Below are 101408 nucleotides of genomic sequence, written 5' to 3'. Positions count from 1 at the left end.
CTCAGGAGAAGAGCAGGACAGAATTCTAAAAGAATACTTGGGGAAACACAGGAGCATGATCTTTCAAAACATTACCTACTTGAGGGTGGGTGCTATTTTATCTGAATAATGATAGAGGGTTGATACTACATTTCAGAGCTACAGAGTTATGTATAAATTTCAGAGGCAGCAGAGTCATTCACTTTGGCACAAGGATTGCAAATCTTCCTCTGCCAGGTCTAGAATTCCTTTCATTTTTGTGTCAGAAACATTGCAGTGTTTCTTTGCTCTCCAGGAAAGGAAAGTATACCTAATTCCCTTTGCAACTCTGCTCAAGCAATGTTCCTTGCTGTGCAACGTACAAAACTGCACTTACCACTTTTGAAGATATTGACTGGTTAGCCAGCGTAGTATTTATCAAAATTTTGCAAAAGTTAATTGCTCTAAGATTGATTTACTGAATGTAATTGTGTTTGGTTTCAAGAGCTGGGCTCCCTTTTATTATTCACCTAACCAACAGACCGTAATTCTAAATACCAGTTACAAATTGTGATTTACATGGCAAAAGGGTTCATCTGTTAGGAGCATACACCGAAAGAATTATGTTTTGTTTTTAATTAGAAAATATTTTTATTCAATTATGTAAAGAGGAGGTACCAAAAAATTGAAAGGTAACAAACAAAGTCCTCCTCCCTCCCCTTGAATAGTAATCAGAAAATGATATACAACAACATAACAGTCTGGGATCTTCTTATGACCCCCAAACCATCACAGCCTAATATCACTAATCCGAGATATCTAAATTCCACCCCCCACCCGAGAGCTCAAGAAGTTCCAACAGAGACAACATCCACATCCTGTAACCTATTCAGTACCTGACTTGGGGGGATATCAACTGAAAATATGGTTCTTAAACAATAAAAATATTTTTTGTCTGTTGGAAAGAAATGGGCCCCGTAAGATTACTGTAGTATTAAAGCGTGAAGTTTGTTCCTCCAATACCAAATGGACAGAGGAAAAGGTTGTAACCAGTGGTTTAGTATGCATTTTTCCCCAATTATATAAGTTTTACCCGGAAACAGCTTTTTGCCTAGACCCCAAGTTCCCAATAGAACAGGTTTATTAAAAATGATGCCCTCAAAGGAAAATGTGACTATGAGGGGCATAATCGAAAGAGAAGGGCGCCCATCTTTCGACACAAATCGAGAGATGAGCGTCCTTCTCTCAGGGTCGCCTAAATCGGCATAATCGAAAGCCGATTTTGGGCGTCCCCAACTGCTTTCCGTCGCGGGGACGACCAAAGTTCACGGGAGCATTTCAGCACCGTAGCAAAGGCGGGACTGGGGCGTGAATAAGAGATGGCCGTCCTCGGCCGATAATGGAAAAAAGAAGGGCGTCCCTGATGAGCACTTGGCCAACTTTACTTGGTCCATTTTTTTTTCACGACCAAGCCTCAAAAAAGTGCCCAAACTGACCAGATGACCACGTTAGGGAATCGGGGATGACCTCCCCTGACTCCCCCAGTGGTCACTAACCCCCTCCCACCCTCAAAAAAACAACTTTAAAAACATTTTTTGCCAGCCTCTATGTCAGCCTCAAATGTCATACTCTGGTCCATCGCAGCAGTATGCAGGTCCCTGGAGCAGTTTTAGTGGGTGCAGTGCATTTCAGCCAGGCGGAACCAGGCCCATCTCCCCCCCCCCCCCGACCCCCCCCCCACCTGGTACACTTGTGGTGGTAAATGATGAGCCCTCCAAAACCCACCACAAACCCACTGTACCCACATCTAGGTGGCCCCCTTCACCCATAAGGGCTATGGTAGTGGTGTACAGTTGTGGGGAGTGGGTTTTGGGGGGCTCAGCACACAAGGTAAGGGAGCTATGCACTTGGGACCAATTTGTTAAGTCCACTGCAGTGCCCCCTAGGGTGCCCGGTTGGTGTCCTGGCATGTGAGGGGGACCAGTGCATTACGAATGCTGGCTCCTCCCACGACCAAATTACTTGGATTTGGTCGTTTTTGAGATGGGCCTCCTCGGTTTCCATTATGGGTGAAAACCGGGGACGACCATCTCTAAGTTCGCCCATCTCGACATTTAGGTCAACCATCTCTAAAGTCGACCTAAATGTTGAAATTTGGGTGTCCCCGACCGTATTATCGAAACGAAAGATGGATGCCGAGCTTGTTTCGATAATACGGGTTTCTCCACCCCTTCGCAGCGCTGTCCTTACAGATGGGTGCCCTTAGAGATGGTCATCTCTGATTATGCCCCTCCACGTGGCCCAATACTTGTTGCCGATAATTGAATAGCACTGCCATCTACACTGCCAAAGACCGTGAGTAAAAAAAATTCTCACCAGATTTACATTTCAGACATTGAGGGGTGTTGGCACAACTTGCATATAAAAGGCCTGCTTTTGAGTATAGTGTGGAAATTATATTTCTGTAGTTCAGCGCTGTAATGCTTTTAAAATGTCTTGAAAAGATATAATTCCAAATCATGTAACTCTATGGAAATATTTAAGAACCACTTCAATCTTAGCAGTTGCTGTAAATTCCTCCAAACTTGGGGACAAATAAATATATATTTTTAAAAAATGTGAATAGAAGTTATTAACTCCCAAACTTACGGAGCAAGTGACGTGGCAGGAGATACAGCTGAAATTTATTTTGAGATTATACATTTCACCACACAGAGCTTGGAGGGCAACTTTAAAAGAAAATGACACTTGTCTCAAGTGCGAAACGCCAGGGGCAAATCTGGGACATATGTTCTGGCTGTGCCCGGGGATATTCAAGTTCTGGAAAGGCGTGGCGACCCAGGTCTCTGTAATATGGCAAACTTGTTGGAAACCCACGCCAGGGCAGCTCTTTGATAACTTTGTATGCAGAGAACGCATGCCACCGAAAATGAAGGCATTTTTGCAACTTGTGGTGATGATGGGAAAGAGATCGATTTTGCTGTTGTGGAGAAACAAGGACTACCCCACGGTTGAGCAATGGCGCTCAGCCATGATTCAGATGTGCTCCTTGGAGAAAAGAAGTGTGAAAGATTTGTCTACGAGGCAAGGAGATGCCTTCTGCGCAACGTGGGCCCCTTTTTGGAACACGCTCACCCCGACTGCCCGAAGTAGAATCTTGAACTTATAAGGGGGGGGGGGGGGGGGGAGAAGGGGGAGGAGAAAAGTGTTATTGTGAGATACAAGGGAGCGTTATATGTTTGCTAAAGTTTCTATTATATGATTATGACATTATGAACACAGATACCTCTGTATGCATGTTTATGAAAAGGTTAATAAAGACGAATTTAAAAAAATGTGAATAGAAACTCTCAGCATGTTACCGTATTATTTAAGACACTCACCAAAACCAATCTTTTTAAAGACAGCAAATGAAAAGCCAACAACAGGCCATTATTGCTTATTACAATGATGGTTTCCTGAGGATCTATATTGTGGAATGTATCATTAATCACTAATACCAACAACTGGTTGGCAACCCTAGATAAATCTAACTTGTTCTGGGGTCTCTTTTCAATATTTTGCTTGGGACCCTTAATTTGAATTTCAGCCACTGAGGGTTCTGTGTGTGTGTCATAGTCCCTCTCCTACTCTCTCTTTTTTTCATTCACTCCTCTCACCTCACACTGACCCTTTACTTTCTTTTCCCTTTACTCTCATTCATTCCTCTTCTCTTTCCTATCATGCTTGTTCGCCCTCCTTTCTCTTCCCTGTCGTACTTCCAGTCACCTGTCTCATACATCTTGATTGTGCTGGGCAGGTCTTGACCTTTCCATCAGCAGCTCTTTTTCGCTGACAAGTTTAGGAAACTCTGCCAGCTTTCTGCCTTTGCTGTTGCATGTGAGAGAATTAAAAAAAAAAAAGTCCTCCATTGGCTGAACAGAAGAAAAAGTATGCCAGGCTGGAAAAACAAGCTCAGACTGTAGTTTATGAACCCTTGATGATGACGTCTTTTTGTTAATCTTTATTTCTGTGTAGTGGATCTCTCGACTGTCATGGTTAAGGTACATAATAATTGTAGTAATGTCAATGGCCCAAAACACTTTCCTTCTCTCTTAATTTCAAATCCAGGCACACAGACTGTAAAGGGTTCCCTGCTCATTACTGAGCGTACATTGGTAATAGTAAAGAGGCACAGGAAAAATATCTAAAGCAAAAAGACACTGCAGACCTAAGTGGCTCAAGATATAAAGTCCCTGTAACGTGTGCTCTAGTATTTCACAAGCATGTAGAAAAGAAGTAAAAAGCAAAAGGTAAATGGATATTCTGTGCAGTTTGATTGTATCTCAAATCAAGACTGCTACCCCTCCACCCTGTCTTCCTGGTCTCGGTTGATGTTGGATGTTGAAACCTGTTGGGCATAGTTCAGCCAGTGGTAAACCCCCACTTTCATCTGGCCAGGTCTCACTTATTCCTAGGATTTCAAGGTGCTGTTCCTTTATGGCATCATGGATCACCAAGGATTTATTTGCAGCTGATCTGGCATTCACCAGTCCTATAGTTCCCAAGGGTGGTCTGGGGGTAGCTTTGGTGTGGCAACGAGGTGGTCTTTAAGTACTGTTATGTAAGTATTTGACCTTTCACTTTTGCCTTCTCTTTGATTGGTGGGGATTATGGTTTCCTCTCCCACACACCCTGGTATGCTCTCATGGTCTTTGGGACCAATGCACATTTTTTGTGTCAGAAGCTAGTTAGGCAAAATTTCACTGGGTGACACTGCAGTCCACCCTGTGGAGTTCGCCCTGTAGATCATCAGCCTTACTAGTTGGCAATGCAGGGTTAAGGCTTTAAATAAATAGGTGGGAAAATGTGAGATACAAATGCAATAAATACAAATAAAAGAACAGACCTTTTTAAAGTTGTAAGTTCAGACCAGGCCAGTGAGATCAAAGGCTTCCAGCAATAGAGAAACAAATGGCTGTACTTAGCACTTCTATGTGAATATCTTTGGAGATAATGCAGAGGGTTCAGAATTTTAGAAATACTTATATAGTTAAAATAAATTTTTAACTCATGGATTGCAAGTATGAACTTTATAGTTTCTGATTCTGATATCCTTGGATGGTCCAATTGATGTAGGTTGCTGTAGGGTTTGATGTAAATATAGATCCAGCTCTGATCACAGGGCATGAGGAGAGTTATTTGTAATGTGATGGGAAGATAAAATTATTTTCTCCAGTCAAAATAAATGGAAGAAGTTCAAAGTAAAACTGAGGACTGGTGCAGAAGTCAGAAGAAGTCTGGGTTGTAAATAAGCAGAAAATGTAATTATTTAATCTAAGTTGCAGAGCCTGATGTGAACCCAGCCAACCAGATCTTGCATAGTATTCCATTCTCAGTTCAAAGTGAATACAAAGACACCAATTCTGACTAGTTCTGCAATCTGTCTTTGTCTTGTATAAAGGGGAAAGGTATTTACATTATAAAGTTTCTCTCTCACACATTCTTGTTACCTTCTTATGTCTCAGGAAATAAGTTTTTAGGGTCTGGTTACTCTCACAAGTAATAAATTATGTTTTTCTCCATTGCTTCAGGCTTGTGGTTTCTGGTCTCAGACCCCTCCCATCCTCTTTTACACATAGCTGATGGAGAAACACTTGCACCCCCCTGCCTCCCACATGACCCTTCAGTTCACAGGTGTGTTGTGGACAATAGAGCTCTGAGTCATCATTGCCTTTCACAGAAAGAAAGGAGGAGGGGGTGACGGGTAGCTCTGGTGCCAAGCTGTGAATCCCTTCTGTTTGGCTTTTACAGTCAGGTTCATCCCACAGTAAAAAAAGTGGAAAAAAAACACCGCTCTGCCTATGGATTATTAACCCATTGATCTGTATACTGCCAGCACAAACCATCACTTACTGAACCTGCAGCACTGATTTGGCCCCCACAACTCGAGTCAGGATATAGCCAGGTCAGAACTACCAGACAAGCTGCATATATGAAAGCAGTAGAGATAGCCTTTTAAAATTTTTTTGCAAGTCCAAGCCTCGTCTTGCTCCCACGGCCTGGCAAATGAAGGAGCCCTCATAAGGAAATGACAGGGCTGGCTAAGCAACCCACTGTTGGGATTCCCTTCCATCGAGTTGTTCATCCCTATGCAGAAGTAGCAGTGGATGCTGGTGGTTTGCACCGGTGCAGATTTCTTTCTTCCAGGACTTCTTGAAGAAGGGCACTTATTGATTACATGTTTTTTTTCCTCCTATTTTTTTCCCTTGTTGAAGTTGATCCATGCCTGTAGCACACCAGCTGATTGTACTATGCCTTCCTGGTGGGTAGTGGGGATAGTTTTCTCGCCCGAAGACATGGACCAGGCTTTGGTGGATCTAGAGGTGCTGTCAGATGTTCAGTTCTCTCAGCACAAAGACCAGCAAGCTGCCAACAGCCACTGAAAAGTCCCATCTCCTGTATCCTGTCCATTGGCGGAGCGAGAGCCAGCAGATCCTGGAGCTTCCTTTCACCAGCACTATAGCAACAGACAATCCGCAGCTCTTAACAGCCCCTAGCCAGGCATTTCCGATAGCTCCATACTTCCAGTTAAATTTTCCACAGTAAAGGTAGGGGCTGCTTCTGTGCATCACTCGAAAAATGGCCGTGCATTGCTTTGCATGCACATTTGTATGGTAATTAGCTAATTATAATAATTTTGCATTCCATTTTTGTTAGCTGCTACTGTGACAGGAAAAGAGCTTGGAGAACACTTTTGTGCATGTCTCGCTGTATTCCTTGCTCACTAAACTGCCTAGAACCAGTGTAAAATTACCTGGATTTTTAATTTTTTTGAAAACATCCTCCTTTTCTGAAGTGATATGGTCATTTTATGTGCCTATGACCAACATACCTATCCATATAATAAAATAAACCATCTTTGGCCTACGGGCTCAAACTCAGTCAAACTCAAATGCTGAAGTTTTTGAAAAGCAGATTATTGTCTACTGCAGTACTGTAAGTCAGTCACTGATGTGTGTTCATTAAGTAAAGGCCAGTTACACACAGGGGCGTAGCCAGACAATAGATTTTGGGTGGGCCTAGGCAAGAAGTGGGTGGGCACCAAATGTTCTCCCCCACCACCACCACCACCGAAAGATATCTCAGCTGGCAGGAAAATGCTTCTTTCCACCTTGGCAGTCTGCAGCAAGCATGCGCTGAAAACTGAACTTGCGCAGGTGCCAGTATCATGGAGAGTAGCGTTTTCATTACCATCAGGGGGAAGTCTTCAACTGGCGGAGCTTGGGATCTCCACCAGCTACCGCTAAACATGTGCTACTGTTGGGTGGGCCTGAGTCCTAAGTGGATGGGCCCTGGCCCACCTAGGCCCACCTGTGGCTACGCCACTGGTTACACATTTGCTACAATTGAATATTTCTTTAGCAACCGTAGCAATCGTTTTTAATTTTTGTCTCTGTGACTATGGTAACCCTACATCTGGGCCTCAATCAGTTACTGCCTTTGGCTGACAATAACTCCTTCTTTCACTCAGCTTTAGGTTATCTGGCCTTTCCAGGTTATACCCCCTCTCTCCCTACGGTCCTCCTCGCAGGTGTAAAAGCAATCAAAGGCCATGTGCTCACTCACTGCTCAGACAAATACAAACTTTTATTACCTTCAAACTCCACCTCTATTGACAATCACTAACTAGAAACATTTCCCTCTGCAATGTATTCCATAAACACACAGCCCCTGGGTTCCCTCTGCAATGTATTCCATACACACAGCCCCTGGGTTGGCCTTCACTGGCACCCAAGCAAGGACTACTCTCTCTCTCTCTCTCTCCCTCTCCCCAGTGACTCCAGGGAAATTAACACCCACGGCACTCAGTAATCCCCAATATAATGGGGAATTACAAACTTATTTATGGTATGGGACCAGGGCCGTGCCAAGGGTCTGTGGCGCCCCCCCCCCCCCCGCAGATGAACAGTTGCGCGCCCCCCACCGCCCCGTGAAGGTCATCGCTGCCCTCCCGCTCCCTGTCCCAACTGCCCGCCCTCTTCTCCCCCCCCCAACAAGATCCCTTTTAAATTTACCTCCGGCAGCGAACGAAGGTGCAGCGTCAGTGAAGGAGGCGGCGCTCCCGACGTCTCTAGTCTTCCCTTCGCTCAATGTCCCGCCTTCTTCTGACGTCATTTCCTTGACGTCAGAAGAAGGCGGAACACTGAGCGAAGGGAAGACTAGTAGAGACGTCGGGAGCGCCTCCTCCTTCACTGACGCTGCACCTTCGTTTGCTGCCGGAGGTAAATTTAAAAGGGATCTTGTTGGGGGGGGAGAAGAGGGCGGGCAGTTGGGACATGGGAGAGGGCGAGGTAAGCATGGCGCGGCGGGGCGCCCCCCAGAGGACGGCCCCCTCCTGCCGTGCTTACCTCGCTTACCGTGTTGGCACGGCCCTGTATGGGACCAATATCCTTGTATATAAAGAGCAGGAGCTACTACTACTACTACTTAACATTTCTAGAGCGCTACTAGGGTTACGCAGCGCTGTACAGTTTAACAAAAGGGACAGTCCCTCAACCCTGTTCAATGGACACACCGTCAGTCTGGTTTTCAAGATCTCCTCAATGAAGATGCATTAAATAAATCTACTACTATAAATCATTTCTATAGTGCTACCAGTCGTACGCAGCGCTTCACAATTGAACATGAAGAAAAGACAGTCCCTGCTCAAAAGCGCTTACAATGTAAATCAAATCTGCACACTCTGCCTCTGTTGTAGGCAAATCTGTATCATTTTGTGATAATATCATGAAGAAAACCCATTGTGCAAAATCTTTCATTGTGTCCAGGGAGAAATAATTTGTATAGTGTTTGGTGGCCCCCCCCAATCATTTTGAAACGTATGCGGGTATTATCCTGCGTACAGCTTTTTCTTCCTCTGGTTCGATCTACTGGCCAGTCTCAAGCTCTCTCCGCGCCTCCTCCTCCAGGTTCCGGCAGGTGGCGCTGTCTTTCCCAGGCCTTCCCTCTCCGCTCTGGCTCAACCTCTCTCTCTCAGGTGGCGCTGCCCCGCTGTTGTTGTCCCTCTTGCGGCTTCGGCGGGTTCAAGCGGCGGTGAGCGGTTGCAGGCCGAGGGATTTGCGCGCTGAATCTTTTCCTCGCGCCTAATCATGTTCCGGAAAGCGCGGCGTGTGAACGTACGGAAGAGAAACGACTCCGAGGAGGAGGAGAGGGAACCGGATGAAGAACCGCCAGCACCAGCGGCCCCCGAGCAGGGAGCCGTCTCCGAGCAGCCTGTTATCGGCAGCAACGCCACCACCACCACCACCAACCCGGGGACTGAGAGCAGCGGCCCGACTGAGGCCTTGCCGCAAGGAAACGGTCTGCCAAGCAAGAAGAGGCCGCGAGACGTGGCTGCGGTCCCTAAGGGCAGTCTACTCAGTTTCCGCGAGGAGGAAGGTGAGGCGCGGCCGACTCTAACCCTGGTTGAAGCCGGTCCTTTTGTGGATTCTGTAACAAATAGAGTGAGGTGTAGGGGGACTTGGTGCCTGGGCCTTTCTCTTCCTGGAATCACGGTGGTCAGGACCCCTCGCCGTGTGCCCAGCATCTTGTAGGCCAGGGACTCTTGGTATGTTCTCAGCGTCTTGTAGGTCGAGGCATCATGATATGTGCCCAGCCAGCATCGCTGATCGGTGGTATGCTGGGTATTTTGCTGACCAGTGTCACTTGTTATGTGCCTGGCACCTTGCTGAGTGGGGGGCCCTTCTGTCTGTACCTGGTCACTTGCAGAATGGGGACCCTTTGGTCTGTGCCTGGCACTTTGCTGAGTGGGGACCCTTATTGCCTCTGGTATATATGAATATATGTAAACCAGTTTGAATGTAGTTGCAAAAATCTCAGAAAGGCGGTATATCAAGTCCCATTTCCCCTTTTGTCTGTGCTTGGCACCTTGCCGAGTGGAGACCCTTTTATTATTATTGTTTTTAAATTTCTTTATTATTATATTATTATACAGCACAAGACAATATAATATTGCAATTTGTAATAATCGTCAAAATTGAAATTCTTTTAACAAAAGTTGAAATTTACTTTTTTCACTTTCCTCCTAAACTTTAAAGAAATATAGATCCAAGAAAGTAAGAAAATTATTTTTGAAATCACACATTAAATCAAAACTGGGAATGCTGCTGACCCATTATCTTCCTCCTAGCTGTCTTATACAGTGTTCTTTCTGTTACTTGACTATCACATTTACATTCTCTTCTTCATTTTAGAAATCAGGAAATTTTCTGTTTAGGTTTAAAGAATTGATAGTTTTTTTATTGAAATAATATTCGACATATACATGGAAATTTGAGCACAAAATTGGCTCCAATAGCCAAAGTCCTTTGAGGCAAAGCTAAAAAAGCTTTGCGTCTCTTCTGTGTTTCTGTAGTAGCGAGATCTGGATATATTCTTATCTTAGATCCTAAAAACAGTGAATCTAAATGTCTGAAGAAAAGTCTCAAAACAGTGTTATGATCCATTTCTAGGGCAAAAGATACCAATGCTGCTGTTCTTTGTGTAATAACTTCCAATGAGGATTAAATGAAGGAAGTTAAGGTCATACCTTCTCCCCTATGTGCTTGAGAAATTGTAACACAATCAATATAACTTTGAAAATATTGTACCTGCACTATGGGAGATAGTATGTCACTCGACATCCCCAAAACCTCAATTAGATATTTTTTAACCATCTCCACCGGTGCAATTATTGGAGACCTAGGAAAATTAGTAAACTTCAGGTTGTCTCCTGGATTGATTCTCTAAATATTCTATTCTTCATAGAGTGTAATTTCTTTCTTTAATTGGAGGAGTGTGGTAGCCGTGTTAGTCCACTCTTAAGGTTATCAATAGAAATCAAACAAAATAAAACATGGAAACGAAAATAAGATATCTTTTTTTATTGGGCATAACTTAATACATTTCTTGATTAGCTTTCGAAGGTTGCCCTTTTTCGTCAGATCGGAAAAAATTTCAATTAAAGAAATCAATAGAAATCAAACAAAATAAAACATGGAAAAGAAAATAAGATACCTTTTTTATTTGACATAACTTAATACATTTCTTGATTAGCTTTCGAAAGCTAATCAAGAAATGTATTAAGTTATGTCAAATAAAAAAGGTATCATCTTATTTTCTTTTCCATGTTTTATTTTGTTTGATTTCTATTGATTTCTTTAATTGAAATTTAATTCAAAGTTTCAAGTTTCTGTAAATTTTCTCCAATTTGTTCCACCTCAGAGGCCTGCCATGTACTTAGTTGCTCCTGACATAACACTGCATTGGTTAGGTCCTTAATCTCCTTAGAATGTTGAGCAGTCAAAGTTTGTAAAGAAGAATGCAAGTTAAAAGTCAAGTCCCAGAGTGACTCCATTGTCACTACGGCAGGTCTATTAATTAACCCCGGTAGCAAGACAGGAGTAGGGGTATTAAGGATCTTTCTCAAATCAGATAATATTTTTGAGGAGAATTTCAAAGATTGTGATCCTACCCGATCTTCCTCCACCTTCTCCGGCACGGACGGGCTCCCTCCCTGTAAATTCTGCTTCTCTTCTGGAAGCCAAATAACAGTCTCCAAGTCCATGACTCCTCCTGGCTGTGGGGGAGCCGCACGTTCGACGGGGCTCAGGGAAACCCCATCCACACTGCCGGCCATTACAGATGTATCAGCACCGATAGCGGGGGAAGACTGGGTCCCGACGCTACCCCATAGCGCTCTAACGTCGCTTGCTTCGGGGGGTGAGTTCCAGCAGAGGCTGGGGATTTTCCCTTACTTTCCCTCTTCTTTTACCCATCTTACGAGGGATTCAGAATCCTCCTTAGCAGTAGAACGGAGCACTACTGAGGGCGTCTGATGCTGCTACTCACTGAGACGCCATCTTGGATCGCCTGGGACCCTTTTCTCTGTGCCGGGCGCCCTGCCGAGTGGGGACCCTTTTGTCTGTGCCTGCGCCCTGCCGAGTGGGGGCCCTTTTGTCTGTGCCTGCGCCCTGCCGAGTGGGGGCCCTTTTGTCTGTGCCTGCGCCCTGCCGAGCAGGGGCCCTTTTGTCTGTGCCTGCGCCCTGCCGAGTGGAGGCCCTTTTCTCTGTGCCTGGCGCCCTGCCGAGTGGGGGCCATTTTGTCTGTGCCGGGCGCCCTGCCGAGTGGGGGCCCTTTTGTCTGTGCCGGGCGCCCTGCCGAGTGGGGGCCCTTTTGTCTGTGCCGGGCGCCCTGCCGAGTGGGGGCCCTTTTGTCTGTGCCTGCACCCTGCCGAGTGGGGGTCCTTTCGTCTGTGCCTGGCGCCCTGCTGAGTGGGGGTCCTTTTGTCTGTGCCGGGCACCCTGCTGAGTGGGGGCCCTTTTGTCTGTGCCTGGTGCCTTGCTGAGTGGAGGCCCTTTTGTCCATGCTACGTGGCTGGCGTCCTGCAGAGCGGGGCACCCTGTCAACATGGCCGGCATCCTGCAGAGCGGGGCACCCCGTCGACGTGGCCGGCGTCCTGCGGAGCGGGGCCCTCTGTCGACGTGGCCGGTATCCTGCGGAGCAGGGCGCCCTGTCGACGTGGCCGGTGTCCTGCGGAGCGGGGCGCTCCGTCGACGTGGCCAGCGTCCTGCGGACCCGGCATCCTGCAGGCCTTTGCTCAATACCTACAGCATACTAGTTGTTTTGTTTATATATAAATCCAAAGCAGGATGTGTCTTAAGTATATTTGTTTTGTGGGTGAGGATATGCTATCAGTTCCTTACTGTTGCTGTTTTCTGTTTACAGAAGAAGAAGAAGTTTTTAAAATAAAGAAATCAAGTTATAGCAAGAAAATAGTGAAGCTGCTTAAGAAAGAATATAAAGAAGATCTTGAAAAATTGAAAACCACTCATGTTGTAATTGTAGCACCTGAAGGTAAGCATAACCTGCTAGTCCTGCATTTAGGGAATAAAGGTAAATCCAGGAAATCATTCTTATTTTCTTGGTTAATTCACAAGAATTTGGCATATTTTACCTTTTTTCAGAAAAGAAGAAAATCTTTGTCATAGGATTTAATGGGAGAAATAACACGAATAGATAAGAGTAAATACATTTCATACCAAGTAAAACAAGAATAGAACTTCTGTTTTAATTTAATATTAACTAGCCGCTACTATTGGAATGGGGGTGTTCCAAGGCCTCCCCCCCGAGGTCGCCGCTACCGGTACCCCCCCCCCCCCCCCGGAGTCGCCGCCGCCGCAACACCTCTACCCAGCCCGGGCCCTCTGTTCGCTATTAATTCAACTTACATTGCCGCAGCACGCACATCAGCTGGGCTCCCGTCGGCCTGGCCTTCCTTCTCTGCCTGTGTCCCGCCCTCGTGTGACGTACTGTCGGCGAGGGCGGGACACAGGCAGGGAAGGAAGGCTGACCAGAGCTCAGGTGATCTGCGTGCTGTGGCGATGTAAGTTGAATTAATTGCGATCAGAGGGCCCAGGCCAGGTGGAGGGGTGGCTGCGGCGACTCGGGGGGGGGGGGGGGGGGGTTACCGGTGGCGGCGACCTCAGGGGGAGGGAGCGCAGTTTCCCTCTCTGTCCCGCCCCCGTCATCACGTATTGACAAGGGGCGGGACAGAGAGGGAAGTCTCTACTGCGCATTTGAGAGTGAGTTCGGTCACTCGCCGTTTATACGTTTGATGTGTGTATATATTGGGATTTGTATGGGTTCCAATTATTTGCTTAAACGTATCATTAGGTTCTTATGCTTTATAATTTAAAAATATGTTTGTGACAGCCAGGCTGGAAAAGGCACCACTTAATAATCTGTGTTTCCTATAATAATGTACCAAAAAATGCTCTCCAGAATTTATTAATAGAATGTGTCACTATGTTAACATTAAATTCAGAGTCTGAACTCTGTTTATATTAGGGAGCAGAAAGGAGCAGATCACATGTCAAGATGGAGTAAGCTGTTTATTCAGCACAAGAGATCCCATACAGTAAAAATGCCTGACGTGTACCACGTTTCGCCCCAGCAAAGGGCTGTGTTGGGCAATCACAGAAGTTCCATTAATCGCATAAAAACATCAGGGAAATTCAAAAATAAATAAATCCCAATAAATAAAGCCAGCAGTACTTCAAAGCAACATGCAGATGGCAGCATCCACTTGATAGCAGGTACTGTTGGCTTTTTTTGAATTCCCTTGATGTTTTTTTGTATTTAAAGGAACTTCTGTGATTGTCCCTGCTGTATTCTACCTCTGTTTATGTTAGAAAGCTCTCTTGAGTTTGGTGATTCTGAAGGTGGAGCACAAATTGCAGATGAACAGAAGTATGTATTGGAGACACATCTAGCGGGCAAAGTCACTGTCTCTCTTTCTCCTTCTGCCTTCTCCCCCATTGTCTTGGATCTGTAGTAGAGAGTTGCATGGGAAATGGGGATCGCGGGAATCCAACGGAACCCACAGGTGTGGAAGAAGTTGCCATAGGATTACTGTGGAGATGGAAGAAGTTGCCGTGGGATTCCCATGAGAGTATAATAAAAAAAATCTAGAATGAGGCTTGGAACGTACTGAGAGGCAATTGGAGCATCAGAATGAGGCATGGAATGTATGGAGAGAGACAGTTGAAGCACCAGAATGAGGCTTGGAACACTCATTGGTGAATACCACCCAAAAAAACCATGGGAGGCTATTGGGGATGGGAGGCAACAGAGGGCTGTGAGCAAGTAAATAATATTGTCAACTCCCGCGGGTACAGGTAGGGATGGAGGAGATTAATTGAGGGGATGGTTGGAGATGGAATGGATTGTAGCAGGTACAGGTGAGTATGGGTTAGATTCCATTCAGGAATGGCAAAATTTCTGTCCCCATGCAACTCTAATCTGTAATGGCTGTCATTCTTAAAAAAAAAAACAAAAACCCAATAAAAACAAACAAAAATTCCTTTCAGGCCACGAACCTGTGACTATTGTGCTGCTGGGAGGAGCAGTCTGAGGGCACCCATTCCACTTCTGCTTGGGTTGTATAAAGGAGCCTTAGGAGGCATTTAAAGCTTAGGAGGGGAAGAAGACCTGGAGCAGAATACCAATGAATGATAGGTTTTACTGTTCCCTAGGAAATAGGGAAGCCACCTAAAGAGAGAAGCTTCTAGTTTTCCTAAACCCCTTTATGCCAATCAAGGGAAGGAGGGGCCCCAAAGGGAGGGGTTTGAGAACTCCAATTAAAAAGGAGGAAGCTGATGGGCAGAGAAGAAACCAGAGGAAAGAGCTCAGCTCCATTGAGAGGAGTTTCCTCACAGATGGCCAGCAGAAGTAAATGGGCTACCCAACCCAAGGCAAAGAGGACCCCAAAGAGAAGGCTGGACTAAGAACCTAAAGAAACTGATAGCCAGCAGGAGTAAGCGGGTTTCCCAACCCAGGCAAAGAGGACCCCAAGTGAATGCTTGACCAGAAAACTGAGGAAAGGCCTAAAGCACTGGAAGTAGGGGGGGGGGGGGGGGGGGGGACCTGAGAGCAAACGGGGTTGTAAGGAACTGCCCTGAAGACAGGTGAAGACTGATATAGAAGATGAGCTCTTGCCTTTATGGCTGGAACTTTTAAGACTTGATATGTGCCCAGCATCTTTCCGATCAGGGCCCCTTGGTTTGTGTGCCCAGCATTCTACGGATCGAGTCCTCTTGCCTTGTGCCCTACATCTTGCTGATCGATAGTATGCCTGGCATCTTGCTAACCAGTGCCACTTGCTATGTGCTTGGCATCCTGCTCGGTGGGGGCCCTTTTGTCTCTGCCTGGCACCTTGCTGAGTGGGGAGCCCTTTTGTATGTGCCTGGCTGCCTGCTGAGTGGGGGGCCCTTTTGTCTGCCTGGCGCCCTGCTGAGTGGGGGCCCTACCTAAGGTAGCAGGGGACGGGCCAGTGTAAAAAGATGTAACACAGTGAGGGATGTAGTTGCTCAGGACTGAAAAGCCAGGGCTATGTTTTCTTTGTGCTTGAACAGTGCTAAGTAGAAGAAGAACTAGGACTGAATAGAGTGTTTTATGTTTGCTCATTTTGGTTGAGCTACTTCAGAGGATATCTGTCAAAAACTAAGGCTGTGTTTGAGATTTGGAAAACTGCAGAGAGAATATATCTGCCAAAGATAACACTGTGGTTTTGGTTGGGAAAAGAGGCGTAGTCCAACAACAGCTGCTTTTTGCATGTGTCTGGGTGGAGAGAAAGACAACCAAGAGAGTACTGTAAACAAACTACGGTTCCCACAAAATCGAGGGAGACAATGTCAAAACGAAGGGTTTATTCATCAACATACATTGACTCAACATGGTACTGTGTTTCAGCACCTGCCTCAGAAGTCTATAAAATACATTCAATGTTAAAATGAAACAAGTACTGCTATTTTGCACAATCTGTCTCAGCTGAGCTCAGCCCTGCACAGCCAGTCGGGATTCTCCCTGGAGTTTGTGCTGCTTATGCATCAAGTAGGCAGACCCTCCTCCATCTAAGCAGGCCCATTTGGATCCTCCTGTTTTGGAAGAGACTAAGGGCTACTACTCTCCAGATTTCTCTAATCAGGCCTCAGTGGCTTTGCAAGTGCATTCACTGAGAGAACCTCTGGAGGAAGGAGAACTTCTGCCTGAAAAAGGGAATGATCCTAAGGTCCTCCACTTGTTTCATAGGGAAGAAATAGATTCTCTTAATTCTGATGCCCTGGAAGCCCTTGCTATCTGTGATTCTTCGATTCCCACTGCGACGACTCAGGGTTCATCCAACATAGCGGAGTGGCATTCTCCAGATGCCAGTCTTAAGGTAGGCCAAACGATGGCGTGTTTATATCTACTAGTTCCTGAGAAGGATAAACCTCAGTTCCCTAGAGTGGGTTCTCTTGTGACGATAGTAATCAAGAAGACTACTTATAGTGCGCAAGGATCTTCAAAATTGGAAAATTGAGAGTGCCTTGAAATGATCCTTTGAGGTATTGTCTCTGGGCTTCCAAGCGACAGTTTACAGTTCCTTTGTGGCTAGGACATGCCTTACATGGCATCAAAGGTCCATCTCTCAGGATTAAGATTCAGAGCACCTATATAGGAAGATATAAGCGAGTTGTATATTAGCTTTTGTTAGTGCTTATTTTTGGAGTGTCTGGTCTATAATTGCAGTGGTTCATGACTTTGCTCTTTTTGTTATTGTCTTTCTCAATAAAATAAAATTAAGCCCCCCACCTCCCGATTTCAAATATATACGACTTGCTTCTTTGTGTTAAACTAAAAAAAACACTCGGGGGGGGGGGGGGGGGGGGTTACTAAGGCGCACTCACGTTTTTTGCGCGTGCTAAAAGTGGACACACACTAAACATTAGAGACGCCCATAGGAATGCATTGGCGTCTCTAATGTTTAGCACGCACCAAAAACGTGAGCGCGCCTTAGTAAAAGACCCCCTCAGTTCTCTGTAGCAGGTTTTAGCATAAAAATGCACCATCTGCTGGCCAAATGGGAGAAATACACTTCAGAACATAATGCATATTACAGGCTCAAAACACTGTTTCTTCACACACATTTATATTCTATGCTGAATATTTCTCTTTCTATATTTTATTTCTCTTCAGCATTATAGAATCAACAGAGAAATATATTCAGCTCAAGGTGCTATATGTTTTTGTAGTAATTGATGCATCTGTTATTCTTGATACACTTTCTGAGTGTTCCATGCATTTACATATGGTTCTTTGATGTATTGTGTCTCAATATATTTTGTAAGTTTGTTACTAATTTTTCCGTTTTTTCTTCTTAGCTGAACAACCTGGAGACAAAGCAGGAGAGGTGAAGGAGCCCTGTCTGGAAGATGGAACCACAACCAGTGAGCATGGAGAAGAAGAAATGGAAGTAGACAGTGAACGGGAGGATGAGAAGCCCAAGGCTGCAGCATTTTCTAGCCCCATCTCATCTCTAAATGTTCTCCGTCCAGGTAAGTACAGTATGTAGTGATATCAAGTCCATTGAGCCCAGCATCCTGTTTCTGACAGTGGCCAGTCCAGGTCACAAGTACTCAACAGTACATCTAATTCCCATAGTTAATTTTTAGAGATGAACAAAAGCTCTTCAAGCCAGCTTTTCTGCCAGCAATTTATCCAGTGTTCATTTAAATCCCACTTTGTTGGTGGTCTTAACCATATTCTCAAGTAATAGATTCCATAGCTTAATTGCATGCTGTATGGGAAAATATTTCTACAGTTTTTCAGTCTGCTGATCATTAGTTTTATTGAGGGTCCTCTTGAACTGCTTCCATTCCTGTGGGAATCCCAAACCCCCGAGGGGATTCCTGCAAAATCCCATTCAAGTCTCTACATTGGACGGTTAAGTGACTTGCCCAAAGTCACAAAGAACTGCAGTGGGAATTGAGCCGGTTCCCCTGGTTCTCAGGCCATTGCACTAACCATTAGACTGTTTGGATATGTCATGCATTATCTGACGGGCTCTAAAGATGCACAATAATTTTGCCCAAAGAATGTCGGAAGGGTAGACTTGTGGAAGAGGGAGTGGGGAATGAGTGAGAGGGTCAAACTGGCTAAGGAAGAAGGTATCTGTCTTTCTCATGCCCCCGAAACTGAATGATGGGGCCTGCCCATGGTTATAGCTGAAGCTAAGACGCAGATGCCTCAGTCACAGCTATCAGGGGGGTGATCCTGTGCTGTTGATGGTATGCTTTGGCGGTGGAGGAGAACATAAAAGTTTCTTTACTGGGTCAGACTAAAGTTCCATCTAGCCAGTATCCTGTTTCCAGGAGTCCCAAAAAGTAGCAAGATTCCATTCTATTTAACCCCAGGGATAAGCAGTGGTTTATGGACTTTTCCTCCAGGAATTTAGCCAAAAGATGTATGAGAAGAGAAGACCTGAATATATATATATATATATATATATATATATATATATATATATATATATATTGGATATTCATGAATATTTTGTAGATTCTGTGGGAGAATGCCTAGGTATCTGCAGTTATCCAGAAGATAAATGTTTTGGACGTGGACCGCTTGGCCTTAGGTCAGAAAGATTGAGGTGCTGTTCAGGCACTTACTTCATTGGCCGTGGCCATTCAGAGTGTTTGCTTCTTCTTTTCATCCTGCTAGACCAGTCCAGACAAGTAGCATGTGCTGCTCAATCAACAGGTAGATGCAGAGATCACTGATTTCCAATGGTGGTATCAGCTGTATAAAGAGTGGTGCAGCCCTGGAACTTGCCAGTATTCTGTGCGTCCAGCAAATGGTCACAATATGAACTAGTTTATTGAAGTTTCTGGCCTAGCTTCTTGCCTGTGGCCCTGAGGTTGACACAGAGAGGCCTGTCTGAGGCTCTTGGGGATCAGTCTAGGGGTGTTTCCCCCAATTGAGTGCTGGGAGTTGTATTTTTTATGTTAACTTGCTGAGAGCATGCATGCAGTTCAGTGAGAAATGTAAATAGTTTTATGTTAAACTTTCATTTCTTCCTATTTATACATATTATCTTGGTCAAGGTCTTTTATACCAGAGCCTTCATGCAAAGTGTTTTCAGTTTTGGTTATTTATCATTCAGTGATGTTCATCTTGGTGCATTTGTTCTCCAAAGGTCATCCTGTATTATCTAACAAGGTCCTCACTACTCAAATGTTGTTTCTTGGTTGCAGGAGAAGTAAAGCTTTAATTCCTATCCAAATAGTAGGTGTGATATTATATATAGATCATTTGAATCTCTAAGATTAAGGCTGAATATATAGCCAAAGGAGTTTTAGAGGGTCATTTATTAATGGCTAGTTTGTGCTGTTATGGGTTAGTTTTGTGCATAAGATGAGAACAATGAACCACAGTCCTAAATCTGTGTATGTTTACTATGATCTCAATCTCTCAGGCCCTGATGCTCAGAAGCAAATGCGGGCGCTAAAGGCAATTAGCGCCAAGTTAGTGCCCACATTAACTAGCACAGAATGCTCAAGGCTCTAGCGCGGGAAACAAGCGTGCCAAGGATTAGCGCAAATAGCATGCCAATGTAGTCGAATGAATGTAAATGAGGTCATTTCCTATTCCCTTCTAATGCAAAGAGAACAGCGCACAAAACAAAGCCACCTTACTGCTGTAAAAAATAAGCCAGCTTGGAGCAGGCATAAGGGTGTTAGAATCACAAGAAATCCTCTCTTCATTCTTTAAAATCTGCCTGTTTTGATATGTGCGCAAGTCAGAGCAGACCCAAAAGTGAAAGCACATAATGGCGCCTGTTTCCTGCATTGAAATATAAACGTTCCAAACTTTAAAAAAAAAATTTTGAAACGCTTGTATTTAAAGCTGCAGAAAACAGACTCCAGTATGTATTTCACATTTGGGTTTGGCAGACTCATGCACACAGGAGCTGAGCTTACCATGGAACTCTTCTGCACAACTGCACATTCCCCCTCCTTGTTTTTGCTTTAACAGTACATATATGATTTGCATACCATATGTTTAGTGTGTTGGTAAGCCATTTGTCTGCTCTGTTCTCGTGGTATTTTTTTCTGCACTATTGGCTCATTGTAGGAGTTTTGAGCATTGGGGCCTCAGATTTACTGCTAATGCCTACCTTAATACTTGCATTGTGCCAGACAGGGCTTCTGTCTGGAATTCATAGGTACTTGCTATATTTATTTATTTAGATTTTGCTCACACCTTTTTCAGTAGTAGCTCAAGGTGAGTTACATTCAGGTACTCTGGATATTTCTCTGTCCCAGGAGGGCTCACAATCTAAGTACTGTATAAATCCCAATCAAGACAATATGCAAGTTATACAAAATAAAGTTTATATGCTATTGATACTGCTAAGAGTGTATATTGTCGGTCAGAGACAGATTTCTGAACCTAGTGAAAGCTTTTGTATGTAGTGTGATTAGCCCGCTGTTTCTTTTCCTGTCCTTAATATACAGGCTGCCTGCTATGTGTGGGTACTGAATGTTTAAATTGGTGAAGACTGCTGGCTTATGGCATAGGAGAGAGCTTTCAAAACATCCAGTATGGGCTAATAACACATCTCTTTTTAATTAATGCTGAACCTGAAAACACATTTCAGATCAATAATCCCAAAATATACTATGCTGTTTAACTGGTTTTTGCAAGTGTTTATAATGGGCAACAACGTATTCTGTTTTTCAGGAGAAATTCCAGATGCCGCTTTTATCCATGCAGCGAGAAAGAAAAGGCAGATGGCACGTGAGCTTGGCGATTTCCCTGTCCTAGACACAGACACAGGCAAAGGCCGCCTTGTTCGTGAAGATGAAAACGATGCCAGTGATGATGAAGATGATGATGATGAGAAGAGACGGATAGTGTTTTCAGTGAAAGAAAAGACCCAGAGGCAAAAGATAGCAGAAGAAATAGGTATATGGCCTGTGGCAGTGCTTTTTTTTTGTCTAGAAGACAAGGTGCTGGTACTCATGGGGGTCAACTTTAGGGGTCAGTATTTGTCCGTGGCTCTGCCCCCCATAGTAGCCACACATTTACAGTATCCTCATCCATGCAGCTATAATTGGACATCATCACTTAAAATATTAATATTAAATGTTGGTGTCACCTCAGTAGCAACTTCACTTCAAAGAGCACTTCCATAGCATCCTATCATACCAGTCCAGACAGGTGGGTTGTGTTCCTCTGCTAGCGGATGGAGACGGAGGAAGAAAATAGTTCTCGTGACTCACCCCTTAAGAGTTTTATGCAGCATAGAATGTTCTATATTTCTCTGTCTCCCAAGCGGATGGATGATGGGCTAACAGCTCTGCTCATGACCTGGTTTCTAACTAGTTTCAGTTGAAATTTAACTACCCTTTTGGTGTTTTGTGTTCCCGAACCAGTTTTATGCTAAGTCTCAGTTGGGGGTGCCTATTTGGATTATCTCCTGAGCCAGTTTCTTAGCTGTGTGTTTCAGTCAAGGTGGGTGTGCCTTTGTGGGATTGTTCTCTTGACCCAGTTTAATGCCAGGGTTTAAGTTGTTGGTGGCGCCTTCTTTGGCATGAGCTTCTGTTAAAAAAAAAAGCAGCTGTTCTGTGCAGCTGAGGTGTATGTCAGAGAGGTCTGAGTCCGTCCCCCCCCCCCCCCCCCCCCCCCCCCCCGGGACCACCAACATCTGTATCTGTCTTGGAAGTCATCCTGCATTTGGCGAGCCTGTTCTGATTTATTTCAGTTATTTCAGCACTCTGGTGTATTGTGCCTCTGTTCTTTATTAAGCGCACACAGGTATCTGGCTTGTCTATTTCTCACAGAGGGGACTACTGTTCTTCTGGTTTCTTTAAGCAGTTAATTTTTTCTCTGTGATTATCTTTAAGCAGCTAATTTTTCTCTGACTCTCTTATGTGGAGAATTAGTTACTCCTTTTTCTTTGTGATATTAAATTTCCTTAGTGTACCAGGCTGTTATAATTTTTACAGCCAAAATTCATTTCCATTTCTGTCAGCTGGTGTTTTGTTTTTTTTGGTTTTTTTTTTTTCAAATGTTTCCTGGCTGTTTCATTCACAGTAAGCAAGTCCAGACGTTTATTAGCTCTCCTCAAGTTAAAAAAAACAAAAAACAAGCATTAATTGCCTCTCCCTTCTATTATTTCTCAGGTATGGATCCTGAGGACAGCTAATTGTCCTTAGCTCCTGAGCTAATGGCTCGTAATGGGCCCTTTGTGAGACTCTAAATTAAAGGGTTTTATCCTACTGTTTCTGTGAGCCCAGGTTGTCTAGCTCCAACTTTGTTTTCTTTCTGACAGCAGCTAGATTTGCTCCTTGTATTTTATCCCTTGCTAAGACGTGCTCCTGTTCTTTGGTTCGTTGTATGCTGCAATTTCATTTTGTTTTGTAATTTCTGGTGCAATCACCTTATTGGTTACAGTAGTTGGCTGAATAGTAGATACAGATTCTACTACTGTTTCTCTGTTTAATTATGAAAATCAATTAGGCTAAGTCTGTTCTTACATGCAGCAGTTGGTCATTAACTGCAGTTAACTGTGTTTAGTTTTTCCTGTATGGAGTTCCGAACACAAGTGTGTGTTTTAAATGTTTTTTTCCATAAGAATTAACTATTCTTACCTTCTTTAGCCACTGTCTATATCGTGCCATAAATAGCTAAACTTGCTTTTTTCCATCACCAGTATTCTTTAAAAAAAAAATCTTCTGAATGGAATTGTTCAACTATGCTTAGAGCTGTCCCAGTATTAGGGTAAGGCAGTTGTAAGCAGAGTGACCCCCCCACCCCACACACACACAGACACATTTCCTAACTGGTCAAAGCTGTGCAAGTCACCTGTTGGCTGTGTTCTGTGAATTTAAATGGGCACACTCTGCTTCAGCATGAATTGCTCATCTGGCTTGCCAGATTCAGTATGGTTGCTCTATTTTTCAGTTACGGAACTAACATAGTAGATGACGGCAGAAAAAGACCTGCATGGTCCATCCAGTCTGCCCAACAAGATAAACTCATATGTGCTACTTTTTGTGTATACCCTACCCCCTACCTTGATTTGTACCTGTCCTCTTCAGAGCACAGACCGTATAAGTCTGCCAGCACTATCCCTGCCTCCCAACCACCAGTCCCGCCTCCGACCACCGGCTCTGGCACAGACCTTATAAGTCTGCCCAGCACTATCCCCGCCTCCCAACCACCAGCCCCGCCTCCCACCACCGGCTCTGCCACCCAATCTCGGCTAAGCTCCAGTGCAGCTGAAGAAGTTTGGCAGCTACTGATGATTCTGAGCTGGCCGAATTGCAGTTTTTCCATTCAGCTGTGGTTCACTTCCATATATATTGCACAGTTCTTACTGGCTTCATTGTCCCTGTGTGCGCAGTTGACTACCTGATTTGCAGATTGCACCGACTACCTGGGTTGCACACGTGCACTCATTGTCAGGGTTGCTCAGTGGTACCAGCCATCTGGACTACTCAGTGGCGCCAACCACACAATGGCACCAACTACCAGTGACTATCTACACCCACTTGTATTGCACGGGATGGCAGCAACCACCTGTGTTGCACAGAATGGCAGTCTTCTAGATTGTGCAGTTGCAGCAAACACCAGGGTTGCACATTTGCATCAACCATCTTAGTTGCACGGTGGTAGCAGCCACCTGTATTTCATAATTGCAGTGCTTCTCTGTGTTTCTATGTATAACAGCAGCCACCTGTATTGCTCTCATAAAGTGGCAGCAACCTGTATTACTCTTCTAAAGCAGCTGCCAGTCTAGCTGTCCTGCAGCATCTACCTGTGTCGCTCCTGCTACCACCACCTTTGTTGTGTAGTTGCAGCAGTCACCTGTTTTCCTACTTGCAATATCTGGGTTGTTCCCATGGTTGCAACAACCACCAGCACTACTCGGCTTAAGCAGCCGCCTATTTTCTGTGCCTGCAACAACCTCCTAGGTTGCACAGTACTGATCTTTCATAGATGCGACAACCATCTGTCTTATTTGGTTGCACCATTAGCTGTACTGTGTAACTGAAATAGTTGAATTTCTTCTTTACCTTTGGGAGTCGCATACATGTCGCAGCATTCCAATTCAACTGTATAGATCTATTCTAGTAACCAGCTGTGTAGCATGGCTACTCTGTCACCTGTATGTCCTGCTACTGCAGCAGCAGGTATGGCACCAGCTGCCTGTATAGCATAGTTCAAGCAGCTGTCTGTATTCCCCAGTTATGGAAGCTGTATGTGGGGGGGGCACAGATTCAGACCTGCCTATGTGGCATCAGATGTTCCAGCTGTCTGTGGTACTTTGAACATTTAGGTGGCATCCTAGACAGCAGCTGATTACATGATATCAGCTGTGGTAACCATTAGTAAGGCATCAGAGGCAGCATTCACGCATATGTAATAACATGCACTTGCTATAGCTATCATATTGCATGCGGTATCCACAGATATGGCTTCAGAGGCAGCGGCCACCTGTGTGTCACCACTTACCACAGGTATCTCTATCATTCTGCCACCTATATGGCAGCAGCCACCCCAGCCGCCTCTGATTCCTGCTATAGTGATGGCCTGTATGCCTTCAGTTTTTGCAGCCATGTCTTTTCCTCTGGCTAGTTCAGCTACATGTATAACATCTCTTGATGCATTTGCTTGTGGTGCATGTTGATCCCAGTGCCTCTTCTGCTTTCTTGTCTGTCTTCCCGTAACTCTTTTCCCACAGTTTGCTGTCCATTTGTCATTTCTCCTCTTGTCTTCTTCCCTACCTCCCCTACCTCTGACATTGATTTTGCTCTTTTAGTTTTTCTCTTTCTTTTTTTTCTGCCTCACTATCGACTCAAATTTCACCCCTTCTTTTTAACCTGCAGTCCTTAGTCTTCCACTTTTTAACTTTCACCTAGACCCACCTACCTATTTAGCTTCCCATCTGCTTCTCCACCCTCTTTCCTATCCATCTCCCTAATTTTACCCTCTTTCTAGTCCCTCAGCACATACTCATCCTCCCAGTTCCCCGGCAATCTCTTTTTCCTAGTACCCATACAAGCTCTCTGCACTATCCCTCAGCCTCCCCAGTGCCCCAAAACACTTTTCTTTCTCATTTCCAGTAGTATGCCAGAGCCCCCAAAAGGAAGAGCTAGATTTATGAGATTCCTTTCCATAGGAATATAAGAATTGCCATACTGGGTCACACCAAAGGTTTATGTAGCCCAGTATCCTGCTTCCAACAGTGACCTATCCAGATCACAAGCATCTTTTAAGATCAAAAGCAGTAAATAGATTCTATGCTGTCTAGGTCCTGGGATAAGCAGTAGCTTTCCTCAAATCTACCTAGTTAGTAATAGTTTATGGACTTTTCTCCAGGCACTTGTCCAATCCCTTTGTAAACTCAGCTAGCAATTCCAAAGTGAAAAAAGTATTTTCTTTTATTTGTTTTAAATATATTTCTGACCATTCCAAAAAAGGGGAACAAGCTTAAACGGGGTCTTCTGAAAGCAATTAATATATCTTGAAGCTGTTGCTGTATATTATGTTAACACTAGTAAAACATGCCCGTTTCAGGTGCAAATGAAACAGGCGCTAGCAAGGTTTTCCTCCCGACCCCCCCCCCCCCCCCCCGCTTCCCCCTTCGGCATTGTGAAGGCACTGACCGCCATTGTTACGGACCTCGTCAACGCACGCCAACGCCACCTTCAATGTGCTGAGTCGTTGGTTGTGAAGCCACTGACGCCATTGCTCCACCCTTGACGTCATCACGTTTGACGCGAGGGCGGGACCCCAACACAGTGATTTCGGTGGCTTCACCACCACGAACCCTTCGAACCGGAAGGAAGTGCCCGGAGGAACTGACAGTGACGTCAGTGTCCTCAGAACGTTGAGGGTGAGTTTTATTATATAGGATATTGCCAATTAGTTTTCTAATCAAGAGGCGATATCCTATCTTATGTCATAGGTATGAGTCCTGGTTGTTAGGCAGTACTCTTGTCCTGGTGCTATATGAGGTTTTCCCCATTTAGCATCTATGAGAGAAAAATGCTTGGTACATCCAGCCCTAAGTTGCATTATTGACATGAATCAGCGGCTTTTAGTCTTGCTTAATAAAAATTGCAGTTGGATTGCTAGATTAACTTATCCAGCTAATTTTTCAGCTAAGTGACCCATACTAACAGAATCTCATCTGGTTATGAAAATAAGGCTTTCAGACAGCTTTGCATATATGGAACTCAGTTATTACTACCAGGTATAGACTGTGTAGATTTTATCTGCCTTAGGAGGATGAACGGACAACTGTATTGTTTCCCCAATGAAATGCACTGAAGCAATTATTGCACCAGCATCTTCTGTAGTTTCTATTTCTCTACTTTGCATGTTTTACTCAGGAATTGAAGGCAGTGATGACGAAGCCTTGGCCACAGGGGAGCAGGATGAAGAGCTCAGCCGTTGGGAGCAAGAACAAATAAGAAAGGGAATCAGCATACCCCAGGCAAGTTTTGAAGTAGTAACTTGTAGTTTGCACCTCATCTTTGTTGAACTTGGTTAGTGGTGGTGGGAGGGAGGGTTCATGCACAAGAACTGAAGGAGGTAATTGTCCATTCTCCGAGGACAAGCAGGCTGCTTGATCTCACATGTGGGGTGACGTCCAACGGCAGCCCCAGGACCGGAGAATCTCCCTAGCAACAAAAGTTTGCTAGCCTCGGGCTCCCGTGCACACTGCGCATGCGCGACCGTCTTCCCGCCCGCAGCGCGTGTGTGCTTTTTTCCGCGGCTCAGGACACTGCTTTGCTGCTGTTCTCTGCCCCCGAGACCTCCTTGCTGCGGTTCTACAAGTCTTTGTGAGTTTTCACTGTATTTCGGCTTTGTTTGAGTTTTCTCGGTTTTTCCGTTAAGTTTTCTTTTCTTTTTTGTTAGCGGCCATTTTGGGCCGCCCGCACAGTTCTTTTTCCCTTTTTCTGTTTGGTGCTACTTTGTCAGGCACCATCGCGTTCGACCTCGCTGGCGCGATTTTTCTGCCCATGTCCGCGAAGCCTACCAGCGGCTTCAAAAGGTGCACGCGGTGCAGCCGGACCATTTCGCTTACTGACAGACACGCATCATGTCTTCAGTGTTTGGGAGCTGATCATCGTCCCAACACGTGTACGCTGTGCCTCCAGTTAAAGAAGAGGACTCAGTCGGCGAGATTGGCTCAGTGGAACTCTTTGTTCGGAGCCAGGTCTGGTTTTTCGGTATCGACAGAGCCAGCGGTATAGAGGTCATCGCAGGCATCGATGTCTGTATCGGAGGGTGCATTGACGTCCGGAGCGCAGGTGAGAGCTGTCCAGGAGTCCCGTGCTGGTTGCAGTGAACCATCGAGCAGGTCTCCACCTGTCTCGAGGGCTCCTGTTCTGCAGCCCCCCCAGGATCGACCTTCTTCGGACCCGGCCCCAAGGAGACATGTGGATTCCACGTCCTCCTGTTCGGTACCAGAGGGTACCGTTGGCATGCTTCAAGCGAAGGCTAAGAAGCATCGTCATCGGTCACCTTCCTGTCACGGTACCGAGAGCTCCGGGACGCCAAAGGATTCGGCACCCGAGAAGCGCTGACGCTTGGAGGACCGCTCACCCTCCATTCAGGAGGTGTCGGTGCGCTGTACTCCGGACAGCTCGGTACCGCCTCCGCGCTCCAGGCAAGTTCTGACATTGTCGCGTACCAGCTCCCTTGCCTTTCTCTACAGCCACTCTGAACGAGAGCCTCCGAGCCATTCTACCAGAGATCCTGGGAGAGCTGTTGCGTCCATCTCCGGTACCCTCGGTGCTTACGCGTCCGGTACCGTTGAGAGAGGCGGCGGTGGGCTCCTCGCCCGTGGTGAGGTCTCCGTCACCGGTACCGCTTGCGGTGTCGGCTGCCACCCAGGTTGACTCCCCGCCAACGTCGTTGGAGGAAGCTTCATTGCCTGCGGCACGGGAGTCTTCCTCTCGACACCGTCACGACGAACATCGTTCCTCCACGTCGAGGCGGGCCCGGCTTCGGACTGAAGTTCACAAACTCATGTCCGATACCGAGGGGGAGGACTCGTGGGAAGCAGAGAGGCAGACACCAGATTTTTCTCTGACGAGGAGTCTTGTAGTGTTCCCTCTGATCCTACTCCCTCACCTGAGAGGAAGCTTTCTCCCCCGGAGAGTCTTTCCTTCTCATTTATCCGGGAAATGTCTACGGCTATTCCCTTCCCTATGGAGACTGTGGACGAGCCCAGGGCTGAGATGTTCGAGGTCCTGGACTATCCATCACCTCCTAAGGAATCGTCCACTGTTCCTCTTCATAATGTCCTCAAACAGACATTGATGACGAACTGGGCGAAACCATTAACTACTCCCCACATTCCCAAGAAGATTGAGTCCCAGTACCGAATCCACGGGGATCCAGAGTTGATGAAGACCCAATTGCCTCATGACTCTGGTGTGGTGGATTTGGCCCTTAAGAAGGCCAAGAGTTCTAGGGATTACGCCTCAGCGCCCCCTGGGCGTGAGTCTAGAACTATGGATTCTTTTGGGCGGAAGGCCTACCATTCTGCTATGCTTGTGTCCAAAATTCAGTCTTACCAGCTCTACACGAGCATTCACTTGCGGAACAATGTGCGGCAGTTGGCGGACTTGGTTGATAAGCTCCCATCGGAGCAGGCCAAGCCGTTTCAGGAGGTGGTCAGGCAGCTGAAGGCGTGTCGTAAAATCCTGTCCAGTGGTGCTTACGATACTTTTGATGTTGCATCCAGGGCCGCTGCTCAAGGTATAGTGATGCGCAGACTCTCATGGCTGCGTGCCACTGACCTGGACAGTAGAGTCCAGAAGCGTGTGGCGGATGCCCCTTGCCAGGGGGATAATATTTTTGGCAAGAATGGAGATGGTTGAATGAAATGAAGGAAATGTTGAGAGCTGAGAAGAAGGGAGAAGACAAAAGGAATGGTGAGATGATGAAAGCAGAAGGTGGGCAAAGTGGTTTAAACGATGCTTAAAACACTTTTTTTTTGTGGCCATTGGGAATATGAGAGCGTCTAAGTCAAATTCTTTAAATTGAGAAGCTAATTTTGAAAATAATTTTAATAAATTAACACTGAGGTGATAAATTGAGGGACAGAATCCCTACCGCTGTCCAATCTGTACCACGGAAGAAAATAAACTGAGGGAAACTGTATTGTGATACTGTGTATATTTACTGTACATTTGGTGGGAATTCCCATGCATGGGTTTGTCTCTTCTAGAGACTTTCTCTTGGAATCTATTCTGCACGGCTCCATCACACGGGTGATGAAACCACTTGTGTGCCTGAAATATCCATACTATCCAAGCTGTGTTGTCAGTTAATGCAGAATGAGGCAGAGAATGGGTGAGGACTGTGCCTTACAGTTAATGCAGAGGTGGTTATTGAATGTTAACTTAAAATGGCAGATATTGTAGTTAACACCACCTTAATAGATCTAGTTAACTGCACAGTAGAGCAGTTAATGCGCATTACATAACTTTTATCTTCATTATGGCAAGATGCTAGGAATACCCCCAACAGTTAACCCAGAGGTTTTGCAGTTACCATATCTTAATTTTGTCAGTTACCACACAGTAACTGCAAAAATGTATCAAAGTTTAGTAAATAGAACCCAAATGTGAAAGCCTGTTAGTGTTAAGACCTGCAAGTTTCTGCAGCTATCAGTATTGATAAAATGGTGATAACAGAAATGTTGTCTGTTGATTGGTATAAAAGATGAATATTATAAGCGTAAGCACAAATTTTTTATGTGGCTTTGTTTTTGCAGGTTCAAGCAAGTCAGCCTGCTGAAGTGAATACAGTGTATTACCAGAACACCAACTACCAGACAGTGCCTTATGGTTCTTCCTATGGCATGCCCTATACATACGCCTCCTATGGACCATCTGAAACCAAACCTCAAAAATCAGAAACCATAACTCCTTTCAAAACGCCAAGTAATGAGATGACTCCAGTTTCTATTGATTTGGTAAAGAAACAGCTTAAAGACAGGTAGGACAAGACCGTCTTTTTATTTAGGCGTACCAGACCTGTCCACTAGCTTTCTGTTCCCCCAAGAGGGCAGGGGGTTGAGCACAGAGCTGCTCATATGCTGACTGACTCATCTGGGAAGAAGACACAGAGATTGGCTACATCAGGATCCAGCTCATCCTTTGGTGTGCCCCAGAAGGCTTGTAGCAGTTAGAAATGTGGATATATCGGCTGGTGTTTGAAGACTGGTCTGTCCTAGGTATATCATCCTGGACAGTGAATGTGGGCTGTCCTTCAGCACTGGCAGGCCAGGGTTGTATTTGTATAGTTTGCCTGGAAATTCTTTAGAGTGTACATAGTCTAAAGGTTTGTTGATGTTGAAAAATGCACTTTATTTTAATTTTCAGGAGGGGTGGCCTTTTTGATTAGCAAAATTTTGAACACAAACTGTGAATTGCAGTGGCCCATGTTTTGCTCATTTCCCGTAGGTTGTTTTGCATCCTTGGTAGAGTTAGCATTGTGGCTGAAGTCCATTATGGAAATGGTTCATGGTGTTTTAGAAGGATATGGAAATAATTGCACGTCACTAATTATATAATCATGAGTAATGAAATCAAATAGCCACCATTATTCAGTGCCGTGGTTTGCTTCTCTTTAGGACCTTCTATGCATCATTAGTTGGTAATGTTCATTTGAAGAGGGTGTTGCTTTGGAAGCTGTTGGGTTCCTGTGCTTTGTTTTTGGTTGATACTACTACTACTACTTAACATTTCTAAAGCAAGTTTAAACTGTTTAATGCTATTCCGTACATTTAGAATGCTTTTTCAATATATTCTTTATCCCATGATTTAAAGTATATTAATAAGCTTAGGTAAATAAAATTACACCTAGAGGGATTATCGGTTTATATAACCACACTATGCAAGTTAGCCTTGTTAGACCATGGTGCTCATTTTCAAAGCACATAGATTTACAATGTTGCATAGTAGCATATGTAACTTTGTAAGTCTATGTGCTTTGAAAATGAGCCTTCATATCTGCATATTTTTTATAGATATTCTGAAAACTGGCATCATCAATGGCCATTGCTAAGATTCTAAGCTGACATCGTACATGCTGTCCTATCTTTATGTAGTAGCGTCCTTATTGTCCAGATGAGTAGATTATATTCCCTTGCCAGCAGATGGAGCCAGAGAGAAACGGCTCAGAGCTGCCTTATAGGAGACAAACTGAAGAACTTACCTGGTAGCACTGAAAACGCTGCTGTTCAGCTTAGCAGTCTGCTGTGGCTCCCTGACCGCGCCGATACCAGCACCTGCTTAGTTTTTGCGCATGTGCTGAAAACTGAGCATGAAGTGCGGTTGTCGGCGTCTGCAGTTAAGGGGGAGACAGCAGACTGCTGAACTGAACAGCAGCATTTTCAGCGCTATCAGGTGAGGTCTTTAGCTGGCATGGCAGTGCAACGCTGTTGAGTGGGCCTCAGCCCTAAGTGTGTTGGCCCCAGCCCACCTTGGCCCACATATGGTTACTCATGGTCTCTGATAATGTCCGGTTTGGAGCATTTGGAAGTACCCTGAAGATCCCAGTTGCATTTATTTTCAGCTTGGGAAGTAGTCTTTAGCTTGGGATCCCGATCTCCACCAGCCCAGTTAGGAAGGGTGGCGTGGACAGCATACATAAGTCACTAAACTTTTCGTTCCTCTTTAAGGAATTTTTATTCAGCAAGATTATTAATTACTAGTGGAACCATGCCCGTTTCCTCAACAATGAAACGGGCCCTAGGAAGGCTGTCATGTCTCTCTCCCCTGCCCTCCCCTCCATGTCCAGCGATTCTCCTTTTCCCTGCCCTCCCATCCGTGTCCCGCAATTCTCTACTGTCCTCCCATCCTTGTCCATCAATTCTCCTCTGCCCTGCCCTCCCTTCCTTTCCTTCCTCCCTCCCTCCCCTCGATGTCCCGCGATTCTCTCCTCCCCTCGATTGTACCTGAACGTTCTCTGGCTGGCTGGCGCTGGCTTCCGTTCCGCTCGTAACATACCTCCTGACGTCAGCTCGCCTCCAGTGTTCCCTTCCCTCTCATTGTCTTGATGCTGGAGGCTGACGTTAGGAGATGTTACGAACTCGGGTAGCCAGACATGGAACGTTGGAGGTGCAAACTATTATATAGGATTTTTTTTTCTTAGTTTTCATAATGAAAAAAAACTTTTTTACTTCTAGTCCTCATCAACTAATCAAAAATTTTTGTTGTTCTCGTTAATGAAAATCTCCCTGATTTAGACTTAACCTGTTAATTTCCTTTCCTTGCGTCCTGCCAGACCAATCTAGAACCCAGCCAATGGCAGTTAAAAAAGCTAATGGTGAGTTTGTTGTAGCTGCACTCTTGATGTATGGTATTCTCTCATTCCAGGGTTAGTGACAATGATATGTTTTTGATTGCATCAGATGTGGCTTTGGTGCTGAATTGGAAACCCAAAACAGAACAATTGCTTTCAGTTACCTTAGCTTTGATATAGATATTTAATAGATGAAGGCAGCACCAGCTTCCTGTAGGGGGGGTGAAGTCAGCTCCAAGTTGTTTTTCTCTGGCTTCGTATGCTAGGAGAGGGACATAACCCACTCATCTGGACTGGTCTGGCAGGACTCAAGGAAAGGAAATTAGGTTAAGTCCAAATTTCATCTTCCTGCTGACTGAGGTGGCGTACAAAACTCTACGCATACTGTCGAGGCAAAATATCTTTCTGGAAATTTAACAAAATGGGACCAAATTTACCATGGAGGGAAAAAACAGTAAAAAGATGTACAGTTTGAAAATGGGCCAGGTTGGTCTGAGGATTTTAGAGAAATTGTCCTCTCCCCCCCCCCCCCCCCCCCCCCCCCCCAAGAAAAGGCTGCCATATTCCTATCTTTGCTAGGGGTGTCTCTCACTTCAGATGTGTATTTCATTTTCTTTGTTGTCAGATTCTACTTGAAGCTTAGTGGCAGAACAGTATAGCTTTCTTAATGGTTGCCATATGGGGTGACACCTAGTGACTGAGCCACGTAATTGCTATTTGTTGCTATATGTACTGACATCTAATGGTGGAGAAGCATGGCAATATCTGTTACTATAGGACAGTAGTGCCCTGTGATGTTATTTTCAACATATTTCAAAGGATAATTTAATCTAACGTTTAGATATACTATCACACTCGGTTTCTTTTTATTATTCTTTCCAAACCAACAATGTTTGGTTACTGCTACATTCAAATCCCTATCCTTTCCGCCTCCAGCGCAGAGACGGTAACGGAGCTTTTCCAAAGTTTTCCTGGAGAATTGTTAGGTTGTCTTGTTCCCTGATTTTGTTGTCAAATATTATTTCTCCATGTGCCTTTCCACAGTCTTGAGGAACATACTTAACTTTAATTGAACAATTAATTATAATGTTCAAGCAAGCACATCATTCCTCACCGTACCCTGGATAAATTTCATCTGGTCCTGGTGCCTTATTGATTTCTGCTTTTTCCAGTTTTTAATTACTAAGGCACTTTTTCTTTTTAATACTGCTGAGGTTCCAGTGTGGTCTACAGACTGAGTAGTTGTAATGATATTTGTTCATCTTTTACTTCATTATTCTCTTACTTTACACCTGAAATTTGTAAAGGTATCCAAAGAAGTGGCATGGGTAGGTATAGAGAAGATGAAAGGTAAGTAGTAAATATTCCAGTCTAAAGAACTTAAGCAAAGGAAGTTAGCATGAAGCATAAAGAGGCAGCATTAACAATCATCTGTATAATTTAGTTGACATTTAATCAAAATCACTAACGCCTTGTAAATCTGATTTAAATCTGAGATATTAGTGTCAGAGGCTTTTACATAGTCTTTATACTTATTTACTTCCTTATCAGAGAGACAGGCAGGTTCAGAACATAGCCGTATTAAAAGTAGCTGCTCTGAATGACTTACCAGTTGGAGGGAGGCTGAAGGTTTTGCCAAAAAAGTTGGCCCCTTCTAACCTCAGACTAGTTGGTTCCCAAAATAGTCTGTAGAGGCTACACTGTACAGTTGGAAACTGTCTTACCATGATTCAGGAACAAAATTGGCTGTGCTGTCTGGACTTAAAGGATACCTAAATCCACATACAGATACATCCAAGTCACAAGAAGTATCTGCAATTTTGAGTAGGGAAACACCACTGCCAATATCGCATTTTGCCCTTTGGCATTGCACCAGCTCCCAGGGTCTTCAAAAAGTATCTAGCAACAGTTGCAACATCCATATGCACGTGTTTCCCTATCTTGAGGATTGACAGGTTAAGAGCACATCAAGGGAGGGTGAGGCAGGTATGGTTTCCCCTACTCCTGTAACTAGCGTGCCAGGATTCATGAAGACTGGAGGTATTTTTTCAACCTTATCATCCAGAACGAGGGATCCCTTCTGCATCCCAGCCTTCAATCTCTAGCCCCCCGGCTTGGATGTAGAGGCTAGAGGTAAATACCTTGTGTCTGCCTGAGGTTTTGCTTGCTTCCAGAATGTCTAACGGTTTCAAGTGAAGGTTTGCTGTCTGATGTGAGGGCAGGACTCTAGATTCTTTTTCCTGTGCCTCCTACACCTTTCCAAGTCTGGTGTTAAGACCAGTTCCGTAAAGGTCCACCTGTAGAGGGTAAAGCCATCTCTGTACAGCCTTTAGTTGTTTCCTTCATGAGAGGCTTTATGTTGCTGAAGCTCCTTATCAAGCCCCCTACTGTGTTATGGGATCTCAGCATTGGTCTAACCCAGCTGAAGAAAAATTCTTTGAGCTGCTTGACTCCTGTCATCAGAAGTACCTGATTTGGAAGGTCTTGTTTTTGGTGGCGGTCATTTCAGCACTCAAGTTTGAGTTCCAGTCTCTATTCGCTGATCCACCTTATAGTAAATTCCACCACAACAGAGTAGTGCTGTGTATGTATAGACTTTCATTCACTCAGGTGTGCTGAAGCAGTGCTGTATTATCTTTCTGCCCTAAGCCTATTTCTAGTTAAAATATCTTTTTGCCAATCCTCCTTTTTGTGCTGTATTATTGTGCTACAAACCCTCCTGCCCCTAAAAAGTGAATCTGGGACCAAAAGGAAGGAACCCAGAAAACCAGACCAAGCCAAGGGTTGACATCTGACCTCTCTGAGTGCCTTCCTAAGGTGGTGTTGAAATTCCATCATTCTTCCTGAAGCCCTGTACCTGTTCTGTGAAAGTGCATTGCATGTTTTGGAAATCAAGAGATCCTTGGTCTTCTATCTGGAGCAGACTAAAACCCATAGACAGTCCACTTGCTTTTGGTTTATTTTGATCCTCAACCATTGGCAAACATACATTATCCAGTTGGCTAGCAGACTACATTTTCTTCACTTGTGCTCGGGCAGGGCTGACTCTGGAGAGTCATGTCGCAGCTCATAATCTGGCAACGTCAGCCCACTTGAGATCAGCCTCCATAGAGGAGATCTGCAGAACTGCGACATGGTCATCAGTTCACACATTTAAATCTTGCTACTGACTAGAACAGGATTCCCAATGCGACAGCTGGTTTGGTCAGACATTCCTTCAGGCTCCCTCTAAGCCCATTTTGTCAGGCTGTCAAAAAATAAATAAATTTATACTTGCACCTGCTTATTGCAGGCCTTCTGTTCTCCTCCTCCCCCCCCCCCCCCCCCCCCCCACCCCACCCTAGATAGTCTGGTAGCTAGGAATGCCCATTAGAGTAGATAATTCATCCTGCTTTTCTCTGAGAAAGTGAAATCACTTACCTGTAGCAGTAGTTCTCCAAGGACAGCAGAATGAATATCCACACTGCCCTGCCTACCTCCCCTTGGAGTTGCAATCTGTCAACTTTTACATTAGTCATGTGTGGTGACTGTTCCACACAGCAGGTGGCTTCTAAAAGCTTCTAGAATTAGAACGCTGTGGAGTGTCGCATTGGGGCTCCGTTGATGTCGCCCATCAGTGTGGATATTCATCTTGCTGTCCTTGGAGAACACCTGCTACAAGTGAGTAACTTCTCTTTCTTGGTTTGGTGTTGAGGCTAGTGGAAGGCACTGACACAGGGAGCTCTAGTTAATACCACTATGGAGGATAATTTTAGAATAGCTTTCTTTTTGTAAAATCCAGTTTTATATGTAGAAAGTGCGTTGTGGAGGAGTAGCCTAGTGGTTAGTGCAGTGGACTTTGATCCTGGGGAACTGAGTTTGATTCCCACTGCAGCTCCTTGTGACTCTGGGCAAGTCACTTAACCCCCCATTGCCCCTGGTACAAAATAAAGTACCTAAATATAATATGTAAACCGCTTTGAATGTAGTTGCAAAAACCTCAGAAAGGCGGTATATCAAGTCCCATTTCCATTTTCCTTTCTTTCTGTAAAACTTATTTTAAATGTCACATAGGGCTCTTATAAAATTGCAAGATCATGTGTGCTTTTACATGCAGGCGTTCCCAGTGATGTAGTTTGGGCGTAATGGAAATGAAATTGTGATATATGTGCATATTTTATTAAATCTGTTGGTACACACACACACACACACACATTTACACCTTTTTCTCATTAGGTGTAAATTAATGTGTTGCCACTTCTGCATCATTGGGGCAATATCAGAGAATGTTTATTTATAAAGACATATAATTGTGTTGCCTTTATAAAATACCACATCCAAAAAAAACTCTAACCTGTAAAGAAATTTTTTGTATGTGGACCATCAGGATGTGAATAGTTGAGTTATTTTTGAATGTGATGATACATAGTTCTCTCACAAAAGTATAGTTTCTTGACCATGGTGGATAGATAAGACTATTGGAATTGAGTGCTTTTATAAAATGGGCTTAAAATAGTCACCTCTTTGGACTTCTTACATAGGCGTCCTATTATAAAATTACCTCCATATAGTAGACAAACTAGAAGTTGAGATGGGTGGAATTTGGAGATGGAACAAAAAGTGAGGAGAATGGATGAGGATACCAACAATTGTATATTTATTCACTTAAAAAGGTTAAAAATATATCAGTGTACATAAAAATGACCCGACACTGATATATTTTTAACCTTTTTAAGTGAATAAATATACAATTGTTGGTATCCTCATCCATTCTCCTCACTTTTTGTTCCATTTCCCACGGTTTCGTGAGGGTTTTTACCTCCTTTTTTGTTTTTGCTTGGAATTTGGAGATTACATGTATATTTTGCAGAATGCTTAGTATATGTGTGTAACACAGAAACAGAGAAAAATGAAGGCAGATAAAATCAACTGTCGTATCCAGCCTGCCGATCCATTCCGTCTACAATCCTTTCCCCTCCTTGGCAGGTGTGTATATGTTTGTACATTCCAGAGCAGATGTAGGTATAAATGTGTGCCTGCTGCCACTGGTAGCACATATAAGCAGTGTTTTCAGAAGAAATGTTACTTCCCTTTCTAAAGTCATCATACCTGCCACATCTGCCACTTGGCTCATCCTAAAATTAACTCCTAAACCTTATAAAGTAGCTCTCCTCTTAGGGAAAACTGGAGACCTCAGAACCATTAGAGAACTCAATTTGTTTTGAAAATGAGACACGTTTATTTTCTGAGTTGTGACTCCTTTTCCTCATGAAATCTGTTCTGACTGTAGAGTCATGCAGAATTATGGCAAGATCTGTGGGAGCTCTGGCAGAAAATTCTCCCATAATGTTACATTATTTCATGCATCACTCATGCCAACATATACTAAAAAAAACTATGCCCAGCATTCTCCCTAGCACCTTTTCTGCTGATTTTCCTGACCACCTGCCTAACATAACAGACAGCTTTATAATGCTGTGCAGTTCTCTCCCACTCCCACGTAGATCACAAAAATTCCTTGGGAGAACACTTGGAAACTAATTTAAAAAAATGCAGGTGCTATTCTAATATCTTCCCTCCTGAAGTTGAGGAATAGCCTAGTGATTAATGCAATGGGCTGAGAACTAAGTTGGCAAATCATTTCACCTTCCGTTTCTCAGATACCACTTAGATATTTATGTATAAAATCATATAGCCTTATAGCAGGAGGCCTTTTTAAGGCAAGATACAATTTAGAATACCCATAAAAATAAAACATAAAGCAAAACAAAATGTACAATATATCTAACAAAAACACCCAAGGATTGCGTCCAGACAAAAGATGACCTGCTGCCAGCACAGCTATTGTCAAGCCTCAAAAGTGTTAGCAAACAAATTTTCACACTGTTTTGGTTTGTGAGCATGATATTGTAAAGGAAGAAGATATTTATTCAAGCCCTAATGTCGGTGATGAAGGTTGTGTTGTGCTGAATGATTCCTTTCTGTGGAAAGAAAGAAAGAAAAAAAAAAAAAAACAAAAGCAAGCATTTTTTAAAGTATGTCAAATCTCCTTAATTTTTTTTAGTTTCTTTTATAAAGATTGCATACGTGCCTGTGTGCCTTTTATAAAATAGTCACTGTGAAAGCCTTGTAGCACATAAATATACACCTTCTCTGAAGAAGGTAAAAATGTGTGTTTGTATTTTTATAAAGTATACACCTCTTTTAGAACTCTGCACAATATATGGCCCTAGGAGCATCTTGTTGGCACACATTTAAGTGCATACAGTTACAGAGCTTTATAAAAGGCCTTTTCTTATTGTTCAACTAGACCAGTCCACACCAGTGGGTTATGTCCGCTGACCAGCAGATGAAGGTAGAGAGAACACAGACAAGTTCCGGTGACATCACCAGTATAACAGCAAGTGCAGCCTGTATTTTTCTACCTCCAGCAGTTGGTGCAGGTTGGACTGCTGCAGCTGGCTTTTTTGTTTTGGTCTAGCCCTACTCCCATAACACCAGACCCCTGCCAGCAGGAGGACTGGTCCCTGCTGCCTCCTCCCCCCCCCCCCCTTCCCCTCCAGAGTCTCATAAAACAAAACAAAAAAATGTTTTTAAAAGAGCAGGAGGTAGCTGTTGTAGCTTGCTTTCAGCAACATAAAGTTTAAAAAAACAAAATGAAAGCTGAGCTCCCTCTCCTCTTCTGGAATAGCACACAGTTCAGTTTGTGGCTAGGGGCCAGACCTGGAGGGGAAATCTCTTGCCTTTTTCTGCAGCTGTGGTAAATGTGGGGTACAGAGAGCATGCCAGCACAATGCTGCAGCTTCTGCAGAAGCCACCAGATGCGTGCGGCTGTTGGCTGTTCTCTCCCTGACTGTGGGACAGGGTTGTTGGGAGCCTTAACACTCAGCTCTGGGAATCTCCAGAGAGCCTTTGGAGAGCTTGTTATGGATGGAGCATAATTCAGACTGGCCAAAACACTGTGGACAGGCAGTTTATGGTAGGAGCAGCAGCCATTTTGAACACTGACTACATGGCTCCTGCAGAGGCTGTCTAGGAGAACTTCAGTGGATACAGGGGAGATGCCCTTGGGCCCCTGTGATCTGAACAGGTAGGAGGGGTGGCCTAGGCTAAAACTTGGGACCCATCCTGGCAGCAGCCTCTTCTGAAGGACTCCTTAGGGCCCTGGCTGCATGGAGGGGGCCTGACCTGGCCCTGGTTTTTTTCAGGGAGCCTTTTGGCTTCATCTCCCCCCCCCCCCCCCCCTTCTGCCTCCTTGCCTGATTCCCCTACTCCTTCCTTTCCTCCTTCCTAGCAAGCAGGTGCGGGCAGCCAGTGGAGGTTCAAACAACCTTGCAGTTCTTTTTCCCTGTGGAGACCTGGGCTGGAATGAGGATACACTGGTCTGTTTTGCCTCTCTTACTCGATCTGACTCTCGAGTCCAGAGAGGTGTCCCTGGGGGAGGACAGAGATTCCCAAGTGGTTCAGCTGTTTAGGTGGGAGGAGCTTCCTGCTCTTATGGACCAGGTGTCTGAAGTACTTCAGTTGCCCTGGTACCCCTAGAGGAAACTAGGGGAGATCATACCATTCTGGTTGATTATCGGAAGCTGGCTAAGACTTTCCCTCTCCACTGGGACCTTTTAGCAATAGTTCTTAAGGAATGAGAGGTTCAGTACTCTGTGGGACCAAGTTGATGAGCCGGCCTTACCTTCTCCCCCAGGAGGAGGTTGATTGGTTTTTCCCTTTCCCTAGAGTTGATAGTAACATTGTAGATGACGGCAGATAAAGATCTGTACGGTCCATCCAGTCGCTCAACATGATAACTCATGGCATAAGATGTGATGTGATACTACATATGTATGCTTCATCTTCATTTGTCTTTGCCATTTTCAAGGCACAGACCGTAGAAGTATGCCCACCACTGGCCTTGTTCTCCAGCCTCAAGTTGTCATTGAAGTCCCATTCCAGCCCATTCAAACCTGTCAGACCTTGATTAGGGCACAGACTGTAGAAGTCTGCCTGGCACTGGCCTATGTGTCCAGCCTCGATCGGGGCACAGACCATAGAAGTATGCCCAGCACTGGCCTTGTTCTCTAGCCTCAAGTTGTCATTGAAATCTCATTCCAGCCCATTCAAAACTATCAGACCTTGATTAGGGCACAGACCTTAGATGTCTGCCTGACACTGGCCTATGTGTCCAGCCTTGATCGGGGCACAGACCGTAGAAGTATGCCCAGCACTGGCCTTTTTCTCCAGCCTCAAGTTGTCATTGAAGTCCCATTCCAGCCCATGCAAACCTGTCAGACCTTGATTAGGGCACAGACCATAGAAGTCTGCCTGGCACTGGCCTATGTGTCCAGCCTCGATCAGGGCACAGACCGTAGAAGTCTGCCTGGCACTGGCCTATGTGTCCAGCCTCGATTGGGGCACAGACCGTAGAAGTCTGCCTGGCACTGGCCTATCTGTCCAGCCACGATCAGGGCACAGACTGTAGAAGTCTGCCTGGCACTGGCCTATCTGTCCAGCCACGATCAGGGCACAGACTGTAGAAGTTTGCCCAGTACTGGCTTTGCTTCCAAGTTAGTGGTGTTGCCATCTAATAACCGCTGAGCTTGTTTGGTTCCATGTTTTCTGTATAGGATTCCTTTGTGTTTATCCCACACATTTTTAAATTCCATTACCGTTTTCATCTCCACCACCTCCCACAGGAGGGCTTTCAAGGTATCTGCCACCCTCTGTGAAAAAGTATTTCCTGACATTCCTGAGTTGGCTCCTTGCAACATCAATTCATGCCCTCTAGTTCTACCACCTTCCTTTCTCTGGAAAAAGTGTGTTTATAGATTTATACCTTTATTTGAATGTCTGTATCATTATCACCCCTGTCTCTCCTTTCCTCAAGGGTATACCTGTTCAGATCCTGAAGTCTATCCTCGTACATCTTATGACCCAAATCCCATACCATTTCCTTCGCTTTCCTCTGAACCGCTTTAAAACTTTTTACATCCTTAGCAAGATACAGTCTCCAAAACTGAACACAGTACACCAAGTGTGGCCTCACCAACGACTTGTACAGGGGCATCAACACCTCCTTTCTTCTACTGGTTATACCCCTCTTGATGCTTTGGTCATGACAGTGACCAAAAGACCACCATCCCAGTAGAGTGCAGTACTGCTCTCAAGAACCCCTATGACTGTAAGATGGAAACCTTGATCAAGGAACTTTTCTGTTCCGTGGCCTTGGAGATGCAGACATCAAACTGCTGGAGTTATGTGGCCCATACTGTACTACAATGGGTACAGCAGCTCCTGCCCTCTCCAGAAGAACATAATATAAGAATAGCCATACTGTGTCAGACCAATGGTCCATCCAGCCTGGTATCCTGTTTTCAACAGTGGCCAATCCAGGTCACAAGTACTTGGCAGAAACCCAAATAGCAGCTCAGTTGGCATTGGGGGTGGTGTGGATTGGTCCAGCTAGACTATAAGGAAGGTACAGTTTACTCTTACCTGTTAATTTCTTTTCCTTGAATCCTGCTAGAACAGTTTACTTCCCATCCTGGAAAACTTCGGAAGTGTGTGGGTGGGTGGGGTGGGGGGGGAATCCTACAGGCAGTTCTGAATGCAGCAGTCCTGTGCTGTGTCATTTTTTGGAGAGTAATCTGTTATGTTCATCCATTTTGTAAGTTTTCAGAGGACTTTCCTGTTGTTTGGGTCTTAGTGCTGATTAGGCTTGTTTACAGATACACTGACTAGCTTCTAGGCTGCACCTTCTGTTATACTGGTGATGTCACTGGAATTTGTCTCTTCTTTCTCTACCACCATCTGCTGGTTGGGGAATATAACTAACTGGTGTGACAAGAATGAAATGAAATTAACAGATAAAAAATAAATGTCACTTTTCTACATGTAAAACGGGTTTTTCATGCAGCAAAGCCTTTATAAAATTGCCCTTGTACTGTCAGTGCCTTGATCTAGAAAAAGCACGTAGCTCAGCTCTCACTCATACCTCCTAGCAGGACACGCACTACCTGCACATCTCTTGTTTTTGGTGGTTATTACCAAGTATGATTTGACTGCTGTAAGTTTTTTGGTCCTTAGAAGCTATCTCTGTATACCTAGTTGCTGTGGCATTTCCTGTCAGCACACTGTAACACTTCTGTTATTCAGTTCATTCCAACATACAGTGGGACTAGGCACCCTTCTTCCTTGAGTCCTTGCAGGGACTGCTTGGACACAACTTATAGTGTTGACTGGTCTCCATCTGCCCTCACGTTTTGGGAAAGAAATGTTATTTCAGGAGACACTAATGCTTTCAGGCATTAAATTCTGTTGTGTTTTCATACCTCAAGGCTATAATTTTCCATTCTGCCATGCTCTTTCTCAATTGGCATTTTTCTAAAATTCTTTCACTTTGGAGATTCAGCATTTTTAACCTTTTCTTTTTAATAATATATTGTTATAATCAAACTATGGGTGAATGTGCTGATTGTTTCCTTTATTTCAGGTTGGACTTGATGAAGCAAACATACAAATCACATCAAGAAGAGAATGAGAAACATCAGCAAAGCCAGGAGAATTCCACAAGTGCAATTGAGCGCCTGGATGGATCTTCGGAGGGCATTGGTGAACGGTATAAATTTTTGCAAGAAATGCGAGGGTATGTCCAAGACTTGCTTGAGTGTTTCAGTGAAAAGGTAAGAATGCTACAAAATTAATCCCTTTTAATAATAAGATTGCACTTTAGCAACATATCTGTTGGTACTTACTAAAATGTGTTATAGGACATCTAAAGGAGTTTATCATGGGTTAGTTTAATTGAACAGAAGTTACAAGTAGAGTTTTCATTTTGTTTGCATTTTTTTTATTTTTATGTAGTATAAGCTGCTTGGTCACCAAAAAAGTAGACCCCAAATCCAAATTTGAATAAAAATGTTCTTTATTAAAAACCTGACATAGTCCACATTTCACCCACTAAGGGCTGCTTCAGTGATATATGACTAAAATCAATAAAAATACATAAATATCTTCATTAAAAATAAACACATAAAATGTAAGGGATCCAGGAAGTGTGCGCTGAACAACAAACGTGTGTGTGTGTATATATATATATATATATATATATATATATATAATTTGCACCTCCAACGTTCTACGTCTGGATGCCTGGGTTTGTAACATCCATTACCATCATTGCCCTACCCTCGCATCAAAACGTAATGACATCAGAGGGCAGAACAGTGAGAGGGAAGGGAAGCCAGCCAGCCAGAGAACGTTCAGGTACAAATCGAGAGGAGGGGAGAATCGCCCCCCTCCCTCCCTCTTCTCCGAGTTCCAAGGGCGGGACCAGAGGTAGAAGGGAAGGCAGGCTGAAGCGCCGACCCTGCTCGCCTTTCACTGCTGCCGCCGGCCCCCGAGGTAAGAACTTTTAAATTCTGGGCGGCACGCAGAAAGGCGACGGGCCAGGCGGAGGACTGGGAGAAGAGGGCGGCCAGTGCAAGTTGGGCTGGCACTCAGAGGAGAGGAAGGGAGGGGGCCTGGAACTCGGAGGAGAGGGGAGCCTGGGAGGAGAGAGGGGGGGCCTGGAACTCAGATGAGAGGGGGGAGGGAGGGAGCCAGGCTGGAACTCAGGAGAGGGGGGCCAGGAACTCTGAGGGAGGGAGGGGAGCCTGGAACTCGGAGGAGAGAGAGGAAGCCAGGCTGTAACTCGGATGAGAGGAGGCCAGACTGGAACTCGGATGAGAGGAGGCCAGGCTGGAACTCGGAGGAGAGGGGAGGCCAGGAACTCGGTGGAGAGGGGGGGCCTGGAACTCGAAGGAGAGGGGGCCTAGAACTCAGAAGGGGAGGAGTGGGGGGCCTGGAACTCAGAGGAGAGGGAGGAGGCCTGGAACTCGGAGGGGAGGGAGGGGGCCAAGCTGGAACTCTGAGGATAACCTTGCTAGCACCGTTTCATTTGTGTGAGAAACGGGCCTTTTATACTAATATATATATATATATATATAACTATTTTAAATTAGATATATGTGTGTCATGTATATATTTTAAAAAAAGATATAAAAGAAAATGTTATACAAAAGATATTTTAACATCTAAATATACAGTCCCCCAGTGATCAATACTAAATTATGTAGGTGTGATTAAGTAATAGAGATCAAATGAACCACAATTATATGTAAATTTACAAAATGAACCAGAATCGCTGGGGGACTGCATATCTATATGTTTAAACCTTTTGTATAACATCTTCTTTTGTATCTTTTTTTCAATAAATGCATGACACACACCTGTCCAGTCTGATTGTTGATCAATGCACACTTTTTCTGGATCTCTTACATTTTATGTGTTAATTTTGGTGACAACATTTCTGGTGCAGATCTGAAGAGGCTCTTTGGTACTGTTAAGCTGCTTGGTACACCCTGTACACCCTTTTGGGTGAAAAAATGGGTTATGCGTTTGTCAAATTAGTAGAAACCAAGATTTGGATAAAGTTTTGTCTCGTATGCAAACAAATTTCACTGCCCTACTCCATCCACCAACACTAGGATTTTATAGTTTATTAAAATTTACTATACAACTCAAGCTAATGAACATAGCAGAACAGTTTACAGGTTAAAATACAGTAGCAAAAGAACTCTGTCAAATATAGCACAGAAAGCTCAATCACACAAAGAAAAGGGAGGATGAAAACAAGTTAATATCAACAGAAGGGGGTAGGGTGAGAGATCGTCCTAGTGGACCTTTGACATATGATCCAAAAGTCAGCCAGAAGTACTATATACTTCATTAAACAGCCAAGTTTTGAGTTCAGCCTTAAATCTCTTTACAGACACGTTACCTGAAAGTGAAAGTGGGCTGTATGTCTAGTGGATTCAAATTGTGCTGCTTTGGGGTTTGGCAATACTAGGCTGTGATCGTTAAGAGAATGCAAAACTCTGAATAGTAAGAGATAGTAAAATTAGAAAGGTAATCTGGGATACCTAGACGGAAGGCCTTGAATGTGAGTATGGTAATCTTGTAAATAATCCTGTTTCACTGGTAACCAGTGATGGGTTTTGAGCAAATGTGTTAGGTGATGTGCAAAGAATTGCTGTGTTTTGCAACATTTGGAGTTTTTTCTTAGAGAGTACCAGGGCAAACACGAGTAAACAATATTGCAGTAATCTAGTCTAGATATTACAAATGAGAGGATAAGGGCATGAAATTTATGGTGAAACAAGTGACGAATGGTTCTTAACTGGTAGAAAGCGAGGAAGCAAGATTTGGTCAGGTTGGAAATCCTGTGGGGTGAATGATAAAGCGGAATCCCAGATAATTCCCAGGTACCAGAAACTAGGAACTGGGCTGACTAGTTTTATTGAAATAGAGGCATGGTACCTGTAAACCAGCAGGCGACTGTTTTCTCTTTATTAAGAACTAAGTTACGCTCTCTTAACTAAACATCTACTTTGTCAAGACAGTTCTGAAGAGGAGATATGTTGGGCGAAAAGGGATTAGTAGGAAAAATAAGAAGAATACCATCAGCATAAAATATGTAGAAATTCCAGAATAAGTGAAGCTAAGGGACTTAGGAACAGAGTGAAAAGAAGAGGGGAGAGAACTGAACCCTGCAGAACACCCCAATGCAGTGCACACTGCTGGTGCACTCCTGTTCGCACACCACACTATACAAATCCATTTGGAGATGTTGCCTACACTACTGGTCCTCTTGCCCCCTAAACATACACACACACACTCTGTGTTGCTGGCTCATGCTCCCGTCAAATCCTAAGTGGTTTATAGCAAATAAATTACAGGGATAAACAGAGAACTGCACTAGGAGGCCTCAATTACAAGTGTAATAGTAAAACAGAATTAAGACTCAAAAAGAAGAAAGTAATGAAATTTAGGTGTGATAAAGGAAGGAACTGGGCATTAGACTTCACTGGAAGCCAATCAATATGTCAACAGCCTCTCTACCGTGTCATTGTCCATGTTAACTGGTTCCAGATGAAGCCCAGTGGCCCAGCTGAACAGAAATGTTAACACATTTTGTGAAGATATCATATAAGTGAATCAGATTGAGGAAATGTTCCCAAGCAATGTAGAAAATTAACCATGTTAGTTTACCATATTTTTGGTTCTCTGATGTGGATTTTATTTTTATTTTTTTGGCTGAGGTGAGTCAACACAGGGGTAACAAAGAGATGGTGTCTTAAATTAGAGGCGTTTCAGAGCTCAACTTTCCCCCCTTATATCTTGCTATGAGCAAATGGTATATTCCAACTGCTTTTAATAGTTTCTGTGCATTTTGGACATACATTATACACACAAAATAGTTGAATTAATATAAGCCTGAAACTTGTGAGCAGTAACATTAGCCATTATTACTAGCTACTGTCCATTTGCACATCTCTTGTAAACTTTCATAATGTAACTGAGCAAACACTTAGGTCAAGAGCAATTTTGAGAGCTGTTGAGGGTCATTGAGCCTGGTGTGCAAGTGTGGGGTCCCTTTCAACATCCCAGAGCAGGAAGGGAGGTGGGGAGTCCAGTGGGCTAGAATTAACATCATTTTCAGTCCGTGACCCATCTCATCTCTATGGGCTTGATGTATCCTGTGGGCCTCTCTGTCTTAAGACTCAATTGACACTACTTTTCACAAACCCAGCTTGTGCTAATTCAAGCATTGCCACATCTCAGTTGTGTCCACCATTAGACCTTTAGGGGTCCTTCTACTAAGGTTCAGTAGGCCTAATAAGGGCCTATCAAGCACTAGAAGGGCACTACTGCAGGATGCACTGAGGTGTCCTGTTGTTAGTTTCTCACTCAGCGCACGCTATTCCCACACTGGAAAGTATTTTTCAGTGTGGGGGTGTGCCCATGGGCACAGAGTAGACGTGCCTGCCCATGGGCACATTACCGCAAGCTACTCGGTTAGCACGAGAGTAGCGGGGGAGTCCTTAGCGCCTCCTGTAGAATGGCCACATGCTAATGGAGAAATTAGCATGTGCCCTTTACAAAAACAAATGCAAGGCGGCCATTTTACCACCACGCTAAAAGTGGCCATAGCTCATGAAAAACCCACGTGCTGACACCAGCCACTTTTTAGCATGGCTTAGTATAAGGACTCCTTAGTGAATTGGCATGGACTGTGTTGCCTCTCATCTGAACTTTGTACTGTAGTACACTATACACACACTTGCTTTAATGTATGAGCAACTGAATAAGTATTTTAAAAATAGGATGTAGACCTAATAAAATATGAATGCTTTATTCTTTTTAAAAAATTAGTATATAAGTAGGACAAATAGGAAGGAAACCTAGCAATAAAGCGTACAGATTAGGAAAAAAACCAAGGAGCAGGCAAGACAAAATAGAAGATCTCTAACTTATCCTTTGCTTCCAAATTTTTATGCAATGATACCATAATCTGCTTTATTCTGGTTTCATTATAATCAGCATCCCAAGACATTCTGGTTTCTTGATTCTTTTCCTTTCTAAACTTTTTCTACTTCAGTTTCATCCATACCCTTCTGCTCCTGATATAACCTAAAATGCAACCAGTTAGCAAATCCACTTTTAGAGCCAACATTACCTTCTTTTTCCTAATGCTTAGTCACCTTTTTTGGGTGCTGTAAATCTTCTAATCTCTTGATGGGTGCTGCTTTTCGTAGTCTTTCTCATTCTTCTGCTACTAAAATTGCCTCTCTTAAATAACTGTCTGGTTTATTTCAGAAAATCTTTTCAAGTAAGGCAGTTTTCAAATGTCAGTTGTGTAAAACCTAAGGTTCAAGATAATGGACAAAACAATGTTTTTCAACATCTGTTGCCTACTGCGGTCTTCCCTTCAAAATCATTGACCCATCTGTTGCTCCTGTCACTTGCTTGCCTGCCTGCCTTCTGTCTCCTCTATACTTGTCTGCTTCTTCTTTCCCATCCCTTTACCTGTCTACCATCCTCTGCCAGTGTGTGAACAATCTGACAGTTTTGGGCTTGACTGCTCAAAAATGAATGGGAGCATCTTAAAGACTTTAAGAATCAGTGATTTTGAGGTTTAGAAATACAGTTCATAAAAATATAGGACCTCAAGAGTCTAAAACAAAATATGTGTTCAGATAAATGGTAATAGGAGGCACCTCAGAAAATAGAGCTCCATATCAATGTACTAAACCTGTCCAAATGCATGTTTTTTGCTCCTTATCAGCAGATGGCTACAGAGAACACAATTTTCCCAAAGATATTACAGCTATAAGGAGTGGTAGAATCCTGGACTTGCCAGTAATCTTTTCTCTACAGCACATGATGGTATTTGCTGAACTGGTGCAGCAGTATGTCTGTTCAGCTGAGCTTAGGCCCCCACTGTCATGGCAGCAGTCTGCCGTGAGGCAGGAGTGGATAAGTAACCTAATGGTTAGGGCAATGGGCTATGAGAAACAGGGAAGCCAGGTTCAAATCCCACTACTACTCGTGAGCATAAGAACATAAGAATAGCCAAACTAGGTCAGACCAATGGTTATCTAGCCCAGTATCCTGTTTCTAACAGTGGCCAAGCCAGGTCACAAGTACCTGGCAGAAACCCAAATAGTAGCAAGTGGAGGAGTGGCCTAGTAGTTAGGGTGGTGGACTCTGGTCCTGGGGAACTGAGTTCAATTCCCACTTCAGGCACAGGCAGCTCCTTGTGACTCTGGGCAAGTCACTTAACCCTCCATTGCCCCAGGTACAAATAAGTACCTCTATACAATATGTAAGCCGCATTGAGCCTGCCATGAGTGGGGAAAGTGCGGGATACAAATGTAACAAAAATAAAATTCCATGCAGTGTCTTCCCCAAGTTTGTCTCAGTAGCAGCTATGGACTTTTTCTCCAGAAACTTGTCCAAATCTTTTTTAAACCCAGATATGCTAACTGCTGCTGTTGCATCTTCCAGCAAGAGTTCCAAAGCTTAACTATTCGTTGAGTGAAAAAATATTTCCTCCTATTTGTTTTATAAGTATTTCCATTAACTTCATTAGTGTCCCCCTAGTCTTTGTACTTTTTGAAAGAGTAAAAAATTGATTCACTTCTACTTGTTCTACACCACTCAGGATTTTGTAGACCTCAATCATATCCCTCAGCCAACTCTTTTCCAAGCTGAAGAGCCCTAACCACTTAGCCTTTCCTCGTACAGGAGAGAGGGAAAGGGAAATGGGACTTGGTATACTGCCTTTCTGAGGTTTTGGCAACTACATTCAAAGAGCGGTTTACATATATTCAGGTACTTATTTTGTACCAGGGGCAATGGAGGGTTAAGTGACTTGCCCAGAGTCACAAGGAGCTGCAGTGGGAATCAAACTCAGTTCCCCAGGATCAAAGTCCACTGCACTAGTTCCATCCCCTTTATCATTTTGGTTGCTCTTCTTTGAACCTTTTCTAATTCTGCTATATCATTTTTTTAAATACAGTGACCAGAACTGAGTGCAGTATTCTAGGTGAGATCACACTATGGAGCGATACAGAGGCATTATAGTATTCTCAGGCTTATTTACCATCCCTTTCCTAATAATTCCTAGCATCCTGTTTGCTTTTTTGGCCGCTGCCGAACACTGGGCAAAAGGTTTGTGTATTGCCTACGATGACACCTAGATCTTTTTCTTGGGTGCTCACCCCCAAGGTAGACCTTAGCATCATGTAACTATGATTTGTATTGTTCTTTCCAATGTGCATTATTTTGCATTTGTGCACATTAAATTTCATCTGTCATTTGGATACCCAGTCTTCCAGTTTCCTAAAGCCTTCCTGCAGTTTTTCACAGTCCACACGTGTTTTGACAACTTTGAATAGTTTTGTGTCATCTGCAAATTTAATCACCTCGCTTGTCGTTCCGATTTTTGGATCATTTATAAATATGTTAGCACTGGTCCCAGTACAGATCTCTATGGCATTCCACTATTCCCCCTCCTCCACTGAGAGAAATTGTCATTTAATCCTACTCTCTGTTTTCTGTCCAATAACCAGTTCCTAAGCCAGAACAGAATTTTGCCTCCTATCCCACATTTGCTTTAATGTATGAACTACTGAATGAGGATTTTTAAAATAGGATGTAGACCTAATAAAATGTGCATGTTTTATTCTAAAAAAAATTAAAATATAAGTAGGACAAATAGGATGGCGACATAGCAATAAAGTGTGCAGATAAGCAAAACAGCCAAGGAGTAGGCAAGTCAAAGTATAAGAACTCCAGCATATTCTGTGCTTCCAAATTTTTATGCAATGATAACCATAATTTTCTCAGAAGTCTCTCGTGAGGAACTTTGGCAAATCACGTAAAATTACATTAACTCAGATACAAACTTAGATTGTAAGTCCTCTGGGGTCAAGTAAATAGCTGCTGTACCTGAGTATAACTCACTTTGAGCTATTACCGAAAAGGCGTGAGCTAGAAATTAAAAAAATCTTAATTGCTCTGATTGAACAGCTTGGCCAGCTGTCAGTCTCTCACAGCATCAGCCTATGGGTGTTTCCTGTGAGGGAGTGAGGCCTTTCATGGAGCCATCCCAGAGGAGGGATGGGAAGATGCCAGGGTTTCAACTGCCCCATTTATTCTAAGTGGGAAGGGTGGTGCTACTGGTTTACCTAGCTTTTTGACTCTGGTACAGTTTTTTTCCTCTAGTAAAGGGATAATTTGTTCACATCCTGTCAGATAATCAGACTGTTATCATAAAATTTGCGTACTACATTGGGGAGCATTTTTTTTTAATCCATGCATTGGGAAACCAATGTGCAGAGCCTTAATGCATGGCATTCTGCATTTGCCCACAGTGTCTTTTTTCCACATTTGCATGCCTTACAATTTCGAGTACAAGCGCTGCGTACATCTAGTAGCGCTATAGAAATGATAAGTAGTAGTAGTAAGAGTACTGTTAAGAAATTTAATAACATTTTATACTACATTTTTCAAAAATGAACATAATTGTTTTTCAGTCCAGCTTTATAGCCATGTAATGGTGGAATTTTGTTTAACTGAAAATTACACTAGCATTTTGAGGCAGCACCTGTAATAAACTAGGCATAGAATTAGAATCCTGTCATGAAAGGAGCTTGAAAGGCTGAAGCAAATTGAGCTCCAAACGAAGAGAAGATAATTTAAGTATATGCTATGTTGCCCTTATGTCTTTCCATAGCGGTAATTGTACTAATGTTAGTGCTTTTTAGGAAGCTGCTTTGTAGTACCAGCATCCTCTTCCCCAGACTGTAGCATCACGTATATGACAGTCCTTTGTCATCCTGGCCTCACCGTGCCTCTCCTTACTCTGTAAAATTGCATTTGTTGTTGTCCTGATGCTTCTTCTGTCACTAGACCATAAGATTTTAATGTGTAATAGGAGTAGTATTGTATAATTTATATATTGTTTGTCATTTTTAGTATACTGCATAACCACTTGGACTTGAAGATTAACTATTGAAAATATTGGTGATTTGTTGCATTTTTATCACATTGACTCATTCAGGTACAGGTCATGGGGGTATACATACACAGGCATCAAATATAATGAAGACATAAACAGGATAAAACAGTTACCATAGCAGCTGCCTATATAACACAGATTTAAAGTCCAAAACAAGTAGAGCATTTTATAAGTACTGACTTGGAGCATAAAACATTAGTAAGGCAACCTCAACATATGCATTATTAGGCTATTGTTTTGGTAATTGTTTCCCTTCAAATATGATTTAGATGAAAAATGGAAACTGTGAAATATTCTAGTAAGTTTATCTTTAAAACCTCTTATAAATAGAGCAGACACTAAAGCATTTGTTTCAGTGAGTTTTCCTTTTAGGTATAGTGTCCATGAGATGCTTTTCCTGCTGTTCCATTTTTGGTTTTGATGCAGCTCTCCTTAATTTTTTCCCTCCCCTTTTTTAGGAATATATCCTTGGTTCTTTTGGATTGCCATGACCCCCTGGACAGGCATTCACATAAAAGAGTGTGGTGTTACGTATTGTGTTATATTTTTACAGGTACCCCAGGTTAATGAACTTGAATCTGCAATGCATCAGCTGTACAAACAGCGCGCTGCCCGCCTTGTCCAAAGACGACAAGATGATATTAAAGATGAATCTTCGGAGTTTTCAAGCCATTCAAGTCAGTCCATCTTGAAGGTTTTTATTATTCATTAAACACCCTTGTTTACTTATCATAAATACGTGTTTATGGGATAGCATAAATTATATTTTTAAAAAAATTTTTAAATTGGACTTTTGTTGAGGAATAGAATCTTGACTATACAGTCCAAAATTAAACCATTTGTATTTTGTGAAGAAGTGATAGAAAGTAATGCTTCTTCTTCAGGCACTCTTAGTTTTGTTCTTTCAAGAGATTCTTCTATCATTTGTTTCCTGTAAAATCAGTTTGCTGTTTCTGTTATATCCTGTATTTCCTCCCTTTACCCCTCTTGGCAGCTCCTGCTCTCCCTTTTTATAGTTTTGTGACATTCTGTATATCTGTTTCCATGAACCCTGCTGCTACTGGTATTCCTTCCTGCTTAACTTCTACAGATTATGCTCTGCAGTGAAACAGTTGTAACAGTGTTCAGAAAAACTGATAGCACATGTTATGGTCCAGCAGTGTTAAAAGTAGAATAGGAGGTAGGTACTGGGGAGAAAGAAAAGGGAGGTAGGAGCTGTTTAGCTGATTTAGCAGAGAAAGAGCAAGAATATTAGAATTGAGGATACTTATAACAGGACAAAAATTGGGTATTTGAAAGTTAGCATATTTTTCACGTCTCTTCAAAGTTTTGGGTTTTTTTTCCCTGGGCTTTCTCTTTTGAAAAGATGTTTAGATCATGGCTGCTGGTTTGGGCACAATGCTCTTTATCCCAGCGTTTTTATGGACTGTTCCAAAAACCCACAAATAAGAGTGTTAAGTGTTTTGAATATGGGAGTCCTGATGATAATGTTTTAGAATCACTATTGCAATGTAAACACTACAGGTAGATGAAGAGATCAGTAATAGCTGAAAGTACGTATCGAGCACAGGTCTTTGAAAAGCAGCAGAGTTTTATGAGCAGTATATTGGAACTGCAGGCAACACCTTGAGTTTTGGTGCGTGGGGGAGGTTTGGCATGGCTTTGCTGCTTCCAGATCTGAGCTTCCTGCCCAAAGTCTGGACACTACCATTTACATAATGTGAGAGAGTTCAGAGCTGATACTTGATGGGTTCATTCATGTCTACTAGTTTTTCTGTTGGTTATATCCTCCCTTAATCCTGCCATCACAACAGTAGTCCTTTCTAGGCAGATGTAGAACCCAGCTCTCTTTAGTTTTATTTATTACATTAACATCTTTCTTAGCAATAGCCATTTTTTTGTCTGAAGAAAGTGGGACGTAATTGTCAGAGCTGTATATTTGATCCTGGGATTAAAAGATTGGGAGTTCTTTAGCAGTGTATAACATGGATTTAGTTTTAATTAGAAATTATGAACCTTTTTTTTTTTCCAATTCAAAACCACTAAAAGGCAGTAGACAAATTTAAAAATTAAAGACAACAAAACCGTTTACAATAAAGTTTAAGAAACAGTAAAATATTATATTGCATAACCTATATAAAGCACACAACACAAAATGCCAACTGGAAAAAAAAGTGAATAACCAGTAGCAAGAATATAACCTAAAGACAGAGAACAGACTTAGAGAAATATAACACCGCAACATAGAAAAGAAACTGGCTACCGGAATGAGAGGGTTACCCCTATGTACTTTGTACTTGTGTATAAGTTGAGGGCAGTTTTTAGAACTAAAAATGGGCAAAACTGTTATGGTTTGTGTAATTGAGGCTGGGTACAACTTGCCCTTTTTGTTTGTCCCCTCTGCCTCTGGGTCCAACATTGTTCCCGTTTGCTCTCTCTACCCTCCAGCATCTCCCCTGTCTTTCCCAAACACCCTCCCCTCTTTCTCACAGGCCACAGATTTCAACAGCTATCAAAACAGACGATGCCAGAAGGAAACAGCTAAATCTTTAGATTTTAGTATGTGAGGATTATATATTTATCCTTCACTGAGAAGTCTTCAATTCAGTTTTATTGGCAAGTTCACTAAAGCAAACCTTTCTAGAAAAAAATATTTTCACAAATCACTCACTCTTCCTATACAAGGATAATGTTTTATTCAGGAATCAGTATCCCTCAGCACCCACACACAATCCTGTTTTTCTTTTACCAAAAAAAAGAACAATCAGAATTTCACTCACCATCTCTTTCCACACCAACAGTCTCAGCTAAAGTTCTTCTTTGAACCTACTGCTTGAGCCAACAACCAATGAAACGGGTCTCCAGGTCACCTGATAATTATGCACACTTTTCTGCAGGCATGCCCTCCTCTCAATGTACCTGCTCAGCACAAACCTTCAATTAGCTAGAGCATGTTTAATTAAACAATCACTGTTATTTATTTTTATCACTCCCCAGTCTTACTTGCTTGCACACCTCCTCCAAGCCTCTTCTCTTTAATTTGAACAATGCTGAAGCTCACTCTGAATTAAGAATTCTTACTGTATCAGGGACGTATATAGCACTGGCCATATGTTTTAAAGCAACTTCAGCAAAGCCAGGGTCTTTCTGCAGTAGCTAACAAAAGCAAGAGTGTTATGGCACTGATTGAGAATGATCCATAGAGGCATTCTATTAGCGGCAAAATTAAGAAAATAAACACAAGTAATGACTAATAAGCTTTGAAAGCATATAAAATATATTTAACCAAGCATGCTCAGTATGGAAAACATAGCCAATTTGTTTTAGAAGGATTTGATTTAATGAATAGTTAATGATTCTTAAGCACACTAGGAATACATTCACATTAGTGATTTGAATAAGAGAGCAGCCTTCATTTAAATCCGAGCCTCAAATTTAATCTATTATGGACAAGTAATTTGTGCACATGCATATAGGTGTGAGCACTGTGTTTTAGAAGATTTGTACATTAAACTCTCTGATTTGGTCCTGACTTGCATTTTACCTGGATGTGCTGCATAAGCTACATCTCTCACCACACTAGTAGCTTCTGCCAGTAGCTTATGGGGGCAGTCTTGAGTAGGCTGCAGACCCTGTTGGCCATTTTCAAAGGGGAAGAATCTCTGGGTAGTCTGACTTTTGAAGATTGCCTATAAAATCTGTATGTGCAAAGTGTCCATATATTTTGCATTTTACATTTCTGTAGGCTGCAGAATGTGGCAAAACAATGTACACGGCTTTCAGTATCAAAAATGTGTTTATTTTTTTCTCCTGACCTAAAGCTTTCCCAGCAGTATAGCTCTTTAATCCAAATGAAAGCTCACACATAACTTCTAGTCCTTGACAGTTGTCCTCTCTGTGTCCTTGGGATTGGTAGCAGATGGCTATCATATTTTACACATTTTAGTGAAGAGTCGGGGAGATTTCAAACTCAGTACCACAGGTTTCACTTATTTTAGTGAGAGAAGAAGTTATGGCAAATATTTGTTGCCAGTGTATTTTATCTTCTGCATGCATGATCTGCTTAGCTTGTTATTGCTATACTCAGTGTTGCTTTCTATGGTAATATAAATAATAAAAGTGTAATATTTACAATATTAGTAGTGTAGGCCTCAGTTTATCAAATATGCATTCTCTCCCAGACCACCCTCCAGTTCCTGGGTAAGTGTGTTAAAGATAGAGAGAAATATTCCTAGTGCCTTCTGACCATATCTTCACCAAGCCATAAACTCAGTGTTGGAGGGCTTGGAAAATATGATTCTACTTTTCTAGCTTCTCAGTATACTGCCATACAAGTAGATGATATGGGAACTGGTCAGACTAAGTCTGCATAGTTAAAGCAATTTTTCATTGTAATGATTCCACACAAAAGGTTCGTAATCCAATTCCTTGCAATCCTACAGGTAAAGCTGTGATGGCTCCCAATCTTGATTCTTTTGGACGGGATCGAGCACTTTATCAGGAGAATGCAAAGCAACGGCGAATTGCAGAAAGGGAGGCTAGAAGGTACATCACACTCGATTGTTCTGTTTGTGCTGGCTTTATTGAAGAATGACATTACTTAATTAGTTTTGTTTCCTCATTGGTGTGTAGGGCTCGCCGCAGGCAACGTAGAGAGCAAACTGGGAAAATGTCTGATCACCTAGAAGGTCTTTCTAGTGATGATGAAGAAACTTCAACAGATATTACTAATTTTAACATGGAACAAGGTCAGAAGCAAATTCATTCAGATGTGTGTAATGAAATATCAATTTAAGATAGATTTTATTGGGGTCTGTTCACAATGATTCCATCACTTTGCTTTTTTTAAATTTGTGTATGAGGTTTTTTTTTTGTGAAACAGAAACAAGTGGGTAGATCATTTAGATATTCAAGATAGTGGATTATTATTATGCTTAAATGTAATTTATGAAATATCCATAGTACCTGGTTTATGCCTGTTTTATAAAGGCTATGTAATCAGAATTACCCAGTAAGCATTACAGAACAAGCAGCTCACACTTTCCAATGATTTATCAAAAATACTTATTTAAAAAAAATTTAAACGAGAGGACCTTCGTAGATAAGGGGAAATATCTACTGGCATACTTCCTTACTGGAAGTAAGGGTTGGAAACTACAGGCTCATAATAAAGTTTTTCGAATCCAGTGGATTATGTGAGCCGAGGCAACATGAGGAAAGCACAAAGAAAAAAAAAATAGCAACACAGTCCATCTTAATCTTCAGATAAACAATCATTGGGGAAGCACAAAGAGAAAAAAAACGTTCTTCCTTGCAGCCTGCCCAGGAAAGCACAAAGAAAAAAAAATAGCAACACAGTCCATCTTAATCTTCAGATAAACAATCATTGGGGAAGCACAAAGAGAAAAAAAACGTTCTTCCTTGCAGCCTGCCCAGCTCCCAGCAGCTAAAGTGAAAGAAAGCAGCCCCCAAAATAATGCTAATGAGAAGCAAGGAATCATCTGTTAACCCTCTCTCTCCCTCCTCTGCCACTACTCTGAGAAATCACAAGTCACCTCACGTCACATATAAAGAGGGCCCTCCTGCCAAACAGCAAAAATCAGGGGAAAAATCCATGCCCTTCCTCAGCCCACCTCTCCCTGCTGCATCTACATCAGTGCCACAAGAAACTGCTCACAGTGCCTTCATTGAACTCTTAAAGCGTTTTGACCAGAATAGTGCAGCCATTCTTCAAACTTCAGAATTACCATCAAATTTGTCTGAACAGCAATCACAAGCAGGTAGTGTACTACCTGGAAAGCTCACAGTGATCCCTATCATTCCCACAGCCTGTTTGGCCCCTCAGCACTGCTCTCGCATCAGAAAATGGGCATTTCTCTCAAAGTGATTCATGTTCACATCAATGGGACTTTTTCCCTATAGAGTCTCCAGCCCAGACCCTCTATTACTTACCCCCAGAATACCACGAAAATTTCAGAAAGTCTTTCCCTGGGTCTGTCCGAACCTCCAGGTAACAGAAAGGATTTCCACTCTATCTTTCAGTCTTGCAGTGCCACTAAAGAAGTCATGACCTTATCAGTCAATGAACTCCCAGAACTACAGACATCCATCTAGAAAACTCCTGTGTCAAGATGTCTTCAGTTTAGATACAACCTCAGTGTCCTTACCAGTTGGTGGTATCCAAGGCCAGCTCTAAAGTGCACTAAAACCTCTAAGACTTAAGTTTATTGCCCTCCAGGAAAAGAGCACAAGACTAAGCACTATAGAAAAGAAGATTTACCAGAGTGCTGTGCTGATCCTCAAGATAATAGCTCATCAATTATAGATTTTCTATTGTCAACATGCTGTTTGACAATAATTTGAAAGATCATTATCAGTACATAGTATTGCCAGACAATCACATATCAAACCTTCAATAATCTATGTAGCATCTCGTACAGTCTACCTATGATACCTGTGATATTGCATCCAAAGCAGCAGCCACAGCATCACCGCATGACGCACAGCTTGGCTGAGAGCTTCTAGATTCAGGGAAGATCTCTATGACAGATCAACAGATGCTCCTTGTCTAAGAGAGAACCTTTTTTTGGCAAAAATATTAGAGGCTGTCTCTCAAATGAAAGACAATTCTTCTACAGTCGGGGAGCTTTCTTTGCAATCACAAAAATGTGAACAGTCTCGATTCAGAAAGCCTTATCAATATCATTACTATTTTATTTCAGAAGAAGGTGCCAGCTTTATGTCAGACCCCAAGCTCATCATCAGTCTTTAAGCATACATTCAAAAACAGCATCCAAGGGATGATAAGCTGCAGGCATTGCTGGAAGCCCTTGATGCCAATCTATCACCTGCCTTTTGACTGTACTCCTGTGGGTGGAAGGCTCTAACAGATTGATGTATAATACTTAGTATTAGACATCAAGGATACAGGCTAAACTTTATAACCAGGCCTTTCACCGAAGCCCTGCACATTAGTATTGAGCGGTATATCAAACAAATCCAATCCAAAGGAAATCACCTCACCACCACATCATCTGGGAATACTAGCAGAGGAAATCAGTTTAATCCTGCAGGTCAGTACCACAGAAGAAGTTCCACCTCAGCAGCAAAACCAGAGGTTTTACTCCCGATTTTTCCTCATCCCCAAGAAATTAGGACCAAGACTCATCCTAGATTTCTCTGATTTCAGTTTTACTAAAGTATTTTACCTGGAAAAATATTCCTAGTGGCCATAACCACAGTAAGAAGAGTCAGTGGATTCCAGATATCAGGTCATTACCTGCTCTACACTCGGGTCCTCCATAATAGAGTGATTTATGAACCCATCCCAAATTACTCCCCAGAGTAGTATGACTTTCATCAATCCAAAATCCTACCAACTTTCTTCTTTCTTCCTCAACTGACACAAGCAGAATTCTCTCTTTATGCTTTGGACTGTAGGTGACCCTTCATTACCTTCACGGAACAAAAAATTGTGAATGTCTTCACAGTTCTTTGTGGCCTATAACCCCAATGATCCTGGAAAGCAAGCTTCAAAACAAACACTAATTGGATTTCACATTGTGTCTTTTCCTGGTATGTGCCTGTATCCTCTTGCCTGTCTGTGGAGAAAACACAGTTACTTACCTGTAATGGTGGTTTGCCATAGGCAGCAGGAATGCAGCCATACTCACCCTTCCGCTATGCCCTCAAAAAAACTTAAAAACCAGAAACATAAGAGGGAAGGTGTACATCTCAGCATTGATATAAACTGAAGGGGCACAGACTTGGGTCTAAAAGCTTTTCTCTGAGTTAGAGGAGAGCTCCTCACAGAAGGCTTTGTCAGTGATGCCACTATAGAGTGTGACTGCATTCTTCTGCTGTCTACAGATAACCTCCATTATTTATTTAGTTTTTAAAGAAAAAAACACTATATACACTCCTCTTAGCAAAAGCCATTCAAGATAGTTTACAAATATAAAAAAAACCCAAATAAATATAAAATTCACACATAGGGGGAGCAACTCAACTTTTGACTATCAGAGCTCATCTTTGGAGCATATGCTTAAATTACATTTGATCTAGTGTAATTGCATCATTATCTTCCTTTATAAATCAGTGCATAAATCACTAATACATAGATTTCTGGAATTATGCAGACATTTTAGTTCATTCTGTAGCATATAATGATTTTACGATATAACAGTTCTTCATCATTGTTCCTTCCTGTGGTATATATTTTTTCATACACTTTTTTTATTTTTTTTAGATCGAATATTGAAAGAGTCAAGCAAAGTGTTTGAGGATGTCTTAGAAAATTTCCACTCGATCGACTGCATTAAGTCTCAGTTTGAGACCTGGCGTTCATTGTATTATGAGTCTTATAAAGATGCCTACATTAGTCTTTGTTTGCCCAAGCTTCTGAATCCTTTGATAAGGTTACAACTCTTAACCTGGACTCCGCTGGAGGTAAGGGACTAGCTTTAGCATAATGAGTAGAAATAAAAAGAGGGGGGAGGGATATAATAGAACCTATGACAAGTAAACAAGGATGCACAAATACAATCACATTAAATGCACAGGTTAGTGTAATTTGCTGTATGGGGGTTTCCCTCAATGTCCATTGCAAAGATTACAGTTGATTTCAAAATATGGCAGCACTCACAAAGAGCAACAATGCACAAGATACCGTACATGGGATTGTAAGACTATAAAACCTTTATGTTTAATAAATATAAAAATATCATAAAAGTATTATAAAAAGTTCATAAGCATACATCCATTCAAAAACATAATATGTTTTGGCAAATGCCTGCATCAGGAATACATTGCAATAAAATAACATGAAATAAACTCAAAATCCGAGGATCATGGCTAAAGAAGAAAACAATACAACATGTAGAACTTAGAACTGTAAATTCTGCACATTGTATTGTTTTATGAATACAAATATCCACATTAGCACTATGTACACTCTTCATTTATTTGTTCACACTAGAAGTCACGGTGTTGTGTGAACATTGTCACCCTTATTAGCAGAAGTAGCTTACTGCTCTGTTCGCATTTATGATGCTTTGGAATTTTTTACACACAATTCTTATTATGTACAAGGTTTCAGTTATTATACTGTGGATTTGTGTTTCGTGAAGCGATACTAAGACTAGTGAAGAGTAGTTGGAGATAAAGAAGAAAACAGGCATGAGATTGTAGTTGAGATCTCAAATGATGTAGAAAATGCAGGGAGAAAATAGATGCTGTAAAGTGGTAGAACAGATATTTGAAAATAGGAGAAACTGGCACAAACCAGAGGTTTAAAAGCCATGGTTCCAGGAGATCCCCCCACCCCCAACTGAAGTTTTCTGAGCCCCAAGCTGAGGATTATCATGCAGTGACTAGGCAAAGGAAGGTGATTTCTTTGTCTTCCACTAGACCAGTGTAGAACTAATGGGTTGTGTCCCTCAGCCAGAAGACATAGATGGAGAACAGAGACTTGTGAGCCCTAGATAGGGCACTGTGTAGCCACTTGCTCTTTAATATTCTGTGTCTCATAAAGATAGTGAAGGGCATACCGTGCAGCTGAGAACTGCTTCTAGTAAAAGTGCTCCTGGGCCCAGTTGGCAAACTGGTCATCCTGTTGAGCTTTGGTAGTCGGGGATGAGTGAGGGACATCAGAGTCCTACCAGGTATGGCCCTATTCTCTGGGGATGGCATGAGGAGTCCAGGTTCCTCCCCCTCTTCCCCGGCGGGTCTGAGGGATTCCCCTACACACACACTCACTCTTAGGCCCCCTTCCGATGGAGCCTTGAAGATAAAGGGGGTGGAGGGGGTGGAATTGTATCCCTGGTAAGAAAAATGCTTCTCTTGTGGTTGTTGAGGGACCTAGCACAGCAGGAAGGAGCTCCTATGTTGTGTTCCATGTTTAACCCTTGCTTTTCTTTCCCTCCCTGGGTTTGAAATATTGCAGGGAATGTTGTGAAATTGAAACGGCAATGCTCCTGATTTAGATAACTGCTGAGAACAGCGTGTGAGTTCTCGAGTTGGTCAGTACCGGTGTCGGGAAACCATGCTTTTAGCATCGGTCGTACCAGAGTACAGAGGCCCATGGAAACACCATCAGAGTGCTCCAGTTGCAGCAGTCATCAAGGCAGTGCAGGAAAACAGAATTTCACTGTAGCAGCATTTCTGATATTAGCTCAATTTGAATAGGAATTTCCATATCATCAAGCTGATCAATCCATAGACTGGTGGGTTGTGTCCATCTACCAGCAGGTGGAGATAGAGAGCAAAGTTTTGCCTCCCTATATGTGGTCATGTGCTGCCGGAAACTCCTCAGTATGTTCTCTATCTCAGCAGGTGGTGGTCACACACAGCAGCAGCTCTGGCTAGGCCTCCAAGCCTAATTTTTAGGTTTTGTTGAGTGCCTGGGGTTGAGGGCTCTTTTGAGCAAGTGCAAACCTGGTGGTGCCAGGTCCCTCCTTTTCTCCCCCCTCCCGCTGGCTCTGTTAAAAAAAAAAAAAAAAATTTTGAACGGCCTTAAAGGCGTTTATTTCGACGTTTATTTAAGCGTCTATTGCAGCTACTCACTGAGACACCAGGTCGTTACAACTCGGAGCGGACAGCAGGTAATTTTACCTTTTTATAGCGGGCGGGGGTTCCCCGATTCTTCTCCTCGTGGCTCATGGCGTCGGAGGGCGAGGGCGCAAAGGGTCGCTCCCCGGGTCGCTCGAACGCTTCTAGAGGGGATGCGGGGGTCTTCAAGCCGGATTCGCCCTTGGTGGGTGACAGTTTCGCGACCGATGCATGTCCCGGTCCTTCCTCCGGCGTGGCGGTTTTTCCCGCCATAAACGCCCATCCCCCGCTCCTCGCCTCCGCCATCTTGGCCGGCCACGCGGCTCGGACGGCTTCTTCTTGGGCCGCCCTTGAGGTTGGAGACATTAATGCCATGAACGCCCTTAATTTGGGCGACGGCACAGAAGCGGCTAAAGTTAAGAGCCGTTCTTCCCGCGCGGCTCCTTCGCGGAGTTTCGCGCCGGACGCCATTTTGGATGCGCAGCATGTCTCTCCCCCGCTATTGCGAGCGCCGGTTGAGAGCGCGCCTAGGGCTGTTGCCCAGGCTGCGGAGGTGCACAGTCTGGGGGGTTTCTCCCCCGAGTTCGTTTTGCTGCTGCATCGGGCCTTCCTCATGCACAACGCTGCCCCCGCTCCCTCCTCTGGTAAAGAGGTTGAGGTTCCCAGAGGTAAACGCCCTCGGGTTGATTCCCAGGCCTTGGAGGAATTTGTCTCCTCCGATGTAGATGAGGGCAGCGTGTCTGAGGTCTCCCAACGGTCCTTTGCGGATTCCTTGGTGGAGACGGATCCCCGCTCGGATGGAGCGGATGACCCCTCTGCAGCGCGGCTTTTTCGCCCGGAGGATTTGCCCAACCTGTTGTTACAGGCCATGGACACTTTGAAGATATCCTCTCCGGAGGACGTCTCTCCCTCAGCCCCTGTTGGCTCTGCCATTATGCTGGGGACTAAGCGCCCGCCTAGAACCTTCCACGTGCATGATGCCATGCACACCTTAATTTCGGCTCAATGGGATGTCCCAGAAGCGAGCCTTAAAGTGGCTAGGGCTATGTCCCGCCTCTATCCTTTGGCTGTGAGTGAACGTGAGGCCTATCTGTGGCCTACCGTGGATTCTTTAATCACTGCGGTGACTAAGAAAACGGCGTTGCCGGTGGAAGGTGGCACGGCCCTAAAGGACGCCCAAGACAGAAGATTGGAGGCGGCCTTAAGGTCGTCCTTTGAGGCGGCTGCTTTAAGTTTGCAGGCCTCAGTTTGCGGCTCCTATGTGGCCAGGGCGTGCCTGACTATGGTGCAGCGGGCTTCCCCCTCGGATCATTCCTTGAGGGCTGATTGGCCGGCCCTGGAATCGGGCTTAGCCTATTTGGCAGACTTGCTGTATGATGTCTTGAGGGCCTCAGCGAAAGGCATGGCTCAGACAATCTCTGCGCGGCGGTGGCTTTGGCTGAAACATTGGTCTGCTGACCACGCCTCTAAATCCCGCCTGGCTAGGTTGCCTTTTAAAGGCAAGCTGCTCTTTGGGGTCGAGCTGGACAAAATCGTGACCGATCTCGGCACGTCTAAGGGCAAGAAATTACCAGAGGTCAGGGCTCGGGCTAGTACTCGTCCCGGTACCTCCAGAGGACGGTTGCAGGAAGCCCGTCGGTACCGCCCGGGCAAGTCGGGCTCTGCCCCCTCTTCCTTCAAGAGGAATTTCTCCCCCAAGCAGCATTCCTTTCGCAGAGACCGCCGTCCCGGAGGTGCTCCCTCCGGTCCTCCCCCAGGGTCTCGTACCCAATGACGGGGTCTTGGTCCACGCCCCAGTGCAGATTGGAGGACGGCTGTCCTCGTTTCTGGGCGAGTGGACCACAATAACTTCAGACGCGTGGGTGCTGGAAGTCATCAGAGACGGCTACAAACTAGAGTTCTGCCGACCCTTAAAAAAACGGGTTTGTACTCTCTCCCTGCAAGTCTCCGGTCAAAGCTGTGGCAGTGCAGCAGACCTTGGACAATCTGATCCGCCTGGGCGCGGTCGTTCCGGTGCCAGAAAGTCAGCTTGGCAAGGGACGTTACTCCATTTACTTTGTGGTACCAAAGAAAGGAGGTTCTGTCCGGCCTATCCTCGACCTCAAAGGGGTCAATCGGGCCTTGAAAGTGCGGCACTTTCGCATGGAGACTCTCCGCTCTGTTATAGCGGCAGTGAAGGCAGGAGAGTTCCTGGCATCCTTGGACATCAAGGAAGCGTACCTGCATATTCCCATCTGGCCTCCTCATCAACGCTTTCTGCGTTTTGCAGTCCTGGGACGACACTTCCAGTTCAGAGCCCTCCCTTTCGGGTTGGCTACTGCTCCGCGGACCTTTTCCAAAGTAATGGTGGTCATCGCGGCCTTCCTACGAAAGGAAGGGGTACAAGTCCATCCTTATCTGGACGACTGGTTGATCCGAGCCCCCTCTTATGCAGAGTGCGGCAAAGCTGTGGACCGGGTAGTTGCTCTTTTGAGCTCCCTGGGATGGATCATCAACTGGGAGAAGAGCCAGCTGCGCCCGACTCAGTCCCTGGAGTACCTGGGAGTTCGATTCGACACCCAAGTGGGCAGAGTGTTCCTGCCAGACAATCGGATTGTCAAACTTCAGGCTCAGGTGGACCAGTTCCTAGTAGCCTCTCCCCTTCGGGCTTGGGACTATGTGCAGCTGTTGGGCTCTATGACGGCCACGATGGAAGTTGTGCCCTGGGCCAGGGCTCATATGAGACTGCTTCAACACTCTTTGCTGCAGCGCTGGACTCCGATGTCGGAGGATTATGCTGTGCGCCTTCCCTTGGACCCAGCAGTGCGCAAGGCGCTGAGCTGGTGGATGCAGACAGACAAGTTGTCTGCGGGAATGCCTCTGGTGACCCCAGAGTGGATTGTCGTCACGACGGACGCCTCGTTGTCGGGCTGGGGTGCCCACTGCTTGGGAAGGACAGCGCATGGGCTCTGGTCTCCTGCAGAGGCAAAGTGGTCTATCAACCTCCTGGAACTCAGAGCCATTCGGTTGGCGCTTTTGGAGTTCATCCCGGTACTGGTGTTGAAGCCAGTACGGGTCCTGTCGGACAATGCCACGGCTGTGGCCTATGTCAACCGCCAGGGAGGTACCAAGAGCGCCCCTCTAGCCAAGGAGGCTATGAATCTTTGCCAGTGGGCGGAAGTGAACCTGGAGCAGCTTTCAGCGGCCCACATTGCCGGAGTCATGAATGTCAAGGCGGACTTTCTCAGTCGCCATACCTTGGAGCCCGGAGAGTGGCAGCTATCTGCTCAGGCGTTCTTGGACATCACGAAGCGCTGGGGCCAGCCGAGCCTAGATCTGATGGCGTCATCGGCCAATTGCCAAGTGCCGCGCTTTTTCAGCAGAGGACGGGACCCTCGATCCCTGGGAGTAGATGCTCTTCTCCAACAGTGGCCGACACAAGAGCTTCTCTATGTGTTCCCGCCCTGGCCCATGTTGGGCAGGGTGCTAGACCGGGTGGCAAAGCATCCCGGCAGGGTAATCCTGGTGGGTCCGGATGGGCCCAGGCGTCCCTGGTATGCGGACTTGATCAGGCTCTCAGTCGACGATCCTCTGCGGCTGTCAGTGGAGCAGGGCCTGTTACATCAGGGTCCCGTGATGATGGAGGATCCCTCCCCCTTTGGTCTTACGGCCTGGCTATTGAGCGGCAGCGTCTGAGGAAGAAGGGCTTCTCAGACAAGGTCATCGCCACTATGCTGAGAGCGAGGAAGCGCTCTACTGCTTACGCCAGGGTTTGGCGTATCTTTGCAGCGTGGTGTGAAGCAGGCTCACTTTCTCCCTTCACTGCTCCAATTTCTTCAGTGTTGGCATTCCTGCAAGAAGGTCTGGAGAAAGGCCTGTCGCTCAGTTCCCTTAAAGTCCAGGTAGCGGCTCTGGCTTGCTTCAGGGGCCGCCTGAAAGGTGCTTCCCTGGCTTCGCAGCCAGATGTGGTGCGCTTTCTCAAGGGAGTTAATCACCTGCGCCCTCCTCTGCACTCAGTGGTGCCTGCGTGGAATCTCAACCTGGTACTAAGAGCATTGCAGAAGCCGCCTTTTGAACCCTTGTCGAGGGCATCTCTGAAAGACCTGACGTTGAAAGCAGTCTTTTTGGTGGCTATCACTTCAGCCAGAAGAGTTTCCGAGCTCCAGGCGCTCTCATGTCGAGAGCCTTTTCTGCAGTTCACTGAGGCAGGAGTGACTATTCGCACAGTGCCTTCCTTCCTGCCCAAGATTGTTTCTCGCTTCCATGTGAATCAGCAGCTCTGTCTCCCTTCCTTTCGTAGGGAGGACTACCCAGAGGAGTACTCTGCTCTTAAGTATCTGGATGTGAGACGAGTCATCATCAGATACTTGGAAGTGACCAATGATTTCCGGAAATCGGATCATCTGTTTGTCCTGTTTGCAGGTCCTCGTAAGGGTCTGCAGGCTGCTAAGCCTACAGTGGCAAGATGGGTCAAGGAAGCCATTGCAGCGGCTTATGTGGCCGCGGGGAAGGTGCCGCCTATCCAGCTGAAGGCTCACTCCACGAGAGCTCAGGCGGCCTCGATGGCAGAGGCCGGATCCGTCTCCTTGGAAGAGATATGCAAGGCGGCAACTTGGGCTTCGGCTCATACATTCTCCAAGCATTACCGTTTGACTGTGGCTGCACGGGCGGAGGCCCGGTTTGGAGCTTCAGTGTTGAGGTCAGGGATTTCTATGTCCCGCCCTGGGTGAGTACTGCTTCGGTACATCCCACCAGTCTATGGCTTGATCAGCTTGATGATATGGAAGGTAAAATTATGTATAATCATACCTGATAATTTTCTTTCCATTAATCATAGCTGATCAATCCATAGCCCCTCCCAGATATCTGTACTGTTTTTATTCTGGTTGCATTTCAGGTTCAAGTTTAGTCTTCAGTTACTTCAGAAAGACTTCGTGTTCAAGTTTTTTCACTTGGATTCTTCAAGAGTTAAGACGAGTTTGTGTTACAGTGAGCTGCTGCATTCCTCTCCCCTCCGTTATACGGGGCTGGATTGAGACTTAAAATTCTGCCGGCACTCCCTCCCGCTTCGTGCGGCTGTAGGGCAGCTTTGTACCCCTCCCGCTTCGGCGGTGTTAGGGTCAGTCAGCTCCTCCCGCGGTTGCGGTTGCAGGATAAGCCAGATCCCCCCGCATCGGCGGGTGTGGTGTCCCTCCCCCGCTCCGCGGGGATGAGCTGGACGGATTCCCCTCCCCCACTTGTGTGGGGATGAGCTGGGTTAATTCCCCTCCCCCGTTTCGGCGGTGGTGAGCTGGGCAGAGTGTCCCTTCGTGGGTGTAATTCTCTAAGTGCTGAGTCCTGTGGATGGAGCTTTGATATCGACATACTGAGGAGTTTCCGGCAGCACATGACCACATATAGGGAGGCAAAAGTTTGCTCTCTATCTCCACCTGCTGGTAGATGGACACAACCCACCAGTCTATGGATTGATCAGCTATGATTAATGGAAAGAAAATTATCAGGTATGATTATACATAATTTTACCTTATGTCATAGGAATTGGTCCTATGATCAAAGGCCTAGTCAGTTTAAGCCCATCAAAGGGGAATCTCTCAGACCTACCCTCTGAGATCATTGTGACCCTACTGACCTAGCACCATGGTTCTTCTGTCCCTTGATCTCACCTATAGTAAACAGTCTAGCTCCACGTTGCAATTCTCTTTGGTACACCAGCCTGGATCAAAAATTCTGACATCTTAATTCTCCTAAAAATACAGTTCAGGCCTGGTCTGAACAGCTCGGAAGCAAAGCCTAATTTAGTCTAACTTCCCTATAACCTGTAAGTCCAAAAGCACCTCAGAACTAACCATAACACACTTACAACCTAGGAAGTGGAGAATCAAGTATTGAACCTACTTTAGAGTTTGGAGCCTCTGCAAGTTTAGTTTACAGAGGGGTCTGTTCTTCAATCTTATCATTCCTCTAGATGAGGCTGGGATACAGGCATATAACTTACGGTTCTCACAGAGGGAAAAGCTCGGCTATGGATTGCTACATAGAAACTCCCTCACTACTTTTTCTATGTGGAATATTTTCCTGTGGGGAGTGAGGAACACTGGACCTTCGCTACAGGAACCTGAATTTAGTATTGGTGGGTTCTGGCTTCCCTTCCTCTCGTCTCATGTCTCTTTAAATCTTGTTGCTGAAGTTGGTCGTCTTTCTGGCCTCTGGTAATTTTAAAGGCAAAAGTATCTCTGTGTCCAATAATCTCCCCCTTCTAAGGGTGTGATTCACTTCTATGGAAATCAGGCTTTCTCACTTCTGACAGTGAGGAAGTTTGGTGGTGTAGGATGGGGCAGGGACAGCCATTCTGAAGTCTTTTAGGTCACTTTTAAGATGTTTGTAGATGGCCAGTTCTTTCTAAATTTTGAATAGGTCTTTGGTGTGTTGGTATTCTGGTAAGACAAAGTAATCTCTAAGGCACTGATATTAGGACAAGTTAAGGAAATGATCACTTTGGACCACGCCAGCAAGAGTTTGCTGGTTCCCAAAGTCCTGTGAAGACTCAGGAGTCTTCATAGACAGAAGTCATAATCTGCCTTTCTAGAGGATAAGGGCAAGATGCCGCCCTTGCCTCCATTGCACTTGTACTTTAAGCATCTCCGCTTGGGTGTGCAGGCCAAGAGAAACTATTCTTGGATGCAGGAGTCTTGAAAGATATCATACCTTCCCCTGCCCAGTCTGTGGTAATGAAGTGCTCTCACTTAACCACAAGTATGCACTTGACTACTCTGGAAGTAGTTGGTCTAATGGTGTCCTTGGTGAAGGGTATTAATGTCATTCTTGGGTTAATGACCATGGAAGTTTTTGAATGCTTCACATTTTGCTGTGGTGGTGCTTTGGAAACTTAAAACAAAACAAAAGCTTTTGATTATCAGCTTTGACATAGGATACTGAAAGAAGAACTGTGCACCAGACCCCCCTGTAAGGGGAGTAAAGTGAGCATTGAGAGGTTTTTTTCCCCTCTGTGTCTCTTCTGGCAAGGGGACATAATCCGCTTGTTTGGATTGGTCTGGCAGGACTAACTAAAAGTTTTAATTTAACCTTAGGAGAAAGAGCAAAAGGGAAACATGGATAGGGTCAGTAAGAGATGTCAGGATAAGATTAAAAAAAAAATTGAGGAGGACTGATGTAACCCTGGGATGCAGTTTGCATGTTTCACTTGCATGAAATATTCTTGGTGGTCTGATATTTTCCATGGCAGCATTTGACCACACACCAAGGCACAATCTCAAAAAAATGTATTTCTGGCATGAAAGTAAAGAAAAAAGTAAGCAATCCCTTGTAAGCAAGAGATTTCCCAGTGAAAATATGTTTTATGGTTTCTTTGATCATTGTCATGATTGTGTTCACTTATTATAATAGTCCTTAGACAAAAATATCCCCTGAAACTTGTGAGAATTGAGACAAGGATATAGATGCATGACATTTGAAGAAGTTTTCTTTTCCTCCTTATAATTTTTTATTCAATGTGCTGCTGATTAGGCCATCTCATTACCTTTATAGTCACATTAAATAAAAATATCAACAAGCCATATATGTGCCTCTTGTGCTTTTCAGGTTGACTGTAATATGTTTGTAAAATTATCTGCAAAATATTTTTGTAGGCCAAATACCATGACTTTGAAAGTATGCTGTGGTTTGAATCGTTGCTGTTTTATGGCTGTGAAGAAAAGGAACAGGATAAGTCTGATGTGGACATTGCATTGTTACCTACCATTGTAGAAAAAGTGATTCTACCTAAATTCACAGGTATGTTGTATTATTTCTGCATTGTTATGCTGTCTTGCTGTAGCCTGCATTTGAAGACATTTTAACTTGTAAGAGACTGCTGATTTAAAGATCTGATGAGGTTTCTCTCTCCCTTCCTTCTCACCACGCTCATGGGGTTAGAGGGAATCAAAATTATAATACTGGTCATGTGGTACCACTCCATTGGAGAGCAGTATTTGTTCTGTAGGATGAGGGGAGATATAGACATATGCAAGAAACTTCATTTGAAGGCCCTTCCTTAGCTCTGCGCTCTCTTTAACTAGCTCTTTGACTCCCAAGGAAATGTGTATAAATAAGACTTTGTGGCTTTGTGTTGTGGTATAGTGTAAAATAGAAAGGGGCCTTAGAGTATTTTTAGGAAAGTATATAAGTAAGCTGTTAAAATCTTTCAGGAGAGTGATTGTGTGTGGTACTTTCTTCTAGGAATAGCTGAAAAGGTGTGGGACCCTTTCTCAACAACACAAACATCCAGAATGGTAGCATTTACACACAAACTGGTAAATGGATATCCCTCTGTTGTAAATGCCGAAAACAAATACACACAGGTACGATTTTTGTCATGTCATTGCTGTGGATCTGATTACCTGTCAGTGGCCATTGGTGAAGGTTGTGGCATCAACACACTGGAGCATGTGGCCATTGACGTCTGGGATCAGGTAGCATGACCCTTATTGCAAGGTGCTGTTCTGAGGTAGAAAAACTATGCCTCACCATTTTGTTCTCTGGGATCCCAAAATCTCACAAGCCTTTTTGCACTCCTCAGTGATTATATAAGAAAGTTCAGTATCTGATGTATTCACATGTCAAGGAAGGATTCCTTGTAGATCTATGTCCATTGTCAATGATGGGAAATTTCTAGCTTGCATGCCCAAAGTAACTGAATTATCTGACAGGCGGCATGGATTGGGAACCTGATAATTATAGATGTTTGACCCTTTGACACCTTAGTTCAGAAAGGTTTTCGGTTTCTGCCTTAAAATAGTGAGTGGAGAAATTAGAGTTGTTATATCAAAGTGCTTTGTCCAGGCGCATTGAAAAAAAAAAAGGTGGGGGGGGGGGGGACCCTCCATTATTGAGAGAACTGGTTTAATATCTGTACTGCTATTTTCTAAAGGTTTTATTTGTTTTTGGCACTTACACAGTTTTAAGTTTAGATCCCTTTTTCAGGCATTGCTAAAGGCTGTGTTGATGAGAATGAGGGCAACGCTGGATAATGATGTTTTCATGCCACTTTATCCAAAAAAGTAAGTCTCAGCTGGTTCTTCTGCACAATTTCACAAAGTGACACAGATATCCAAAATGCAATATATGCCATCATCCTAGTGGCTTAATGTTCATTCACTACCTGACAAGCTATGTCTAGTAGCTAGTTCTCAAGCTGTTGAATTGAACAGACTAAGTGCAGAGTTTAATTGTAACTATCATGTAGCCTTTTTTATAGGTACATCTGTAGGAAGGGGCCGCACTTGATTCCAGGGCTAAACCTCATAGTATGGAAACACTAACATGGATGGTTCGGGGTGAGGGGTGTACAGTCTCCAATAGGAGCCCAAGAACACTACTACAAGTTTACGACACTTCAGACAGAGTAGTCCTTATTGATAAGATTTTTCAGAGTTGTCCGTCGTAGCAGATTGAGTTGCAACTTTACAGCATATAGTTACAAAATGCATCCTGATTCTTTCTTCTACACATTTCTGGAACACCTTCCATTGGATCTTTACCGGGCTCCTTGATTCCTCAAGGACTCTTTTGGTACCTGTAAATCCAGCTCAGCTATTCCCAACCCAGTGCTCAGGGCACACCTAGTCCCATCAGGTTGGGGGAAGCCACTGTTTGTCCTGGGGTCAGTAGCATGGCACGTTGCTACTATTTGGGTTTCTGTCAAGTACTTGTGATCTGGATTGGCCACTGTTGGAAGCAGGGTACTGGCCTAGATTGACCATTGGTCTAACACAATATGGCTATTACGTTGTTCTGGGTTTTCAGGATATCCACAATGAATATGCATGAGAGAGGTTTATATGCAAATTGACTCATGAATATTTGTTGTGGATATCCTGAAAACCCGATGGGACTAGGTTGCCCTGACGTCTTGGTTGGGAATGGCTGCTCCAGCTGCTTGAATCTCTTTTACTTCTCCTACAAATGTCTTTAGACTCCTGGATACAGTTCCAGTTGGGTAGGTCTCTCCTTTGCTCCTCTGTGCTTCCTATATGGCTGGGTACCTTAGTTTAGTCATGTGACACACACATCTCACTAATCCTGCATATATGTTTGGTCACTCCTGGAACACATATCAGGGTCTTGTTGGAGTGCGTTCAAGCCGGGAATCCCACGGGATGCAAAATTGTGGCAGCACATGTTCAGATTTGGCGCAGCATCTAAGTATGTCAGGGACTTCGGGCTCTCCAGCAGGGTCAGTGTGCAGTTTGATGCAGGAGGGTGCAGGAACATTCGCCATTTTGAAGGGGGTTGACTGGCAGTGAGGAACAGCCTCTGATCATACGTGGAGCACAGCTGCCATTTTACAACCTCAGGGCCCAACATGATTCAGCTGCATCGGGATTTTTATTTTCTCCACAGTTTATATTACACCAGGCCTATTTACTGAAGCAGGAACAGTCAGAGTTGCTGCAAGATTTTTCAGTTTCTCACACCGCTGCCCCTCTGGCATCTAAGAGATCTCATTTAGACCTCAAGGAGTGGGCAGATGAGGCCCTCTGCTTTTCCCTCCTTATCTGATGTGGCCTCAGACTATTCAGAGGAGCCATCTTTGAAGGAGGGAGAGCTCCCTCCTGAGGCGGGGAATGACCCAAAAATACTGATGTGGTTTCATAAAGAGGAGCTCATATTCTTATTTCTGAGGCACTGGCAGTGCTTCCATTGAGAAGCCTTCTGCTTCAGCCTCAGAAGTTACATCTTCATCGATCATGAATGGGCTTTAGAGGTCCTACTAAGGCCTTCCCGATATATCCTGACATTCAGGATCTGATTAGCAGAATGTCTCACCGGACGCGAGGCTGAGAGTGGGAAACACCATGGCTCGCCTCTACCCGTTGATTCCAGAGGAGAGAAACAAATTACAGCTTCCCAGGATAGACTCCCTAAAAGACCTGAGTCACCAGGTTGCCCAACTTATTAACATTCCAGACTGATAGTGGTAAGTCTAGGTATTCATCCTTCTGCATAAGATGGCTGTAGTAGATGTTAATTTCATTAGATTACGCACTCCTGTGAGAGACTCGGTCAGCAGTACTATAGTGACACACTGTACATGGTTACCTGATTTGGACAGCTGTATTTACTATAATCTTAATCACCTTTAAATCTGTAGTCTCTCTTTAAATACTCTTTAAATACTCTTTGTATATATTTAAATCCAAACTACAGTAGTAGCTACATAGATAATACCTTTGAATTCCCATCTGTGATGAGTTTGGGGCGGAGGTTGTTATATCACTATGAAAAATCTTGTAAACATAATTCCCTTTTTTTTTGTGCCAACATAATCTCTGTTAGGTAAATGTGCCAATTAAGATCATCTTGTTAACACAAAGGAAGATTTCCAATATGTTTACAGATACACTACAGTTGTTGAAAGAACAAAGAAAATGATGCAATTTATATATTTGTAGTCTGCTGATTTCTTATTTACAGGAATCTCATCCCAATATGTCAATGAAATGTCTTTTAGCTAGAATTAAAATTGTTTTGTTTTTCAGTTTATTAGAAAATAAGAATTCTGGACCTTGCATATTTTTCCAACGGCAATTTTGGTCATCTGTAAAGGTAATTCTAAATATTATAGAAAAATAAAACTTTGCCCATTTATCCCCACCAACACCAAAAGTAGTAGATGTGTCCAAAACGGAGCATTCATTTAATGTGGGAGAGCCCAGCTAATGGTTGTAAACGCAAGCTGATATTGTGTGAGAGAGAAGGCAGTGTGAAATAAAGCCAAGTATATAACATGAGGTGTATTTTCAAAACACTTAGACTTACAAAGTTACGTAGTAACCATTGGAACTTAAGTCGAAGTGCTTTGAAAATGAGCCCCTAGATGTATAAACAAATTATTTACATAGCTTATCCCATTCATATGTTCAGAGTGCCTTACAATGTAAAGTTATTTATGTGTAGTGTAATTTTAAATGTAGTATGATTATTTTGATGCTGTGCGTTTAATCTAAAGTGTCATTTACCCCATTTGGTGGTAGTTTCCTGAAGGTAGTTAATTTAAGTAATTTCTGTTTTAAAGTTACCCTTTGTGGGACTTTTGTTAATAAGTACTTGGAGGTAATTCTATATTTGATCACCTACTTTGCTTAATAGAATATCATCATAACAGCAAAACCATCCATCTGTAATTTCGGCATAAGCACATATGCCAGCCGTAGAACTGATGTAAGTGTGTGCACCTATGCGCCATAGATATGCACATAACTTATAGTATTTTATAAGTTACACGCATAAGTGTGAGTCCCGCTCATGCTGTGTCCAGTCTGCCCATTTTTTCACCTACCTCTAAGATACGTGCTTACTTACAGAATAGCTTTTTATCGATACGTAGCTGTTCATGCCACTTCATATATTTGCCCTGATAGAGGGCAGTTCTGTAAAGGGGCACCTACATTTTGGCGCTTGTTCTGTAAAGGAAAGTAGGTGCCTACTTTCCCTTTGTAGAATACTAAAATATGCACACATGACTTAGGCATGACCACTTATACCTTGCTTACACCCAGGTTGTTTAAAAAAAAAAAAAAAAAAGCACCTATATTATAGTCCTACATAATAATTTGCACCTCCGTCTGGCTGCCTAGGTTCCTAACATCTTTAAGAGGCTGACATCAGCCAGCCTCCAGGGTTAAAGGAAAGGGGATAGGAGGTAGATTTCAGTTTCTGAAGTTGAACAAGCAAAGGGGAGGACAGGAAAATAACAGGTTTAACAGAGCTGTTCCCATAATAGGGATACTGAGAGCAAAGCTTTGATGGTGTCAGCATGGTTAGTTCCTGCTGTCAGCTACTGTATGAGGCTCACACACTCTCTCCTAACAGTTCCCTTAAAAACATAATCGCCATTACATGATAACCTTGCTAGCGCCCGTTTCATTTGTTTGAGAAACGGGTCTTTTTTACTAGTATTCTATAATTTATGCATGTAACTGTGCATCCCACCCAGAATACAGTAGAAGATGAGGAAATGGGGAGGTGGCACATGGATGGATGGAGAGAGACGGGGCAGCAAGGAGAACAGTGAGAAATTGGATGCTAGGGAAAGAGGAAAGATTCAGGAGGAGGCAGGGTGGGATTCAGAGAGCAGGTGTGGGGGAAGAAGGGTGTACAAGGCCGGGGTGCTGAGAATATAGGATAGGCAGAGCAGGGACCTGGAGTTAAGTGGGAACTTGGGGATTGGGTGAGAGGAAAGCACAGAATTTTGACTTGACTGGGTATTGGATAGGTTAGGGGAATGGAGCTTGGGTGAGGGAAGAGTGGAAACTGAATTTGATCAGGAACTTGGATAGGCAGACTAGACTTGGGGACTAGGCAGTGAGAGTGGTGGGAAAAAGTAGAGGCGAGTTAGATGGGTGTGTCACTGAAAAAAGGAGAAAGGGATACAGGGACTGTGGAGGAGGGTAATGACGCATGTAGTTTCAGTGTGGGGATCTGAAGAAGTCTGGAGTGTTCTCTTTTCACAGTAGGGGATGAATTGGGGTTCTAGTGCCTGGTATAATATTTGTAGTGCTGCTTTTTCATAGGTAAGGTTTCTGCCGTTTGATTCCTTGGAGTTAGTACTGTTATAATATGGTACGTTTCTACAAACAGAAAAACTTGTATTTGCTGCAGGAGGTCTAGATGTCCTCAGGAACCATACACAAAGAAACAGTCTAGTAACTAGAGAGTGAGCTGATGTCATTCTGCTAGATCTCTCCCATGTGTGTTAAAGCTGCTGAAAAGTAAACCATTCTGGTATCTAAGCTGCTTATGAGCTAAATTGCTTTAACTGATTGTGTGCAGAACTGTAGTAAACTCAAACTACCAGCTACTTGCTATATAGCTTCATGGGCACTAAATAGCTTCAGAAACAAATAAGATTTCAACAACTTTGTGAAAATCACAGTGTCTGATTTTGATCTCAAGAACAAAGGAAGATGATTCCATTCAATAGGTCATATCATTGAAAAAGTACCTCCCCCCTTTACCTCATTGTGAATTTTATTCAAGAAAGTAATCAAAAGATGCATTGCCCCTCCTGATCCAGAGGTCTGGCTGGCTCATAGACTGGAAGAATATTCAAACTGTTTATTTTTGTAGCAAGAGTATTTACTTGTCGGAAATAATTATTCTTGGAAGATAGTATGTGAATAGTCATACAACCTACTGTATTCTTTCCTTTGGCAGTTATGCATTATCTTCTGTAAAGTATCTAAAAGTAGCTGACATTACTTGTTACAAATCTCATTTACACAACCAGATAAAGCAGCAGTGCAACCTCAGTACTCAAGGGTCACAACCCAGTTGGGTTTTCAGGATTTCCCCAATAAATATGCATGAGATCTATTTGCATTCAATGTAGGCAGTGCATGCAAATCTCATGCATATTCATTGGGGAAATTCTGAATAAGTAGCTGGATTGAGGACCGAGGTTGCCCATCTCTGCCTTGAGCACCTATAGAAATTAGTAGTAGTAGTAGAACCTTCTCCAAGGCAGCATGAAGGTTGTAAATGTGGCTGTTGACATGCCTGTTACATATATTACCCTTTTTGAGCTTTGAATTTAAGTCCATGACACTTTTATTCATTGAAACCTGGTACTTTTTAAATCATTTGTTGTAAATTCCAAAGATAAATTATTTATAGGTTTGTATGAAAATAGAATTGAAGTACATACAAGAATGCAGTCAAAGCTTTACAGTATAGCCTTAATTTTTATTTCTGTTTGGTACTATAGATCTTAATAGAAAATTAGTTTGTTTTTTAATTATGCAAAAAAAAAATTGCCTCACATTTTCTAGGCGACATATACCTGATACTGTCATGGATGAAACTGGGCAATGACTTGTGTTTCTTGAATTAACATGAATACCTTTATGTATTGTTTTTTTAAATTGTTTCCTTGAGGTATTAAATGCTAATGTTTTTATTTACTGATGTTCCCAGTTACTAGAAAACTTTCTCCAGTGGTATGGAATCCTTTCAAACAAAAGTCTGCAGGAGCTGGCAGTAGATGGCCTGCTGAACAGATATATCCTCATCGCTTTTCAGAACTCTGAGAATGGAGAAGAGAGCCTTAAGAAAGCTCAGAGTGTAAGTCAAGTGCTGTAGATACAAACCGTACAGATGACATGTCGAGCATATATATGCATACTTGTGTTTGCACACAACGTCACAATAATCATAATGCTCTTAGAAAGTGAGCTAAGTGGGCATGATATAGTTAAATTTTAGGTCTCTAAATTCAGGGACTTATGCTTATCACCATAGCTGGGGTGTAAAAAAAAAAAAAATTTCTCCGAGGATAAGAAGGCCAATAATTCTATCCTGTGGGTAACACGGGTTGTGTTGCCCGATCCAGAGCTTGAAAAAGCTTTCTAGAACTTTTAAGAGCATGCACCACACTCCCACCTTACTTGTGCGAGTGCCTTCCTGCCTGCTGCGAGAGCACAAGACCCACAGTTCTCTTTTTTTCCCCACAGTGAGGAGAGGAAATCACTTTAACCGCTCCTCACAGCTCAGTTTGGGATTTCTTTGAGAGCTTTTTTTTTTTTTGTGCCTTCCCAGTTCTTCTGCCCTGTTCTTTTTCGGGGTTCCTTTTTTTCCTTTTCCCTTATGGTTTAGGTTATTTTTGCCCTCTTTTAAGTTTCCTTTGTTTTTACTGTTCTCAGTAGGCCACACTTAGGCCTGGCTTCAAATGCTCATGGGAATCAGACGAGGGTCCACTGTACTTCTCAGAGGAGGAATCCTATGACATCCCGTTTGATCCCTCCCCTCCACAGTAAAGGAGAAAGTCTCCACCCAAGAGCCTTTCCATCCCATCTTTTGTTAAGGAAATGGTGGCTGCCATTCCCATTCCTGGAGGACAAGCCCAGGGCTAAGATGTTCGATGTCCTGGCTACGAGTTTGCTCCTAGAGAGGCTGTGATGGTCCCACTTCAAGAGATGTTGTGGGACAGTCAGGTGGAGTCTCCTCTGTCGGTCCCTGTCCTCCCTAAGAAGATTGACACCATGTACCGGATTCAGTCTTCCCCTGAGTTTGATAGGCCTCAGTTACCTCATCATTCCCTGGTGGTAGAATCCGCTCTCAAAAGGGCCAGGAGTTCTAGGGACTATGCTTCAGTGCTCCCTGGCAGGAAAGCTAGAACCCTGGATTCTTTTCAGCGGAAGAATGTATCAGGCCTCTATGCTCATTTCCATGTACAATCATACAAGCTCTACTTGAGCCTGTACTTGAGGTCCTTGGTGCGCAGTATGTCTGATTTGGCAGACTCTTCCACTGGAACAGGCCGAATCGCTTCACCATTTACTCAAGCAGCAGAAGTCATATCATAAGTTCTTGGCCGAGGCGCCTGTGATACTTTTGATGTGGCATCCAGGATCTCTGTTCAATGTATAGTGATGCGCAAACTCTCATGGCTGCGTGTCTCCGATTTGGATCTGGCAGTCCAGCAGCGGTTGGCGGATGCCACGTACCGGGGGGATAATCGTTTTGAAGAGAAGGTGAAGAAGGTTGCTGGTCTCATCAAGAAGCACACTGATACCATCAATACTCTCTCCCGCCGGATGCCTTCTGCAACTACCTCCTCATCTAGAAGGTATTTGGGCAGGTTGAAGAGGGGTCCCTACTACTCAGAGGCATAGGCACACTCCTTCTCGCCAGCAGGCTCAGCCCCAGCGCACTCGTTCTTGTCAGTAGTGTCCGCCTCAGGTCCAGACAGCTCCCCAATCAAAGCAAGGGGTGAGGCTCCAGCAGAGCATAGCTGCAATAAAAGTGACCATCTTGGACAACTTGCCGGTTGGGAGGGAGGCTGAAATTTTTTTCAAGAAAGATGGCTCCAAGTAACCTCCAACCGGTGGGTTCTTCATATAATCCATCTCGATTACGCCCTACATTGGTGACAGAGACCACCATATTACCCACCGAGAGCAAATCATTTCAGTTGTCAGCACAAGCTAGTACTTGCAGAGGAACTCTACATCCTTCTAAAAGCCTATGCAGTCGAGCCTGTTCCACCAGGGGAAGAAGGGAAGGGATTCTATTCCAGTTACGTCCTTGTGCAAAAGAAGGGGAGATGCGTCCCGTCTTAGACCTCAGGGCGTTGAACAAATTCAAGGTCAAAGAAAAGTTCAGGATGGTTTCCCTGGGCACCCTTCTCCCCATGATTCAGGAAGACGATTGGCTGTGCTGTTTGGACTTAAAGGATGCTTATGCTCACATCCCAATACTTCCAGGTCACAGGAAGTATCTTCGCTTTTGGCTGGGGACACATTACTTCCAGCCGGTGATGGGAGGTGGGACTTGGTGGTTGGGCGGTGGGAAGCACTGCTGCGCAGACTTGTACGGTCTGTGCCCTGAATAAGGCAGGTACAAATCAAGGTAAGGTTTACACATATGTTGTCTTGTTGGGCAGACTGAATGGACCGTGCAGGTCTTTTTCTGCCGTCATCTACTATGTTACCTTTTGGCCTCGTGTTAGTTCCCAGGGTCTTCACCAAACGTTTTGCAGTGGTAACAATGTCAATACACAGACTGGGAGTCCATGTGTTTCCCTATCTGGGCGATTGGCTAATGATGAGCACGTCGAAAGACGGTGCTCAGGAGTCCATACGGAGGACTGTTCGGGTGTTAGAGCTACTACCCCAAGTCCCATTTGCTCCCTGTCCAGCAATTGGAGTTCATTGGAGCCCTGCTAGACATGCAGTGGATGTGAGCTTTTCTCCCTGTGCTGAAGGATGACACACTTATCGCCTTTGCCACTCGAGTTCGAGCCAGTCAGCAGGACACAGCTTTGTAGATGTTGAGATTGTTAGACCACATGGCCTCCATCATCCATGTGACACCCATGGCACGTCTTCACATGAGAACTGCCCAGTGGACCGTAGCTTCCCAGTGGTGTCGGGCAACAGGGAAACTGGCGGATGTCATCTGAGTGACACCAGAGCTGGTTAAGTCTATCCTTTGGTGGACTATTCCAGTGTTTCCCAAGTATGTCTTGGAATAACCCTGTCAGGCTCATTTTCAAAGCACTTAGCCTCCCAAAGTTCCATAGAAACCTATGGAACTTAGCCTCCCAAAGTGCTTTGAAAATATGCCTCTTTGCCTGTCAGGTTTTCAGGATATTCACAATGAATATGCATGAAAGATTTTCATACAATGGAGGCAGTCCATGCAAATCAATCTCATGCATATTCATTGCAGATACCTTGAAAATCTGACTGGCAAGGGGGGTACTCTAGGACCAACTTGGGAAACACTGGACTATTTGATCTAGTTTAATTCTGGGGCTCCCATTACAAATTCCTCAGCCCCGGAAAGTGCTGGTGACAGATGCATTCCATCTGGGGTGGGGAGCTCATTTAGACAGGCTTCACACTCAAGGTACTTGGTCAGCCCAGGACACAGGACTTCACATCAACCTTCTGGAGCTCCAGGCAGTCTGGAATGCTCTAAAGGCTTTCACAGATCAGCTAATTAAATTGTACTTGTTCAAACAGACAATCAGGTTGGAGTGTACTGCACTAGCAAGCAGGGTGGCACCAGATCATGCCCTCTGTGTCAGGCAGCTGTCGGGATGTGGCATTCCTCATCAGTGGAATCTTATCTTTGGTTTAGCATTTGGGGTTAAATTATAATACCAAAGATCCGAGGGAATTTCAGTGTTTATTTTCCATTCCGGGATGTGGCACTGGGTAGTACTGTATGGAATGCTCCTAAAAACCACTTACCTGGTGAGCAGATTCAACAGCCTGGCTGACAGGCTGAGCAGGGTCATGCAACCGCACAAGTGGTCACTCAACATAGGCGTTGTCCATGAGATCTTTTTGCCACTCAGTCCAATCACAAACTCCCTCATCAGTGGATTTTCCCAAGTCCATCTTAATGGACACATGGACTTTTCTTTTAGGAAGTTATCCAAATGTTTTTTTAAACCCTTCTAAGCTTACTGCTTTTACCACATTCTCTGGCAATGAATTCCAAATTGTATTTACATGTTGAGTGAAGAAATATTTTCTCTGCGTTGTTTTAACTATTTAATAGGTTCATTGCATGCCCTCAAGGTCTTTGTATTTTTGGAAAGAATACTACTACTACTTAACATTTCTAGAGCGCTACTAGGGTTACGCAGCGCTGTACAAAATAAACAAAAAGGATGGTCCCTGCTCAAATGAGCTTACAATCTAAAGAACGAAATGTCAAGTTGGGCAGTCTAGATTTCCTGGGTAGAGGAGTAGAGGTTAGGTGCCGAAGGCAACATTGAAGAGGTGGGCTTTAAGCAGAGATTTGAAGATGGGGAGGGAGGGGGCCTGACGTATGGGCTCGGGGAGTTTGTTCCATGCGTGGGGTGAGGCGAGGCAGAAAGGGCGGAGCCTGGAGTTGGCGGTGGTGGAGAAGGGTACTGAAAGGAGGGATTTGTCTTGAGAGCGGAGGTTACGGGTAGGAACGTAAGGGGAGATGAGGGTTGAGAGGTAAGGAGGGGCAGCAGATCGAGTACATTTGTACACATTCAGTACCTTATAGACCTCTGTCCTATCTCCCCTCAGCAGTCTCTTCTCAAAGCTGAAGAGCCGAGGCCTCTTTAGCCTTTCCTCATAGGGAAATTATCCCATCCCATTTATCATCTTGGTCACCCTTCTCTGTACCTTTCCTAATTTTGCTATATCTTTTTTGAGATGCGATGGTCAGAATTGGTCAGTTGTTAAAGTTTGAGTCCACATCTCTCAGTAATTTGTATCATTGTCTTCTAGCATTTTTTTGAAAGAGCCTCACTGTTGCAGGCTGATTTTACTTAACCTGTTTGTTCAATGTCTCCTTGCTCTTAGAGGTAGAGGTTTTGGTTCTTTGATAAAAAGAATGTAAAAATTGATATGATACAGTGGGTTCTCGTTGTATTCGTTTTCCTTTGTTTTGTTCTCTTCTTTATTTTGCTCCCTTAATAATGCTCTTCCTCTTTGTAACTTTTGAAGTCTGATGAGGGAATGTTATGTTTGTTTGATTTTTCTTGTGGAGGAGTGGCCTAGTGGTTAGGGTGGTGGACTTTGGTCCTGAGGAACTGAGTTCGATTCCCACTTCAGGCACAGGCAGCTCCTTGTGACTCTGGGCAAGTCACTTAACCCTCCATTGCCTGCTGCATTGAGCCTGCCATGAGTGGGAAAGCGCGGGGTACAAATGTAACAAAAATAAAATAGATACTATTGGAGATTCTACATGGAATGTTGCTACTATTGGAGATTCTACATGGAATGTTGCTACTATTGGAGATTCTACATGCAGGACGTCAGACTCACAGAAGCAGAAGCCTGCGCGGCCACATTGGTGGAATAGCAACATTCCATGTAGAATCTGAAATAGTAGCAAAAGTGGAGGAGTGGCCTAGTGGTTAGGGTGGTGGACTTTGGTCCTGGGAAACTGAGGAACTGAGTTTGATTCCCACTTCAGGCACATGCAGCTCCTTGTGACTCTGGGCAAGTCACTTAACCCTCCATTGCCCCATGTAAGCCGCATTGAGCCTGCCATGAGTGGGAAAGCGCGGGGTGCAAATGTAACAAAATATCTTATTTCAGTTTTCCAGTGTTTCTAATACAATTGTAATTAGTTGTATATTTGAAAAAGCTGAATAAAAAAAATAATGTAGGGATAGAAAAGGCTTCACTGTTGCATAATTAAGGTAATATCATCAAAACAGTTGTTCTGTTTCCATCTTCTGGTAAAGCAGCATCATCTATGTCTGGATTGGTATGGTGGGACTCGAGAAAAGAATACTTAGCATGTAAGACAATTTCTCTGTGTTCTAATCACTTTTCAGTCAGAAACAAAGGAATCTCCAAAATGTATTTTAACCAATACCTTAATACCTGTGCTTATTATAATCCCACCTCTGTTGACAGCTCAACTTGAATATTGACTTATTCTCCGAGGACAAGCAGGCTGCTTGTTCTCACGACTGGGTGACGTCCGCGGCAGCCCCCACCAACCGGAAAGAAGCTTCGCGGGACGGTCGGCACGCAGGGCACGCCCACCGCGCATGCGCGGCCGTCTTCCCGCCCGTGCGCGACCGCTCCCGCCAGTTCCTTTTTTTCCGCGCCTGGAGAGAGTCGTGCTTTGCCGCTCTCTCTACTTCAGCCGCCGGATTCTTGCGATCGCGTATACGCGGATCGCGCTTCGTTTAATTTCCTTTTAGTATTTCTCTGTTACGAAAAAAAAGAAAAAAGACTGCGCGTGTGGAGCACGCGCTCCCCTTTTCCCTCGCTTCCAGCGGGGACGCCTCGTTGCGGCCTAGTGGCCGCTCGGTCGGCTAGTTTTTTCGTGGTGTGATTTTAGCCACCATTGCCGACTTTGACTTCGCCGACGCGATTTTTCCGTCGATGTCCTCGAAGGTCCCGAGTGGATTTAAAAAGTGTGGTCGCTGCGGCCGGCCGATCTCGCAGACCGACACCCACGCTTGGTGCCTCCAGTGCCTCGGGCCGGAGCACAATCTCAAGTCGTGTGCGCTGTGTCTCGGTCTCCGGAAACGGACTCAGGTTGCGAGGCAAGTTCTGCGGGACCGTCTTTTTGGAACTTGCGCCGGCCCCTCGACGTCGACCTCGACGGCATCGGTATCGAAGGCCGGATCTTCGGTACCGGTATCGATGCCCGAGACATCGGCACCGATGGCAGCGACCCCAGGAGAACAGGTCCCGTCGGCCCGCCGGTCCGCCGGTGAGAGTGGGGTTGAGAGGCCGCGTGGGCTGTCGGCCCCGGTCACTCCCTCAGCTCGTGAGCCACGGGACCGAACCCTGTCGGACCCGGTACCTCGAGACCGAGGGGGATCGACCTCCTCCTCCTCCATGCCCTCCGGCGCCGGTGACGTGCACCGGAAAAAGGACAAGAAGCGCCGTCACCGGGAGCCCTCGGTGCACCCTGAAGGGGAGTCGACGCCGAAGCGTCATCGTAGAGAGGAGAGATCTCCGTCGGTGGTGGAGGTACCGACGCGTCGGGGTTCCGGCACCTCGGTGCCGTCTCCTGGCCCCCAGCAGCTTCTGGCACCGACACCCTTACCGGCCCCACCGCCTTTCCCGGCAGCGGGCCTGGACGAGTGCCTCAGAGCCATCCTTCCGGGGATCCTGGAAGGGCTGATGCGCCAGGCTGTGCCGGCGTCGGGGGTGCTTGCGCCCCCGGCGCCGATGACTGTGGCGCCGGCGAGCTCTAGCCCGGCGCCGGGGCTGTCGACACCGCTTGCGGTGCCGGTCTCGACCGCCACGCAGGTGGAGTCGACGTCGATGGAGGGAGCTCCGTCCCCGCCGGCGCGGGAGTCCACCGCTCGACGACACCGAGGCCTCGGTGCCTCGACGTCGAGCCGGGCCCGGTACCGGACTCAGCTACATGAGCTAATGTCCGATACCGAGGATGAGGACTCGTGGGGGGAAGAGGAAGACCCGAGATATTTCTCCTCAGAGGAGTCTACGGGCCTTCCCTCGGACCCCACGCCATCACCGGAGAGGAAGCTCTCACCTCCTGAGAGTCTCTCCTTTGCCTCCTTTGTGCGGGATATGTCCATAAGCATTCCCTTTCCCGTGGTCTCTGTGGAAGAGCCGAGGGCCGAGATGCTCGAGGTCCTCGACTATCCATCACCACCTAGAGAGTCCTCCACGGTACCGCTGCACAATGTCCTGAAGGAGACGCTGCTTCGGAACTGGGTGCGACCACTAACTAACCCCACCATTCCCAAGAAAGCAGAGTCCCAGTACAGGATCCACTCTGACCCAGAGCTCATGCGGCCCCAGTTGCCCCATGACTCAGCGGTCGTGGATTCTGCTCTCAAGAGGGCACGGAGTTCGAGGGATACCGCCTCGGCGCCCCCGGGGCGGGAGTCTCGCACTCTGGACTCATTTGGGAGGAAGGCCTACCAATCCTCCATGCTCGTGACCCGCATCCAATCTTACCTGCTCTATATGAGCATCCACATGCGGACCAATGTGCAACAGCTGGCGGACCTGGTCGATAAGCTCCCGCCGGAGCAGTCCAGGCCTTATCAGGAGGTGGTCAGGCAGCTGAAGGCGTGCAGAAAGTTCCTGTCCAGGGGGATTTTTGACACCTGTGACGTGGCATCTCGTGCTGCGGCCCAAGGTATAGTGATGCGCAGGCTCTCATGGCTGCGTGCCTCTGACCTGGACAACCGCACCCAGCAGAGACTGGCTGACGTCCCTTGCCGGGGGGATAATATTTTTGGCGAGAAGGTCGAGCAGATGGTTGACCAACTGCATCAGCGGGAAACCGCTCTCGACAAGCTCTCCCACCGGGCGCCTTCAGCACCCGCCCCCGCGGGCGGGCGTTTTTCCCGGGCCCGGCAGGCTGCACCCTATTCTTTTGCGAAGCGTAGGTACAACCAGCCGGCCCGAAGGCCTCGTCAGGCACAGGGACAGCCCCAGCGCGCTCGTTCCCGTCAACAGCGTGCGCCTAAGCAGCCCCCTGCGCCTCCACAGCAAAAGCCGGGGACGGGCTTTTGACTGGATCCATGGGAACATAGCCGCCCTACAAGTGTCCGTACCGGACGACCTGCCGGTCGGAGGGAGGTTAAAATTTTTTCACCAAAGGTGGCCTCTCATAACCTCCGACCAGTGGGTTCTCCAAATAGTGCGGTACGGATACGCCCTGAATTTGGCCTCCCTGCCTCCAAATTGTCCTCCGGGAGCTCAGTCTTTCAGCTCCCATCACAAGCAGGTACTTGCAGAGGAACTCTCCGCCCTTCTCAGCGCCAATGCGGTCGAGCCCGTACCACCCGGGCAGGAAGGGCAGGGATTCTATTCCAGGTACTTCCTTGTGGAAAAGAAAACAGGGGGGATGCGTCCCATCCTAGACCTGAGAGGCCTGAACAAATTCCTGGTCAAAGAAAAGTTCAGGATGCTTTCCTTGGGCACCCTTCTGCCAATGATTCAGAAAAACGATTGGCTATGTTCCCTGGATTTAAAGGACGCATACACTCACATCCCGATACTGCCAGCTCACGGACAGTATCTCAGATTCCGCCTGGGCGCACGGCACTTTCAGTATTGTGTGCTGCCCTTTGGGCTCGCCTCTGCCCCACGAGTGTTTACAAAGTGCCTCGTGGTGGTAGCGGCCTACCTACGCAAGCTGGGAGTGCACGTGTTCCCTTATCTCGACGATTGGCTGGTCAAGAACACCTCGGAGGCAGGAGCCCTCCGGTCGATGCAGTGCACTATTCAACTTCTGGAGCTGCTGGGGTTTGTGATAAATTACCCAAAGTCCCATCTCCAGCCAACTCAGTCTCTGGAATTCATAGGAGCGCTGCTGAATTCCCAGATGGCTCAGGCCTACCTTCCCGAAGCGAGGGCCACCAATCTCTTGGCCCTGGCTTCGCGGACCAGAGCGTCTCAGCAGATCACAGCTCGGCAGATGTTGAGACTTCTGGGTCATATGGCCTCCACAGTTCATGTGACTCCCATGGCTCGTCTTCATATGAGATCTGCTCAATGGACCCTAGCTTCCCAGTGGTTCCAAGCCACCGGGAATCTAGAGGATGTCATCCGCCTCTCCACCAGTTGCCGCACTTCACTGCTCTGGTGGACCATACGGACCAATTTGACCCTGGGACGTCCATTCCAAATTCCGCAGCCCACGAAAGTGCTGACGACGGATGCATCTCGCCTGGGGTGGGGAGCCCATGTCGATGGGCTTCACACCCAGGGTCTGTGGTCCCTCCAGGAAAAGGATCTGCAGATCAACCTCCTGGAGCTCCGAGCGATCTGGAACGCACTGAAGGCTTTCAGAGATCGGCTGTCCTGCCAAATTATCCAAATTCGGACAGACAATCAGGTTGCAATGTATTACGTCAACAAGCAGGGGGGCACCGGATCTCGCCCCCTGTGTCAGGAAGCCGTCGGTATGTGGCGTTGGGCGTGTCGGTTCGGCATGCTTCTCCAAGCCACGTACCTGGCAGGCGTAAACAACAGTCTGGCCGACAGACTGAGCAGAGTCATGCAACCGCACGAGTGGTCGCTCCATTCCAGAGTGGTACGCAAGATCTTCCGAGAGTGGGGCACCCCCTCGGTGGATCTTTTCGCCTCTCAGACCAACCACAAGCTGCCTCTGTTCTGTTCCAGACTTCAGACACACGGCAGGCTAGCGTCAGATGCCTTTCTCCTTCATTGGGGGACCGGCCTCCTGTATGCTTATCCTCCCATACCTTTGGTGGGGAAGACCTTACTGAAGCTCAAGCAAGACCGCGGCACCATGATTCTGATAGCGCCCTTTTGGCCCCGTCAGATCTGGTTCCCTCTTCTTCTGGAGTTGTCCTCAGAAGAACCGTGGAGATTGGAGTGTTTTCCGACTCTCATTTCGCAGAACGACGGAGCGTTGCTGCACCCCAACCTTCAATCCCTGGCTCTCACGGCCTGGATGTTGAGGGCGTAGACTTCGCTGCGTTGGGTCTGTCTGAGGGTATCTCCCGGGTCTTGCTTGCCTCTAGGAAGGATTCCACTAAAAAGAGTTACTTTTTCAAGTGGAGGAGGTTTGTCGTGTGGTGTGAGAGCAAGGCCCTAGAACCTCGTTCTTGCCCTGCACAGAACCTGCTTGAATACCTTCTGCACTTATCAGAGTCTGGCCTCAAGACCAACTCAGTAAGGAATCACCTTAGTGCGATTAGTGCTTACCATTATCGTGTGGAAGGTAAAGCCATCTCTGGAGAGCCTTTAGTCGTTCGATTCATGAGAGGCTTGTTTTTGTCAAAGCCCCCTATCAAGCCTCCTACTGTGTCATGGGATCTCAACGTCGTCCTCACCCAGCTGATGAAACCTCCTTTTGAGCCACTGAATTCCTGCCATCTGAAGTACTTGACCTGGAAGGTCATTTTCTTGGTGGCAGTTACTTCAGCTCGTAGGGTCAGTGAGCTTCAAGCCCTAGTAGCTCATGCTCCATATACTAAATTTCATCACAACAGAGTAGTGCTCCGCACTCACCCAAAGTTCCTGCCGAAGGTGGTGTCGGAGTTCCATCTTAACCAGTCAATTGTCTTGCCAACATTCTTCCCCAGGCCGCATACCCGCCCTGCTGAACGTCAGTTGCACACATTGGACTGCAAGAGAGCATTGGCCTTCTACTTGGAGCGGACACAGCCCAACAGACAGTCCGCCCAATTGTTTATTTCTTTCGACCCTAACAGGCTAGGGGTCGCTGTCGGGAAACGCACCATCTCCAATTGGCTAGCAGATTGCATTTCCTTCACTTACGCCCAGGCTGGGCTGACTCTTGAGGGTCATGTCACGGCTCATAGTGTCAGAGCCATGGCAGCGTCAGTGGCCCACTTGAAGTCAGCCACTATTGAAGAGATTTGCAAGGCTGCGACGTGGTCATCTGTCCACACATTCACATCACATTACTGCCTCCAGCAGGATACCCGACGCGACAGTCGGTTCGGGCAGTCGGTGCTGCAGAATCTGTTTGGGGTGTAAATCCAACTCCACCCTCCAGGACCCGAATTTATTCTGGTCAGGCTGCACTCTCAGTTAGTTGTTCTTCGTAGGTCAATTCCTGTTGTTTCCTCGCCGTTGCGAGGTTCCATTGACCTGGGTTCTTGTTTTGAGTGAGCCTGAGAGCTAGGGATACCCCAGTCGTGAGAACAAGCAGCCTGCTTGTCCTCGGAGAAAGGGTATGATACATACCTGTAGCAGTTGTTCTCCGAGGACAGCAGGCTGATTGTTCTCACCTACCCTCCCTCCTCCCCTTTGGAGTTGTGTGTTTCATCTTTTGCTAGTCATTCAACTGGCGGGAGCGGTCGCGCACGGGCGGGAAGACGGCCGCGCATGCGCGGTGGGCGTGCCCTGCGTGCCGACCGTCCCGCGAAGCTTCTTTCCGGTTGGTGGGGGCTGCCGCGGACGTCACCCAGTCGTGAGAACAATCAGCCTGCTGTCCTCGGAGAACAACTGCTACAGGTATGTATCATACCCTTTCTGCAGTAGTAACACAATTTGTCTGCTTATGCTGGTCATATACTTTATTTCACTGGTCACTATTATGTGTTCTATTTGGTTATTCTCTAATATGTATTTTCTTGTATTTATTGTTGTAGGTTATTGCCTGTTTTCCTAAGCAATGGTTTGTAAATCTAAAAGGCACTAAAACCATTTCCCAGCTGGAAAATTTCTGTAGATACCTTGTTCATCTAGGTGGTTCAATTTACAGAAACAGCATTTGCAGCTCTGATATGGAGAAAAGAAGTGCAAGGTAACAGATATCTAATAATTTAATAAGTGAAAAGCTAGATGTTGTAATCCTTTGCTTTTCACAGAATAGAGATGCAAGTTTATGTGATGTCTTACCACTGTCATACATAAGAGACTGCTTTTAGGGTGATTGTTAACCAGATTGCTTGCAGGTTTTTTCACTCTGTTGGCTTATTCAAGAAAGTGTGTTAAATCTGGGTGCTGCTGTTGGGTATTGAATATGCTATTCACTAAAGGACATAAAACTTGTAGAGAGAAGCACGCTAAAAACAGTTTTATCATACTGGTTAACCTGTGTGCATAACCAGTAGTGATAAATATAGAAAATGGTGGCAGATAAAGACAATATGGTCTATTCAGTCTGCCCATCCATACAAACTTCTAAGCACTACAATCCTTTGCTCTCCCTTAGAGATAATCTGTGGTGGTCACAGGCTTTCTTGAATTTGAATATAGTTTTTTTTTCCTTTGCCTCCACTGGGAGGCCATTCCACATATCCACTATCTTCCATAAAGAAATATTTCCTTAAAATACTCCTCAGTCTATTCAATTTCACCTTTATTCTGTGACTGCTCATTTCAAAGCTTCCTTTCAATTAATGTTTAAATGTCTTTCATATCTCCCTTCTCCTGCCTTTCTTCCAAGTATATATATATTGAGTTGTTTGTCTGTTCCTCATATGCTTTATGATAAAGATCACTGACCATTTTAGTAGTCTGGACTGACTTCATCCTGAATTCTCACTATCACTTCAAATATGCTTCACCATCTGCAGCAATACCATTCTGACATCCCTCCCCCATACCCACAATGTCCAGAATCACCCTTCTCAAACCAACCTTACTTGTTCCCTTCCCCAATATCTTCCAAACTGAAATTGCCATTGGATGACCGGATGCTCTCCTTTGCCCTGTGCATGTACTAAGTGAAGGAGAGTAGCAGATTAACTAGTGGCATATTTTTTAATTCAAAGAGTGTGGGTATCTCTCCCCCTCCTTACAGTTTTCTCCCACATTGGATGGAGTAGACAGAGGTTGGGGACCTGATGCAGAGGGAAAAACTTAGGAGGGTTGAGGGTGGAATTTCACTTCAATTAACGGTTTCTGAAAAGATCTTAGGGAGCAAGCAGGTTGATAATGTCGAAGAGTGGCACTAAGTGTCGGGGAAATACAACCACTCATGATTTTAAAAACAGCAAAATGTTGAAGTCAATTTGACATTTCATAGGAAACCAATGAAGGGACTGTAAGATGGGAGTCATGTGATTATAACACGATCCTCCCCTGATCACTCTGCTACTGAATTTTGAGCAATTTGTGAAGATCTTAATGAATCTCCTGTAACACCTATTAACAACTCATTACAGTAATCAAATAGAGGACAGACCACTGACTGAACTATTTTACGAAAATTGTCAATGGTAACAAAAGGTCTAATTTGCCTTACAAAAGGAAGGATGCTGGACACTGTGGTGGAAGGAGGGGAACTATGGGATGGTAGATAGAGACATACTGGAGATGGGGGTAGAGCTTGGGTGGGGTTAAGGCAGAGACAGATGGGTTTCTGAGAATTTTGATAGGCACTCTGTTATAAAATTACTGGCAATTAAGACAATTTTCAAAAGCCATTAAACTCAGGCAGATCAAAAACTGTCCACCCTCCATGTACACTAATGGTTCCTTTTGAGTGACTGTCAAAATCTATTGTTTTGCTTTAACACTTTGTAGACATCTCTCCTCCAAGGTGCTACCCTAGGTGATGGTCTAGTGTATTCAATGGTTAAACTGATCTGGTCTGCTATGACAATTCTTGGATTTCTAATGCAAAGAAAACCAGGGTTCCAATGAAAAATTCTAGATGCTATAGTCCTCAGATTATTAATAGTCCTATTGGAAAAATGATTTTAGTAAAACATTCATTGTCAGAGAGAAAGGGTAGCCTTGAGAGGAAGCAGCATTTGACTGTTGACCAGATTTTTTTAAATATTTGACCTGAAAAACATTTGTTTGAAGCTTCACACAATTTAAACATAAATGTCATTTATATAAAGATATACATAACAAAATATTTAAAAAGGTTAGATGGTTTAACAGAAATAACTACTGTATTTTCATACATATAAACTGCAGCTAACAGTTCACTCCACTTAAGTGTACATTGGATAAGTGCGCACACTGCTTATCTTTAACAAACTTACACTCACAAATTTTTCCATTCATTCTAATATAAACTTACTCTGGTTTGGCGCACCAGTGATAAACACGTACTCCAGTTAAATGCAATGCCTCGATCGGCTCTTTTTACATCACTACACTGTTTAGGTGCACTCTCCCTCATTCACTGCTGGCCCTGTGATGTTCTGTGTAGGACTAGTGGCTCTAACTAGTGGTTAGAGCACCGGTCTTGCAATCCAGAGGTGGCCGGTTCAAATCCCACTGCTGCTCCTTTTGATCTTGGGCAAGTCACTTAACCCTCCATTGCCTCAGGTACAAACTTAGATTGTGAGCCCTCCTGGGACAGAGAAATATCCAGTGTACCTGAATGTAACTCACCTTGAGCTACTACTGAAAAAGGTGTGAGCAAAATCTAAATAAAGAAATATTTGAGATTCTACATGGAATGTTACTACTATAGAGATTTTGGTGCTACTATTTGAGATTCTAAATGGAATGTTGAGATTCTGTTGCTACTATTGGAGATTCTACATGGAATGTTGCTACTATTGGAGATTCTAGATCTAATGTTGCTATTCCACTAGCAACATTCCATTTAGAAGCCTTTCCTTGGAAATCAGCAACGCGGCTGCGCAGGCTTCTGTTTCTGAAATGAAAAAGGTGAGCTAAATCCAAATAAATAATAATAATGCAGCTGCACATCACAAGCTGTGACCCAATGAAAGAGATGGCACCTCAGCTGTGCATCATGAAGCTTGGAGCCCATGAGGTCGGTGGGGCGGTCCTGCCTCTCTCTTCTTTCTCCTTCATTGGCTCACAGCTTGTGATACACAGCTACACAGATCATACAGCTGGGAGTGAAGGAGAGAGGGTGCCTGCCATTTTCTTCCTTGCCCGTGCGATTGAGCAGCTATAGTGGCGGTCTAACAACTGTGTACCTAAAAGGCGCAACAGGAGTGCCGGCTCAAAAGTTTAACAACCTGTGGGCTCTAAAGTTGAACATACGTACTGTACCGTGCACCTACACATCCGTGTGACGTAATGGCTGTAGAACATTTCAATTTGCTTTTCATATCACCTGCAAGGCACAGTGGATCTTACAGTATGCATCTTATCTGGGACATTTCAGTTTGCTTTTCACTTCGCCTCTCAAGGCATAGTGAGGCAAACAGTGAAATGGCCGTGTTATCACGCATGTGTAAGGCGCTTTCACTCGCTGAGACAGGATAGATGTTATAAAAAGACTGGACAATAAGGAAAGTCAGGCTTCCACTGTGAGAGAGTATGGGGTGCACCTGAGCCAAATCTCACGCATTTACATGCAGACCACCACCAATCCTGAAATAAAATGCAGGACAGTTGGAAAAGCAGAAGATGTGGAAGAAACTCTCCGCTAGTTTTCACAAGCAAGAAGCCATCAGCTTCCTGTCAGTGGTCTTCTACTGATGCAGAAAGTCAATAATTTGGCAAAAAAAACGTGGATTGGCCGGTTTTAGTGCAACTGTTGGGTGGATGGAGTGATGAAAAGTGAGAGACAACATCAAGGTTCAAGAAACAGCATGGCGAAAAATGAGATGCAGATGAGTTAGGTGCGGAGAGATGGGTAGTAAATGTAATCATGAAAAATTAGCAACCATGTGACATTTTTAATGTAGAAACAGGTTTTTTTTATTGGAGAACTATTCCAGATGGGACACTAGCATTCAAGCAGGCTGAAATGGCTGGAACAAAAGTGCCAAAGGAAAGACTGACACTGCTACTCATAGTAACATAGTAGATGACGGCAGAAAAAGACCCGCATGGTCCATCCAGTCTGCCCAACAAGATAAACTCATATGTGTATACCTTACCTTGATTTGTACCTGCCTTTTTCAGGGCACAGACCGTACAAGTCTGCCCAGCAATATTTCCCGCCTCCCATCTCCGCCTCTGGCACAGACCGTATAAGTCTGCCCTCCACTATCCTCGCCTCCCAACTACCAACCTCTCTTCCCCCACCTGCTCCGCCACCCAATTTTGGCTAAGCTTCTGAGGATCCATTCCTACTGCACAGGATTCCTTTATGGGCATCCCACGCATGTTTGAATTCTGTTACCGTTTTCATCTCCACCACCTCCCGCAGGAGGGCATTCCAAGCATCCACCACCCTCTCCTCTCCTCTACTGTAATGCCACATGAATAGAAGTGAAAAGTTGGAGCCACTGACAATTGGGAAAAGTACATAAGAAAAGCCATGGAACCTCAAGCAATATGTACACTATTGGAACTCTTATTTACAAATTTTTCCTCCCTAATTGGCCGTTCAGGGTTGGAATGCTTATTGCGGGTGGGGGGTATGGAATGGAATCTAGTTGCACACTGGATACTACTACTACGTATCATTTGTATAGCGCTACTAGATGTACGCAGCGCTGTACTCTTGAACATGAAGAGACAGTCCCTGCTAGACAGAGCTTACAATCTAATTAGGACAGAGAAACAGGACAAATAAGAGATAAGGGAATTACTTAGGTGGGAATGGTAAAACATGGGTACTGAACAAGTGAGTAAAGGTTAGGAGTTAAAAGCAGCATTAAAAAAGGTGGACTTTTAGCCTAGATTTGAAGACTGCTAGAGATGGAGCTTGACATACCAGCTTTGACTTGAGATCCAACCCAGATGTATAGAAGACTGATGTATAGAATTTTCTGTGAGAGCTGTGAAATCATGCGAAAACCTAACTGGCAATTCGGCAACTCTTTCCTCCCGATCACTCCAGACAGAGAAAGTGAAAAGTATATGATCTGAAAATGGCAACATCAGAAGTTTCAAGTTTGACAATAACTTTGACGAAAAACTGGAAGATATGACCAGATCTAACGTGGCCCACTGCATGCTTCTGGGACAATGTGTGTAAATGTAACTGCGTCTCATAGAGAAAAGAAAATAAGTCATCAGTAAAAGGGACTGTGGAATCCTCTAAATGCAAGTTTGTCACCCATAATCACTTGGCGAGAGGAACACATCAGCTGGTGCATTGATAACACCTGCGTGTACAAAAGAGATGCAGAGGAAACTGGTGGTGGCAGATAAAGCAGAAAACATCTAAAATATGGGACCCCTTATCTGCACAAGCATACTTCAATCTTATCACTGATCTGCACTGTTAAGTCAGATTTGAATAGGAACGCTAGGCCTCCCTCTCTACGCCAGTTCCTATTATGAAAAAGAAATGAATAGCCAGGTAGTGCTGCCTGTACCAAATAAGTAGTCTCCCCGTCTCTCAGCCAGACCCAAAACGTCCAACCGATGTTGCAAGATTCTTTGACAAGGTGGTGCTTGCCTTTTAAAGAGCTGACATATAAGAGGCCAACCTGCAGAGGGAAAGGTTCACACTTCACAGGTGGTCTTCCAACACCACTTGTTTTTTGCTGCCTATTTCCCCCAAAATACCAGGATATGGCAATGCTGTGAATCCATGAACGGCCTCAAGAGGGTTAAAGTTAAAAACACAAAGCAAGAATGAAAAAGCTCCTGCATTAAAGACATACCTACTACGGACAGAGCACTGCCTACTGCATCACAAACCAACTGCAATTACTGTCCCCCAACACAAATTAGCTACACTGCTGTTCACAGCTAGTAAACTAGTCATTGCACAAGCATGGAAGCAAGCTGCTTTACCTCCTATGTTGCGCATCATGCAGAAACTGGATGTTATCTTTCAACTGTCGAACCTTACAGCTTTACGACATGGTCGGCTGACTACTTTTTATGACATTTGGCAAGTTTATGAACAATGGAAGATGAGAGGTCATGACCCCTCCATGTGAGGGACTACACCCGGCTGACTTACTCTAGCCTTGAAATATGACAAATATACACCACTGTACTAGAGAGGGATGGGGGGGGAGTTTTTTTCTGTGTTTGTATGACTGTCATTCCTGTATGCAGTTTGTTGATTTGCAGTATTTCAATAAAAAGTAAAAAAAAAAAAAAACAACCTTCTACATGTTTAACAATAATTTGGACGCACAGAGTGCACAAAGGAGCATGACTTCTTCCCCCCCCCCCCCCCCCCCCCCATGGTCTCCACATTTCTCCTTCCCTACACCCCCTCCCCCATGATCTACAGCATGCTTCTCTACCTCCCCTACCCCCAACAACATGTTTAGTACGTTACCTCCCTCCCCTAGGTCGGCGGTACTCTTAACTGGCACAGCACCAAAGGCATCAAGGCCGGTGGGTAGTGGACCTTGAGCATCTGCGCATGCTCAAGGCTTGCATGCTCCCTCCCCCTCTGAACTACCTGTTTCAGGTGTGGTGGTGGTGGGGGAGGCAGAAACCTGTAGCCCTTGGGCATGTGCAGATGCTTAAGGCCCCGCACCTGCCAGCCTCAATGCTTTTGGTGCTCTGCCGTTGGAGCATGACCTCCCCAAGGGAGGTAAGTTACTAAATATGTTGCGGGAGGCAGGGGAGGTGGAGAAAAGGATAATTTGGGAGGTGTCATGACACTGTGGCTGCCTCTGTTCCAGTACCTGTGATTTGAATAACACCCAGTAGCACAGAAATTCTCTTGCACAGATGTACACCAGTTCCAAGGCATTTTTATCTGTATTTCTGCATTAAAGCTTTTATTCTACTGCTACTCTCTGGCTATTTTGTGGTCTGCTACTGCTTCTAGTGTCACAGGTCCTTGCCTCCCATTTGTCCTGGTTTTTCCTGTAGTTCTGACATTTACATTTTAAAGATTAAGACTTTGATTTCTTAAAACTTTCTTTTTAGGTGAAATGTTGCCACGTCAGGCGTAGTTTCTACCAATAAACCTTGGAATTTTACCTTTGGACATATTTTTGCTGCGGTCTTTAGTCTCTATTGATAAATCAGTCCAAACTGTTTTAAAAAATTGTGTAACAGCTGTATTTAAATAATTTGTTTAAATGTTTAAACATTTCTGTTTTAATTATTATTTTCTCTCTCTCTCTCTCTCTCTCTCTCCTATTTAGGGAGCACACAAAGCTAATCATAAAGCTTTTAACAAGTATGCACTCTCTGGACCATGCAATGACATTTGCAAATGATCACAATGTGAAAGAAGTTAAAGCTTTAGCTGAAGCAAAATAGACTTTTCAGACTGGACTTCTAAATCTGAGCTTTAAAATCATTCCTGGTGTGCAACTTGTTTTGTATATATGTAAAGTTTCAAAAAGTGTAAAATATTCTTGATCCGTGTTTTAATAAGAAGAATAATTTTGTGTACAGCATCCTTAAAAAAAATTGTTTATCAAAAAGCCCAATAAGGAAAGCTGTGTCGTCAGTCAAAAATTTCTTCCTTATTGCCTATTTGTTTACAAAAAAAACAGAAACGTTTGATATCCAGTGCAAAACACACATCTATTAGGTATAATGTCCTCTGTGTCCTTGAGTCCTTTAAATGTGTGTGCATATGCATGCATGTGTGTCTTGATGTACATATTGTATATAATGTACATACTATGAGATCTGTCAGTATTAATGTATTCACCCAGAAATTCGGGGGGGGGGGGGGGTGCGCCAGTCCTGAGTATGAAGGAGCAGACATTTTTCTTTGTAGTTGTTTTATGCCTGGATACATACAAGTACTCTCAAAATGCACAGGGTCTAAATTTATAAAAGGCATCTGTTTTATAAAGACAGCATATGTGCCCACATTCTTTTATAAGAGAGGCACCCAGAACCAGCCCCAGTAGAGTGCAAATTCTGATACACACATTTATACTTGCTCTGAAGTTAATGTAAATCTCATTTTTGCATCTGTGGCCTGTTACAAAATTCCAGCTGGCATAAAAGAATGTGTGTTGACATGGTGACATGTACAGGGGTGGAGTTCATAAATATGCACATAGATTATAAAATACACTAATTTACGTGCATTCTTAGGCACAGATACTTATACCATCTAAGCAGATATAAAAATGTCTGTGCCTTCAATATAGTCACAATTTCTGCAGTTTACAAAGACATTTGGAGGCGTATTTTCAAAGTACTTACACTTATAAAGTTCCATAGTAACCTATAGAATTTTGTAAGTCTTAAGTTCTTTGAAAATGAGCCCCCTAGGCGCCTAAGAAAATGCCTGCTTGCCCTCTTAAACTTGGTGCACGCGTACAAAATTATCCTCTAAGCATGTGCTTATATATTATAAAATATATGCAAACACTTCAACTATGCCTGTGCTGTGCCCAAACTATGCCCCTGAGAAAATGTGCATGCAGTTCTACAATTTTATAAAATCCTTTTTCTGTGTGTAAAACGGGCTTTGCATGCAGAAAAACCTTTATAAAATTATAATGTCCAGATGACTAATAAAAGGCAACCTTGACAATAGCAACTTGAAGAATTCTGTACAAACTTGAATTCTAGAGTGGTTTGTGATAATCATATGAAATCAATTTTTAATAGGCAATTGCTGATTGAACTTCTTGATAGATAACTGATATATACAGATGTATTTGTGTGTGTGTGTGTGTATGTATGTATGTGTGTATGTGTATATATATATATATATATATATATATACACACACACACACACACACAATAGTCATAATGAGTAGGGATTTAGCCTCACAAATGATAAATCTGTAGATTAGATCCCTAATTTCTACAGTGAGGTTCCATTGCTCTGTCAAATCAACTGAAATATTTATTTTTAATGTAATCTCGTTTCACTTAATTTTCTTTTTTTTTTTTTCAAAATACAAACTTCTAATAAACTCAACAGTTAGCTAAGCATGTGAAGGCCATGATCAGTACATAGTTTAAAGCACAGAAAGTGCAGTTTTGATGCATAATTTGTGGTATCAAATGCTCAAGTTAACTGATGTGGGTTTTTCCTAATGTTCTCAAAATATGATTCAAAATTAAATGAGACTGCTGCCAACAATTGTTAGCGTGGTAAGTTAAAAAGTAGCTGTAAAAAAGAAAACCTTTTAGGTTGACTGCAGTTCTGCAATATAGCAGGCCTACCCCTACAGTACAGTATCGGCAGAGATAGATCACGTTGTTGTGATTGGGGCACAGCAGACTTTCTGAAGATCTAGTGGGTGAATCTGCATGGAGGATATTTTGTTGCCATTTTATCAGATTTAATCATAAAATCAGATTGGCCTATGTTTTTCATACTGTATGAAATATGTATCTTATGTACACATGAAATGTTCAGTGAATTGTAAATAGCAAAGACTAGCTTTGTCGGACTGTTTTAATAATAGTGCATTTCACAATAGCTGCTTTTAAGAATTATTTCAATAAACTTTTTTTTTTTTTCTTTTGAGATAAGTTCCACAGTGATGTTGGAGGATTTTTAACCTTTAAAAAATTGACCATTAAATAACCATAGAGATTAAGAAGAGCATAGGACTTAAATGTCTGCATCATTCATAGGAGACATCAGAATCTAAACTGTTTTTAGAAAAGGCCAGTCTCCATTATTACAGTATTAAAGCTACTTGTAGGAGAATGACTATGGCTCATTTCATAGGACACAGAAAATCTCACAGGTGAACTCTCTCCAACTTAAACTAGATTTAAGTGAATGAGAAAAATGAAATGAGCCCACAAAATTAGGATCATAAGAGATGTTTTACAAACAGTATGCCTTTAAATGAGCTGACAGATATGTAGCTGTTTTCTGTTCAAACCATTAATACAAGAAAACATGATTCTCTGAGGACAAAGCAGGACAACATTCCTCACATATAGGTGACATCATCCAACAAAGCTGTTGTGCGGATACTACTTAGCGTTCTATAGATTTAGGAAACCTTTGGCAGCATCCCACTGCATGCGAGTGCCTTCCCGCCCAGCGTGAGCAAGCAGGACCAACAACAGTCTTCATTTTTCCTCTGAGCAGAGAGGTCACTATTCTGAGCTCTCCTTAGCACTCTTTGTCTTCAATTTTTGAGTGCCTTCCTTGTATGTGGGTCACATTTTTTTTCCTCATTTTTTAATTTCCCCTCTGGGTTAATTTTTTCTTAGTTTTTCAGTATTTTTAAGTTCTCTTTATTTTCACGGCTCTTAGGCCCGAGCACCAACAAGGAGTTTTCTGTGAGGCAATTTTTTTCTCTCACCATTAAGCTATTTGATTTTACCGTGATTATTTTTCCCCAGTGGCCCAGCAGACCTCTATTGGGTTAAAAAAAATGTGCCAAGTGTAACAGAGTCATTTCTAGTATTGGGCCCCCACTGTTGGTGTTTGGTGTGTTTAGGCCCTGATCATGATGCCTCTGACTGTTCTGTCTGTTTGAAAATGTAGAAAAGTACACAGAAGGCAATGCAGACCCAACAGGAGAAATCTTTTGGGCCTTCCAAATCTGGTCCATCGACTTCAGCACCATAAGCATCGGTCCTCATAGCTGCTAGAACTGTATTGGACACTGGGAGTGCACCAGTATCAAGGAGGTCTTCACCTGCCTCAACATTGGACACTGGTGGTAGGCCCCGGGACCGGTCTGCATCAGACACAATACCAGGGACACGTATGGATTCAACATCATCCGAGGTGAGGTACTACGATGCCATACATTGGGAAAAGGCCAAGAATCATCGGTCCTCCTTGAGCTCCTCTGGGAACTCAGGGACATTGGCATCACTGGCACCTGAGAAGAGCACTTCCCGTCTGGATTGCGATGCCAACAAATCAAGATGATATATTGTTATGAGGTGCTCTGTAGACCATGAGCAGCCTCATTGGTTCCTTATTTATTTATGAACATTTATACCCCACTTTTTTCCACATGAATTAGACTCAAAGAGGCTTACAATGCACGGATGAATCAATTACAATTACATTAGATAGGGGAGAAAGAACAGGGTAAGAAGGCATTCTGACTCAGACAGGTGGGGGATGGAGAGACTGCGCAGCTTGATTGTCCCTCAGATCAGGACTGCTACTGGGGGAAGGCTGACAGGTCGCTCAAAAACGCATGGTTTGGGATAAGGTATCTTTCAAAGATATCACCAAAACGGAAGATGGGGTATCCCGATAGGTTGCAAAAGAGACCATAGTAGATCAGGTGTCCTTAAATAAAAATCAGACAAAAGATTGCAAATTAATACTATCAAGTACTAAGCATGATGTAATAGGAACAACAAACATAGTTTGAAATGTCTATATGCGAATGCCAGAAGCCTAAGAAATAAGATGGGAGAGTTAGAATATAGTGCACTAAATTAAAAATTAGATATAATAGGCATCTCTGAGACCTGGTGGAAGGAGGATAACCAGTGGGACACTGTCATACCGGGGTACAAATTATATCGTAGAGCTAGGGTGGATCAAATTGGTGGAGGGGGTAGCATTGTATGTTAAGGAGAGCCTTGAATCAAATAGATTGAAAATTCTGCAGGAAACAAAACACATCTTGGAATTCCTATGGATTGAAATTTCATGTGTAAAGGGGAAAAGGATAGTGATAGGAGTGT

The 101408-nt window shown here is 44.3% G+C and overlaps 1 protein-coding gene across 2 annotated transcripts; it reads left to right on the top strand.

Moving 5' to 3' along the window:
• The first annotated feature begins 8990 nt into the window (after nt 1-8990).
• PAXBP1 (PAX3 and PAX7 binding protein 1) lies at nt 8991-98693 on the top strand. 2 transcript variants are annotated; one of them, XM_030202156.1, is made up of 18 exons: nt 8991-9378; nt 12706-12834; nt 17682-17855; nt 21043-21267; nt 26706-26809; nt 30107-30330; nt 43103-43292; nt 52572-52695; nt 56461-56563; nt 56651-56766; nt 60267-60466; nt 70192-70336; nt 70781-70902; nt 71525-71601; nt 74083-74149; nt 77519-77665; nt 89637-89791; nt 96951-98693. In XM_030202156.1, exons 1-18 carry the CDS (start codon nt 9090-9092, stop codon nt 97066-97068), a joined length of 2709 nt encoding a protein of 902 aa, XP_030058016.1. In that variant the 5' UTR covers nt 8991-9089; the 3' UTR covers nt 97069-98693. The 2 variants fall into 2 exon arrangements, with proteins under 2 accessions (XP_030058016.1, XP_030058017.1); XM_030202157.1 differs by lacking the exons at nt 77519-77665; nt 89637-89791; nt 96951-98693 and having other exon boundaries at nt 71525-71605; nt 74083-74152.
• The last annotated feature ends 2715 nt before the right edge of the window (nt 98694-101408 follow it).

Source organism: Microcaecilia unicolor, chromosome 4, assembly GCF_901765095.1.
Source record: "Microcaecilia unicolor chromosome 4, aMicUni1.1, whole genome shotgun sequence".
Taxonomy (NCBI): domain Eukaryota; kingdom Metazoa; phylum Chordata; class Amphibia; order Gymnophiona; family Siphonopidae; genus Microcaecilia; species Microcaecilia unicolor.
Note: the sequence above shows the minus strand (reverse complement) of the source record. Positions and strands in the feature narration are given on the sequence as shown.

Bases quoted from the DNA above. Each gene is read 5' to 3' on its own strand.
- PAXBP1 (XM_030202156.1), top strand. From the start codon at position 9,090: ATGTTCCGGAAAGCGCGGCGTGTGAACGTACGGAAGAGAAACGACTCC. The intron at 21,268-26,705 runs GTATATGGCCTG...TGTTTTACTCAG, and splicing joins AAAGATAGCAGAAGAAATAG to GAATTGAAGGCAGTGATGAC. The intron at 89,792-96,950 runs GTAACAGATATC...TCTCCTATTTAG, and splicing joins ATGGAGAAAAGAAGTGCAAG to GGAGCACACAAAGCTAATCA.